We start from the raw sequence: 144,179 nt of genomic DNA, 5'->3' as shown, positions 1-144,179 counted from the left end.
GTTGTCGAGCATTCATTGCGACTATTATATCTGTTCCCGAGGTCCCCAGTCAGTCAATTGCAGATGTCCCAGTTGTCAGGGGCTTTTCAGACGTTTTTCCCTATGACATCTCTGGTAGACCACCGGTACGAGAGGTGGAGTTTTCGATCGATCTTATGCCAGGTACCACGCCTATCTCTAAGGCGCCTTACAGGTTAGCATCGTCAGAGATGGTTGAGCTCAAGAAGCAGATTCAGGAGCTTCTTGACAAGGAGTTTATTCGCCCGAGTTTCTCTCCATGGGGCGCGCCTGTCTTATTTGTGAAAAAGAAAGACGGATCTATGAGGATTTGCATTGACTACCGGGAGTTGAACAGGGTTACAGTGAAGAATAAATACCCACTTTCGAGGATCGAGGATTTGTTTGATCAGTTGCAGGGAGCCTCAGTATTCTCCAAGATAGATCTGCATTCCGGATATCACCAGTTTAGGGTGAAAGACGCCGATACTTTTAAGACTGTTTTTAGGACTCGTTATGGGCACTTCGAGTTCCTAGTGATGTCGTTCGGTCTGACGAATGCGCCAGCGATCTTCATGGATCTCATGAATCGTGTATTTCAGCCGTATCTTGATCAGTTCGTGATTGTATTCATAGACGACATTCTCGTCTACTCAAAGAGTCAAGAGGAGCACAGCATGCATCTGACCGCAGTATTGCAGACATTGCAGAGGCACAAGCTGCTCGCTAAGTTCAGCAAGTGTGAGTTCTGATTGGAGAAAGTGGCGTTCCTAGGCCACATCATATCTAGCAGTGGCATTGAGGTAGACCCAAGCGAAGGTTGCGGCAGTCAGAGATTGGGTTGTGCTGCAGAGTGCATCAGAGATCCGTAGTTTCCTTGGTCTAGCAGGATACTATAGGAAGTTTATTTAGGGTTTCTCCTCTATCGCAGTTCACTCACGTCATTGACTAAGAAGAATTCTAAGTACGTGTGGAGCGATGAGTGCCAGAAGAGCTTCGATTCTTTGAAGCAAGTTCTTATTTCAGCGCCGATCTTGGTCATGCCTTCAGGGCCCGGAGATTTTGTATTGTATACCGATGTTTCGAATTTTGGTCTAGGCACAGTATTGATGCAGCATGGGAAAGTAATAGCGTATGCTTCTCGTCAGTTGAAGATCCACGATGAAGAACTACCCTACTCATGATCTTGAGTTAGCTGCTGTAGTATTTGCCTTGAAGATTTGGAGGCATTATCTATACGGAGAGAAGTGTCAGATCTTTACCGACCACAAGAGCCTCAAGTACTTCTTTACGCAGAAAGAGTTGAATATGCGTCAGAGGCGTTGGTTGGAGTTAGTCAAGGATTATAACTGTGACATTAGCTACCATCCTGGTAAAGCTAATGTAGTAGCGGATGCTTTGAGCCGGAAAGTCGCAGTGATGGCTCATTTGACAGTTCAGAGGCCTCTTCAGAGTGAGGTTCAGAGGTTTGATCTAGAGACTTATACTCGAGGTAGAGTTCCCCGTCTATCTACCTTGACGATTCAGTCTTCCTTATTAGACCGTATTCGCAGCGGTCAGTCATCTGATGAGCAGTTGGCGAAGTGGAGGCAGAGAGATGAGGCGAAGGGCAGTGTTTTGTACACAGTGAGTGATGGCATTGTCGTTATCGAGACAGGATGTGGGTTCCTAGCAGCGATTCTATTCGAGCAGACATATTAGCTGAGGCCCACATGTCCCCGTACTCTATTCATCCTGGGAGTACGAAGATGTACAAGGATCTGCAGATATTATATTGGTGGCCCGGTATGAAGAGAGAGATCCGGAGATTTGTATCCGAGTGTTTGACTTGTCAGCTTGTGAAAGCTGAACATCAGAGACCAGCCGGCTTACTCAAGCCACTTCCCATTCCCGAGTGGAAGTGGGAGAACATTAACATGGATTTCGTGGTTGGTTTACCAAAGTTAGCTAGAGGTTCGAATGCTATATGGGTGATTGTTGATCGTCTTACCAAGTCAGCGCATTTCTTGCCTATTAAGATGACTTTCTCCCTGATTCAGTATGCCGAGTTATATATCCGTGAGATAGTTCGATTGCACGGTATCCCAGTCTATATTGTTTTTGACAGAGATCCGAGATTCACTTCCTCATTTTGGAAGAGTCTGCATTCAGCGATGGGTACAAAGTTGTTGTTTAGCACAGCTTTTCACCCTCAGACAGATGGTCAGTCAAAGAGAGTTATTCAGATCTTGGAGGATCTTCTCCGTGTTTGTGTCATCGATTTCTCAGGGAGCTGGGAATCGAAGTTGCCATTAGTGGAGTTTACCTATGACAACAGCTTTCAGTCAGTCTATAGGTATGGCTCCTTATGAAGCACTGTACGGAAGGAAGTGTAGATTGCCTATTCATTGGGATGAAATAGGCGAGAGATCAGAGTTAGGTCCAGAGATCGTTCAGCAGACAACCGATCTAGTATTCGTAATCCGTGACAGGATGAGGACCGCTCAGAGTCGACAGAAGAGTTATGCCGACCGGAGGAGGAGAGATCTAGAGTTTGCCATTGGCGACCATCTTTTCGTGAAGATAGCACCGATGAAGGGTGTCATGTGATTCGGAAAGAAGGGGAAGCTTAGTCCGAGGTTCATCGGACCATTTGAGATCCTCGACAGAGTTGGGACATTAGCATATCGTGTTGCTCTTCCGCCGAATCTGGCCGGAGTACACAATGTGTTCCATGTGTCGATGTTGAGGAAGTATTTAGCAAACCTTTCTCATGTGTTGAACTTTGAGCCGTTGCAGCTTTCTCCGAACTTGTCTTATGAAGAGAGACCAGTGCAGATCTTAGACCGTAAGGAGAAGAAGCTTCGGAACAAGGTGATCAAATCAGTGAAGGTCAAGTGGCTTAATCATTCCAATGAGGAAGCTACTTGGGAGTCAGATTCAGAGATGCAGAGTCGCTTTCCAGATTTATTCGATGAGTTCTAATTTCGAAGACGAAATTTTATTTAAGGGGGGAGAGTTATAGTACCCGAAAACCAATATGCGTAGATATGTGCATAATTTCTATTATTTAATTTTAAATGATTATTATTTTAAGAATTTGTTGATTTAATTGCATTTAAATCATTTACGTTATTTTTAAAGATTTAAATCGCTTATTTCAAATTTTAGCTTTTCAGATATATACGCGAGACCGGACCGGAGATAGGAAATCGGAGATGAATTTTATGATCCAAAAATATTCCTAAATTTATTCCGAGCTAAGAAATAAATTAATTTAATGAAATCAAGTGGAATTAAGTCTACTTTAATCAATTAATCACCAATTTAATTTTAGGCTTCTTAATTCATCAAGATTATCTTAATTAACCTTTTAATCAAGCTTATCTAACCTAGGATTCTACTTAGCAAAACTTAAACAAAATCCTACACTAATTGGGCAGCCAACTCAAAGTCATTTCTACTCTGCACAATCCCAAACCATTTAACTCCCCCAACAACACAAATGACACCCATTCAACATGCATGTCCGCCCCAACTTTACATCATTTACTCACTCATGCACCACCTTATTAACCACCAGCCTTCACCACCTTCTCCACTCCACCTAGCACGAAAATATCAGAGGTTTAGCAGCTCCCATTCTCGGCCAAGGCAGCAACAATAACAAGGTTTCTTCATTTCCGTTGCCGTGTCTCCCGGTCCGACGTATCGTGTTGTTTATTGTAAAAACAACTTAAGACATGTGTATTTTCTCCCATTTTCTCATCAATCAAGTGTATTACATATTTTTAGTATGATATATGTGCATGGTTTCGATTTTATAGCAAGAAACCACAAGAAAATATTTTTTAGAACCACAGGCCATTCTCAGCCATCCTGTGCAAGGTCACGTTCCTTGCTAGTTTTGTTGATTTGCAGGTTGGCTCGGTTCTAAGCTCCCAAGGTTGCTTATGGTCATGTCTTAGGGTGTGTTATGGTCAAGTTTGATGAAGGGTTCAAGCCCCAAAACCATAAGTGCTAAAAATAGTAGGTAAGAAACAAGTGTCACATTTGGGGTTCATTTGTTGTCAATGGGTTGTGTAGGATAGTGTTCGAGCCATGGCTGGCCTAGGGTCAGCAGCCATGGCTAGGACCCTTCCCTAGCAAGCCTAGGACGTGGTCAAGTTGGCCCGAAGTGGCCTGAGCCATGTCCCAAATCGTTCAGACAGAAACAACTCAGGTTGGTCGCGTTTGACAGTAGCAGTTGCGTGGGTGGTTTGTTGTTGGTCTATGGGTTTGTATGGCTCATGGTTGGCCAAGGGCCCTTAGCCATGACTCATACAACACCTTAAAATGTCTAGCATGGACCATGGTTAGCCTCATATCCATTGGATCCATTATTTGACAGCAATCAAACTAGGAAGGTCACGGTCCCATGACAGTAAGCTCTCGGGTGGTTCTTGTTTTCTCTAAGGTGGTTGGTTTGTTCTTGGTTGGCCTAGGGCCCTTAGCCATGGACTAACCAATGCCTCAACATGTCAAAAAGGTGTTTTGACCACTGGTTTGAGCCATGGTCAGGTTTTAATAGCCATTTTGACAGCAAGTGACAAGCTGCTCCAGTGTGTGTTCTCGGCAGCAGTGAGCTTCGGCTCTTGAGTCTTGTTCTTGGTTCTTGGTAGGTCTATGGCCATTAGCCCTGGACTAATACATGCCCAAATGTGTTACGGATGTCATGATTTTAGCTGTTTATGATTTGGTTAAGTTTAGAAGTCGTACGAGAAATTACGGTGCGAAGTGCCAAAGTGACTCTCATAAGAGCGCCTCACGATTTTGGTTCCTTTGCACCTTAATTCATATTTCCAGTAACATTTTGTGTAATTACAGTAAGATTAAGCATATTTTGATCATGGCTAGATGTTGGTTCGGGTTGGTTCAGAGACATGGTTGAAATTAGAGTTCATGGTCTAGTTTGGCTCGGTTTTGATGCATTCATGGCCGTATCTCAACAATTTCATTGATTGTGGTTCGGACATGATATTTTATTGTTGTGCATTACATTCGAAAACTTATTAAGTTGGTTAAGTACGGTTCGAGTATCAAGTCATTCAGAAGTCCCTAAGTCACCGTACTTCATTCGGGTGCATTTTAGGTCAAATTAGGGTTCCATGAGTCCCAGGATAATTTACATCATAGCGAGCCTGGGAAACGATCCAACTAAGCCAAGCATAAGGGTTGTAAGTATATTTACGTGCAAAATATGAAAATTCTTTATTTTTGAGATATGCGATCTCTCTTGTGGCCATTTATGTTATGGGTTTGAAAGCCGACACATGCAGTCGGGGACCTCTCCAAGTAGTATGGGTTTGGAAGCCGGGATGCGTGACCAGGGACCTCTCCACCCGGTGACTTACGACCAGTTTAGGATTATGTATGGGTACGAACATCCAGTCCAAGGGCTGTGGTGATCTCTACCGCCCAGTATACGGTGGTTTAGTCTGATCAGGCGATTATGTTATGGGCCACTTGCTTTGACACATTATTTCTACAGAAAATTACGATATGATATGATATGGCTCGTAGTGAGCAAAGCTTTTGCGTACGATTTTTATGATATGCACGTATCTATATTTACTCATGTTTATGTTATCACGTTACGATTCAGTTTACGATATTTTTACGTTGCATGCGATCTTATTACGTATTTATTTTTTATTCACGATATATGCATGCTGGGTCGTTAGACTCACTAGACTTGATTGATGTAGGTACCGACGATGCAGAGGCTGATGGCGGGGACCAGTGAGTTAGCTCGGATCGACGGTAGTACGAACCCGAGGACCTCAGGTTTAGTTATTCAGTTTTATGTTCAAACTCTTGTTATAACTTTTATTCATTTTAAGTTATTGTTTAAAACATTATTCAGTTTCCGCTGCTATGTTTATGTTAAACCGTTGGGTTATTTTACGAAAGTTTTTATACGTTGCAAGTTTATTTATTTAACGAGAAAATAATTACGCAAAATTTTGAATACGAAATACGGGCCCTCACAATGAATATCTTGGGTATAATATAAGGAAAGTAAGATACAATAAGTTTGGACTTCCATTTCTAATGCTGAGAATTGTAAGAAATGTCGAAATTCAAGGTTATAGTAAAATAGAACTAAGCCACCCTATGTTCTTTTAAGTCGTGATTCGCAAACGAGAATCTTGAGGGTAAATTTAATTAGGATTGAAGAGATATAAGGACAACCTAAAAATTAGTTTATCAGAGTGGCGCAGCGGAAGTGTGAATTATTGGGATGCTAGAATTAAGAGTCTAATTTTTTTTATTATCTAGGATAAGCGAATTTCGGGGACGAAATTCAATTTAAGGGGGATAGATTGTAACGTCCCGAAAATTTGAAGGTCCGCTTGAACCACATACATGCAAGTTATCAAATTTCTTATGTATTTTAACTAAATTGTTTTAATTGCATCTAGTAAATATGGTAAACATGTTTACATGTTTAAAATATGATTTTCAACTAAAATGCATAAAAATGTGTTTTAAAGATTTTTCGAGAGGCGATCAAGGAACGGAGACTGGGACTAATTGGATGGAAAATATTTTTATTCAATAATTATTTTTAATTGATTAATGTATTGTATATTTTAAATGGTATTTTCAAAAATGACAACTTTTGGGGTGTTTTTACACGCCGAAACGTATTTTAAACGGTATTCGTTTTCGAGAAAAATATGGAATTTTTGAGAACTTGGCTAATATTTTTACAAATTTATCTTAACAAAATATTTTAATTATTACTTAATGAGCCTAATGGGTCTAGTATACCATGATAAATGGACCTAGCATGCTACACAAGTACATATATCAAATTAAAGACCTTCAAAACCTTATTTCTACGACATAAAACCCACGCACACCACAAGGAAAAATACTAGGACTCTTCATCAGCCATCACACGGCCACACACATCACACACCAGAACCTTCACGTGAATTGGACAAGGAAAAATTCAGCAAAGCTCCCTCCCCGTCGCTCCGTCAACGTCCCTCGCGTCAAGGAATTGTTTTCGGGCCTAAAATACGCAAAGGTACGCCTTAATCTCTTTTTCTCATTTCACATCATATTATGTATTTGACACATGATTGCATGAAAAACATTATACACTTTTTATATTTTTGTTTTAATGACGTGTCATGCACAAAACTATTGTTTTCATCTTTTAAAATTCCTCCTAATGATGCACAAAGGGGATGCCATGGTAAGGGAACTTGAAGGGATATTTTTCCACATGTTTAAGGGTCCACAGAGGCATGATTAAGGGGATGGACAGTAGGGTAACAAGGCTGAACGAAAGTATGGGTTCTAGAGTGCTAGGGTTTCGATTTTGGGTTCCTTGAATGGTGGGGCAGCTGGCTGCTGTTAGGGCACGTCTAAGGGTCCTACGGGGGCTGACCCATGGTCCTAGATAGGCTGCACGATGGCTGGATATAAACTAAGGGGCTGTGGCCATGAGAGATGGAGTTGCGCATGCAAGGGATCAGGTTTGGGGGTTTGTAGTTCTAGGTCTTCTAGGCTCGGTCCAGTAGGGTCCTTAGGAGTTATTCATGGTCCTAGGAGGGTCATATTTGGTTTGGACATGGCTGTTAGGGGCTGGAGTCGAAGGGAGTAAGAGTTGGCAAGCTAGGGTTTCTTTCGAGTTTGAGCAAAAAATTCCAGCAAGGTTTTAAGCTTGTTCAATGGTCTTGATTGGCTTGATTTGGGTTGAATATGATTTATTTAGGTGTTATTAAGCTTTGGTTCAGATTTGGGAAAATTTGGTTAAGTTTCGAGTCAATACGTGTCAAAACCGGGATATGCGTCTAAGCTTTTAAAAACGATTTGGGAAATTTGTCAAGGGGCATAAGTTTACGTCTAAGGAATATTTATGGGATTGTTTTAAGTTTATATGTTAAGTTTGGAATGATTTGAGACGTCGTTTCGATGTCTAAGGATAAATACGAAAAGTTATGTTTCTAGGGGTAAAGTGGTCATTTTACGCCTGACAAATGTTAGACGTCCTGACAGTGCCCTGAATGCCATGCATCATAAATATTAATATGTTTATTTTAAATGTTTGTTAAATTGTATGATGAAACGTTAATGCTAAAAGTCATGTTGCATGCTTGGTTTTAAAAGAAAAATGATTTATGTATATATGCATGGAATTTTTATAAGTGATGAAAATATGAAACATTGGAGGAGGTGAAGTGATTGTGACTAATACGATGATACGATAATATGATTGGAGATATCGTGAGGGAAAAGACCACAAAAAGATCCGTTCACGGGAGAAGGTCCAAGAGGGAACCCGACGATCGTATTTCATCGACATGATATGATAATATGTACGGCCAAGGCTCAGTTGACGGGTGAGAGTGTCGTTGATGTCCCCGCCGCCCAGTACTGTGGTTATACGTAGATGGATCCATCGACCTTCAGCTGATACGAAAATCACAATTAATGATCCGAATTCAATAAAAGAAAAACACATACGTATATGATGAAAGAAATATGATATGATGTGATGAAAGTAAAATGTTTAAGTTTATGCATGTTCATGAAAAATTATTTTAAGTAAAAAGTTTTTTCACTGTTGCATGTGGATGAATATGTATTACTCGCTATTATGGTTAAGATTTGCTGAGTCAATAGAATCACTAGGTGTGATGGATACAGGTGAGAATGATTTTGATGGAGGGCTTGATGGTTGAACTAGTCGGACTGAAGGTGCACACAACCTGAGGACCGTCACTTGCTTTCCGCACTATGATTGTTCTATGATTTAAGATTACTTTAACGATTTTATAACGTTTACGAATTTTTATGCTTCTGAGTGACTTTTAGAGGATTTAAAGAGTATGCTTTATTTTGGGAAAAATGCTAAGTTTAGGTTTGGTAAACGATTTACGATTGCATGTTTTGGATGTTTACTTTTGGATTTTCAAATATATAGTTGGTAAGTTTTATTTAAAATGGTGTCAAAATATTATTTTATATATATGTATACATTCGGCCGAGGATAGTATAGGAAGAAAAAAAAATTCTAGTATATTTTAAAACAAAACGAATAGTGGACTCTTGATAGATTTTTGGGTATTGATATATGGCCTCGTAGGCTTGATAAAATGGAAAGTCTCGCGTCAGTCTGTCACAACCAGTTCTGGTGCTGCACTGAAAAAATAGAGCTCCAGAATGTCTTTTCCAGACAAATAGCCATTATTTACCCATGTTGCATTTACAACTTCTTGGATCCATATTGGTAGTAAAGATATTTCTGGAAAACTTGGTGATGAGGTACAGAACGAGACAAGAGCTCCAAAGTCATACCATATCTCGAAGTCGTTGGGATGAACATTAAGTTTCATCCCAATTATCAGATATTTTCATGTTACATACATTTGTCCAGAAATCGGATTAATTATTGTTTTGGTTTTTAATTTCTCCCAAGTTTTCTGATATATCTGAAATGAATAAATCGTAAACTCGTTAGTATCAACCTTAGATTTACTCTTGTCAGTTTGAATTCTAAGGTTGATATCTCCTTCTTCAACCCCCGAGGTGAAGAGTTGACTTGATGACTCGAGATAAAGATCCAGAATCTCAATTTTTCTTGGGCCGACTCATCTAAATATGGTTCAGAATTAGCACTTGTATTAGGGGTATTCGAATCCCCTGCTCCAGGTATAGAGCCTTATACTCTAAACTCTTTTTTTAGAAGCCAATGGTTTTTCAATAGCCTAAAGGATAGAGTTTTAAAATATAGATCACAATTGAGTGTAAGTCTATAAACAACCTATAATTTGATCTGACACAATGCTCTTATCTACTTGTTGTAGCATAACCACAACTTTTACGTTTAGGGCAAGCTTGTTGAAATCATTTTGGAGCATTTCACGGTGTTATCTCAAATATCTCTGTATTTTTATGGTGACATCGACATTAGCGATGTTCATCTCTTGTTAGAAAAATTGCAAGAATATTTTTATGAGATTTAGTAGTAACAACATAAAAATATAATTTTGACATAAAGCTTGTAGTATTAATAATATAATCTTCTCGAGTTTAGATTCAATTTTATATTTCGAGAAAGCTTTAATATGTGTATTATCAACTTTCAAAGTAAATTTCTAAAAAAGTAATAAAAGAAAAGAAAAAAGAAGATCATTTTTCAAAAGTTTTTTGTACTATATAGAATTACTTTTATTGATGTTCCATCATATGGTCAATGTGTATGAGAATAGTCTACTGCAGTATTTGCATGGTTGTTCTCTTTTTTATGTGAGCTTCGTAATAACTACTGCCCATCAATGATCACTTTATCTTGAGAAACAACCATTTTGGAAGATTTTTGCGATCTCTTTCAGTTGGCTAAGTCCCTTAGTGTGTTGACTTTGTCCATACTGAATCTTGCATATTTCTTTAGTAAGGACTGAAAATTTCCGTGTTTTGCTAGATTTTATATTAACATTCCAGCAAAGTTAACAACTCCTAAGAAATTTTGGAGTTATTTCATGTCTTCGAGTCTTTCTGAAAAATTATGCACATTTTCCACAATGTGTTCTTACAGAATTATTCATGGCTTATCTATTTTTACTCCTAGGAATTCAATTTTCTTTGTAGCGATGATTTCCATATGTTCAGGTAAGACCAATATTTCCTGTTTACAAATATGTTCATCCATATATTTTTAGATGCAATTAAGATATCTTCGATATAGAAAACATAAAATCAAGATAATCTTTAAATAGATTATACATCTTTATTTGAAATATTTAGGATAGATTAACCAATTCCATTGGTAATAATTCCCAATATAATGACTTTGTGGTATGTAGAAATACGTAAATTTTTTGCTTTCTCCCTTAATCTGAATTTGATAGAATCCAGATTTATAATGAAATTTAGAAAAATGTTTAGCGTCGTGTCTACAACTGATTATATGATCTCTACTAGGTATAAAATACTCATCAAACTTTGGGATTTTTTATTAATCTTTTGATAATTAATAAATAATCTAGATTAGTTTATTTTGATTTCACCATGATTTCTTACCAAAAAAACCTAGACTATTTTATGATAAAATTCCTGCTTTGATTAAACAAGGTCCAAATATGTTCTTTGATAATAATATATATATAATTTTAATCAACTATGTTCATTGGGATAGGCTAGTATCTGAAAATTCTAATTCCTTATCTTCCTTAATTAAGGCTGTCTTTGAGTTCATTCCTTTTCTACCATGCCAAGTGATCTTCACTGTAGTTTTTTTTGATAATTTTCTTAACATCTTCTAGGTATACTTTTGATTCAAGTCTACATCCTTTTGGTGTAAAGTCATCTCAAGGAATTCCATTTCCTTTTATTGGAGATTTTGCTATGTTTTTGTTTAGAGCATTGTTTCTCCAACCTTTCTGGAATCTTTTATTTTTTTGGTGTAAAATTTTTTCCTTCATTCACATGATTGCAACAAAATTGGATTGACTTTTATGATCACCTGATGTTGTAGATTTGACATTTGGAAGTGTATATTTCGATGAGCTATAATTTAATGTCGAATTATTTAGTGTGATATTTTGGAAAGAACTATGGTTGTTCGACATTGTTGATATTAGTTTAAGGATATTCGAGCTAAGAAAATTGCCGAAAGTTAAAAATCATGTTGTTGAGAATTTTAGATGAATTTTTTGAAATATTATTCAACCATGGACATATCGGAAAGATTAGAACGGATATGTCGTAAATAATTTGACTTGTATATTTTGGGCATTTATTTTGATTTTATAAGATAATTCGTTAAATTGAGATTTTGGGAAAAATATTTAATTTTAAAGAAATTTGAAATATTAGTTGAATTATTTAAGATATTGAGAATGTTGGTGAATTAATTCGGTCTTGTGAATATTTAATTGATGTAGATCGAAGAGATAGAGTTAGAAATTCAATTAGATTGTTTCTACCATTGTTGTCTTGGTATAAGTATTTTATAGTTCGATAAAAGCGACGATAATATATAAATTATGTTGTATATATATTTATGTTATTTATGTGATTATACGAGTTTTTGTGATATTATATCACTCAATATTTATATGTTCATTAGTTTGACATTTAAAAATAGCCTATAAAATATGACATTATGGCATTGCATCTTGAGTAAGAAATTGTTTCCTTATAATACATCCGATCTCGTATCATGAAAGTAAATCGATGGTATTTTCACCTTGAACCAAGATGTTTTTCATGCACCTTCGATTAGGATTTATATTTTCTTAATTCAGTATACGCTTTATATTTTTCGTATAACATCTCTATTGGGATGTATATCGAAAATATACTTGTGATCATTAGATTTTCCTCATCTAATCTTCTGCCATAAATGTCATTTTGTTCACAAGTTGTTTCTAAAGTTTGTGTTCTTCAAGAAACTCTAATACAAGAACAAGTTGGTTAGGCTCTTTTCCTTGAATACCTTTAATATAGACCTCCAAGTTTTCAATTTGTTCATTCCTTGGTAGCTTTTCATTATTCGTTATTCCAGATAGTATATAGTATCACAGGGGGATTGATCTCTTAAACTTGTAATATCAAATAATATTTCGACTTCTCCTCCATCCTTCCGGACATCTAAGATTTCCAATTGTTGTAAAGCTTCTTAGTACCATTGGTTTATGGATATGTGTTTTCCCCACATGACTTGTGATTCTATCTCTTTGGATATATAGCATTTTGGGTTCCAGCAATGTTGCACGCTTCTTCACTGTCTGCTCTGTTTTTCTTTACTAACATCTTGTATTCCAACTCGGTCATATGTGAGCGCCTTTCTTCAGCAGTCTTGGTAAATTCATGCTGAACTGCTGATGGACTCTCGAGAAACAGAGCATTTCAAAGAGCATATACGATTGGCACTCCTGGTATCTAAAAATGGCAGCCTTAAAAAGTTGAATGCCTAACAAAAATGTGGTTTTTGCTACTCAACATACAACAGCATGAAAATTTGATTTTGCACATAAAAAAAAAGCAGGAACCTCTTGGAACTTCTTCCTCAGCTCAGCATCCTGTGTTGCAACAAAAAATTTCTCGGAGTTTTTTTCACCAATAACTTCCGTTATGCACTGCGCGGCAGTTTTTCTCTTCTCATGGTCACATCTAGAAACCCGTTTATTGAAAGTTAAACTCACGTTTGCATATCCATAGGCCAACCTAACCAACAACATGAGCGAAGTATTGCAATGAAAAATCACAGTATGATCAAAGGAGATTGTTCAAACTTGTTCACATCGATCCTCAATTTCGAGACTCTATCTCCTACAGAGACATTCGGCGCAGACTAAAGCATGTAGCAGCAGAGTTCCATCACCAAAATAAAAACTTTATATCCCAACCACAAACCATTTTCCGAGTCTAGAGTGACGCAAACATCAAATACAATGATCAAGTGAACATGCCCAATAATACCTAAAAATCAAAATGACTAACCTTGCAGTTATCAGGTTTCGGCCAGCATTAACAGAGTCAGAAACCGATTCACCAAGGCTTCTCAACTCTACAATAACACATATGTCGCCAAATATTTCGAAACCCAATTAACAATCAATTAACTATGATTTACCCAAAAAGTCCAGAATAAATCGAAAATCATCAAACCTGGTAGTGAAGATTTTGACAGTAGCGCCAAGAATATTGGCCAATGCAGTATCAGCGGGAGTGATTCCTTTCGCCAGAAGATGGTGCAAAAAGGTCCCATCACAGAGGATTTTGAACGGCTCTCGGAATTCATAGCAAGCCGTGTAGAATCTCACAGCTCTTCGATGCCGCTTCTGCTTTTTCACCCTCATTTATCTAATTCAACCAAAAATTAAAAAGCATTTCAATTCTAAGGTAAGAAACCAAATCTTAAAAACGAAGCTCTAAATTCATCTACATCAATAACAGCAATTTCAGAAGAATGTGAAATTACTTGAAAACCAAATCGACAGCAGCGAGGCGAGGACGGCTAAGGGAAATTTAGGGAAAATGAGTCGATCGGGACTTATTTTAAAAAAAAGATCGACAAGTCAATTTATGTTTCTTTCTGTTCAAGTGTAAATACATGCCAATTAAAAAAAGTAGGAGTAAGACATAAAGTATTTAAAAAACAAGGACTCGATTTTTTTTAAGAAACAAGGAGTTGACTTTTGATTATTACATTAACTGCAATTAAACTCTTTAAGTTAATTAATTCTTCTCATTGTTTTCTTTTCGGTCAACACACATCAACTTTCCAATTAAAATTTACGAGCCATCTAAAACCATTAAAACAGTAATTTACCCCTTCAACTGCTTCTGCATTACAATAAATTCAAATTCACCACCTCCCCCTGTTTACTCCCAACATGTTCTTGCTCATTTCTTTGTCAACCAAAATTACGTTGGTCGATCAAGAAGAATTATTTCTTTTTGGTAGACCCATCATAATTATGGGTCGACCTGGTGTTTATGTTTTTTTTAATTAATTTTTATCTATTCTAATTATCTTATTTTTTTATGCTACTTTGTGAAATTGGTTGACCCTTGTTTGCCACATAAATGCTACTTTGTGTCGACCCAGCTAAATATGTGATTCATATGTTAAAACATGTAATATTATATAACATACTTGTGAAATTGTGATTCATATGTTAAAAACATGTAACATAATTGTGAAATTGTGATTCATATGTTAAAACATATAACATAGTTATGAAATTGTGATTCATATTTTAAAACATATAATATAATTGTGAAATTTGTGAAATTATGATTCATATCTTAAAACATGTAATATAGTTGTGAAATTATGATTCATATGTTAAAACATGTAACATATTTGTGAAATTGTGATTAATATGTTAAAACATACAACATAATTGTGAAATTGTGGCTCATATGTCAAAACACATGTAACATAGTTGTGAAATTGTGACTCATATGTCATAACATGTAATATAATCATGCAATATTATAAAACATACTTGTGAAATTATGTGATTCATATGTTAAAAACAAGCAACATTGGTCAAAATTAAGTAATTATCGGTCATATTTGTCAAATCTATGGATTCATGTGTTAGAAAAAAGGTTGACCCAGAAAGCAACCTTGGTCGACCCAAAATCAACGTGGGTCGACCCAAATATCAACATGGATCAACAGGGTCGACCTAGAAGCAACATGGTCGACCCAGAAATCACCCCAGGGTCGACCCAAAAATTGACCAACAACAAAATTCCACCATAAATACTTAAATCAAAATTAAAAGATCAATACAATGTCCAATGATTATCAAACATATTACATACTAAAATATATCTGAATTCAGATGCAAGTCTATCATCTAAATTTAATACTATGTGCTCATTGTCCCTAGATAAGGCATATCCAGAAGCAGCTAAGACAAATGCTCCTGAATCCTCACTGTACAAGTAAAAAGAGTACTGAAGTTATTTTTTTTGTAGAAAAATTAATTAAATTATTAGTCATCTGTCAATGCTAAACATATTACACGTTAGAGATACGAGAACGTACTGTTTAATCTTGGCTCTGAATTCATCATATAGCTTTATATTCCATGGCCTCTCAGGGTGTGGATTGTTCCCAACAAGGGATAGCAGACGAGCAGCGTTGATAAGTATAGGCTCTATATCCTTATTCAGAGCTTTGTAGTTAGGGTCGTGTCTTCGCTGCAAGTCAAATATAATGCACTTATCGACTCCTGCCACGAGTTAGTAAAAATAAGAGCCCACGAGTTTTAACAAAAACAGGCACCCAAGCGCTTCATTTTGGTCGACCAAACATTTTGGTCGACCAAGCTAACATTTTGGTCGACCAAAATGTTGGGTCGATCGTTTGATCGGGTCGACCCTTTCTTCTTCAAGCGAATCGAAGAAACAAAAGTAATAAATTGAAATAAACGTTAACATTACCAGATTTTTATCAGTCATTTATCTGATTGAGTTTGCTTAGATTGGAAGGGATCTTCAAGACGATTTGTGTTGAGAATCGTCGCCAGAAAGGAATTGGAAGGGGGTCGACGGAAGAGAAATCTAGTTTGGAGTCGACTGAATGAGATGGATATATTTAATATTAATGGTTTTAGTTAATGGTGTATTACATGGGTGAATTGTGCAGCTGAGCTAGGGTTCATCATTTTTTTTGAAACAAGGGTTTATGAAAAAAATTTCGTATGATATATTAAATTTTAAATTGAGTAATTTATTTATTCAATAAATAATAAATTGAATTTTAAATCAATGTATTATTGTTTCAATTAATTGTTTAAATAAATTAAAAATACATCTGAAGATATCATTTTCTTAAAACAATAGTTGATCAAAGTTATTTTACAAATTTCTAATATATTTAATGTAATGAGGTTTTAACAGTGTGTGAATACGTATTTTGTAAAATAAAGTAATTGATTAAAGAAAACAAAGAGAAATATTTCAAAAATATTTTTAGATTTGAGTTTAGAGTGATGGGTTGAATATAAATTTTATATTTTACATAAAAATTGCGTTATTTTAATGCAAAATATGCATCAAGATAAATAAACTAATGGGTTGGAAATATCAATTTACTCTCATTCGCTTTGTTGCATTTGTGGGAGCTATGAAGTTAAGTTACAAATCAAAAGCAAGTTAGTATCCTTTTCATTTTAAGAATCGAAAGTAGGATTATATAAAAACAATCACAAAAACCCATTACCAAATTTTAGCTTTTTTTTTTTTTGAAATCTAAATTTGGCATTTTGAATAACTAATAAATAGGAACCCCAACTTGAGCCAAAACCACCAAAACCATCTCCAATTTTAATCAATTAATAAAATTTATTTTTGGCCAAACAATTACACACCACATGACATGGTAACTACAACACATTTCTCCAAATGTCCATTATTGAGAACACTAATATTTAACTCGTGCAATGCACGAGATGATATTATTAAAAATTAGTGAAAATAATGAATAAATATTTAAATTGAAAAAATAATATAATTATAAAAAATAAAAATAAAAATTAATTTTTTGCTAATTTTAAAAAAATTTCTTAAATACAACGTATGTCGATTAATTTTTTGGCTAATAATCACTATCATATATCAAAATTTTAGATTGTGTTAGCCTAAGGCAATGACATGATGCTTATCATGTTTAGTGTATTGATGTCGACAACCAACCTTAATACATATTTAATTCTTTAATTTTCGAGAAATTATATATTATTATTTTTTAACATGTGATAAAAAATATTTTTAAATCACATTCAATAAAATTAATGAGAAATACTTTTTTTAAAAATTTAGTAATTTCGTCTAAATCCACATTCACAAACAATTTTGTGACATGACACGTGTTTGACACATTTGAATAATAACAATATGATAGACATGAATTAATTGTGGCGATGAAAATAAAAACCAGCAGACCAGCAGCACTCTTTAAGAAAACAGTAGACAAAAAGAAAATCAGAAGCTACAGGTCTAGTAAAAACAAAAGCAGTAGAAAGGATAGAAAAACAGAATCAGTAGAAGATGTTGCCTAACGTGACTACTTTAAATGTCCGTTAAAGTTACCAAGTACTAGTATTAATTGCAGCATTAAATACTATACGGAGTCATTTAATTCACTTTACCGAGTTTAGTATAAAACATGACTGATTGTTTTATAGCTTTTCTGGAGGAACCTTTTTTTTTGGTAATAAAGCTGACTCTATCAGAAATCTGAAGACATCTTCTGATCATAAACGTTGAACTCAGTCGCTTATATATACATGGAACAAACCCTTACAAAAGAGAGAACTCTACGCATAATATCTTTTCAAGGATCAATGCTATTTCACTCAACGAGACAACCTCGAAATTCCTTGATAACTTTGAGTTCAACACAAAGAAAAGTATCACACGCTTCATAGCAAATATCTGATCTTTTAAAGATCATCCTATGCTACTGATTCTTACACTCTTCACAATCTTTTACAACACTTATACTTTATCAGGAAGAACTTGTAATCTGAAAAGAGTCTTTTCATAACCTTTTGTATCACGTACTTTTTGAGTCGAGTAACTAAGAGTTTCAGTAGGCAAAGGTGTAAGTCCTTCTGGAGTGGGTGTGTACAAGAGTTGTACTGTAATATCCAAAGTCTTTTAGTTATACCTTCTGAAAACAGGAGAAGGGGACACGTAGAAGATTTCATCTTCGAACTTCCATAAACAACTACTGCCTACTGTTATTATTGTCTTTCACTTACTTCATCAGATTGTTTCCGCACCTATAATTGTAATCTAGGTGAAGGTATACGCAACAAGATAAACTACTCTCTAACAGGATTTTAGTACCTCATCAAAAGAAAGGAAAAACGAGTAGAGTGTATTCATCCCTCCCCCCTCTAAACTCAACTTCGATCCTCAACAATTGGTATCAGAGCAGGTTATTCTTGTTCGTGAAAAACTACAACAGATGGCACACTTTAGCAAGATCCCTATGTTCTCTAAGGAAGATTTTGATGATTGGAAGATTAGAATGCAAGCTCATCTTGCAACATAAGATGATGACATGTGGTATGTCATCACAGATGGTCCATTGAAAATATTAAAGCCTAACACAGTTGTTGCTGTTACTGAGGGTGCACCGCAGATGGTTGAAAAATCAAGAAGTGAATGGACTAGCGAAGATAAGAAGAAGGCCAACCTTGATAATGTTGCAAAGGATATATTATATAAAACTCTCGACAAGAATACCTTTAGCAAGATTAAAATGTGTTCTACTGCAAAAGATATTTGGGAAAAGCTCATCCAGATATGTGAGGGAAATGAGCAAACGAAAGAGAACAAACTGTCTGTAGCAATGCAGAAGTTCGAAAATCTAAAAATGAAAGCTGGTGAAACTCTAAATGAGTTCGATGAAAGATTCAGTAGCTTGGTAAATGAGCTAACAGCTCTGGGTAAAGAGCATAGCAACAGAGAAATAGCTCTCAAGGTGATGAGAGCCTTACCCAGAGAATGGGATGTAAAAACAATGGCTATGAGAGTGTCCAAAGATCTAAACAAGTTGGAACTGCACGACTTGTTTGCAGACCTGAAAGCATACGAGTTCGAATCTGGAGGTAAGAAGTGGAGAAGAGCCCTCAAGTCTACCTACCAAGGCTCTTGCTGCTACTGCTACTGCTACTACCTCTTCTACTGCTGCTACAGCTGTACCTCAAGCATTACCTACTGTGATCATTGACAGTACATTGGAGAAGACTGCTGAACAAATCAGTAGTGATGCTATGTCCTTGTTTGTAAAGAAATTCTCCAGGTTCATGAAAAAGAACCATCGAACTTATCAGGGTCCCAATCGCAACTTCAAGAAAGATTCACCATCTGGTGATACGGGATGCTTTAACTGCGGAAAAATAGGTCACTTCATTGCTGATTGTCCTAAACCAAAGAAGGATGACCAGAAGAGAAAGGATCACAAGAGGAATGACAAAAAATCCAGAAGAGATCGAAAAGCAATGATTGCTGAAGAAAGCAAATCCAAATGGGCGGACTCCAGTTCTGAGTCATCTGATTCAGAAAGTCATTCCAGTGACAGTGATGCAGAAGAAGTTAAATGTCTCATGGCAAACACTGATTCAACCTCGACATCTGGGGAAGTATTTGATTTTGATTCTAACGAATTCACACGAACTGATCTGGTTAATGCATTACATGACATGGTAGAAGAGTATTCTAGACTTTCTCAATCATTCAAAGAAGTTAAGATTGAAAATCAGAACTTAAAGGATCAGAACAGTAAGTTAACTTGCTTGCAAGTAGACAGCAGTAATGATTTACAAGTTGAGATGAGTAAATTAAAAACGGAGAATGAAAGAGCAAAAGCAGATTACCAGAAGATTCTTTCTGAAAACCAGAAGTTATCACTACTGGTAAATGCTTGGAACAAGTCTTCTATTTCACTGGAAAAGATGCAAGAGTTACAAAAACAATCTGGAGACAGGAGTGGTCTCGGATTTTGTAATAATGAAGGCACCTCTGAAACAAATACTAAGCCAAAACTGGATATGTGCAAAGGGAAGTATATTCACTTTGTGAAATCCAGCGTGATACAGAAACCAGAAGTACCTACTGCTTCAGTAGAAAGGAATGTAAATCAGATGAACAGAAGAATGCACTATGGTCTGGGTTATGTTAAACCTAAGGAAAAAGTTGACCAGAGTTCTAGAATCATGAGTGGATTCAACTCAGGAAGACAACCTCCTATGAAGGTTAAAAACTAACAGTACTATAATTCTAAACCTGTTCAGAAGAGATACAGGCTGGACAACAGAAAAAGAAGGGAAGAACAACATACTAAGATGCACAATGTTAAAAACAACAGACCCTTTGTTGCACACACTTCCATGGATACCCGAAGTACAAAAATTGTACAAATGGGTCCCCAAAGGACTGATAAGGCTTGGACCCAAATAGATTTGGGTACCAGATACTAAAATTTGTGTTTGCAGGAACAACAGAAGAAAACAGAAATCAGTAACTCTACATGGTATCTGGACAGTGGATGTTCCAGACACATGACTGGACAGAAAAACCTACTCTCCGAGATAATGAGTTGCACTGGACCAAAGATAACTTTTGGAGACAACTCAAAAGGTAAAACCGTGGGTAAAGGTAAGATTATCCATGGTAACATAACCATTAATGATGTGTTACTAGTTGACAACCTTTGTTACAATCTAATTAGCATTAGTCAACTATGTGATAATGGTTATTCTGTAGCTTTTCAGAAGCACTCATGTGTAGTTAGAGATTCTGCTGAAACTACTGTATTAACTGGAAAGAGAGAAGGCAACACCTACAGAGTCTCTTGGAACTCAAATCATGTCAACACTCCTACATGCTTAGTTGACTCGCTTAGTAATAAACACTGCTATGGCGCAAGAAATTGAATCATCTGAATTTCAAGTCAATCAATCATCTCAAAAAGCAGAATATAGTTGATGGCCTACCTGATATTAATTTTGTTAAAAACCATGTTTGTTCTGCTTGTCAGCTTGGGAAACAGATAAGATCTAGTTTCAAGAACAAAGATAGCAAGTCAACTTCAAGATGTCTGGAATTACTGCATATGGATCTATTTGGTCCAATCCCTATCATGAGCTTAGGGGGAATGAAATATACTCTTGTTGTTATTGATGATTTTTCTAGATTCACTTGGGTAATATTTCTCGCAGGAAAAGATCAAACCAGTAGCCTCCTGATCAAGCTTCTGAAAAGGATTCAAAATGAAAAATCTTCTTCCATCATTAAAATCAGAAGTGATCGGGGTACTGAGTTCACTAACAAAAATCTTGAGTTATATTTGGATGAACAGGGGATTCATCATGAATATTCAGCTGTCAGAACACCTCAACAAAACGGAGTAGCTGAGAGGAGAAATAGAACTTTAAAAGAAGCAGCTAGAACAATGCTAGCAGATGCAGACATCTCTCAGCGCTTCTGGGCTGAAGCAATTAACACTGCTTGTTACACGCAAAACAGAACTATGGTCAACAAAAGGCACAATCAAACTCCGTATGAAATATGGAAAGGGAATAAACCCAACGTATCTTATTTTCATGTGTTTGGTTGCAAATATTCTGTAATAAATAATGGCAAAAATCACTTAACTGCATTTGACTCAAATCAGATGTTGGACTATTTCTTGGTTACTCTGCTGTAAGCAAAGCCTTTAGAATTTTCAACAATAGAACTCTTAATGTTGAAGAGTCGATTCATGTTGTCTTCGATGAAGACAGCAGTGCTCCTGAAATATCTAACACGTCAGATTTAAGTAACAGGTTAGACAGGATCCACTTGGAACTGGACAGTGAAGATGATGTAGAAGCAAACTTCAAGGATCTTCAAAATCCAGAACCAGACATTCCAATAGTGGAACCAGAAGTACAGACATTAGATCTACCTATACCAGCAGAATACACTCAAGAACCTACTACTGATTCCGTCGAGAACAATCTCAACATATCAAATCAGGAAGATATCCTTTTAAATCCTTTTATTTGGAGAAAATCTCATCCTCCATCATTGGTTATTGGTAATCCAGCAGCGCCTTTGAGAACCAGAAGGCAAATGATAAATGAATACATACATGCTGCGTTTATTTCTCAAGATGAACCAAAGAAGATTGAAGAAGCTCTTTTGGATCCCAGTTGGATAGAAGCTATGCAAGAAGAGCTGAATCAATTTGAGAGGAATAAAGTTAATTTCTAGTACCTAGACCTTCTCACCAAGCTGTCATTGGAACTCGGTGGGTATTCAGAAACAAACTAAATGAGGAAGGAACAGTTGTAAGAAACAAAGCAAGACTGGTGGCACAAGGATTTAGACAAGAAGAAGGAATAGACTATGATGAAACCTTTGCACCAGTAGCTAGGATCGAAACTATCAGAATATTCTTAGCCTTTGCTGCTTTCAAAAACTTCAAAGTATATCAAATGGATGCAAAGAGTGTGTTTCTTAATGGTCTACTACAAGAGGAAGTCTATGTTGAACAGCCTCCAGGTTTTTCTAATCATGTGTTACCAAATCATGTTTTTAAATTATATAAAGCATTGTATGGTCTGAAACAAGCACCTAGGGCTTGGTACGATACACTTTCACAATTTCTCATTAATCATGGTTTCATCGTTGGTACTGTAGATAAAACCTTGTTTACCTTAGCCAAAAACAAACACATATTATTAGTTCAGATTTATGTTGATGATATCATATTTGGGTCAACTAACCCCAAATTATGTGCAAAGTTTGCTAAGTTAATGCAGGACCAACTCGAGATGAGCATGATGGGAGAATTAACATTCTTCTTAGGATTACAGATTAAACAACTTGATACTGGAATTTTTATAAATCAAGCCAAGTACACCAAGGAGCTTCTGAAAAAGTTCGGTATGGAAGCATGCTCTGCTGCTTCTACTCCAATGAGCTCATCTATTAAACTTGATAAAGATGAAAGTGGAATTCCAGTAGAGGTAACTCAGTATCGTGGTCTTATTGGTTCATTGTTATATCTGACTGCCAGTAGACCAGATATCATGTTTGCTGTTTGCATTTGTGCTAGATTTCAATCAAACCCTAAACAATCACATTACATTGCTGGTAAAAGGATTTTAAAATATATTAAGGGTACTCAAAATGTAGGCCTCTGGTATCCCAAGGACTCGTCGTTTAATCTTATTGGATACTCAGATGCTGATTATGCAGGATGTAAACTGGATAGGAAAAGCACAAGTGGTTTTTGTCAATTTCTTGGTGACAGGCTGATATCCTGGTTTAGTAAAAAGCAGACCTCCATAGCCACATCTACTGCAGAAGCAGAATATCTGGCTGCTGGAAGCTGCTGTTCTCAAATATTATGGATTCAGCAACAGTTAAAAGACTATGGAATTCAAGCCTCCGAATCACCTATTTTCTGTGACAATACCAGTGCCATTGCAATCACACAAAATCCAGTACTTCATTCCAGAACGAAGCACATAGACATCAGACATCATTTCATCAGAGATCATGTGCAGAAGAAGAACATTCGTCTGGAATACATTCCTACTGATCAGCAAGCAGCAGACATCTTTACAAAACCTCTCCCTGAGAATAAGTTTTCTTACTTTCGAAATACACTTGGATTGATAGATTTAACTTAATTATTTATCATTATCTGATATTTTGGCTTAACTTTTCCTCTGTGATTATTCAGTTTCTAATTTTGCAGAAGGTAAAAGTTGAACGATGGAGACAATCAGTAGACATAATATTTCATTAAAGATAATAGAAACGGGGGCGTACATTTTTCACTTCTGTTTTAACGTAAACTCTCCAGGATGCCAACCAAGCGGTCAGCTTTCCAGTAGAGATTGAAAGATTGCCAAAAGTCGTTTGGTGTTTAATATCCACTTATTAGTTGCATTTACCGAGGGGAAACAGTATCTTAGTCAGACTAAGATTTTTATACCTTTTTCAGAAAACAGATAGAGTATTTGTCTTTTCGATAAAACAACAAGTCTGCTGGTTTTGTCACAGTGCTCAAATATTTCAGCACTCTGAAACTTCCAGCAGACGTTATCATAAAATGACAAATCTTCTTCTGATTATTTTTAGTAACCGTCTGGACAGCCCGCCTATTTCAAAATTTTAAATCATTCGCGTCTCTGACAAAATTTGCAAGTCTTTTCAAACATTCAACCATAAACATACTGACACGTGTCCTTATGTTTACTTGACGGCTGTACATTCATTTTAAAATATCACCTTCTCATTTTTCACTTTTACCATTTCAAAACTGTTGCTACTCAGCTACTGCTTTCTCTTAATCATCTTCTATCTACTGCAAATTTTATCTGATCCTTTCATCGTAGAGAAATGGCCGGAGCATACACTCTTAATGCATATCAAGTCAACTTTGCTTCAGTTCTCAATATCAAAGATAAGAATCTTGTTAAAATGTTTAAAGACCTTGAGAAATCAGGACTTCGAAACTTCTTGGAAGCACCAGCTGTGATATACAAAAATGCTCTTCTGGATTTCTACGCTAAGGCAGCTGTGCATGAAGGAAAGATCGTTCACTCTCAAGGAGATGCATCCATCTCCATTGATGCCGCACTATTGGGCGCAACTTTTCTCTACCCACTTTCAGGTACTTCTGAACTATCTGATATTTCCAAGCTAGAAATGTCTATTGCTCTTAGCACTTTCTCAGCCACTGGAGAAGAATTGTCTCCTTCTTGCCACAAAAAAGTTACTCAAAATGGAATATCAAATTCTGGCTGATATTGTGGCGAAGGCTATATTAGTCAAAGCTGGCACATTCGACAAGTTAACAAAGGAGAAAGTTCAAGTGATGGCTGCCATCACTAAGGGAACTAAAGTGGATTGGAGTCATTTCATATTCAGAATCATGAAAGACATGGTGTCATCAAGAAAAGTTCTGGATTTGCTGTTCAGATCAGCAAAATGCTCAAGGATGCTGGTTTCGCTTTTACAAGTGAACAGGATGTTGTTTCGGTAACAATGATTGATGCTGAGAATGTACTCGCTTTAAGGCCCAAGCCAACCATGGCTGAATTTGTTGCCTTGAAAAAGGAGATTGGAGAGACTCTTTCTGAGACTCAGAAACCTCAACGAAAGATTAAAAGGAAAAGAGTGATCGTCTCTACTGATTCTGATAAAACAGTATCAGAAGAGTCTGCTGCTGATGTTCAACCATCCCTACCAACTCCAATCAAAAAGAAAGCACGGACTGTTCTTAAAATCAAGAAGACAGCAGCAATTTCTGAAATTGAGAAAGTGCCAATCAGACAGATGTTTCCAGAAGTGGTTCCATCTGCACGATCCAATGCTCCTACTTCAGTGCAAGCTGTTGCATCTGTTCCAGCAACATCTACTACTTCTATTTTCAGACCAATGTCTGGAATAGTGATTAGAGAACCAACAAGGGGGTCTTCTGCATTTCGACCCATTTTGCCTATCTCATCAACCGACAAAGGCAAAGGAAAGATGATTGAAGAACCACAATTTTTTGGACTCAGAACAACTGTGACCACAGGTGTTGATCTTCATTTGGCAGAAATAGAAATCTCTGCCAATGATGACATGAATTTCTTTGACGAGTGGCACAAGGTCCGAATTTTTCATTCTTTTGCTTACTTCAAGACGAAAGGATCCTATGGGAAAATAATGAACGCTGAGAAGAGGGTCTTTCAGCTTGCCAAAACAGAAAATGTAATCGAGGCATTGCGTAGAAGAAGCTACATCCTTGAACAGCTGAAATGTCAGAAGTTGGAATCGGTTCTGAAAATTCTTAAATCAAATTTTGATCCTACAATTCCTACTGCTGTTCAGGGTCAAAACGTCATTCTAATTCTAACTGACAAATTGAAACAGATGAGTGAGCAACTTCTTGATCAAGAAAAGGGCTTTGGCGAGCCAATTGAATATCAAGTCGGCCTTGTTCCAGACTTTCCACAGATCTAGACAGTTGAGGAACGGACTACAGCTTCACCAAAAGCTTCTGTTCTCAGTACTCCTGCATCACCAACAAGGCCTCTTCAGTCATCATCTCTTTTGTCTGTGCATGAACTGGCTTCCGTTGAAGAAGTCATTGAGTCAATTGTTCCCACGTCCCCTACTACTCAGGAAGCAGTTCCAGCTACTTCATTGCCACAATCACCATATCCAACCGCAGAACAACATATGGCAGAATCAGATGCTGTATCTCTTTTGCCAAATCTAGAGAAATTTTCTGCTGCTCATCAAGCTGAAATGAAAGTTCTTCTGAACCAGCAATCTGAACCCATAACTGCAGAACAATCAGCTTCACCTACTGCCGTTGATCCAACAGAAGAGAACTTGGTATCCAACTTGGTTGCTCCTGATGAAGAGATTGTTCCTACCATAATTGCTGCCGAACCAAATGTTTCTGCTATTCCAGATGAAACCTCTGCTGACCCTGGTCCTTCTACTGCTGTGATGGACACCACTTCCCTCACCACCAATCAAGTCTTTACTGCACTGATTGTCACTGATCCTGTTTAAACTCTCACGGACACTCGTGCTCCTGAAATGAGGCAACGCATGCTTGCGCGAACCCCCTCACCTGAATCAGAATCATTCAATTTGGAGTTTCAGATTGACGTTCTGCAAAGGGAACTCAATAACCTGTCTGATTTAGTCAAGCGGATGTCCTGTGAAAGCATATCAGAATTTAGTGGTGCTCAGCTCTTCAGAGAACGAATGAGCAAACAAATATATAAAACGGCGGAATCCGTGGAGAAAATGCATGCTGAAACCATTGTTTTCAGACAAGCTGTATCGAGAAATCATAGTCACATCGTGCTTGCTCAAACTGATATACTAAATCAACTCGCCGAGCATGATGAACTCATTCGATCATTTTCCACCTCCATGGAAGTAATGGATGCCAAGATTGATTCTCAAACTCAATCTCTCACTACTCTCAATGATCGTATCTCTACTCAAGCTCCGTATCTGGAGATGTTAACCAATGGCATTCAAAACTTGTCTGGAAGGATGAATGATCTTATAGCCCATGTGATTGCCGCTGATGCCAAAAAGGGGGAAGAAAAACAAAGAGATTCATCTGAAGCAGAACTAAGGCAATTAGAAGCTGAACCTTCAGATAGAAGATTTCAGGATCCTCAAGATGAAGAAGTCATTTACAGGGACATTGGAACTGATTGACAATTTACTGTGTTAATTTCATTGATATTATCCTTTTGCTAACTGATTATCTGTTATTTAACGCTTTCCTACTGTTTAGGTTTTGGCATCACCACAAAGGGGGAAATTGATAGACATGAATTAATTGTGGCGATGAAAATAAAAACCAGCAGACCAGCAGCACTCTTTAAGAAAACAGTAGACAAAAAGAAAATCAGAAGCTACTGGTCTAGTAAAACAAAAGCAGTAGAAAGGATAGAAAAACAGAATCAGTAGAAGATGTTGCCTAACGTGACTACTTTAAATGTTACCGTTAAAGTTACCAAGTACTAGTATTAATTGCAGCATTAAATACTATACGGAGTCATTTAATTCACTTTACCGAGTTTAGTATAAAACAGGACTGATTGTTTTATAGCTTTTCTGCAGGAACCTTTTTTTGGTAATAAAGCTGACTCTATCGGAAATCTGAAGACATCTTCTGATCATAAACGTTAAAATCAGTCGCTTATATATACATGGAACAAACCCTTACAAAAGAGAACTCTACGCATAATATCTTTTCAAGGATCAATGCTATTTCACTCAACGAGACAACCTCGAAATTCCTTGATAACTTTGACTTCAACACAAAGAAAAGTAGCACACGCTTCATAGCAAATATCTGATCTTTTGAAGATCATCCTGTGCTACTGATTCTTACACTCTTCACAATCTTTTACAACACTTATACTTTATCAGGAAGAGCTTGTAATCTGAAAAGAGTCTTTTCAGAACCTTTTGTATCACGTACTTTTTGAGTCGAGTAACTAAGAGTTTCAGGTAGGCAAAGGTGTAAGTCCTTCTGAAGTGGGTGTGTACAAGAGTTGTACTGTAATATCCAAAGTCTTTTAGTTATACCTTCTGGAAACAGGAGAAGGGGACACGTAGAAGATTTCATCTTCGAACTTCCATAAACAACTACTGCCTACTGTTATTATTGTCTTTCACTTACTTCATCAGATTGTTTCCGCACCTATAAATGTAATCTAGGTGAAGGTATACGCAACAAGATAAACTACTATCTCTAACAGGATTTTAGTACCTCATCAAAAGAAAGGAAAAACGAGTAGAGTTTATTCACCCCCCCCCTCCCCCCCCTCTAAACTCAACTTCGATCCTCAACACAATAATTGTTTCATCAATATCTTTATCCAAATGGGTTGTGATTTTGTCTTTAAAATCACTTCATAATATACACAACAACCTATTATTCTAAAAGAAAAATGAGATATGTTATCACTTTTAACACCAACTAATTTTTTTTTTTAGAAAAATTAAATAAACTAATTAAATATTTTATTTTTTTTTAGTAAGTAATTTCGGCAGGAAATTACTTAAAATAGTCAAATATATTTTTGAATGATTTACCTAATGAGTGATACTGAACATTGCAATTATTTGTATTTTAAATTTATTTATACAGTTTTCAATTAAGACCCAGTTTGATAGATATGATTAAGCTTGGATTATTCATTAATGCTTTGTTTGATTGGTTTTGTTTACTTCACATTGATTACAGGTGAGACTAGTTTCACTGTTATTCTTGGAAAACAAATCCAAGCCTTGAAGGTGGACAACATTATCCCACTACAATCAACAACACTTGTTTAACAGTAATCATTAAAATACCCCTCAATAAAAATAAAAAATAGCAAGTGGGTCTTGTAAAGCTAATTGTTTTTTTCTTCAGAAACATCGTGCAGAGGACCGCTGAAGAATCACTTAGAAATTCAAAGGAGCCAACCATAAATCCTCATTTTCTAGGATAGATCTGAAGAAATTTGAAGCTTATTCGAAGGTAAAACGTAAGAAATTACAGCTTTGAAGCTATGTGTGATTATTGATGTTGCATCTGACGCATAAAGCATTTCACACTAGTCACTGATGAACAATTTCATGTTTTCTGTTTTCGATTTTTGGTACATATGTATTGTAGAAACTGAATATTGCTCTGTTGACGTGTGTTTGGTCTGTTCTTCTACTGTGCTGAGAACTTGTTTTTTAATTTTAAATCCTCAAAAATTTTGCTCATGTGAGATTGTAGTAGGCATTCGTAAATATGGAGAGGGTTTCCAATTGGCCTCTAATTTCTTGCAAACGGGCTGTGAGGTTTGGGGAAAAATAACAAAGGATGGGAGATAAATGAAAATGTAATATAAATGGTATTTTGGTCATAAATATGTTTAACATGATATTATCTCTCTTGTTAAATTCACACAACAAATAATATTATATATCCCTCGAATTACATATCTTATCATATCAAACATTTTCAATCAAATTATTAATTATTCAATTATTATATCCTACAAACCAAGCGAACCCTAAATTGATTGATATAATCAATGCAAAAAATTTAATATAGTTTACGTTTTCAATAGAGTTTAATTTCAATTTGAGTAAAAAATAAAAAAACATATAATATATAAATTACATTTGAATTGATATAAAAATTAATTAAATTCAAAATTGAATTGAATGAATTGATATAATCAATGCAAACAATAATTGAAGTGATCATTTATTGCAGTATACATATGTCAATATTCATGATATATCTTTTTTTATATAAATGCCATTTTGACTGGAAATTACTATTTTTGCAAAACTCTGCTTATATATACATTTAAATATTTATACACACATTTGTATTTAAAATTTATTTATACAATTTGTAATAAAAATTAAATATATTATAGTAACACAAATCATATAACAAATTAAATTGATTGATATAATCAATGCAAAAATTTTAATGTAGTTAATGTTTTCAAAAGAGTTCAGTTTCATTTGAATAAAAATAATAAAAAAAATATAATACATACATTATATTTGAATTAATATAAAAATAAATTAAATTCAAATTTGAACTAAATGAATTGATATAATCAATGCAAACAATAATTGAAATTATCATTATTGCAGTACATATATTTCAATATTCATGATATATCTTTTTTTTTTTAGAAAATGGCATTTTGACGAAAAATTACTATTTTTGGTAAAAACTCTGCTTTTATATATATATATAGATATAGATTTCTCCACACGTGGAGTGTCCGGACACAAATTATAGTCCGGACATTCCATTTTTTTTAAAAAAAGAAAAAGTTTGCATGGGTGGATTCCGACTGCAACCCACCCATGTTGCGTGCTCATCTCTTTATTTTTAAAGAATTAAATATGTATTTAGGTTGATGGTCGACATTAATACATTAAACACGATAAGAACCATGTCATTGCCTTAGGGTAACACAATTAACCGACATACATTATACTTAAGTTTTTCAAAATTAACGAAAAAATAGTTTCTTATTTTTATTTTTTATAATTATATTATTTTTTTACCATTTAAATATCTATTATTTTTTATAATAATTACTTTTTCATAATATCATCTTGTGCATCGCACGGGTTAAATACTAGTTTTTTAATAAAAATTTGGTTTTCAACCTCAACATTGATATCTTTACTACAAAAAACGCTACACCAAACGTTTAATTTGCTTCACTATATCTTAATATCCTATCGAATCTAACACGGACAACATTCTTGAAGACACAACTAATAGTCATACATGTTCGGACCATGGTGAAACACTATTCATGATGGTACGGTAGCATTAAAAAAATTAGCCGAATTATTGTTTGAATGTTCTTATAGGAGTGGACAAATAAGAATGTCAATTAACAGAGAATATGTCACTGGACACACTAAACTTGTTAATTATTATTTCTCTGGTTATCTGATGTATACCAATGACATGTTCCGACGACGATTCCAATCGAGAAAAGAGTTATTTTTGCGCATAAGTACTTTAGAAGATCATCCCCATGGTTATTTTATGGAGCGGAGAAACAACAATAAGAAAAAGTCAATCGTCGCAAAAATGCACGACCGTTATCCGTCAACTGGATTATAGAGACACAACCGACCAATTGGACAAGTACCTGCGGGTGGGTGAAACAACGGTCCTCGAATGTTTGTCCTACTTTTGTCGATGTGTGATGCAAATATATGGAAGTGTATACTTGAGAAAATCCAATGTAACTGACATCAATAGTTTGCTTCAAATACATGAGCAAAAACATTGTTTTTCTGACATGTTAGGAAACCTTGACTGCATGCATTGGGTTAGAAAAATTGTGTAGCTATGTGGAGGGCACAGCACACACGAGGTAATCATTGCTACTTGATATGACATGCCTTTTTTGGAGGCGTCGTATCTCGTAATGAGATCAATGTGCTTAACGAATCACCTCTTTTTAATGACGTGTTGAAAGAAAATATACCGGAGGTGAATCTTACTTGTGAACAGTACACAACATAGAAAAAGGATACCACCTAACAAATGATATATATCCGGAATGAGCCACTTTTGTGAAGAGTTTCTCCTGCCCGCATGATCCGAAAAGAATGAAATTTAAAGAAACACAAGATGCTGTAAGAAAAGATGTTGAGCAAGCATATGGGGTTCTCCAAGCTCGTTGGCAATTATAAGAGGTCCAGAGCGACATTGATTCATGGATAAACGAAAAGAAACCGTGTATACTTGCTTACTTTACACGACATGATTGTTGAAGACAAGGGTCATGCGATATCGATTTGAGATCGTAACGAACTAGATATTTTTATAGCTAATCAGGGTTTAACCTCAAAATTTGGTGAATATCGAAGAAATTCATAGTTACGGGCTAGTTAAATGCATCATCAACTTTATTACGACTTGATTGAACACATTTGAGAAACATGTCGGTGTGATAAGTGAATGAGTAATTTATAAATTATTTTGTATCATTTCGTAGTTTATATACTTTCGTATTGCTATGCCGTATCATTTTTTTAAAGTAAAATTTTAATAATAAGTTGTTTGTATCAGATAATCGTCAAAAAAATACATAAATTCAATATTAAATAAAAAAATATTAATGAAAAATAATTATAAATTGAATTAATTAAATTAAAGATAAAAATAAAATGTATATATCAATTTATTTAAATAAAAATGTAAATGAATATTAATAAAGTGATAGTGAGACCCATAATAATTTATTTGGTTGGTGAAAGTTTTAAACCAAGTAGGTATAAACTGATGAATATCATCTAATTGGAATTTTATCCACCAAGAATGTTTATGTTGAGAATTCTCATATATAAGAGTTGTATCCAGGCCATGATATAATCATGATAATTGAACATATTTGGCATTGCCTGAAAAGTATTTAATTGCCTAGCTTGACCAAGAGGTAAACCCCAATTAGCTGCTGAGATAATTTTCTTTATAATCTTTTAGAAAATGCGAAATCTCTGTTGCGATCCATATGTTGTATTTCAACTGAACCAGTTTCTATTAGGATTGTTTCAAAATAATCTCTAGTTTTCCTTCTCAATATGGGTTGTAAATCTTTAATTAAATAGCTTTGAGTTATATGGATTGGTGATAGACCTTTTAGGTCTTTATCAACATGACAGCAATTAAGACATCCTGAAATTAAGTAAGGATATTTTAATTCCTCTTTTGATCCTTTTAATGCAAATATTGCATTATTATAATAATGAATTTCATATGCAGTAGTTTCGTCTGAGAATTCTTTAATAGAGTCAAATTTCTCTTCTTCTTCTGTAGTAGCCATATTAGGCTGGGAAACTGTTGCAACTCTTTTAAATGTGGTTTATTCAAGGGCTTTTTTCCCGTTGTTGGCCTCTTTAGGATTGTCTTCCAAGGTAGATCCCTGCAAAAATTCTCTGGTTAGAAAATCTGGTAAAGAATTAGATTTTCCAGAGATATGTTCAATATCAAAATCAAAACATGCTAATATAGCTTGTCATCTAGCAAATATTTGTTTTGATGCTATTACTTTAACATCTTTTAAAAGAATATCTTTGGCAGATTTGCAATCAACTCTTAATAAAAACTTCTTATTTAAGAGATCACTTTCAAATTTTGTAATACATTTAACAATCGAAAGAATTTCTTTCTTTATTGTAGAATAATTCTTTTGAGTATTATTCCAAATTTCAGAAGTATATCTGACAAGAATTTCTTTAATTTAGATGTATTATCTATTTTTTGTTTAAGTATTTCTCCATATCCAATATCAGAGGTGTCTGTTTCAACTATTTTAAATGCTTCAGGATTAGCAATAGATAAACTAGGGAGTTCTTTAACCCGTTCTTTTAATTTTAGTATTGCTAAAGTATGGCTATTAGTCCATGGTTGAGAATTTTTCTTCAACCTTTGAAATAATAATTTATAATCTTGAGCGAGATCTTTATAAAAATCTCCTATGTAATTAAGACTTCCAAGAAATCTTTGTAATTGATTTATATCAATGATTTTATCAGGAAATTTATCAGCAAAAATAATTGCTTTTTCTATAGGAATCATTATTCCATTTTCAATATAATGTCCTAAAAATTTTATCTTAGTTTGAAAAAGTTTTACCTTTTTCTGATTTACTGTCAATCCAGCTTTTTTAGTTGCTTGAATAAATATTTTTAAATGTTTAAAATGTTGATCAATATTATCGGAATATATAAGAACATCATCTATATATACTATGATATAATCTATATATGAATTATAAATTTCATTCATTATATTTTGAAATTCCATTGGAGCATTTTTTAATCCAAATGGCATTACATTCTATTCATAATGTCCAAATGGTACAGTAAAAGTTGTTTTATATTTATCTTCTTCTTTAGAAGAATTTGATAAAATCTTGATTTTAAATCAAAAGAAGAAAATACTTTTCCTTTGAATAATCTATTTAATAGATCTCTTTTATTTGGTAATGGATGTTTTATCCATTTTAATGCTTTATTAAGCGGTTTATAATTAATAACAAGTCTAGGAGCTCCTCTTTCTATTTCAACTGCATTTTCTACATAGAAAGCAGGACAACTCCAAGGGCTATTACTTGGTCTAATTAAATCTTTTTTAAGAAGACTATCTATTTCTTCTTTGCAATAATTTAAAATTCTAGGCCTTATAGCAATAAGTCTTGCTTTTGTAGGAATTTTATCCTCATTAAAATCATCTTAATAAGGAAGACTAACTTGACGTTTTTTCCTATTCCAAAAGGCATTAAGAACATCTGCACATATCTCTTTAGATATAGTTTCTGAAATAATTTTTATTTTTTCTTGAATTTTTTCAGAATTTATTTTTTCTTTAATATTTTTAAAAAGAATTTCATCTTTTGATGAAGTAACAAAATTTTCTTTATTAGTTACTATTTTTTGTAAAATATTAATGGATTTTGAAACTGGTATTGTTGTAAATGGAAAGAATAAATCATTTCCTTTAATGTTAGTATATAACCATTTTTCATTAATTTTATTAATAGGAAACAACATTTGAAAAAACGGTGTTCCTAATATAACAGGAGTAGATATATTCTTTATAAGAATAAAAGTAGTATTAAGACAAACTCCAGAATTACATATTGCCACATCAGACAATTTGTAATTAACTATAAGAGGTTGCTTATTAGCAGCTGTTATAAATTAAGTAGTCTTTTTATAATATTTAGAAGGAACAATTCTGATACAATTTACATCAGCTCCTGTATCTAACAGTGCTTCAATTGTAATTTTAAATTTTTTTATTAATAATTAATGTTACTTTTGAGTACCATTTTTGAGAAATAATCTGATCAATTTTATTGATCCAAATCACTTGATTTATTTCATTAGCATTATCATCTTTAGGTAAAATTTCTTCTTCTTCTTCATCAGAAGTAGAATCTTTTTCCCAAATATAATCATTATTAATATTTGATCTCAGATTTTATCTGATCTATTTCTCCTTTTAATTCGGAGATAGTAGGTTCTTTCTCCTTTTGCTTTGCTTTTTCTAATATTTTGTTATATGAATATAATTCATGTTCTTGTACCGTATTTTGTACAAGATTAGTAGGCTTGTGATTTGCCATATTTAAATAATGTTCTATAGCTTTTTTTCTATAGGATCTTTTATTTGATCTATAAGATCTAAAATGAAAGTTTCTTCATTTGATATATTTATTTATAATCCCATAAAATTTATGAGACATGTATCACAATCATAATCTGGATCACATATTTTGTTTTCTGATATTTCAGAATCATTATCTGAACAATTACTATTAGAATATTCAGATAAATCATCAATAATATTGATATAAAAATCTTTTTGATTTAAATCTTCTTTATTAAGAAGAATATTTATTAATGATTCTTTTAAATCATTATTTATATTAAGATTATCAATCTTTTTCTTGACATAACACTTATTAGCTTTATGTCCAATTTTTCCACATTTTCAGCATACTGGAACTTTATCATTATTTTTTATAGTCTGCTTAGACTTTTTCTTAAAATATTTTTTAGGTTTATTTTTATCTTCAAAATAATGTTTTTCCTTTTAAAGGGAAGTCTTTTTCTTTTCTTATCTCTTTTAGGATATTGTATTGATTGAAAACCTATTTGTCCACAAAAATCACCGATAATATTTCGGTTTTCTTCTTTTTGCATATCAAGTTGTCTTTTTAACTTGATAGCATTGCAAAGAGTTATACATTCGGCAGTTATTTCTGCAGATAAATCTCCATAAGTGAGAATACTCCAATCTATAGAGTTTGTTGGAGATTTAGATTTTAATCTATTTTTAACTCTTTCAGCAAAAAGAACTGGAAGACCAGAAATAAATTTTTCTTTCCAGAAATTTGCATTGCAATCATTTCTGATTAAAACTTTTGTCATAAACACTTCATTAATTGCTCTTGAGATCTATCTAATTGAAGCTAATTAGCTCCAATAAAATTAGATAAAATAGCATAAATAAGTGTATTAACTGCATCTGACTCTTCTCGTCCATTAAGATCAATTATAGAAGAGTTAATAATTTTATTTTTTGCATCTTTTGAGAGATAAAATCTCACCAACCTTGAAGTTGGCCAGTAAAACCAGTAATAATGGCTTGAGCAATTTGCCTATCATTATTACCTTTTATTTTTGCGGCAGAAGAATATATTAACATTTGTTTAATAACAGTTTTAATCTGATATTCAGACTTTTCATCTATATTCCATTCAGTAATGGCTTCCCCATTAAACTGAACATAATCTTTCTTTTCTTCAATTTGAAGATCTATAGGTGTTGCCTTTTTATAAAAAGGTTTTACAATTGATACTTTATGCATTTTATTAATCTGCATTTCTTCTTCAGGTGAACTTGAAGAATTTTCAAGTTGTTCGTCTTTGGTAATTATCGAAATAGAACTCTTTTCTTTTATGTTAATTTTTTGTAATCGATCTATTAGTCCTTCCATAAAATCATCATCTTTTTTAGAGCTTAAAAGAAATTTTTCTTGTTTAAGGTTAGGGGGAGGTTTTATCATAAGATTTTTTGAACATTCTCCACTAGAAATGTCTTTTTTAGATTTTGATAAAATTTCTTCTATTCTAGTAGTTTGATTTCTTAAAGACTGTAGGGTAAGATTAGTAAAATTATTTTGTTGAATAATATGGTCAAAATTACCATTTTCTAACACAGATTTTATAGGAGAGGCATATATCTCTTTATTTCCTTTTTCAATATGTAAAGTCGTAAAGGGGGGATGAATCTCAAAAGATTCTTCACCCGTTTCATGAACATACAATTTATATGTAGATTCAAGAGTATTTATAAAAGACTCATCTTTAAAATTTGAAAATATTTTATTTCTTGCTGGAAAATAAAATTTTTCTATCTATTTGAAAAAAATCTAAATTTGATTGAGTTTCTTTAATCCACTCTTCATATCTTGAAGAATACAGATTTTGTTGTTTTGAGTTTAAACAACTTAAAAACCATTTTTTCTTGTCTTTATTTTTAATTTTTTCTAAACTTTTCTGAATAAGAGTATGATTACTAATAACCATAACATTATAACTCATATCAGAAAAAGCAGGGGAATTGGATTTTCTATTATTAACAGAATAACTTCTTTGAAATCGAGAAGTACTGGATTCAGGAAGATCAACCTTATATTCTGGTTGAGATATATTATCATTAGTCTTTTGAAGACCAGATATACTAATCTTTTCAAAATCAGATATGGAAGAAGTAGAATTTCTACTTTATTCTGGGAGTTTAATTCGTAAATGTCTTTGGGATGAGAATTTTATCTCAACATCACCATGATCTACATATTGAACCATACTCTCTAGTTTTCTAGATTCTTCTTTAATTGTAGGAGCAATATTCTCCATTTTCCAGATTTCTGGCAAAGTAAGTTGATTCCAACTTATTGTTTTGGGAATCATGATATTACTTTTATTAATATCAGTTATAAAGAGTGTAGTTTCACCACTTTTTGAACTAATTTGATTAATATTAATTCTAAAATTAGAAATATTTGAATTCATTACTTTATAACAAATTCTATATAATAGAACCACATTTTCTGTTCCATCTATCATATCGAAACCTTCAATCTTTATATTTAATGTAAGGGCTTTCATGATATTTGGATCAGAAAGAGAGATCGGAAAATTAGGAAAACAGCTAAAATGTATTGGTCCTTCACATAATGAAGACTCTACTATTCCTAATACGGAATCTTCAAATTTATTATGCCTTTGATCTCGTACTAAAATTAAGGCCGAAGTATTTAAACCTAATCTGGTGAGTGGTTTTAAACCTACTTGAATCATACTCAGATGCATAAATCTATAAGATTTCATATGAATATTTTTAAGATTTTGAGATAACAGACTGAAAGAATCATAACCTCCTTTTAGAGGAATAGCTTCTTCTATAGTTTTAATTATATAATCAGATTTAAAACTAAATCCATTAGATCTATATATCTTCGTATTAGAAGATACTGGTAATTTCCAGTTTTGAATATTCTTTTCGAAATTTTCAGAAATAATTAATTCTTTGTTCTTAGTATTACTACTTGAAGATTTATTTTTGTAAAAGATCTTATTATTTTATCCATTAAAAATTAAGTAGATACTGTTAAGGATTTATATCAACCTTATTCTTTGGCTTTACAGGCTTTACGAAACCCGACTTAAGGATTTCTCCTGGGTAGAGCTACCTTCTTCTTTATGGGGGCCCTCGTTGAAAATTAGTCTTATAAAAAGGTTTAAAATTTATATATATATATATGCTGTATATTGATTAACTAGATGATGACAAACAATTATTACTTCTATGTGTGTGTGTGTGTGTGTGTATATATATGTATATTGATTAAGTAGATGATGACAAACAATTATTACTTCTATATGTGTTCATTCCTATCTTGTCTTCTTCTATAATCTGTCGCAACTTAGCTGGAGGGGTCGGCATAATTTGCCTCTATCATAGTTTTAATGTCTCAGCAAAAAAAAAAAAAAAAGCAGTAGCTCGATTTTATTTCCTATAAATGTGCTTGATGTTGACCTCCAATTCTTTAACAAGAAGTTATTTACACAAATTAAATAAGGAAGAGCAAGGCAGCCCGTCGTCTTTTATCCACTTTACTATTGTTTTTGAGTCCATCTCAAGCACTATTTTGATGTCATCTCTCCCTCGTTAACTTTTATTTCTTTAGTTAATGGATTATGCAGTGGTTTCTCTCCCAACCACCAATCTTCCCATACTAGGTTTCGTGTTTATAAATATATATATATATATATATATATATATATATATACTACCTAAACACGAAATGAAGTCCCACAAATTCAAATCCATTCAAACAATTCATATATTCATTACAAATCAACTCGAACTCGAACATATTTAAACAGAAACGATAAAACACATGGATCCATATCCCTTCTTGCTTTTACTTGGTATTATTTCAACTATTCACGTGAGTAGGCTATGGTTCTTCAGGATGAAGCTGATCCTGACTGTGATACACTATAAAAGTTCGCTTGGCTGCGAAATTTCGAGCAAACCGGTCGGTTTTCATTCCTGAGGAAGGGTTCTGATTGAAGAGGTCTTGGATTGCCTTAGGCATCGGCTCACCATTCATCTTGCTCTTCCAATAGTTTCCTCCATCTTTTCTTGCATTAGCAATATAAGCAAACTGAAATATGAATCATCGAGGAATAATTATTTTCTTAAAAAAATAATCAATCATATTTTAAATAAAAATTGAATCATATGGAATCAAGAAATTTGATTGCAGAAAAAAATAATGATGTGTATTTTATGACCACCCCAGAAAACTTGAAGATGAAAGAAATCCACTAAAAGTTTCACAATTACTCAAGCATGAAAATACTATATATATATATATACACACGAAATCCTGAAATTTTTAAGAAATAAACCAGAAAAAATCCTTCTGATTTAAATTTAAATTTTTACAAACAAGATCACACCATGATCATAAATTAGAAATTAATCAAAAATTAACAACAGAAAACAAAAAAATCACAATCCACTTTTGGGTACGAACAAATTGTAAATTTTTAAAGAAAAACACAGGTCGATCGAGCTTGGCGAGCTATTATTCGAAGAAAAAAAAAACCTACAGGTAAACAATTACGAATATTCTGAATTTTGGTAAGCATAAAACATATAAGCGTAACGTTATACCAATAGAATCGAGAGGAGGAAGAAGGCTGAAAATCTCTCGTTCTCATCTTCAAAACTTGGTGGAACCCTAAATCTGGTGTAGTTTTTTTTTTTATCGTAAAGTTTTTAGCCTCTGACTTTAGTATATTATATAGGGATTAGGCATACACCTAAAAAATATTTGATTCAAATTTCTATAATTTTTCAACAAGGACATAAATATTTTCATAGTCAACTCCCCACGTTATGAGATTGGGAGCCATCCCTTTTTTACGATTGGAAAAATCGAGCAATCAAAAAGGTTTGTGCTACCTTTGTATTAAATATGCATGACTATTGTTTTGGTACGGTGGATTTGATTGATTGATTACCATTAATTGCACAATTCTTTTTTTTTTTTTGAAAAGTTAATTGCACAATTCTTGTGATGATATATATAATATATATAAATTTTTGATAAGTTGTATATTTATCTTGTATATTTATATGAGGATTAATAAAGTATTATTCATCTATTGAATGTCATGAAATATAGAAAAATTATACATATAATATGTGAGTGACATTTTATCGATGTTCATACAAATGTGTACGATAAATATACAATATATTTAACTCGATTTTTGTCCTAATGTTGACATAATATTAGGTATTATCGAGACGAAATTGGATATCGATGATATTTGCGTTCAAACTTTGACCAAATGATTCAAGAGTAGGTCTTTTGTGAGACGGTCTCACGAATCTTTATCTGTGAGACACATAACCCTACTGATATTCACAATAAAAAGTAATACTCTTAGAATAAAAAGTAATACTTTTTCATGGATGATCCAAATAAGATATTCGTTTCAAAAAATACGACCCGTGAGATCGTCTCACACAAATTTTTGTCATGATTCAAAAGATCAGAACTAAAAATCCTGAAATTTGATCACAGTTTAAAAGTATTTATTGGATTTATTAAATGCAAATTATTACTAATTAAAACCTCCATATCACCACAGATGGGAAAATTTCGATTTTGCCGAAAGTGAACAAATTAATATTCACTTTTAACCTTTTTCTAGATGAGATTGTGCTACTTTGACTTCCATTTAATTTTATATATATATATATATATATATATATAAAATTTCGTAATTCACTAAAATAAACAACTAATTTGGCCAATACTTTCCAAGATCTTGTAATTATTAGCCATTAATCTTGGCCGCATGTGAAGCAAAATAGTCAACCAAGGCAAAAACATTAAAATGTCCTTTGATTTTGTCAACTTGCAAATGTACATTATATCAAATTTCAAGTTGATGAAAAATCTACTAATTGAATATTGCATGAATTATGCAACCAATTTGCAACAAAAAAATAAATTGACAAATGAGTGGATAAATTAGGTAGCATGCCTAATTATTTCTTTTGCTTAAGAATTAATTGGTTGAAAATGAGTCAAATTGGATCGAACGTAAGAGAATTGAATTGTTCACCATTTCTAGAAATAATCGGAGTGAAAAATGTTGGAAATACCATGGACACTTATTTTTATAGCTAGCCAAAAAAATGGTCTAGAAATAGAATGATAGTGAAATTATAGCTCGAAATCTTTGTCATTAAAACAAATTTACCAAACTATGTTGGTCGGATCCTTGGCAAATCTTCACATAAGATAAAATGAACATTGTTTCGAGATAAATATCAAAATCTACGAACCACAAAATATTTAGAAATTTCTCGAATTTAGAGATAGAAAAGAAATAGAAAAAATTTGAAAGGATTTGGATTCGAACATGAACGAATACAAAGATGACGAGTCTATGTTAATTCTTAGGAGCTTTCTATATGTAGTAGAAGCCGTACGGAAGAATATTTTGACTCCCTAGATATCAATATATGCTAAACAGTATTTGGATTTAAAAAAAAAAACAAAATAAATTGGTTTTATTCTAAGGTCCCCAACCAAAATGGATTCCCCGGCAATCTTTGATGAGAAAGAACAATTTAGTGTCATTTTATATAAAACTTAATGTCACATTTTACTCGAGTGAAAGTTCAGTATCATTGCGTACTTTAATCATTTTATTGGAGTTGATTTTCCATATACTAATAAGCTATTGAATTTAAAATTTAAGAGAATAAGCACATCCTCCACTTTGATTAATTTTATATAACACAAGAGAATTGGTTAACATCATTCTAATTGTTGGATTATATATTGGTTGTATGTGTTAATGTGCTTTTCATGTGTGTGAATGAAAATTGGGGAATTGTAGGTTTGTCCCACATAGGAAAATTAAAGTGGTATAGAAGAGATTATATTATGTTACACTTTACGGAAAAATAAGAATGATTGGTTTAAGAGGCTCTCTTTTGCTCACTCCTGCGTTGAATGTCGTACCAATCAAGGAAAAAATAGCCTAGCTAGAAACAGTTGTCTTTTGCGCACTCTCTTTTATGACATCACCGCAGGGTCTATGTCACGCCCCGGGACGGGGGTTGGTCGACCCCGACGTTGCTCTCAAATTTACATTCGAAAACAACAAGCCTCAGAAAAACAAAATTCAGAAACCAGTCTTTTTATTCGTAATACTAAATAATCAATTATCTGTTACAACTCAAATACTAATGTTTTACAGCGAAAATATAAAACCATACATCACAGTATCTTAACAGATGCAGCGGAAATAACATAAACTAGAATCAGAACTGAGAAATGACAGTTTTCTTCACCAGCCCCAAAACTGGATATGCTCTTCTTCTTCTAATATTTCTTCCTCGTTCTTATCTGAGATGGTTTTGGTGGGTGAGTGATATGATCGTCACTCAATAAGCGGGGGCGGGAATATTTCTCAGTTTTCGAAATCATTTTCAACAGAAACAGTAATACAAATAATATACAGAAAACTTCTTATTTTCAGAACATGAATCGGTATTCAGAACAGAAATGCAAGTAAGTAAGCACTGAGCATGTTTGTGAATTTCATGGCTAACTGATATCAGTCTCTTATATGTTCTCTCCTCTAAGGGGTGAGGCCAGAATCAGAAATTAGAATTCAGAAATGTTCAGAATATATATTCCTACCATTAGTTCACTAGATTTCAGTACTTCAAAAATCAGAGATCAAAATACATATACTTGGTTTCAAAATTGGAATCATCAAACTGATTTCAAGATATTTATACATAAACCCACTTACCGTAATTTGCTATAAAATTTCGGTTGAAGTCTGAAATCTGCTTGTTCTTGTTAATGGTTTCTACTGCTCGAAAATAAGCACTCTCTTAGCTCGAAAATTCAAGTGATAATCTAAAGATTTGTGTAACACCAATTCAGAGGTTTGAGGGTGTTATTTATAGGCAAAATTCTGACTGTTAGCCTCCCAATTAATGGCCATAATCTGACATTAACAGTCTTTATTCCATGTTAAATGCTTCAGTTACAAGTCATAAGCTGAATCAGTAACTGTCTGCTGCTGGATTTTACCTGTTGTCTACTGCTGGATTCTAATCTGCTGAAAAAATACCAGCTTGAAATATTAGCTTCTGCTGGAAATTTTGCATTGCTGCTGAAATGCTGGAAATTCGAGTTCTCACATCCCTCCCTTCTTATGAAAAGTTTCGTCCTCGAAACTTGGCTATACATGATCCTCAAAGAGATAAGCATAATGTTCTCGCATCTTTTCTTCCAACTCCTAAGTAGCTTATCTTTCGGTGTGATTGGACCATTGTACTTTGACATATGGAATAATTCGTCGCCTCGGTACTTGGTCTTTGTTATCCACAATCCGAATCGGAATTTCTTCATACTTTAGTTCTTCATTTAAATTGCCTTCGACCAACAGGGGTCCAGCTTCAAGAATATGACTCGGATCGGAAATATATCTCCTTAGCTGCGAAACGTGGAATACATTGTGAATTTTTGACATGTCGGGTGGAAGTGCTAATCTATAAGCAAGTGTTCCCACTTTTTCTAGAATGTCAAAAGGTCCAACATATCTGGGATTCAATTTTCCAGCCTTATTGAATCGGATTACACCCTTCATGGGTGACACTTTCACATAAGCTTTTTCTCCAACTTCAAATTCCACGGGTCTTCTTTTCAGATCAGCCCAACTTTTCTGTCGATCTTGTGCACTTTTTAATCTCTCCTTGATCACAGCAACTTTATCCACTGTTTCTTGGATTAGTTCGGGTCTAACGATGGCTTTTTCCCCTACTTCATCCCAATACTGTGGTGATCGAGATTTTCGTCCATACAGAGCTTCGTATGGTGCCATTCCAATACTGCTGTGATAACTATTATTGTACGCGAACTTTTAAGGGAAGATGCTCACTCCAATTGCCACTGAAATCTAGAGCACATGCTCTCAGCATATTTTCTAGAGTTTGAATTGTCCTCTCTGTTTGGCCATCGGTCTGAGGATGATAGGCCGTGCTAAGAGTAATTTTGGTCCCCATAGCTTGTTGAAAGCTCTTCCAAAAACGGGATGTAAACCTCGGATTTCTGTCTGATAGTATGCTAGCTGGAACTCCATGTAGTCGTACGATCTCATTCATGTACAATGTGGCTAGCTTGTCCAAATTATAGTTCATGCGGACATGTAAGAAATGCGCATATTTCGTGAGTCGATCTACGATTACCCAGATGCCATCATGGTCTTGTCTTGACTTGGGTAAACCAACTAAAAAATCCATGGAAATATGTTCCCGTTTTCATTCGGGGATTTCTAATGGTTGAAGAAGTCCACCAGGTCTCTGGTGTTCTGCTTTGACTTGTTGGCACACGTGACACTTAGAAACAAACATTGCCACGTCCTTCTTCATTCCACTCGACCAGAAATTTTTCTTCAAATCTCTGTACATCTTGGTACTGCCAGGATGGAATGAAAATTTCGACTTATGTGCTTCAAACATTACTTCTTGTCGAAGGTTATCAATGTCTGGTACACAAATCGTCCTTTCATCCATAAGATTCCTTTGTTATCCGTCTCGAAATCTGGTGATTTCCCTTCTTTAGCTTGCTCTTTCAGTTTCACCAAAGCGGAATCTCTATCTTGACTTGTCTTGATTGTCTCTTGAAGACATGGTTGTGCTGAAAGTGACGCCAGGATCACCTTACTCGTATTCTTTCGACTTAAAGCATCTGCTACCTTGTTGGCTTTGCCTGGGTGGTACCTTATCGTCAGGTCGTAATCCTTCATGAGTTCAATCCACCGTCTTTGTCTCATATTTAGTTCCTTTTGAGGGAACAAATATTTGAGATTTTGGTGATCCGTGAAAATTTCACACTTGGCTCCATAAAGATAATGCCTCCAAATTTTTAGTGCGAACACTATTGCAGCTAGTTCGAGGTCATTCGTTGGGTAATTCTATTCATCCGGCTTCAACTGTCTCGACGCATATGCAATCACCCTTCCCTCTTGCATGAGTACACATCCTAAACCTCCTTTAGATGCATCACTGTAGATGGTGAAGTCTTTGCTTTCAGTTGGCAATACCAATACTGGCGTGGAGGTAAGTTTTTTCTTCAAAGTCTCGAAGCTTTTCTCACAATCTTCACTCCATTGAAATTTTGAGTTCTTCTGTGTGAGTTTGGTGAGAGGTATTGCTATTGAAGAGAATCCTTTAACAAATTTTCGATAATAGCCTGCTAGTCCCAAGAAGCGTCGAATTTCTATCACATTCTTTGGCCTTGACCAATCCATGATTGCTTCTACCTTCTTAGGGTCCACAGATACTCCTGTTGCTGATATTACGTGACCCAAGAATGTAACGCTTTCTAGCCAGAATTCGCATTTCTTGAATTTGGCGTACAGTTCCTTCTCTCTCAGCGTCTGGAGGGTGAGACGAAGATGTTCTTTGTGGTCTTCCTCACTTGAAGAATATACCAGAATGTCGTTGATGAATATGACCACGAACCTATCGAGGTATGGTTTGAAGACTTTATTCATGAGGTCCATGAATACTGCTGGAGCATTGGTCAGTCCAAACGGCATCACTGTAAACTCGTAATGGCCGTATCTTGTCCTGAAGGCTGTTTTAGGGATATCTTCCGCTTTGACCTTCAGTTGATGGTATCCTGACCTCAGATCGAGTTTTGAAAAGACCTTGGCTCCTTTTAATTGATCGAAAAGGTCATCTATCCTCGGGAGAGGGTATTTATTCTTAATTGTAATCTTGTTCAACTCTCTATAGTAGATACATAACCTCATGCATCCGTCTTTCTTTTTCACAAATAGTACAGGGGCTCCCCACGGAGATGCACTGGGTCGGATCTGCTTTTTATCCAACAATTCTTGCAGTTGTTCTTTGAGTTCTTTCAATTCTGCCAGAGCCATTCGGTATGGTTCTTTTGAGATCGGTGTAGAATTGGGTACTAAATTAATCTCAAATTCCACTTCGCGGTCGGGAATTTCGCCAGGGAGTTCTTCAGGAAAGACATCCGGAAACTCTTGTACTATCGGAATTTCTTCTAGTGCAAGTGTGGTTTCTTCCTTTACCTCGCTTAACATTGCTAGGTAAACTTCTTCTCCACTTTTCATGGCTTTCCAAGTCCGGCAAGCAGAAAAAAGAGTCTTTCGTTCTTTTGTCTTACCATGAAATAAAAGTTTCTCTTGGCATGGAGTTTGGATGGTTACCGTCTTTCCATGACAGTCTACTAAAGCATGATTCTTGGCTAACCAATCCATTCCAAGAATTACATCGAATTCCACCATAGTTTAGTTGGATTAGGTTTGTCTTGAAACTCTGATCATCTATAAGAACACCAATATCCCGATATAGAGTGCGAGTTTCTAAAATCCGATTTACAGGAGTTGCTACTCTATATGGTTCTTCTAAGTTATCAGGCTTAGTTCCTAACTTCTTGGCAAATCTCTTAGACATGAATGAATGGGTAGCACCACAATCAAATAACACATACGCATGTATATAATTGATTATAATGGTACCTGCCACGACATATTTCAGTTGTCACCATCTTCTTGAGTAAGAGCATAAACTCGAGCATTTGTCTTGTTTTCCTTAGGCTTGCTTGGAGTTGTTCCTCCTGCTGGACCACTCCTTGGATCTGGAAGAGGGCATTGAGCAATGCGATGGTCAATCTTTCCACAACGGAAACAAGCTCCAGAATTCCTACGACATTCACCAGTGTGAGTGAATTCACAAGTTTGGCAATTGACTTCCTCTTTGCTTGATGGAGAAGAAGTGGTTCTTTTGGAATGGAGCACTGGTAAATTGGTTGCTTGAAAACCTAGGCTTCTTGAATTGTTGGCCCGATTGGTATTGGCTTGACCGAGGACGTTTGAGTTTGTTCTCACCTTCACGCCTCTTGATGTCATTCTCAGCTCTGATGGCGGCTCCCATCAATTCATCAAAACTATCGGGTTCGATAACAGCAAGGGCAGATTGAATGCGGCTGTTCAACCCTTTCTTGAAGCTATGTATCTTCAAGGCCTCGTCTCCCATGATGGTTGGGGAGTGAGTTCCCAGTGAGTGAAACTTGGATGAATACTCCACCACTGTCATGTTTGGTTCTTGAACCAAGCTTTCAAATTCTGACAGCTTCTGCACTCGAACTGCTGTCGGGAAGTACTGCTTCAGAAATGCCTCTCGGAACCTTTGCCAAGTGATAGGTCCCGCCCTTACCATAGCTGGTGAGACTCCTTCCCACCATTTGGCTGCTTTATCCACAAGAAAAGGTGTAATCACATCTACCTTGATCCCTTGTGGAACCTCAAGTAGTCAAAGATGGTTCTCCACCTCCTTCATCCAATTCTGTCCGACCTCAGGATCGGAGCTTCCGTCGAAATTTGGGACTCTTGCTCTTCGGAGAGCCTCATAGTGCTGCTTAGTCCCATTATGAGAAGGAGGTGGTAGTTGATTAGCATTAGGGTTGACAAACCCTTGCAACTTTGTTGCCACAATCGTGGCTATAGCCATCACGTCCGCCTGGCTGAGGCCAACTGCTGGTGGTTGTTGCTGTGCATCCTCATCATTGCGGTTGTTGTTGCGGTTGCCGTAGTGAGAATTGCGGTTGTTTCTAACTGGTTGCCCGTCCATTTCCTACAATTATGAAAGTTCTAAGGTTGATGGTAGAATAGAGACTAAACAAAGGAAGCAAAATGATTGAGTAATTGCTCAAAATTAAATATGAAACCAATTGATAGAAATAAATTTTTATTGATTTCTCAAGAAAGTGCAATTACAACTAACCATCGAAAATGCTAACAGAAATGTAATTGGAACAAGTGTTATTACAAAGAGCTACTACTGATAGTCTAATCTATCACTTATCCTAATCCCAAATCCATAGGATCCTCTTCGATTTCTTCATCTTCTTCGGGATCCTCCTCAGGTTCGTCTTCATGGTTGGCTATTACTGCTTCTAGATGTTCAATATGACCATGAAGAACTGCATTCTGGTCGCTAAGAACTTCAACAGTGTTCTGCAACTCATGAATCTGAGCATCAGTCTATTCACAATACTGATTATGCTGATGCACAAGTTGGTGATTTTGATCCTTAAGCACTTGGATCTTCTCAACCAAGTTATCACGTAACTCGATTAACTCTGCAACAGTCTCTTGGGAGGTTTCGAACTCTTCTTGAGCTTTCATATTCCTCTCTTCTTCCTCATGCAGATAATGAGCATAACGTTCAACATCACCTCTTAAGTGTTCTGCTCGACGCTCTAATTCATCTTTGTCCAGCTCTAGGCAGTAGTTATGTTCCTTTAGTTTCTCTAGCTTCTTCTCTAAGCTCTTAATATAGCTACTCTGGTCAGCCATATCCTACATCCAAAACATGAGAGTGAAGGTTCAGAAATGATCTCAAGGGTACAAATCGAGTTATAGACAATTACTGGAATGAACAGAATCAGTACAGCCTATAACATTCAATAAAATAAAATATCTCAAAATTTTTCGATCTCAGAATCTCGTGAAAAGTTTATTGAAAACCGGTCACATCAAGAACATGAAGTGTACCAAGTTTGGTGCAAAAATACTAAACCGTTTGGAAATGAAAATTCCTCAAAGTTTCAAAAATTTGGAAAATTTTACGGAAATGATGATATCACTATCTAAACGAAAGATTTTGGGGTTTGTTGGTGGTGCCAGTACAAAAGTTAGGATCTAGGTTAGGTTTTCTCGTCGAGAGCTTTCCAAGCATATCTTTTAATAGTCAAAATTCCTCCTGGATCAAAAGTTATGGCCGTTTGAAGTTTGCGCGAAAAACACCCCAACTTCCACACAATCTGCAAGGCCTACTGCATGCGCCTACTGGAGTTCACTTCCTACTGAAATTCTGATGCTACTGCAGTCAAGTCTGCTGCTTTCTAGCATTGTTGAAACCAGTCTGCTGCATTCCGATATACTGATTTCCATCTGCTGGTTCTGGTTCCAGACTACTGGTTTTGATGCTACAGTTTTTCGATCATCCGCTGGTTTCGGTCTACTGATTTTGGTCTACTGAAATATTTTTTTTCCTACTCATTTCAGTAGTCTATTACAGTAGTTTATTTTCAGTAGTCTATTACAATAGTTTATTTTCAGTAGTCTTTTACAGTAGTTTATCAGAACTTATTTTCAGAAGTCTATCAGAACTCATTATTTCTAGTTCCTCCTCCCCAGATTATGAAACCTGGTTTGCTCTGATACCACTTCAATGTCACGCCCTGGGACGGGGGTTTGTCGACACCGACGTTGCTCTCAAATTTACATTCGAAAACAACAAGCCTCAGAAGTACAAAATTCATAAACATGTCTTTTTATTCATAATACTAAATAATCCATTATCTGTTACAACTCAAATACTAATGTTTTACAGCGGAAATGTAAAACCATATATAACAGTATCTTAACAGATGCAGCGGAAATAACATAAACTACAATCAGAACTGAGAAATGGCAGTCTTCTTCACCAGCCCAAAAACTGGATCTGCTCTTCTTCTTCTAATATTTCTTCCTCGTTCTTATCTGAGATGGTTTTGGTGGGTGAGTGATATGATCGTCACTCAATAAGCGGGGGCGGTAATAACTCTCAGTTTTCGAAATCATTTTCAACAGAAACAGTAATACAAATAATATACAGAAAACTTCTTATTTTCAGAACATGAATCGGTATTCAGAACAGAAATGCAAGTAAGTAAGCACTGACCACGTTTGTGAATTTCATGGCTAACTGATATCAGTTTCCTATATGTTCTCTCCTCTAAAGGGTTAGGCTAGAATCAGAAATTAAAATTCAGAAATGTTCAGAATATATATTCCTACCATTAGTTCACTAGTTTTCAGTGCTTCAAAAATCAGAGATCAAAATACGTATACTTTGTTTCAAAACAGGAATCATCAAACTGATTTCAAGATATTTATACATAAACCCACTTACCGTAATTTGCTATAAAGTTTCGGTTGAAGTCTGGAATCTGCTTGTTCTTGTTACTGGTTTCTACTACTCGAAAATAAGCACTCTCTTAGCTCGATAATTCAAGTGATAATATCAAGATTTGTGTAACACCAATTCAGAGGTTTGAGGGTGTTATTTATAGGCAAAATTCTGACTGTTATCCTTCCAATTAATGGCCATAATCTGACATTAACAGCCTTTATTCCATGTTAAATGCTTCAGTTACAAGTCATAAGTTGAATCAGTAACTGTCTGCTGGAATCTCGCTCTTCTGATGCTGGATTTTACCTGTTGTCTGCTGCTGGATTCTAATCTGCTGGAAAAATACCAGCTTCTGAAATATTAGCTTCTGCTGGAAATTTTGCATTGCTGCTGAAATGCTGGAAATTCGGGTTCTCACATTCTATAGTTGTATCTTGAGAAACAGTTGTCCGATTAAATTCTCGAAGCATATGTCGGCTGGGTACGAATCTGTTTTAAGGAAAATGTACTTGCTACAGACCTCAGTTTGGTTTTCTTCTTACATACACGATACTCATACTTTCAACAATATACTTCCTTGTCTTTACGAGTTTGCTTTTATAATTCTTTCAGTAGCAATTTTGCTAACAATAATCAAATATTAGTTTCCGTGAGAACGATCCAAACTCAAACATATAATAACACAATTTGATCTAGTTCACTTGCTAATCTCGACATAGTTTGTTGATCATTGAACTTACATGAGTGGTTGACTAAACATGAAGCATACTCCAAAAAATGATGATAGCCTTATGTAGCATATAGTTTTGAAACTTGTCCCCTTTATAGATGTGTTCCATGCATACACTTTTGGCCATTTAGTGGGAGACTGAGAATTTGCAAAATATTATCTACATTCAAAATTTAATTTTACATTTGGTTCTAAATTTTTTTGAACTTTTTACATAACCTTAATAATATAACTGAGTATTAAGGTATTAAAAAGCAGGTCCAAGTACTATAAGTTGGACTTAAATATACATGATTTAAGTAACGTTTAAGCCCATTCCACTGGAAATAATCTATTGACATGTTGTGTTATTTGAACTTTTAATTTAAAAATTGTTAAAAGTAAAAATTTGTGGTAAAAAGTAAAAATCTTAAATTCACAAAATATATTAAACTACACACTTTATAAAATTTTGCCTACTCAATTGTGTTTTTCTTTACAAATTGAGAGACCTATTTATAGAATTTCTTTGGAAATAATCCAAAAATAAATACATCATTACATACATCATCACACACTAATTTTAAATATTTACAACATACAAGAGATAATGTGTGTCATTTGCTTGTTTCTCGCTTCCTCAAATATATAAGACTTCCCACTTGGCAGTCAAATAGACACTGTCCTTGCCAAAAATCTATTGAAGTTCCATTTGATGACAACCAGTTCATGCCAAGTATAATGTCAAATTCAGGCATCGGAAGTACGATAAGATCTGCACGAACCATATCTTTATATAAACGAAGCTCCAGATTATTCAATATGCTTGATGTGACCATTTGATCACCAGAAAGAATAGAAACTCTGAAATCCAATCCTATATCCTCGGGTATAATATTTAGTCGCTTGATGAATGTATCAGATATAAATGAGTGTGTAGCACCTAATCAGCAATGCGTAGGTAGCTGCACTTTGAATGAATATCCTTCATGCGACCAAGATGTCGTTAAATTTCTTTCGTTTGAAGCTTAGGAAATTTCTATCATTATTTTCCCAAAATTTTCAAAAATTTAGTGATTGGACCCTATTAATTTTAGGAAAAATTGCAATTTCAAACCTTATATTTCGAAATTAATGCATTTGCCCCTTCAATTTTTTCGAAATTTGTATTTTGACCCTTGGAAGTTTCGAAAATTCCATTTTAGTCCTTATAGTTTCGAAAATTGTATTTTTGCCCCATAAGTTTCGAATTTTATCAATTCAGACCTTGAATTTTTGGTAATTGCTAATTTAGCCCTAGAATTTCGGTAATCACCAAAACAGCCCCTAAATTTTCGTAAACTGCAATTTACTCCCTGAAATTTTTCGAAAATTCTCTAATTACCCTATAATTTTCGATTTTAACAATTTCAGCCCTCGAACTTTCCAAATTTTCGGATTCACCCTTGAAATTTTAGGATTGTTGCAATTAAGCCCCTTGAATTCGAATTTTTTTCCAATTTGGTCCTCAAACTTTTGAAAATATCCCTACAAGCCCAAAGTTTTAATTTTATCTCAAATTTTAAGCCCTAAAATTCTTAGTTGGAATTAAATCCTTCCCTTACATATTTAAGGCTCAATATTCAAGTTCAATATATATGATTTTCATTGTCACCTCTTAATCTTAATTCCAACTATGGTAGAGCATGCAACCTATATTTCTCTAGGTTCTTCTTGATCCCAAATCAATTCTCATAACTAATTTAATATTTCATGCAATAAAAGCAATATAAAATATTAAATAACTAGGTTACCAGTAATTAAGGTCGTGTCTGGCTCCTCCTCAGCTTCTTCACCATGCATAACATAAGATCTCCCTACCATAGGTCCTCTCTTCTTCGGGCAATCAGCAGTCTTATGCCCTTCCTTCTTGCATATGAAGCACTTGTATGTCCCCCACATGCACTTGCCAAGATGTGGGAGATTTCACTCCTTGCATAGGGGCCTTTCAGCCGGTTTTGGCGCTCCAGGTTTTGGTGGCTTTGGTGGTCCTGGCTTCTTTACTTGACCTTGGGACTTTTGTGGCCATTGAGGTCTAGGAGGTCCCATGTATGGCTTCTTATTCAGCTGTGAGCTCTGCTGGTGTTGCTATCTCTTGCGCTGCACCTCAAAATCAATATCTTTCAATGCTTGCTTGGCTTGATATTCATAGGTAGTGGCAGCACTTTTGGCTTGAGTTTCTATAATTACTCTTTTATTTATTCAAAAAGAATTAGATGAATCTCTATTTGGTTTCCTTTAAGTTCTATTGTGATTGTGATTTCAATTCTGGAAACCTTATCTGTAAGGTCCAAAATTAAGATGTCGTTATCCAACTGCATGCAAATCTAGGGGAAATGGAAAATGACTAATTAAATAGTTTTAATTGCATAAATTGAATATGATGTGCATGGTTGCATGTATAAAATGTACTTTCTGTACAAATGCATGTAATCTGTATTTTTAAAATTTATTCGAGATGCGATCGAGGAACGGAGACCGAGGGCTGAAAAAAGAAAAATATTTTTATTAAATAATTATTTTTAATTATTTAAAATAATGTTGATGCTATATGATATTTTTTTAAAAATAAGGTGTTTTGAAGTAATTTTATACGCCGAGTCGTAATTTTTAACGGTATTCGATTTTCGACTAAAATATGAATTTTTCAATAACTCGACTAATATTTTCATGAACTTTCCTAAACGAAATATTTTAAATATGTACTAATAGGCTTATTGGGCCTATTGTACCATGCTAATGGGTCTAGGCTTGCACTAGGAGATTTAAAACAAATAAATAAGCCTAAACTCTACCCCAAAACCCTTACAAACTCATGCATCACACACCTTACACGCAAGGACTCTCCCCTCCCCCTCAAACATAGAACACAAGAAAATTTCTTCAAGGGAAAGATCGGTTTTCTAAGGATTTTTCAGCCTAGGGATTTCTTCGTCGCCGTTCTTCGCATCTCCACGTATTTTTCGAGCGTAATTTACGCAAAGGCACACCATAACTTTCTTTCAAACATCTTTCACATCATATTATGTATATTTGATTAACCTTGCATGGAAAATATGTTGCACAAGATTTATTTTCATTTTTATGGTCATATGTGGATATAACTTGTGTTTTGTGGATTTAAAACTCTTCCTAATAATGCATAAATGAGCTTTCATAGTAGGGTAACATGGAGGGATGTTTTTACAACACAAATAGGATCCGTAGGTGCCAAATCAAAGGATGCACACGCTTAAGGGAAGGCTGGAACGAAATTATTGCATCGCATGGCTCGGCCAGGGCTTGACCAGGGCTGGGGCTGGACGTGGTTGGGTGTGAGGAAGAGTCCTAGCCACGCTAGGACTCAAGCACGGCGGCTAGGAAAGAGTCCAAGCGATCTAGGATTCTTCCCAAGCCAACCGAGAATAACAGCGAGTGCAGGGGGATCGTGGCTTGGCCAGGGGTCCAGGCTAGGTCTTTCAAGGTCCTGAGAGGGTCCAGAGGGTGATGCCTTGGTGGTGGCTCGAGGGTAGGAGTCCTAGCCGAGTTCGAAGAGTCCTAGGTTTTGTTAGCTATGATTGCGCGACTTGTTGCTGTCAAAAGGCTACAGCATGGGTTAGGTTAGGTCCAATAGGGTTCCTAGGTGGGCTGGTCAGGGGCTGGCTTGGGGTGGCTCAAGTGTGGCTCGAAAAAACGAGAGATGGATCGAGGATTCTTCTTGAGGTTCGAATATTAGGATTAAACGGATACGACTAGAGCCGTGGGTCCACGGGGGTGGCTCATGGCTTACGAGAGTATATTAGGCAGAAAAAAGTCTATGTTTAAAATTTGGGAATTTAATATTAAAATTTGAATTAATTCAATATTAAAACGCTCTACGAATTAATAATTATGAAATTAAATCAAAAGCCATGAATTTAAGCTATATAAAAATATAAAAATTTAATTTAAGCTAAATAATTATTCGGGATGGTCTAGAGTCAATGAAAGTAAGAAAAAGTCAAAATCGAAATTTACGTCTAGGGGTATAACGGTCATTTTACACCTGAAAAATAGTAAACGTCTTGGCAGTGCCCTGAATGCTATAAATAATGAAAATATGCTTATTTTAAATGTTTATAAAATTTATGATGAAACGATAACGCTCAAAGATATGTTGCATGCTTGGTTTAAAAGAAATATGATTTAGGCATGCTTTAATTTTTATAAGCGTTGAAAATACGAAAAGTTGAAGGAGGTGAATTGATTGTGACTAATACGATGATAATGATGATATGATGATATGTAAGGCCAACGCTCAGTTGACAGGTGAGAGTGTCGCTGATGTCCACGCCGTCCAGTACTGTGGTTACACGTAGATGGATCCATCGACCTTTAGCTAATACGAAAGCCACAATTAACGATCTGAATTCAACGAAAGAAAAACGTATACGAATATGATAAAAAATGAAATGTATATGATGAAAGGAAAAATGTTTATGTTTATGCATGTTCATGAAAAGTATGTTATGTTAAAGTATTTTCACTGTTGCATGTGATTGTATAGGTATTACTTGCTATCATGGTTATGGTTTGCTAAGTCAATAGATTCACTAGGTGTGATCGATGCAGTGAGCATGATATTGATGATGAGGGACTTGATGATTGATCTTACTGGACTGAAGGTGCACATAACCCCAGGCCAGCGCTAGTTTTTCCGCAAAAAATTGATTAAGTTTATGATTTGAGTTTACGTTAAAGATTTTATGACTTTTGTTATGGTTTGAGGAGTTTTTGAGAGGATGTTAGAGTTAAGTTTATTTTGAAATATTGTTGGTTTATGTTGTTGACGATTTACGATTTTATGTTTTGAATTCTTTCCTTTGAATTTTCAAATATGGTTGGTTGTTTTATTTTTGAATGGTGAAAATTATTTTAAAATATATATATATGTAGAGGTGCAATCGGCCGAGTTATTTAAAAAAACATTTCTAGTATATTATAAAGAAAAACGAGTAGTGAACGTCTCATTATCGATTCAATGATGTTTTTTGTTTTGTTTCTTATACTAAGTTTTTCTAAGAATTTTTCTACCTATTCTGCAGAGAATCCTTGTAGACTAGGATTTTCTCTAATAATATTTTGGACCATTTTGTGAGATATAACTGTCTGGCTAAAGAAACCAGACATATATTCATGTTTTTCGTGTCAAAACACTTCGTCTTTAGTCGGATTATGATTTTTTCTCTCTATATGACTTTTCTTGACTTGAGAATTCTTCTTTTTATTTTTCTTTTTTTTCTTCTTCAGATATATATTTTCGTCTTAGGGAATATCCTCAAACTTATATATTTGAATCAAAATTTGATAATAAACTGCTTCTTTGATATCTGGAGTTGATTCGAAGAGCTTTATTCACTTTCAGTTGTTTTCTGGACAATCAATCGAAATGTGACCTCTTGCTCATCATATCCAAAAATTATAATATTTAAAACTTTCATTAGTTATGACATGAGCTCTTCTGAAAGGTTTTCTTCTTGGTGCTCGTCTCTTTCTTCGAAATGAGTTTGATGTCTAGGATGATATCCTACTTCGTGATTATCCCTTCCATTTCTTTTTATTCTCTATATCTTGACTATTAGAATAGTTAATTCCTATGAACTGTACTTTAAATAGGGTAGTCATTCTTCCGGCTATCTCTCTAAGATATTTTTCGGCTAGGACTGACTCTTTGGTTTCTGTCGAAGTTATGTCCCAAACGATTTTGATTGAACTAATAAGACTCATTTCAAAAAATTTTAAGATTCCTTCTTTATTGAGATTATGTGTTCATGATGCGATTCTCATAACTGATGTCCAATAATCTATGAAATTTTCTCTATTTTTGAAGTCTAGTACATCAATGTTAAGTATAACTCCATAAGAATGTACTGGTTCTAGTACAATCTTCCCATAAGGTAGAAATTTATTTCTTTTTGACATTGTTTCCTCTAGGTGTGATTCCTCTATAAATTGAAAGTCGATGTGATTCTCTCTTACGTTTGTGTCGTGAGATCTCACACTTTCTTATCTCGGTGGTTTTTGAGAAATGTTACTAAGGATAACAAGGAATTGATCACCCTTAGTTGTGTTTATTTTAAGATCTACGATTTTAAGATTTGCAAAAGATTCTGCAAGGTCTTGAAGATCATTGAAACCAAGTCTTCAATGGTTTTCATCAGGTTATTTATTTCTCGAAACATTTTTTATAAGGTTTGTAAGGTCCAAAATTAAGACGACGTAATTCAACTGCATGCAAATCTAAAGAATATGAAAAATGATTAATCAAACGAGTTTAATGGCATAAATTAATTGTGACATGGATGATTATATGTTAAATAGGATTTTATGGACATTATGCATAAAACTGTATTTTTAAGGATTATTCGATTTGCGATCGAGGAACGGAAACCGATGGCTGAAAAATGTTTTCGTTAAATAATTGTTTTTAATTATTTAAAATATGATTGATGTTTTTTTATATTTTTGAAAATAAGGAGTTTTTGAGGTGATTTTATACGCCGGGACGTAATTTTATCGGTGTTGGTTTTCAACAAAAATGCGAACGTTTTGACAACCCGGCTAATAAATTCACAAACTTTATTAAACAAAATAATTTTTATATTTTAATTAAGCACTAATGAGCCTAATTAACTTCTTTAATGGGCCAAGGCTTGATTAAGTGTTTTAATTAAGATATATAATGTACAAAAATCCTTCCCCCACTCACATAAACTCACTGCCACTTTTCCAAATTCAATACAAACTCTTCTTTCCAACCAAGACACACGCACACACGTGATTCTCCTAGGGCAACGCTTCGATTTCTTTGAAGAAAAATCAGCCTAGTCTCCTACGTTAAAGTTCTTCGCATCGCCATCGAATATTCGTGCGTTTAAAACGCAAAAGCACGCCATACATCTTCTTTTCTCATCTATCACATCGTATTAGTGTTTGAAATTATTTTTGTATGAAAAACATGAAATCCTTGTGAATATTTTCGTATTATTTCATACACTTGTGATAAACTCATGAATCTATGTCCCAAATCATGTTATATTGTTGCACAAAGGGGCTGCCATCTTAGGACATCAATAACACACGAGTTTTAGGGTGAGTCCTTAGGGTCCTAGGAAGGTTCACGGGAGGCTGGTCTAGGGTCTGATTGGGTTGGATAGGTCTTAGGCGAGTAAACGTGGAGTCCATGTCTTGGAGGGTGCTCGGCCGAGCGCATGTCCTGCTGTTATGCCTTTGGTCTCGAGCTAGGGGTCTGGTCCGTGAGTTCCAAGGGTCCAGGAGGGTGTCCAGAGAGGTTGGTCAGGGTTTGGTCCAGCATGGTTCGAGGGTGGCTCGGGAAAATCGGACCATGGCTCGGGGCTAACCTTTATGGGTCAAGTTAGGGTTTTCTTTGTAAAAAAGTTATTCGAAACATGGCTCACAGGGGTCAAGTCATGGTTCACTAGGGCCAAAGAATTATTAAAAGTTTAATTTTTAAATTTAGGAATTTATTTTAAAGCTTGAAATTATTCGGGATTACGCATTAAAAATGAATAATAAAGATTAATTAAAAAGTCTAGTATTTAAGCTAAATAAAATAATGAGAAAATTAATTTAAGCTTAAATAATTATATGGGACATGTTAGAGTCAATGAAATTAAGAAAAAGTCAAAAACGTGAAATTTTACGTCTAGAGGTAAAACGGTAATTTTACACCCGAAAATTAGTAATCATCATGGCAGTGCTCTGAATGCTGTTTTATACGCTAATATGATTATTTTAAATGTTTATAAATTTTTATGATGTTAAAATTTTTATTTCAAACGTTTATAGATTTTTATGATAAAACGATAAAGTTAAAAGATATGTTGTATGATTGTTTTTAAAAGAAAATGATATTAAATGCATGATTTTTTTTAAAGTGATGAAAACGTAAAATATTGGAGGAAGTTAACTAATTGTGACTATTGAGAATATGAGGATATGAATGGGGATATCGTGAGGGAGAATGGGGATATCGTGAGGGAGAAGGCCCCCAGAGGGAGCCCATTTATGGGAGAAGGCCCCAGAGGAAGCCCGACGATTGTATTTCTATTCGATGAGGATAGGCCAAGGCTTAGTTGATGGGTGAGAGTGTCGCTGATGTCCCCGCCGCCCAGTACTGTGGTTACATGTAGATGGATCCATCGACTTTTTGAGGATGAGGAAAGTCACAATTAACGATCTGAATTCAATAAAAAGAGAAAAGGTATATGCTCATGATGAAAGAATATATGTTATGAAATGATGAAAAAGAAAAATGTCGAGGTTTATGTTATGCATGTCATGAAAATTTTATTTTTACGTAAAAGTATTTTCACTGTTGCTTGTGGTTTTATACGTATTATTTGTTATCAAGATTATGGTGTGTTGAGTCTTTAGACTCACTAGTTGTGATGGATGCAGGTCATTACGATAATAATGTTATTGGGGGTCTTGATGGTTGACCTGACTGGACTGAAGGTACACATGACCCGATGTCCAGCGCTTGTAATTTTTCACACATGATTTAAGTTTATGATTTATGTTAAATATTTTTAAGACTACTTATTTATGCTTTTGAGTGATTTTTGAGATGATGATACTTTTCAAGTTTATTGCTTTTTAGTTTGGTAAAATGTTTGACGATTTGACGATTTCCTTTGACTTTTCAAATACTAGTTGGTTGTTTTATTTTAAAAATGGTTTCAAGGTATTTTAAAGTATATATATGTGTATTTTTGAATTATCGAGTTGAAGGAGAAATAAAATAAAAAATTTCTAGTACTTTTTAAGTAAAATGAATAGCATACGTTTCAGTTGGTATCAGAGCAATGATTTTATAAAGGGTTGTGCCACCATCACTGCCGGGAAGCTCAGTCGTCAAGCCTCAAATTGTAAGTTTTACATGCTCTATATGATTTATTATAATGTTACTTGCATGATTACATGAGTAATATGTTTACGTTGCATGCTTACTAGCTTTTTGAGAATATATGTTTCATATGTTTAAATTTTTTATATGAATAAGGATATGTTGCATGATTCAGAAAACTTAAATTTAAATGCATGTTGATTACGTTAGAATTTGGAAAACATTCAGATCTAATGCCTTCTAGACGCGCACCTCTTGATAGACAGACGTAGACCACCGAGAATCAGAATGTTAATGCACCCCTGCCACCTAATGGGGATGCTGCTACTCGTGCCTTAGAGGAGATCACTCGTTTCTTCGAGTAGCAGTTACAGCAGGCCCCTAGGCCACAGCATGACGTGTATGATCAATTCTGGAGGCTAGAGCCGAAGGAATTTTCTGGCACCACCGATCCATTTTCTGCTGAGGCTTGGATTCGTGCACTCGAGTTATACTTTCGTTATCTGAATATGGGTGATGTTGACCGTGTGAGGTGTGTCACTTACCTGTTTAGGGATGATGCTTCTTTATGGTGGGAAGGAGCCGAGCATGATGTTGACGTTGCTACTCTTACTTGGGCTCGATTTAAGGATATATTCTATGAGAAGTATTTTACTGCTGATGTTAGAGGACGACTGAAGAGAGAATTTATGAGCCTCCGTCAGGGAGACTCGACTGTTGTTGAGTTTGTGAAGAAATTTGATAGGGGTTGTCACTTTGTACCCCTTATTGCGAGGGATGCTGCGGAGAAGCTTAGACATTTAATGGATGGCCTATGACCCACCATACGAAATAATGTTATGATGATGTGTTCTTTGGATTATGCCACTGCTACTACTTATGCATTCCAGTCTGAGCAATATTTGAGGGAAATTGAGTTTGAGATGCAGCGCAAGAGGCAACAACACCAAAATAACATTCAGCCAAACAAGAAGCCATATACTGGTCCTCCTAGACCTCAATGATCGCAAAAGCCCCAAGGTCAAGTCAAGAAGCAAGGACAGCAAAGGCCACAAAATCCTGGAGCACCCAAGCCTGCTGAGAGGCAACCATGCAAGGAGTTCAATAGCTTACATCTTGGCAATGTGAATGGGGGACATTCAAGTGTTTCTATTGCAAGGAGGATGGACACAAGGCTGCTGATTGCTCGAAGATAAAAGCACCTACTATGGGAAGAGCATACGTTATGCATGCTGAAGAAGCAGAGGAGGAGCCAGACACTACACTCATTACGGGTAACCTAGTCATTTAATATCTTTATCTTTCTTTTACTGCATGAAATGTTAAATTGGTTATTAGAATTGAATTGGGATCAAGTTTAACCTAGTGGAAATTAGGTTGCATGCTCTACCTTAGTTGGAAATTAATATATGATTTTAGAAACCATAGAAATAATATTTATTTTGAGCTTTATTTTATGTAAATGATGAAATAATTCCAAATAAAAAGTTTTAGGACCAAAATTAAAGAAAAATTATAATTAAGGGTTGTAAGGGGTTTCGAATTTTTGAAAGGTTCTAAGTGCAATTTTCGAAAGTTTTAGGACTTATTTGAGATTTCCGAAAAGTTAAGGGACAAAATTGAAGATATCATATAGTTAAGGGGCTTTAATGTAATTACCAAAATTTTAAGGACTAATTAGAAAATTTTCGAAAATTAAGGATAAAAAATATAAAATTCCAAAAATATAAGGGCCAAATTGCAAAAAATTCGAAAATTCTAAGGACTAAAATTCAAATTTCGTAAAATTGAAGGGCTAAAATGCAATTTTTCAAAAATACTTGTTCAACGCGTAATATTCACAGAAATTTGGGAGAACAATGATAGAAATTCCTTAAACTTTAACACAAAAAGATTTAAAAGACTTTACCGTAGCAGGGAGGATTATCATTCAAGGAGTAGCTACCTATGCACTACTAGATTCGGGAGCTACGCATTCCTTCATATCTGAAACCTTCATCAAGCGACTGAATATTATTCCTGAAAAAATGGGTTTGTGTTTCAAAGTTTCTATTTCTTCTGATGATCAAATGCTCACATCTAAAATTGTCAAGAATCTGGAGCTTCGTTTGTTCAAAGATGTGGTTCGGGCAGATCTTATTGTGCTTCCTATGCCTGAATTTGATATCATACTTGGGATGGATTCGTTATCAGCGAATGGAGCTTCGATTGATTTTCGTCAGCGATCAATGTCTATTCGACCGCATAGTGGTAAATCTTTTGTCTTTGAGGCGGAGAGAAACAAGCAAATGCCGCACATTATCTCTTGTATGTGTGCGAGGACGCTTATTAGACGTGGATGCCAAGCTTTTCTAGCATGTGTAACTACCGCACATGCTCCTATCAGTCAGAAATTGAGGATGTTGAGATTGTCAGAGACTTTCCTAGTGTTTTTCCCGAAGGCGTTTCTGGCATTCCACCTGATCGTGAGGTGGAGTTTTCTATTGAGTTAATGCCGGGCACTGTTCATATATCTAAAGCACTTTATCGTCTAGCACCCGCTGAAATGAAAGAATTAAAAGATCAGATCCAAGAATTGCTAGACAAAGGTTTTATTCGCCCTAGTTATTCTCCATGGGGCGCACCGATATTATTTGTGAAGAAGAAATATGGTAGTATGCGACTCTGTATCTATTATCGAGAGCTGAATAGGGTCACTGTCAAGAATAAGTATCCTCTACGAAGAATTGAAGATTTATTTGATCAGTTGCAATGAGCATCGATATTTTCTAAGATTGATCTTCGTTTTGGATATCATCAGTTCAAAGTAAAAGAGTCGGATGTTCACAAGACAACGTTTCGTACTAGATATGGGCACTATGAGTTTATGGTCATGCCATTTGGGTTGACCAATGCGCCAGCGATCTTCATGGATCTCATGAATCGCGTATTTCAGCTGTATCTGGATCAGTTTTTTATAGTCTTCATTGATGATATTTTGATCTATTAGAAGAATAAAGAGGAGCATAGTCGTCATCTGAGGACAGCACTGCAAGTAGCGCAAGATAGAAAGCTTTATGCAAAATTCAGCAAGTGCGAGTTTTGGCTTGATAGAGTGGCTTTCTTGGGCCACATCATTTCTAGTGAGGGCGTTGAAGTTGATCCAAGTAAATTTGAGGCAGTGAAAGAATGGCCAGTACCGGAAAGTGTTACCGAGATTTGCAGTTTCTTGGGGCTATTATCGCAAGTTTATTCAGGGATTCTCATCTATAGCGGTACCCATGACCGCCTTGACAAAGAAGAATGCAAAGTTTGTATGGGGACCCGAGTGTCAAGACATTTTTGATAAGTTAAAGCAAGCTTTGATTTCTGCGGTAGTGTTATCTATGCCATCGGGGCAATGAGAGTATGCTCTATATACCGACGCTTCTAAACTTGGTTTGGGCGCAGCTCTGATGCAAAATGACTGAGTTATAGCTTATGCGTTGAGACAGTTGAAAATTCACGAGAAAAACTACCCTACTCATGATCTTGAGCTCGCAGCAGTAGTTTTTGCATTAAAGATTTGGAGACATTACTTATATGGGGAAAAGTGCAAAATATTCACTGATCATAAAAGTTTGAAATACTTCTTCACCCAAAAGGAGTTGAATATGAGACAGCGAAGATGACTTGAATTAGTGAAGGACTACGACTGTGAGATTAGCTATCATCCGAGGAAAGCTAATATTGTGGCAGACGCATTGAGTCGAAAAGCAGCAGTTATCACTCAATTATCACTCCAAAGACTGTTGCAGTTTGAGATACAGCGGTTTGAGCTTACGGTTTATGCTAGGGGCGAGACCCCTAATCTTGCCACATTATCAGTACAGTCGACTTTGAGAGATAGAATTTGCGATGGACAGTCTACTGATGAGCAATTGCAAAAGTGGAGAGTTAGAGATGAAGCCAAGGGCTAGAAGTTATATTATGAGGTGGATGATATAGTTCGTTATCGAGATCGTTTGTGGGTTCCTAGTGACGATTCTTTGAGAGATCTTATTATGAAGGAAGCTCGTGACACATTATATATCATCCATCCGGGGAGCACGAAGATGTACAAAGATCTGCAGCTGTTATATTGGTGGCCGGATATGAAGAGAGACATTCTACGTTTTGTGACCGAGTGCTTGACTTGTCAGCAAGTTAAAGCAGAGCATCAAAGACCAGCGGGGAAACTTAAGCCACTTCCTATTCCCGAGTGGAAATGGGAAAATATTACTATGGACTTCTTTGTGGGATTGCCAAAGACCATTAAGGGATTCAATGCTATTTGGGTGATAGTGGATCGTCTTACAAAATCAGCACATTTTCTACCTATCAAGACGACCTTCACCATGATTCAGTATGCATAATTATATATTCGGGAGATAGTTCCTCTGCATGGGATTCATGTATCTATTGTTTCTGACAGAGATCCGAGAATTACGTCATCTTTTTGGAAGATTCTACATGCAGTGATGGGGACCATGTTATTATTCAGTACAACATTCCATCCTCAAATCGATGGTCAAATCGAAAGAGTTATACAAATTTTGTAAGATCTACTGCGAGCTTGTGTGATCGATTTCCAAGGCAGCAGTAGTTTTTGCATTAAAGATTTGGAGACATTACTTATATGGGGAAAAGTGCAAAATATTCACTGATCATAAAAGTTTGAAATACTTCTTCACCCAAAAGGAGTTGAATATGAGACAGCGAAGATGACTTGAATTAGTGAAGGACTACGACTGTGAGATTAGCTATCATCCGAGGAAAGCTAATGTTGTGGCAGACGCATTGAGTCGAAAAGCAGCAGTTATCACTCAATTATCACTCCAAAGACTGTTGCAGTTTGAGATACAGCGGTTTGAGCTTACAGTTTATGCTAGGGGCGAGACCCCTAATCTTGCCACATTATCAATACAGTCGACTTTGAGAGATAGAATTCGTGATGGACAGTCTACTGATGAGCAATTGCAAAAGTGGAGAGTTAGAGATGAAGCCAAGGGCCGGAAGTTATATTACGAGGTGGATGGTATAGTTCGTTATCGAGATCGTTTATGGGTTCCTAGTGACGATTCTTTGAGAGATCTTATTATGAAGGAAGCTCATAACACACTATATTCCATCCATTCGGGGAGCACAAAGATGTACAAAGATCTGCAGCTGTTATATTGGTGGTCGGGTATGAAGAGAGACATTCTACGTTTTGTGACCGAGTGTTTGCCTTGTCAGCAAGTTAAAGCAGAGCATCAAAGACCAGTAGGGAAACTTAAGCCACTTCCTATTCCCGAGTGGAAATGGAAAAATATTACTATGACTTCTTTGAGGGATTGCCAAAGACCATTAAGGGATTCAATGCTATATGGGTGATAGTGGATCGTCTTACGAAATCAGCACATTTTCTACCTATCAAGACGACCTTCACCATGATTCAGTATGCATAGTTATATATTCGGGAGATAGTTCCTCTGCATGGGATTCATGTATCTATTGTTTCTGACAGAGATCCGAGAATTACGTCATCTTTTTGGAAGATTCTACATGCAGTGATGGGAACCATGTTATTATTCAGTACAACATTCCATCCTCAAACCGATGGTCAGATCGAAAGAGTTATAACAATTTTATAAGATCTACTGCGAGCTTGTGTGATCGATTTCCAAGGCAGTTGGGAACCGAAATTACCTTTAGTGGAGTTCACCTAAAATAATAGTTTCCAATCATCTATCGGGATGCCTCCGTTTAAGGCACTTTATGGAAGAAAATGTAGATCTCCTATTCATTGGGACGAGGTTGGTGAAAGAAGAGAGATTGGTCCGGATGTTATTGAAGAGACTGCCGAGCTTGTAGTCAAAATTAGTGAGAGAATGAAGACTGCACAAAGCCGACAAAAGAGTTATGCTGATAAGAGACGAAGAGTTTGCAGTGAGAGATCATGTATTTATGAAAGGTGTCATGCGGTTTGGCAAGAAGGGCAAGCTTAGTCCAAGATTTATTGGTCCGTTTGAGATTTTGGAGAAGATTGGGACACTATCTTATAGAGTGGCATTACCACCGATACTTTCGGGAGTTCACAATGTGTTCCATATTTCGATGCTGCGAGAGTACATGTCGAATTCATCACATGTGCTAAATTATGAACCTCTACAATTGACTCATGTTGAAACATTTCATGTTTGGCAATCTTAATTTTGATGTTAACAAAACTTGTTTGTTTGTTTTTAATAATCTACCTTAGTGCGCAGATAACTGAAACTGAAATAATCAGTTACGAGCCAAAACTGAAGCTGTCAAAGACGCCAACTGAAAGCATCAACTGATCAACCAAACTAGACCAGTTCAACTGATGTGTCGTAAAATGAGTTCAACTGATTGTTCAGTTGATAGGTGGTTCAGCAGGAGAACCTCAGAAGCCTGGCCAGCTGAAGGAGTGTTCAACTGATGAAGAGCCTAACTGAAGATCAGTTCAATTGAACAAGAATGAAATCCGTTCAACTGACGAGTCAACTGATTTCATCAGCCTAACTGAAGACCAGTTCAACTGACCAGTTCAGAACATCAGTTTGGAGCAATCATTTGCAGATCAAGACAAGCTGAACTAAGTGGAATCCAGATGTGCGCAAAGGTACAAAAAATTTTGTCCAGTCAAAGGACAATAATGGACGTTGCGTAAGAGCTTAAAGACAAAAGTGTTCCAGAAAAAACAAGACAAATATCGAGGAACAGATTCAAAATGCAACAGATACAATAATTGAGTCTCATTGTACGATCTAACTTCGCGCCTATAAATAGAGGGTGAAGATCAGTGAAGAAAACTATACAAGAGAGAAAAGAAAAGGGCACGCTTCAAAGTCATATCAGCTTAAGAGAGAAGCACTCAGCCCAGTCAAGGAACACTGAAACGTGTTATCAGCTTTAGATTATAAGCATATTTCCCTCAGTGTGTGAGAACACTTTCGGGTAGTTTTCGGATATCAGTTCTCACACACCCAAACACCACCACTTAAATACAGTCTTGCACAAAGACGTTAAACTTGTGTATGTAGTCTTTCTCACATAGACATTAAAGAAGTGTTGACTGGAAGGTGTTGCCTTAAGTCTAGTCTAGGAGTTCAGTTAGGCAGTGGGTAAGTCCTAGCTGGATGAGTTTGTACAAGTATTTGTATCGATCAAAGTCTTCAAATAAATCCTACCCGATGTGGTAGAAGGGGTGAACGTAGGAGCAGTTGAAGTCTCCGAACATCCATAAACATATATTGTGTATTTAACTTTTTAACTATTGTTTTCAAACTGATTTAACTAGTTAGGGTATCCGTTGGTTCAGTTCTCATCGTAACTGAACTAATGAATGTAAAAACTAATCTAGTCTTTTGGTTATTCAGTTACACAAGATATACAAATATATCAGTGTTCTTTAACGAAGGATTATTTCGAGTGTTTTCTTCTTGGTTGTATACCAAACTCGATCTAATTCATCGGTGTATACATTCTTAGAACACGAGCTATTGCAGCTCTTGGAGAATATTTGGTTTGAAGCACCTCAAGGTGCTCTGCAAATGATCCTTCAACTCCAAATATGACATATGAAGAAAAATCTGTCCAAATCTTGGCAAGGCAGGAAAGAAAACTTCGAAACAAAGTCATTCCAATGGTCAAGGTCAAGTGGCTGAATCACTCGGAAGAAGAAGCTACTTGGGAAATCGAGAGGGACTTGAGGAGTTGCTATCCAGAGTTATTCGGTAAGTTCTAATTTTGAGGACGAAATTTTATTTAAGGGGGGAGGAATTGTAAGGTCCAAAATTAAGACGACGTAATTCAACTGCATGCAAATATAGGGAATATGAAAAATGATTAATCAAACAAGTTTAATGGCATAAATTATTTGTGACATGCATGATTATATGTTAAATAGGATTTTATTGTCATTATGCATAAAAATGTATTTTTAAGGATTATTCGAGTTGTGATCGAGGAACGAAGTTTGAAAATAAGGGGTTTTTGAGGTGATTTTATACGTCGGGACGTAATTTTATCGGTGTTGGTTTTTCAACAAAAATGCGAACGTTTTGACAACCCGGCTAATAAATTCACAAAATTTATTAAATAAAATAATTTTTATATTTTAATTAAGCACTAATGGACCTAGTTAACTTCCTTAATGGGCCAAGGCTTGATTAGTGTTTTAATTAAGATATATAATGTACAAAAACCCTTCCCCCCACTCACATAAACTCACGCCCACTTTTTCAAATTCAATACAAACTCTTCTCTCCAACCAAAACACACGCACACACATGATTCTCCTAGGGCAAAGCTTCGATTTCTTTGAAGAAAATTCAGCCTAGTCTTATACGTCAAAGTTCTTCGCATCGCCATCAAATATTCGTGCATTCAAAACGCAAAGACACGCCATACATCTCCTTTTCTCATCTCCTTTTCTCGTCTATCAAATCATATTATTGTTTGAAATTAAGTTTGTATGAAAAGCATGAAATCCTTGTGAATATTTTCGTATTATTTCATACACTTGTGATAAACTCATGAATCTATGTCTCAAATCATGTTATATTTTTGCACAAAGGGGCTGCCATCTTAGGACATCAATAAGGGTCGAGTTTTACATGGTTAAGGGTCCTAGACACACACCCTAAACGTTGCACATCAAGAAACAACAAGCTGGAACTAAAATCTGGTATAGGGTGATCATAGGGCTCGATTTTCATGTATTGGTGGTTGCCTTGGTCACGGCTTGGGGCCAGGGCTCGGCCAGGGGGCTGGTTGAGTCAAGGGAAGAGCCCTAGCCACGCTAGGGTTCGAGTCGAGAGGGCTAGGAGGAGTCCTAGCATGCTAGGACTCCCACCCGAGAGCCTCAGAAAAGTCGCGTAAGTTCAGTGGCTGGTGCATGGTAGATGGCTCGGTCTAGGGACTTCGGGCTGGGCTAGGGTTAGTCCTTAGGGTCCTAGGAAGGTGCACGGGAGGCTGGTCCAGGGTCTGGTTGGGTTGGCTAGGTCTTAGGCGAGTATCCGTGGAGTCCATGTCTTGGAGGATGCTTGGCCGAGCGCATGTCCTGCTGTTATGCCTTCAGTCTCAAGCTAAGGGTCTGGTCCGTGAGTTCCAAGGGTCCGGGAGGGTGTCCAGAGGGGTTGGTCAGGGTTTGGTCCAGCATGGTTCGAGGGTGGCTCGGGAAAATCGGACCATGGCTCGGGGCTAACCTTTATGGGTCAAGTTAGGGTTTCCTTTGTATAAAATTAGTTGAAACATGGCTCACGGGGGTCGAGTCATGGTTCACGAGGGCAAAACAATTATTAAAAGTCTAAGTTTTAAATTTAGGAATTTTATTTTAAAGTTTGAAATTATTCGGGATTAAAACGCATTAAAAATGAATAACTAAAGATAAATAAAAGGTCTAGTAATTAAGCTAAATAAAATTATGAGAAAATTAATTTAAACTTAAATAATTATTTGGGACATGTTAGAGTCAATGAAATTAAGAAAAAGTCAAAAACGTGAAATTTTACGTCTAGGGGTAAAAGGATAATTTTACACCCGAAAATTAGTAAATGTTATGGCAGTACTCTGAATGCTGTTTTATATGCTAATATGAAATATTTATGAATTTTTATGATGTTAAAATGTTTATTTCAAACGTTTATGGATTTTTATGATGAAACGATAAAGTTAAAAGATATGTTGTATGCTTGTTTTTAAAAGAAAATGATATTAAATGCGTGATTTTTTTTAAAGTGATGAAAATGTAAAATATTGGAGGAGGTGAAGTAATTGTGACTATTGAGGATATGAGAATATGAATAGAGATATCGTGAGGGAAAAGGCCCCAGAGGGAGCCCATTTATGTGAGAAGGCCCCAGAGGGAACCCGACGATCGTGTTTTCATTCGATGAGGATAGACCAAAGCTTAGTTGATGGGTGAGAGTGTCGCTGATGTCTTCGCCGCCCAATACTGTGGTTACATGTAGATGGATCCATCGACTTTTTGAGGATGAGGAAAGTCACAGTTAACTATCTGGATTCAATAAAAATGAAAATTTTATATGCTCGTGATGAAATAATATATGTTATGAAATGATGAAAAGAAAAAATGTTGAGGTTTATGTTATGCATGCCATGAAAATGTTATTTTTACGTAAAAGTATTTTCACTCTTACTTGTGGTTTTAAACGTATTATTTGTTATTAAGATTATGGTGTGTTGAGTCTTTAGACTCACTAGGTGTGATGGATGCAGGTGATTACGATAATACACTAGTAGAATTTTTGGATTTTACTTCGCCACTCGTTACTTCGTCGATTATTAATTATGAAGTAGTATATATCAATCAACTTCGGTAATAACACCAGCGAAGTAAAACATTATATTTTACTTCACAATGTAAAAAACACGGGCTTCACTTCTAATTTTTTGTAACCTTTTACTTCGACAGAGTAGTTTTGATGAAGTGAAAAGTTAAATAAAAATTTGAAATTTATATTTAGTGAAGTAAAAAAATGAACCATAATTTTAATTAATTTTTCTTAAATGTTGAAGTAATAAAATACAAATTAACTCGTTATATTAAAATTGTGTCGAAGTTAAAGAAAGAATTTTAATTCACCACAACTCAATAATTGTGAAGTCGTTCTCTATTAATTACTTCACTACAACACAAAAAGATGAAATTTTTTTAAATTTACTACTTCGTCATTAAATGTAAATTGTGAAGTAACAAAAGATCAAATACTTTTTTAAAAAGAAAAGGTATAGACGTCGCTAATTTGCGACGGTTTTCTTTTAACCGTCGCTATTAGCAACGGTTTAAAATAGTCTGTCGCTATTAGCGACGGTATAAAATAGTCTGTCACTAAATAAATCGACGACAATTTTTAAAAACTGTTGCTATTTAGCAATGGTTTTTCTCAAACCGTCGCTAATAGCGACGGTTTAAAAAGTCTGTCGCTAAATAAATCGGCGACGGTATAAATACTGTTGCTAATTAGCGACGTTTTAATTAAACTGTATAAATACTGTTGCTAATTAGCGACGTTTTAATTAAACTGTCGCTAATAGCGACGATTTATAAAATGCCGTCGCAACATGCCTATAAATACCACCCTCCTCCGTTTACTCTCCCCAAGCACTTCACATCTTTGTCCATTTTTCTCTCGGGCAGTTTTAATTTCGATTTAGATTATATTTTTTAGCTTCAATTTTTAATTATGATCATGAATTTAATTTTGTTGTTAGCTTATTTTATTGCAGGTTAAATTGTTTTGTAGATTATTTACAAATTTAAAAATATGATATTTAGATGGTTTGAGGATATTATTTAAAAATACGTAGAAATAATTATAAAATTAAAGAACTAATTTTTTTAAAAAATAATATAATTAGCGACGGATTTCGGAAAGATAGACTGTCGCTAATTAGCGACGGTTTTATATATACTGTCGCTAATTAGCGACGGTTTTATAAACGGTTGCTAATTAACGAGGGTAATTGAGAAAACTGTCGCTAAGTAGCGACGATTTTTAATAAAATAATTAGCGACGGTCTATATTTCCGAAATCCGTCGCTGCCAACGACCGAAACCGTCGCTAATTTAGTTCCATAACAACGATCAATTACTTCACAAAGATACAAAACCTGTGAAGTTATACAACACATTTACTTCGTCATTCTATATAAACTATGCAGTTATATATAAGCTATTACTTCTGCACTTTACGAAATCGACGATGTAGAAGACGTTGTTTTACTTCGTCATCAGTCTAATTCCGGCCAAAGATTTCGCTAATTTCTTGGATACGACTTCGGTGATAATGCGAAGTAAAATGATACCCTATTACTTCACGTGCGTCTACTTCGGCAATTATCTACCTATTACTTCATTTAATATGCGAAGTAAATCAAAGAAATTCTACTAGTGATAATGTTATTGGAAGTCTTGATGGTTGATCTGACTGGACTTAAAGTGCACATAACCCAAGGACCAGCGTTTCTACTTTTCCGCACATGATTTAAGTTTATGATTTACGTTAAAAATTTCTAAAACTATTTATTTATGTTTTTGAGTGATTTTTGAGAGGATGATACTTTTCAAGTTTATTGCTTTTTAGGTTTGGAAAAATGTTTGACGATTTTACGATTTTCTTTGACTTTTCAAATACTAGTTGATTGTTTTATTTCCGATATTTTGAATCATATTTACCTCACTAATCATGTATGTTCTTTATTGCTCCTCATATCTAACCTCAGTTAGATCTTCTCGTGTTAAATATTCCAAAATATTATAACAAAATATGAAAATAATAAATATCAAACGTATGTTCAGATCCATAATTTAAAAATATATCATATTTAGACATGTAAGTTACACAATAATAATATAATACGACTGAAATATTCAACCTATGCTCTGATATCATTTTCTATGTCATTTATGCAATTTTGCGAAACATGGTTATGTTGGGTATTTTGAAAATATTTCACCTCGAAGGACTAAATTGAACAAATGTTTAAAAGTTTAAGGACTCATTGAGAGCATTGTGCGTGTATATATATATATATATATTAATTTTTTTAATTAAAGTACACTAATGTTTTGAGACAAACTACAAATTTACTAAAATATATTTTTATTATATTTTTTCAATTTAAAAAAAATAATCAGACATTTCATGTGTTATAAGCTAGTATAATATAATATAGAGACTATAAGGCTGTGTTTGGTAGGGATGATTAGATGAGTTTATTTTTTTTAACCCACCTAATCACATGTTTGGTACGTTTTTTATTTAATCAAGTCAATTCCTCCTATGAATGATTAGGTTATATTAGGTGTGATAAAATAATCACTCCTCACCCCCTAGGATTATTTATCTCACTCTTAATATATCATATTTTTTCCAATTTTACTCTTCTCCTAAATCCAAACTCACCACCACTTTCCTACACCAACCGCCGGACGACCACCCCCGCCGCCGGCTGACCACCACCACTTTTGCCACCGACCACCGCCGACCGTCGCCGCCCGCCGACCGTCGCCGACCGCCACAAAACTGGAAGGGCAATTTTGTCAATTCATCAAAAGATTATTATTTATCCATTTCTTAAAAATCATACCAAACATAATATTATTTTATCATTATCTATTTCAATCATTCTTTTTATCATTTTTCTCTTAATCATTTCATTATTTTATCTTTCAATCAAATTGTAACCTAAATATTAAATAAATTTTAAAAGTAACCCAGGCCCATTTTCGTTATTGGTTTTTACCGACAAATTGACAAGTTTGACCCGTTGAAAGCCCACATATACGGGTCAACTCAAATTGTTCAGACTTAGGGCATCGAATTGGGGTTTCTCTTCAATTTTGTCTACTTTCTGAGATCATTTAGGTTTCTGTGAATCCATGGATAAGTTTGACAAGCATAGAGCTGGGGATAGGTACATCACTAACTCTGATGATCCCCGTAACTACAATGATAGCATCAGACGCGGCGGAGGCGACCCTCCGGGCTACGCCTATCGTCAGGAAAATTTTAGAGGTAGCGGCGGAGGACATGGTGGTTCTGCTCAGCGAGGCGGATTTATCAGTGGTGGTGATGCGTGGGAAGATATCAGGCCGTTTGAGAGTTCACCACGCCACCCTTTGCCGCATGGTGGTGGTGATGGCGGCCTTGGTGGAGGATTGAGACCAATTGGTGATAATGTTGGAGATTTTTCACCGATGGTTGGTGGTGAGGAAATTGTTGGAGGATTTCGACCTATGGGGGGGAGCGGTAGAGGATTTCGACCAATTGGAGGTGCTGTTGGAGGAGAATTCCGAGCAATTGGGGGTGGGGCTGATGGTGCAAGGTTTGGACAAGTGGGTGGTGGCGGGGGTGACAGATTTAGACCAATGGGTGCGGCTGATGGCGAGAGGTTTCAATCAATGGGTGGGGGTAATGGTGAAAGGTTTCACCAAACGAGTGGAGGTGGTGACAGTGAAAGGTTTGGAGCAATGGGTGGTGGTGGGCGCTACGATGACATGTTTGGAGCAATGGTCAGTGGTGGGGTTGATGGTGAAAGACTTCAACAGATGGGTGGTGGTGGTAGAGATGATGTTGGAATGTTTTGGCCCAGGGGCAGTGATGCTAGCAGTTTAAGACCAATGGGTGGTGGTGTCAAGGGCGGTGGTGATGAAATGTTCCGATCAGTGGATAGAGATGATGGAGGATTTGGTTTGGACAATAACCGCGGAACGCCACCCTTTCTTTCTGGGCAGAAGCGAGGATATTCTTTTTATGCTAGAGAAAGGTCCCCAGGTACTTACAATTCAGATTTTAAAGTGAATTATATTTTCTAGGTTAAATTTAGAGCTTCGGTTGGCTGCACGCATTTACTGCAGCAAAATATTTTCTTTAGGATAGAATTTGGTTGCTAGCATGTAATATAGCTTGCACAGAATGACAATCAAATGATTAGCTCAATACAGATCAAAATTGGAGTTTTGCTGTTTCCATCCTCTCCCATTAGGTGTTGAGCTTGCAATGAGTTGTTTATATTAGGTATAGAGCTTTGGGATTTATGTTCATATGCCGTGGGTGCACTGTTAGTAGGCTTTGAATTTTAAGAATGTATTAATGAAGTAATGTTTACATACTTGAATATGGTTTATAATCTATTCGTTTTGTTTTATAGTTTTATTCTCTTTACTAATTATTTTTCTTTGTCCACATTTGGATATAACTGATAACTAAATTGTATAAGATGCATTTGTCTGTATTTTATTATCAGACCAATTTGATGGAGGTAGTTTTGTCAAGCTTTTCGTTGGATCTGTTCCGAGGACTGCCACTGAAGTAGATGTAAGTTTGTTGTATTGACGAATTATAATTTGTTTCAAATTCACAACTTTAAACTTGGCTTTGATTTTAAAGAGGTTTATTGGCTCTGTGATTTGTCCTTTCTATCTTTGTCGTCTATCTTCTGATTAGTTTCTTGTACGAGTAGATACTAATAGTACACTGTAGATGCAGAAAAGTAGTCTGATTTATTACTAATTCTTTATAGTATTTGCCTTGCTTGATGTACAAGGAGAAAATACTTATTATTAATGCCATTGTCATTTGTTTTGATCACGAAACGTTTCATATATTATATCAATCTGCAGTCTCAGGTGTGTTTAAACTGATAAGATGAAGAAACATATGAATTTTACTTTTTAATGCGATGCATTTAGTTTCAGCTTTGATTAATCTGGTCAATCGTTAGCCTTTTTTGTGTTTTTATTATTTATTGTTCCTTTCATCTGATCATGTTAGATACGACCTTTGTTTGACAAACATGGACGTGTTCTGGAGGTCGCCTTAATCAAGGATAAGAGGACTGGTCAACAACAAGGTATGTGCATTTGTTCAATTTTAATCGTTTATAATATTTGTGTGAATATGTCTTTTCAGGTTTGTTGAGAGGCTGAAGGAAGCCGCCATAACCTTATGTTTCTCAACAATTGTTTACTCTTCCTATCTTTCCTGCTCAAACTCCGTCATCCGAGGAGAAGGCACAATTAAAGAAATACTATGAATCAAACCATGTATATTGACTGAGAAGAGGGATTAGTTTTGCTTTTATTGCCACTCTCGATTTGTGGCATAGTCTAGGAAGTATTCATTTTGGTTTTTCCTAATTTGTGTGAAACAATCTGTTTTATGTTAATAGAAATAACAATCTGATGCTAATTCATCACCAAACAGTATTAGCATTCCTTTTTTTTAAAAAAAATTTAAGTCTCCCACTTGGATGCATGTAAATGGTGTGATCATTTATAAAGAGGGTTTAGATTTTGGAAGATGCTTAGGAAAGTTGATTGATTTTATGGTTCTGTCCTGATTTCACGATTTGAAGTTTGAGGTTGCAATTAGTTGTTTTATTATTGTTGCTACCTTTGCACCTGTCGGCATTTAATAGCCCATTTTGGTTGGTTGTATTTTCATGAATGCGACTGATAAATGAGATGTGGTTTGATTTGAGAATGAAAGAAGTAGTTGGCTTGCCTTGTAGTTGGTACCCATAGTGATGCTGCTAGGTTGGATCCTCTTTACATTTTTTTGATGTATCGCCATTTTTTAGATGTCTGAGTAATGTAACACTTACTTCCAACTGTTATATGGTTGTGACCAAATCCGCGTCCTATTATTGTGGTTTATGCGCAATTTCGATTGTTTCTAGAAAATGATATATTTCTTCGTAAAGTAGAAGATACTATGGTGGTGTATGTCTATGCCAAACATTTTTTTTTATTTTTTGTGGATGGTGCATGCTTAGTGTATCTGAAATTTCGTTTACATATGGTTTTGGCCTCACGAGTAAGGTAATGCTTATCAGAATATCTGCGTCGGAGTTCTGAATTCTGTGTCGGAAGAGCAAGAATGAAGTATATGTACTTGATGACCAAGTCCACTTTTTTGTGTTAGAGCAAGTTTTTCCTTTGTCATGCTTTTTTATGATGTCTGCATTATTGATATTCAAGTGGAACATGTTTTTGGGATTTTGCTTCATGCTTTAACATCAAATGGTGGATGTATTTTGTGAAAGTTCTGTTGGTTGTGATGGGTTTATTTGATAACAGAATTCTGCAGGGTTTTAGCTCTAGCTGCTAATTCCAGATTTGGATTCACTGCTTAATCTGTTCTGTTTATGCATTTTTATGTCTTAAATACTAATCTCGAGTGAATCTGTTGGCCCTTCAATTTACGTATTTGTTAATTTGACGCAATGTGAGCTGTGGTTTAGTGATGATGGAATTATATTGATGTATGGATGCAGTACTTTGAATTGACCACTTCTGCATGCCATTTGATGCATTTTATACCATTTTATTCTCATTATACTGCGAAAGCTGGATGCATAATCATGTGGCTGCGAGCTTTCGTTTATTCTTTAATTCTGGGTAAAGATCCATTTCCTTGTTGGAACCATCATGAATGTTTAGCTAAATCTAGAAACTTCTTACAGTATTCAGCAATGCCAGATTAATTACAAATCAGTTCTTGATTTATTTGTAAGATGAAATGATATAATATTTTAGTTTCTTCTAATACCTCAACAACTTATTGTGAATGTTTAAGTATAGTCGGATATGCATTCCGCATTTCATTTTGCAGTAGAATGAATTTAGCGGCATGATGATGCTGGATCTTGCTGTGTTACTTCCATTTAATCTTTTTAGCCTCATTTACTCTTCTATTTCCTTTTGGTCTTTCCTTCCAACTTAGTCTCTTTATCTTTCCGAGTTATTTAAGAATAGAGAGAACGTACATTGTTGAAGAGACTTTTAGGTTCTTCAATTCAATTTTTTGGTACAGTGCACATTCGATGATCATGAAAAAATACTTGGTTTTGTGTAACTTTTGGAATGCAGAGACATGATCTTTATGAACTGGTCTAAAAGTGACTCTATACCTTGTCTACAATTCTCAACTTTTAAAGATGAATCAAACAAAGGGATTCTCTTCTGTGATTCTTGTTAGACTTGAATACTTTGATTCTTCTGCTAGATTGGTCTATCTTCAACTTATCACCGGTTTTTATTTTTTTGATGTTTATTTTTGGTACATAAATAAAAGTAGGGTCTATTTTCAACTTATCCTCAGCTGTTTTTTTTTTTTATTGTTTATTCATTAAGTTATTTATGTTGTGAAACATTCTTCTGTGAGCTTGTTATTGGGCTTGATTTTTCTGTTTATGGGTTGCCTAGCCATAAGGTCATATTGTGATTCTTTTCATCGTGGACTATGTGATTGTGGTGTTGGTGCATTGTAAAGCATACTAAATTGACCATGTATTCCTTTTAAATTCAGTTTACTCTGATGGTGAATGGATTTTCTATGTTTATGATTTATGAGATGCACCGGTGATTTTAATTTCTGTTAATTGGATTTGGTTTTGATCCAGTAGGCTGAATGTGCATCTGGTGTCTTTTGTTTTTGTTTGCCTTTTCTTTTACTCTATTACTTTATTTTGTTTGATGAGATTGAATGGAGCTAATTAATGAATGACCGAGTTCAAGAATTTTCTTGTTAATTATTCTAGTAGGTTATTATATGTCTTTTTTGGTTCCACATCTCATCCTTGGATCTACTACGGTTTGATGTAATATGGAATGTTTGGTTTATGATGCCTGGGGCACAAGGTAGGTGTTAAGGGTCTTCTGACATTCAAATGATATTTAAATCAACTTCTATGTGCTTAGTATTTTAACCATGATTCATTTCAATGTTTGTTGGTAATGGTCGTACTGAAAAAACTGCCCAACATATTGTGATATTATTTTACTTATTGTACTTTATTTTGTTAGTCTTGTAAAAGGTACAGATTGTTGGTGGCCATTCTACAATTTGCAGATGTACCATAAGCACTTTATATTAATGAAAGTGATGGCTGGTAGTGATGTGCACAGATTTACTTCTTGTTGACATTATGTTGGAATATCTGTTATTTGTGTCTTCTCGTTTGGTCACTAATCACACCAAATGATTTTTTGACTGATGATGTTTTAATTCATCACAACACGATAATTTCTTGTTTTTGGATACTAAGAGCCTTTGATGGTAGAAAGGATTAATTTTACTGCTTAGTGAATTTCTTTTGCTTTTGTTTCCATGATTTTCTTGAGCCGTGTCTTGAACCGGGATGAAGCTACATATCTTGATAAAATCTGGACCCTGACTTTTGATTAATGCAGGATGCTGTTTCATCAAATATGCTTCTTCTGAAGAGGCTGATAGAGCCATCAAAGCTCTGCATAACCAGTATATTTTGCCAGGGGTATGTTCTCGGTCTCAGTTCTTTATCCTGACATTTTGGACCCACTCTCGTTTATTTTATTCGGTTTATACAGGGATTGGGTCCAATACAAGTCAGATATGCGGATGGAGAGCGAGAGCGTCTTGGTACTTAACTGATGGTTCTTTATATTTTAACTTGTTAATAATGCTTAGATAATTTTGTTTCGAAATTTTTTTGTCCTTGACACTGGCTGCCAATAGTTGCATAATCTCTTTTATTTATGGTTTTTAAATCTGGTGAATTTGATTTTTATCATCTTGTGGCCCTTTCGGTATTATTGCAGGTGCAACTGAGTTCAAGTTATTTGTTGGGTCATTGAACAAAAATGCTACCGAAAAGGAAGTCGAAGAAGTATGTTTCGTCGCTCAGAGTTTGGTTTATCTTCTTTATTTTGAAAGATAACCTTGTATTTTCTTCCTTCATTAATAATTAGAATGCTTGATGTTCTAATGACTTTTGGATGGAAGTCCCAATCTCCGATCATTAAACCTTTCACACCTCAACTTTATTCTGGACATAGGCTGGGTATGTGGTTCAGATAATGAGTATCTGTGCGATCCACAGTTTCAAGTCTGTAAATATTGCATTTCATGAGGAGTTTGTCCGTGGCTTACCGCTTGATCGAGTTTCTGATGATATTACTTGTCATTCTGAATGTCATTTTGGTTCATCTTCACATTAACAAAGGAAAATCCAAATGAATTGTCACTGATTTTTCATTTCAGATTTTTCTCCCTTATGGTAGAGTTGAAGATGTCTATCTTATGCGTGATGAGACGAAGCAGAGCCGTGGTATGTTACCCCTCTCTTGTTTGTCTGGAGTCTCGCACTAAATATTTGAAAGTTAGCCACCTTTTGATATCATTAAATTTCTCATGCAATCTGGAATATGAACTCTGAATTGGAGTGTCGTGGCAAAAGTAAACCTATTTTGTAATTTTTTCTTGTTTTTTTGTTTTCATTGGTGCGACACTTGTTTTGTTTATATTGTTATGTGGTGCTGGGTTAAATGCATGACCTATAATAATCAGTGGCAGCGTCATTTCAGAGTTGAATTTTTTTGTTTTGTCTTGTGTTTTTTGATAATTCATTATACTGTTTGAAGGATGTGGATTTGTCAAATACTCTCAAAGAGAGATGGCACAGGCAGCCATCAATGCTCTTAATGGAATATACACTATGAGAGTAAGCTCTGTACATGTTCATGATCTTGCTTTGCATTCAATTACTGCTTGTACTGTCCATTCAAGAGACATTTGGTTTCATATTACAGGGATGCGAGCAACCATTAAATGTAAGGTTTGCTGACCCTAAAAGACCTAAACCAGGGGAGTCGAGGTAGCCTTTTAAAATAATTAATACTTTAGTTCTTATTCTTTATTTTTACCCAATTATCTTGCAGTGTTATTATTATAGGGTCATGTATGCTTAAGAAACTTTCTGCTATAAAGTACTTTTATGTCAAATTTAGGTTTGATAGTTTACTCAACATCGCGTTGTCATCTTAATTTTTGTTTCTAGATGTTCATATAAAAACTTATTGCCTATTCTTAGAGAATATTTGACTTACTCATTAAAACAACTTATAAACTCTCATGTCTTATAAGCTATTTTATGAGCTTATAAAAACTACGATCTTATTTTAAAAACAAGCTGTCAAATTGTTTGAAAAAATAAGATAATGAAGCTTAAAGTTGTTGATGCGTTTGATACTATGAGAATTTTTTGTTATGATAATTAACAAAAGAACATAACATTATGAAATTAATAAACATGATTATTTTTAAAACGTACATATAATATATAATTTTATATTTTGATTAATATAATAATTGTTAATAATAATAATAATAATAATAGTAATAATAATTTTTATGTTAATTATTATAGTAATTATAATAATTGTTGTTGTTAATGATTACAATAATAGTAAAATAATAATACTAATAATATTAACAGTTAGTAACTAATTTTTATAATTAAATAATAATTAATAATAGTTATTATTATTCGTGTAATAATATTATTAGAAACAATAATTATATAAATTATTATTCATGTAATAATAAAATAATATCATTATTAATTATTATTAATATTAAAATGATATCAATTATTATTATAATACTAATACTAATATTATAATGATAATGATAGTTAATTAGTTATTATTAATTACAATAATACTTATACAACTATAATATAATTATTAATAATAACAATAGTAAGTTACGATAATATTAATACGAATAATAATAATAGTTTTTATTTATAAAATTGTAATTATAGTTATTATAATTAGTAATATTAATTTTTCAATATAACGACGAAATTATTTATAATATATAATAATATTAAAAAGAATAATAAATATAATATTAATAATTATTATTGACTATTAATCAATGTATATATTATGTAGACGACGGTATGTTTGAAATGTTATAAAATATATGAGGATAATTTTTTTTTTTAAAACACATTCAAATAAGATCTTAAAAAATGGTGGGGATATTCATCTTTTTTTAAAACAACTTATAAACTCTGAAACTTGTTATTTTGACAGCTTATATGTTGTTTTTTTAAAAAAATTACCAAACAAATTTCAGGCTTATCTGCCAATCACCCTCTTACTTATGTTTTATATTTATTATCATAAAATTCAATTTTATACTTTCCAGAGGTGCTCCTGGTTTTGGCGGTATGGGTTTTGGGCCTCGTTTCCATGCTCCAGGGATCAGGTAACTTTCTTCTCAACGTGCTTGCAATCTACCAACTTTTCCATTCTCCTTGAGCTCACCTTTTACTTTTATACACCTTGGCAGATCAGCAACAGACCTTAGTGAGTCTCTCCATGTCCATATTCCTCCTAATTCATGGCCTCCAGCAAGCAGCATAGGACCACCTTCTACTCGTGGCATGCATGGGTTTGGTAAACAGTTACCTGCTAGATCTGGGGATATGACAGTCTCTTCCATTCCAGTAAGACCATTACCTAATCTCCATTGAGACTATTCTCCATTTTACGGTGTGTTGTGCAATCTTTTTGCATGTTTTTACTGCTTACTTTCATTTTGTTTTTTAATGTAGTTATTTACATTTCTGCTGTTATATGTACTCAATTACTATAAAGGCAATACCGTTAGAACTTTTCACCCTAAAAATTTATAACCACCGCTTCATATAGGGATGCATTTTTTTTTGGGCGGTATATTGCTCTAGGTGTCCTTTGGTTGTGTCGTATTAGTAAATTTTTGTTTGCCAGTGTGTAAAAACATTGGAACTATATGATTTTCTCACCTCTGTCCAAGATGTTTCTATTTGTATGTTTATTATTTTGGTGCAACTCCTAGGGTCCTATTGGAGGCCTTCCTGGAAATTCCAATGGTTCACTTTCTGGACCTGTAGTATCTGCTCCTATTGCACAGGTAATTAGTGAAGACAACTATTTGTATTTGTTTTATATCAATCATATCCTAAAAAATGATTTTATCTCCTTTGGGCTTGAGTTTCATTTCAGAACCTATAGCAAATCTTTGCCACAAGTTCCATTTATTTGACTTTACACTGGCTTTGCAGAAGTTGTTCAAGTCACCACAGCATTTGACATCTTCTTTGCAGTCAATGCCTCCAAATACAGCTTCTGCCAACACCCAGAGTTTGCAAGGATCAAAAATACAACTTGGTTCAGTGCGGATGCCTCACCCCGCTGGTGAAACTTCTGGAAATCATGACCCATCATCACGACAGTTGCGTGGATTTAATGGGCAGCCACATATTCCTCAGTCTCAAGGTCAGCATCACGCATCATTGACTCCGGGACATGCACCTGGCTTGGCGAATCAACAACTTCTTGTGCAGCAATTTCAATCTGTCAGTCAATCACCATCATCACATTTGGCTCAAATGCTATCACAACAGAAACAAACACTACAGGCTACCTTTCAGTCATCACAACAGGCCTTTAACCAGTTGCAACAGCAAGTGCAGCAGCTACAGCCGTCAAATCAGAATTTAAATGCCCATCAAGGTCAACAAGCTATTAAGCAGCAGGTATCAATAATTTTAAACCTGAAAATACAGTTCTATCCTCAGTTGGTCTGGTGTTTTCTCCACAAAATCCGGTGACGGTTCTTTTGGTGATGTATTGACCCACTCAACTCAATTTTGAAGGTGGTAGCAATCCAAATCAAATTCAATTCTGGTTGCAGTAATATGAAATAATTTAAAATTCCTTTTCTTAGTATGAGTTGTGAGATGAGGTTTTTGCTAATAAAATTGGTGGCATCCGTTTTTGGGTATATACTGGAATTGTTGTTGATTTCACTGCTGCGCCATTTTTTTCTAAATTGAGTTATAATCATAGGAATATGCTTTTGTTCATCCAGTTTCCTTGGGCTGGAATGGCATCACAGGCTGTTGCCAATACCCCTAGTGTACAGCAGGCAGGAGATGCAGCTCCCACTACTTCTGCTTCATTTTCTGTACCTGCTACGGATCCATCTATGGGTATTGTTAATTGTATTTGGACGGAGCATACTTCCCCTGATGGATACAAGTATTACTACAACAGCTTGACTGGTGAAAGCAAGGTATGGGCCACAGTGTTCATCTATGGTCTTTCATGAGATATGCCTTACGATTTTTGTTTGGCTGTGGCAGTGGGAAAAACCTGAAGAGTTAATGAGAGATGAGCAGTCACGGCAACATAATAAATCATCTAGCCAACATCCCCAAATGCAGTCTCAGACACAAGGACCATCCATGCAACAATTTTCACTGAAGCAAGTACTTCAAGGTCAACATCAACCACATCTACAAAACCAGATGCAACCGTTGCAGCACTCTTCTCAATTATCTTCGGTCAGTTTTTTTTATGTACTTTTCATTACAATTTTGGAGGTTTAGCATAAAATTTTTACCCTATATATATATTTTGATATTGCAGCACCAGGGTCAGGGAGTTTCAGCCAAACAAAGTTCCAAGGTAATTTTGTGGTTCACCTAATCATAATTCTGTGTTTTTCCTGAAATTTAATTTGCCTGAGAGGTTTCAAGAGTTTCATTTTACTCTACTCCATCAGTTTATCTATTTTCAGGCCTTTGTTTGTAATTTAGCTGTCAGTTTTAGACCTCCTGAATGCTGTATATGTCTATCGATCAACAATGCAAATAATGTCATTCGCGGCTAAATCACATTACCTTACCATCGATATGCTTGCCTTACTAATACATTTTTTTTATCTATTGTTTACCATGCTAGCTATAGTGTTGCAGATAATGAGTGAAATTTGTGTCCCTTTTCATTATTATTTACTATTTATTATTATTGTTATTATTATTGTTGTTAATTTTTGCATCATGTGTTTATCTCTATATATGTTGGCATCTGAATTTTTCAAAAAAAAAATATTATTGTTGATGTTTTTCATTTTTAAGATCAATGACATCAGATAGTACTTGAGAGCTTTATTTCGATTTTCTTCAAAATAATAATTGATTCCTTGGAATATCAGGAACTTGGTTATGCTCAAACACCTGTAGGCATTGGTCCAGGGAATGATCCAACACGCTATCAGCAGGTTAGAGTAATGAAATGTCTATCCATCTATGTTTTTATTCTTTTACGTAGTTGTCTAATTGAATGGATATTGTTCTCATTGCAGCACATTCCGGTTTCTCAGGAGTGGATGTGGAAGAATAAGCCTTCAGGTTTCTGCATTTCCCAAGCTCTTAGTTTTGTGTCGATGGGGGAAAAATCAAATCGTGTTAAAAAGACGTCGCCATTTGTCGATTGGCACACGGCTACCTATCAATCCGTGTCTTTTTTTTTTCCCCATTTTTAATCAAGTGAAATCAAAGGAAACATCTGATTCTGTTCGACCTCTTCTGGCCTTGCGTATAATTTGTTTTTTCCCGTAGCGCCTTCATATATTTTAATCTTGTTTTATCCTTAGGAACCTGAAGCAGATAAAAAAGAACTGGAAGTGCACGTAGCATTCAGTGGGGACTAGAGGAGATAAGACAGGAAATGGAATGTGGGCACTCTAGTCTCCGAACATGAAAGGAGAGCATTACTCATCGTTGACCAAATATTTTTTCTAGAGTTCTCAAATGCTTACGACCCCGTCACATATATATATCTGATTTGTAACCCTTGTCATTTGTGATTGTTTTGTACCAGTGCTGCAAGACTATCATGTTTCAACCTCGTTTTTTCATCTTCCTTGTCTTTGATGTGCTCCTTAGGTTATAAAACGACAGCGATATCGTTGTATATAATTAATGAAACTTGATGGATTGAGTAGAGAGCCTGAGCGACCAAATAAGATGGGTTTCCCCTGCCTGCTTTATTGCCTGAATTTTGTGGAACTTGCAACTGATATGACTCTATGTATGGCTGAATGATTCGTGAGATTTAGCTTCAAAATTCCTACTGAAAATTATAATTGCATGGTTGGATAACACGCGCACACGTTAATTCTGGGAAATATGAGGGAACAAATTTAATCAAGTATATTTGGGTGAATTCAAATGCACATGAGAGATGGAGAACATGTATCCTTGGATGGGCAAATTCTTATGTTTATCCTAGACCTGGTTACGATTCTATGTTCAAGTACCCATGAAAGGTGGAATCGGAATCTAACCACTTGGATGTGGTCTTGGTCCGATTTCTGATGGTTTCGGCTGATTTAGTTATGATTTGATCCGATCAGAGTCAAACATGTTTCTTTAAATTTCCCAATTAGACAGTAAAATATATGTTTCTTTAAATTTCGAAATGCTAGGATAAAAGAATGAAACGATTCAATAATTATATTACAATTTAGAAAATACTATAAATATGTAATTTTTTTCAAAAGAAACAAAAGTAGTGGTTAAATTTAATTTATAATATAATGAAGGAGCTTAATTATATAAATTATATGACACTACAAGTTCATAAAATTTGATATTTTCATTTCGGTTATGGTTCCAGGTTCTGGTTCTAGTTTTGGAACCAAAACTAAAATTCGGTTTCGGTTTATTATTTGATGTGATCTTAGTGAAATGGATGAGCCGGGTAAGGGGTTCAATCGATCAAATCAATAATTTAATGTTTAGGAATTTGAGTGAAGATAATAGCTTCGATAACACCTGAAAACAAGAAAGGAACTCGTGAATGGGCGTCGGAGGAGTGTCCGGCGTAGCCACTCCGATGCTTAAGTCAGCAGGTTAGAGATGAACACAAGCGAATATACATGAGAATCTGTGTAAGTGCTTGAGAGTTCAAAGATTTCAGAATCTGTAAATGACATTAATACCTACTATTTATAAGAGAAAATGGGGTAGGTACCTCGTTTCCAGTGCCACCTACTAAGTATGGCAAGTCGGCTGCCCATACTATAGCTTCTGATGACTTTTAGAACACTCCAAACCCATGTTGTTCTGACAGATTAGACAGCCTGTATCAATCACACTCGAGTGTGGTGCAATTCTCGAAGTGGCCCCCCGGTGGTAAGGTACCCGGGTGCTTGTATGAGGGCCCGGGCTGTTGATTACCCGGGAGAAGAAGAAGTGCCCGGGTAGTGAGGAGAATACCCGGCATATTGGCTCTGATCTGAGTTATCCAATTAATACCCCCGGTCATTCATGACTCGATCCTTATGGGGGTATCACCACCCATCCTTAAAATAGTCGGGCTAGAGTCATACTCGCTGTCCCGATCAGTCATACTTGTAAAATAATTCAGTGTGTGTAAGAGCATCGGGTGCTTCAAATATCCCAGAGATGGGACGATATACCGTGATCTGATATCACCCGGGCTTGGGATAAGATGTCGGGGCTTTATGTCTTCCGGACTTTGAATAATGTACCGGGGCCTCATGTCTTCCGGACTTTGAATATTGTGTCGGGGCCTCATGTTTCCCGGACTTTGAATATTTTTGTCGTTTAGTATTCTCGGGCAGTCAGAGGGATGTCATTATGACGCATGCTTTAGCTTTTAATCCGCCGAAAAATCGTTTCGTATTCCGAGGTAATAATGAGCCTGTCTCTTCAATTTTGGTACGCGTCCTTTCATATGTCCGCACAATTTCCTAGATCCATCCTAACCGTCCGATCTACCTTAGATCAACGGTGGAGATTAACTCTCTCCCTCTATATATAGTACTTCACTAGTTTTTCAAAAATCATTCGCAAATTCAAACTTGTGGCCAAACTTGCAAATTTTCCTCTTAGCTCTCCGGCGCATCAATTTCTCTAACTCCGGCAATCTTCCACTGCTTTCCTCCCCAGATTCGTAAGTTCTCTCTTTTATTAACCATGTCTGATTCTACTTCTTCCACTTCAGGGGCCAATGCGCAAGGCTCGCCTAGTGACGAGTCCACCGCGCTGCGCTCCGATTCACCCCGTCTCTCCTTCGCCGTCGCATTCCTACCCAAGTTTCCCAAAAATCCTCAGCTCATCAAACCAAGCCATCTTCCTTAAAACCTTCTTCCTCTGGCCACTCCCGAGCTCTGCAAAAGAGCAGGGGTAAAGGCAACGCCCGGGCTTCGAGCCCTCCTACCACTGAGACCCCGGGGGTTCCATTGTTCTCCTCAATGAGTAGCACCTTGTGCTCAGGGGAAGGCGAGGAACTCCGAGTTCTGGGGGCTATTCCTTCCACCTTTTCTATCCTTATACCCGGCCCCTCTGATATGGCTGATCAACCTCCTCCTAGCTATACAACCTTCTTCCGGGACCAGGTTAGAAATGGTCTCCGGTTCCCCATCCATTTTTTCTACATTGAGGTCGCCAAATTTTTTGGCGTGCCTATTAACCAACTCCACCCCAACTCCTTCAGGATTATGGCCTCGGCCTATGTCCTTTTCAAAATGAACAATCTTGTTATCAACCCCCTCATCCTCCACTACTTCTTCTCCTGCAGACTCGGAGATAATGCCTTCTCCCTGACTGCCCGGTTAAATGTCTGGTTCCTTGATGACATCTTTTTCTCTCAGAAGGGATGGAAATGACGATTCTTCTTTATTCACCTTCCCAGGTCCCCTCCTTTGTCTTACCGGGTTCCTTCCTTCTTTGCCTCCACAACCTACCCTTCCCAAAACTTACGAATTCGAAGAGCCCTTCCTTGTAAGCCAAACATTGGTGGAGGGGCGTAAATACTCCTCCTCCACCCTTATATCTAATGAGAATCTGGTTGCTTATAGGTTGAGTGCCCGGGCTGAGGACCCTTTGGATCGGGTAATTGATGAGACGGCTGGCTCGGGCTCTCAACCCGGTAATTTTTCTCTCTTTCCTGCTCCTTTGTACTCTTAGTCTGTATATTTAATTTTTACATAACCCTGGTATTCTCTTGTGCAGACAATTCCGAAATGCAAGCAGCATTTGCCAGGAAGCAGGAAGCTGAGAAAGCAGCTCAGGAGAAGGAAATGGCAGCTCGCCGAGCAGCTGCCGAAGAAAAGAAAAGGTGGGCCGAGGAGGAGGCGGTCCTGAGAGCTGAATTTGCCCGAGAAAACACTCCGCCTGATCAGGAGGGGACCGGTTTTCGGGTGGTGATGGAAACCACAGAGGAGGCTGAAGATCAGATTCCTCTTAGGCAGAGGAAGCGAAAAGCTGCAACAGACCCGGAGCTGATCGTTGTCGAGAAGATCCTCGAGGACGACCAGGGCACCTCCCGGTCCACCCAATCACCTCTCTCCCGCCAACAACCTACTGATGAACCCTGCCGAGGGCCCCTTCAAACTGATCAGCCTACCCGGGCTAATATCTTTTTTGAGGGGGCTACTTCAACAGATGCTCATCCCTGCTGAGGAAGCATTTCTGAAAAGCTCACTGCCAGGTGCCAGATTCCTGGAGGGCTCGAACCGGCTCTTGTTTGTAAGTCTCTTCTTTTCTCCTTTATCTTCTTTCTCGTTTTTTTTAAACTTCTTTTGTACAAGCTGTTCAGATGATAGTCTCGGCTTTCGAGGAGGTGGCCGCAGTGGCCACTAAGAAAGGTCAACAAGCCCGGGCCAGCCAAGACCTCTACGGGAAGATGCAAGAAGAGCTGGCTCAGGCTACCAGGGCTCATGAAAAAGAGACCGCGGGTCTCAAGGCCTCCCTTGAAATGGCCAACCAACAACTGGCCTCTGCCCAGACTTCCCGGGATTAAGGCTTGGTCCGAGAGGAGAATTTTCAGATGCAGATTTCCTTCCTGGAATCCAGTACTCGTTACCTCGAAGACGAAGCCAGCTTATAGCACCATCGAGCCATTGCTGCTGAAGAAAAGCTATGGGCCTTGCAGCTTACCCAGGAGGAATGGCGGGCCCTTTTCCTCCACTCCTCGGAATTCCAAGCGGCTATTGGAGATAAGTCTAACAACTACTTCAAAGTTGGCTTTGAGAAGTGCTAGGAGCAATTCAAGGAAGAGGGTCTTATCCCTGAAGGCAAAGAAGGCTTCCCGGATATTGATAAGGCCATCGACTCCCTTCCCAAGAACGATGCAGCTGGTAAAGAGATCGAAGAGGCTCTTGAGAAAGCCGGGGAGCAATCTGTCCTCGTAGATCTAGAATAGGATTTTACTCTTTTATTCCTTCTGCAATTTTCTTTGTATTTCTTAGTCCTCCAGGCTTTTTAATGAAACTCCAATTTTCTTCAACTCTTTTTATAATAACATATTGCTAACTCTTCAAAGAATCGGATAATATAATTGCTCGTATGCAAATAATCAGAAAAATTTTCTAAGTGTTGAGAACTAACCAGGATTTTTAGTAAGTACTCGGGATTTTGATCAATGTTATGAATAAAATGCCTCATACTCAGCAAATGACCGAGATATAGGAACTTTAAACCCGGGTATGTATAACCCAATTGCGAAAACTGGGCGAGAGAGCATGTCTCGGAGTCTGGAATGGTCGAGGTGTGATGTCCCGAGCCAGGGTGTAGTGCCCTGGGCTTTTAATGGTCGAGGTGTGGTTCCTCGAGTCAGGGTGTAGTGCCCTGGGCTTTTCATGGTCGAGGTGTGGTTCCCCAAGCCAAGGTGTAGTGCCCTGGGCTTTTTGATGATCGAGGTGTGGTTCCCCGAGCCAGGGTGTAGTGCCATGGGCTTTTCATGGTCGAGGTGTGGTTCCCTGAGCCAAGGTGTAGTGCCTTGGGCTTTTCATGGTCGAGGTGTGGTTCCCCGAGCCAGGGTATAGTGCCCTGGGCTTTTTGATTAACCGGGGCTTTGTACCTCCCGGGCTAGGATATAAGAACCATACACAACATTTTTCTCTGAGAAAATAGATCTTTCATCATGTCTTCCAACAAATAATTACATCTATCAAGAATAATACTTCTTTAAATTAAATACATTCCAGGGTCTCTTGAGAGCCTATCCTTGGGCATCCTCGAGATAAAAGGATCTCGAGCTGACTCTCCGGGTTATTTGGTAAGATCCTTCCCACTGAGCTTCCAGCTTCCCCACATCTCCTGCTGGATTAACTTCTTCATAACCAGATCCCCTATTTGGAAGTCTCGGATTCGGACTTTCTTGTTATACGATTTCATAACCCGACCCCGGTATGCTTCCATTCGAATTAATGCTCGATCTCTCTTCTCCTCTACCAAGTCCAACTCCATGGCCCGGCTTTGATCATTGTTTTCCGGGTAAGATTCTATCCGGGAAGAAGTTTGCCCAATTTCAACTGGCAGGACTGCTTCAGAGCCATATACCAAGTTAAAGGGAGTTTCTTGAGTGGGTGCCCTGAGGAGTAGTTCTGTATGCCAAGAGAACACTGGGTAATTCTTCCACCCAGTCTTTTCATTTGCCTTGCAACCTGGTTTTTAATGTTTGTACAATAATTCTATTTACCACTTCTGTCTGGCCATTAGCCTGAGGGTAGGCAACAGAGGTGAAATACTGAGTAATTTTCATTTCCCGGCACCAAGATGTGATCTCCCTTCCTTGGAACTATCTTCCATTATCTGAAATCGGTCTCATGGGTACTCCAAACGGCACAATACATTTTTCCACAAAAACTTTAAAACTTCTTGTTCAGTGATTTTGGCTAAAGGCTCGGCTTCTACCCACTTGGAAAAATAATCCACAGCCACCAGCAAGAATTTCTTCTGAACCCGGGCAATTGGGAAGGGACCCACAATGTCTATATCCCACTGGTCAAAGGAGAAAGATGCCCAAATAGGCTTCATAAGAGTGGCCGGACTATGCTGAAAATTTGAGTGATGTTGTCAACCCTCACAAGCCCGGACCACTCGAGCAGAGTCTTGGCTAATAGTTGGCCACCAGAATCCAGCAAGCATTGTCTTCCGGGCCAAAGATATTCCTCCGAGATGCTCAGCACAGCACCTTCATGAATCTCCCGGAGGACATAATCCACTTCTCCCTCAAATAAGCATTTCAATAAGGGCCCCTGAAATGATCTCCTGTATAAGACAATATTTAAGAAAACAAACCTGGGAGCTTGTCTCTTGATTTTTTGAGCTCGGGCTTTGTCTTCAGGTAATTCATTATTTATAATGAATTTGATCAGGGATGCCATCCAGGAGTCCTCAGGTGCCGGCAATGTTTCTTCTTCTGCAGAGAGGACTAGTTGGGAAACATGTAGCACTTCTCGGGTATTGACTTCTGATAGAGAATCAGCCATTTTTGCCAAAGCATCTGCTTCGTTATTCTCTTCCCGGGGTATTTGTTCAATACTCCAATCCACAAAGACTTCTGACTGGGCTTTGATGAGCTGTAGATATTTGAGCATCCTATCATCTTTAGCCTCATAAACACCCTTGATCTGATGTGTAATCAATTGTGAATCAGAGTATAAAATGATCCGGGAAGCTCCAACTTCCCGGGCAGCTCTGATGCCGGCAAGGACAATCTCATATTCAGCCTCATTATTAGTTACCCGAGAATCAATTCTCAGGGCCAGCTTAATCTTTTCTCCAAGGGGAGATATTATCACCACCCCTACTTCACATCCAGCAAGGCTAGACGCTCCATCCACAAAAACTCTCCATAATTCTTCATCGAGCTGAACCAGCTCGGATAGAAAATCTGACAAGGCCTGTGCTTTGATGGCCACCCTGCGTTTGTATTTAATATCATACTCTCCCAATTCCACTGTCCACTTGATCATCCACCCGGATACTTTTGAGTGAGTCATAATCCTCCCCAAAGGGCTATTGGTGAGCATTATGATCTGATGTGACAGGAAATATGGTCGCAGCTTCCTAACAGTCATAACCAAGGCCAAGGCAATCTTCTCTACTTCATTGTACCGAAGCTCGGGGCCTCTCAGAGCATGGCTGACATAATAGACAGGCTTCTGATCTGAGCCTTCTTCCTTTATTTTTACTGAGCTAACAGCATACTCTGTAGTAGATAAGTAAACAAACAATTTCTCCCCGGGCTCCGGCTTTACTAATACAGGAAGGTCTGCAAGATGGACCTTCAAATCCTGGAAGGTCTGCTCACACTTCTCATCCTATCCAAATTGTTGGGCCTTCCTTAGGATCTGAAAGAAAGGGTAACTTATGTGTGCTAACCGGGATATAAATCGAGAAAGAGAAGCAATCCTCCCAGTCAGCTTCTATACTTCTTTGACAGATCGGGGAGATGACATGCATAATACAGACTTGACTTTTCTCTGGATTCACCTCAATCCCCCGATCTGTCACTATAAAACACGAAAACTTGCCACTCTTCACGCCAAAGATACACTTGGCAGGGTTGAACTTGATTCCATAATATATCAGAGTGGCAAAAGTTTCCTCCAAATCAACAATGAAGTCCGCAACCTCTTTAGACTTGCCCAGAATATCATCCACATATACCTCCACATTCCGGCCTAACTGCTTCTCAAAGACTTTGTTCATAAGACGCTGGTAGGTGGCCCCAGCATTCTTCAACCCAAAAGGCATTACAACGTAACAGAACGTACCTCCCGAGGTGATGAAGCTGGCCTTATTTTGATCATCCTTGGCCAGGGGAATTTGATGGTACCCCTAGGTAAGCATCCATGAAGCTCAGCAAGTCATAGCCCGAGGTGGAGTCTAACAATTTATCAATCATGGGCAAGGGATAATGATCTTTCGGGCATGCTTTATTGAGCTCCCGGAAATCCACACACATCCTCCACTTTCCGGTGGACTTCGGCACCAATACCACATTCGAGAGCCAGGTAGGAAATTGAATTTCCGGAATGTGGCCGGCCTTCAGCAGATCTCTCACCTGTTCGTCAATAACTTTGTCCTTTTCCGGACAAAAGTGCCTCTTCTTTTGCCTCACCGGGTGAGATCCCGGGAGAATATTTAAGTGATGCTCCGATAACAGGGGTGAGATCCCTGTCAATTCCTGTTGGGACCAGGAAAAAACATGAATATTAGTTTTTAAGCATTTAATCAAACTAACCCGGGTGGATGCACTGAGGTCTCGAGCCACCTGGATTTGCTGGCCTAGTCCGACTTCTACTATCTCCTGTTCTTCTTCGGCTACAAAATGTACATCACCCTTCTCCACCATTCTGCCTGCCATCTCATCCATTCTCGCTTTCTTCCCCTCCCTCCTGGTTTTACTCTGATCAGCTCGGACTGCTTCCACATAACATTTCCGAGAAGAAGGTTGATCTCCCTGGACTTCACCCACCCAGGCTCCCACAGGGAACTTTATCTTTTGGTGGTAGGTGGATGCCACGGCCCTCAGCTCATTCATGGCCAGCCGACCCAGAATGATGATGGGGAATCCACCACAGTGAAAGTGGTCATCACTGTCTTCGTAAGATCCCGGGAGCCCAAAGTCAATGGCAGGACAATCTCTCCTTTCGAATAAACCACATGGCCAGCAAAGCCAAAAAGTGTCGTCTCCACGGTCTCCAGCCGAAACCTTGCAAATCCATCTGCACCAGGGCATCCTTAAAACATTCACAGAACTGCCCGAGTCCATGAAGATTCTCAGAATATCATAATTTGCCACCCGGGCTTGGATAACCAAGACATCATTATGGGGTAGATTTACCCCCTTTAAATCTTCAGGGTCGAAACTGATTACCGCCTCACTCCCCCTCATCCCTTCCACTTCCATGCAATCCCTCCTACTTCTTGATTTCCTTGCCCGATTGGATTCTCCATCAGTGGAGCCTCCAAATATCATCTTTATTAAACCCGCAGCGGGGGGCGAGGCTTTCTTCCTTTCAACTTTTGGCTCTCTCCTCCTACCGGCATCACTTCTTGGGGCATTCCTCGAATCTCCCCGGGTGCTTGGTCCTGGTTGCCGAGAAGTCCAAGGTGGCACTCTCGGCCTCTTGTTGGATTGGCTATGTCCCTGGGCAGAGGGCGGGACATAATCTCTTTTCAAGGTTTTACAGCTTTCAGTATTATGGTAGCACACCCCGTGAAGAGCACAAAATCCATTCTTTTCAGGCTTCATGAACTGCTGAGATGGCAACAAATCCCTGCTACATTCCTGGAACTCCCGGTCCCGGATAATCTTCAAGGGCACGTGATGCGAAAATTGCCCCTGACTGATCTTCCTCGGCCCTCTCTCCTCGGGCTTTACCACCCGGTCTCCCCTCTCCTTCCTCCCCGCTTCTCTTTTCTGCCTATGTGCCTCCTCCATGTTAATATACTTCTCTGCCCGGGATAATATGTCCTCAAAATCCTCGGGCACCTTCTTGGTCAATGATCGAAAGAACTCACCCTCCTTCAAACCCTGGGTGAAGGCGGTTGTCTTCGTCTCTGTGGCATATGTGGGACATCCAGAGCCACTCTATTAAATCTCCTGATATAAGCCCTCAAACTCTCCTCTGGCCTCTGCTTGACTTCAAAAAGACTAAATGCAGTCTTTTTGTACTTTTTGCTGCTGCTAAAATGGTGTGAAAATACCTTCTGGAAGTCCTTGAAGGAATGAATACTTTGAGGAGCCAATCCCTCGAACCATCTTTGACGGAATCCACCAACGTTGTCAAGAACACCTTACACTTGATTCGATCAGTGTAACAATGTAACATGGCCATATTTTCAAACCTGGCCAGGTGCTCCTCGAGGTCTGCATTGCCATCGTAATCTTTCACTTTGGCAGATTTGAAGTTTCCGGGAAGAGGTTCCCGGACAATGACTTCAGCAAATGGGCATCCCTTGGCAATTGCCTGAGAAGTACTCCGGCTTTCCAATTGTCCTTCCAAGACCTTCATCTTCTGTCTTAATTCCAACAATTCTTCCACCACAGTTGGAGATTTGGACCCAGCACTAGATTCCACGTCCTCCTCTCTTACTTCCTCCTCCTCCCTCCTTCCTTGATCCTGCTCCTGCTCCCTCCCTGGAGGGGTAACATGATGCGAGGGGTCTTTCTGGGCCATAGCTTTTCGCACTGCATCAGATACAATTCGAGCCAGATCTTCCGGAGACATAGTGATAAGGTTAGGTCCTGTGGGAGGAGCACCACCTTGTCCCGAAGTATGTGCACCATCTCCAGGAGCCCGGGAATTGTCCTTGTTAGTTCTTCTGGTTGGAGCCATATCAACGCCTTAATCTCAATTTCTCACAGACGACGCCAATGATGTGATCTTAGTGAAATGGATGAGCCGGGTAAGAGGATCAACCGGATCAAATCAATAATTTAACGTTTATGAATTTGAGTGAAGATAATAGCTTCGATAACACCTGCAAACAAGAAAGGACTCGTGAATGGGCGCCGGAGGAGTGTCCGGCATATTCACTCCGATGCTTAAGTCAGCAGGTTGAAGATGAACACAAGCGAATATACATGAGAATCTGTGTAAGTTCTTGAGAGTTCAAAGATTTCAGAATCTGTAAATGACATTAATACCTACTATTTATAGGAGAAAATGGGGTAGGTACCTCGTTTCCAGTGCCACCTACTAAGTATGGCAAGTCGGTTGCCCATATTATAGCTTCTGATGACTTTTAGAACACTCCAAACCCATGTTGTTCTGACATATTAGACAGCATGTATCAATCACATTCGAGTGTGGTGCAATTCTCGAGGTGACCCCGGTGGTAAGGTACCCGGGTACTTGTATGAGGGCCTGAGCTGTTGATTACCCGGGAGAAGAAGAAGTGCCCAGATAGTGAGGAGAGTACCCGGCATATTGGCTCTGATCTGAGCTGTCCAATTAATATCCCCGGTCATTCATGACTCGGATCCTTATGGAGGTATCACCACTATTCTAGGATGTCCATGGTCGGATCTAGTTCATCCTCCCTAAGATGTCCATGGTCGGATCTAGTTCATCCGGTAAATGTTGCGACGGTTTTTTAAAAATCGAAAAACCGTCGTTGACGCCTTTTTTTTTTTGTAGTGTCATGTAAGTATTTGTAATTCCTATATGTGTGTGTGTGTGTGTGTGTGTGTATATATATATATATATATATACATATATTATCTATTTGAGAATAGTACATTAGATTTTTCCAGTATTATAACTTATCAGAATGTATGCAGGACCATGCATATTATTGCAATATATCGACTTGAATGAGCTATTAATATTTGCAAATTTTAAATTTTGTGAGCAAGGCCCCTACTCATTTATTGCATTTCAGATCTAACCCAGAATTAGAGTTTCATAGCTTGTAATAAATAAATAAATTAATTCATAAATATTAATTATTCATCGAACACAAACATAATAATTTATTTTAAATAATCTTTCAATATATCACAATTTCATTTTCGTACAGAAAAAAATATTGAGTGCTTGAAAGCTCATGGTACATGTACGACCAGGTGTGGTGACCATATGTTCATATCGGGCAATGGCATAGGGAGCTAGAGGTCATTAAATGCTCCGTCGGTGCTTCACATCTTGTGGAGATACATACTTAGTACTTGGGGTGGTAGGATCGATCTTTATTATAATATGAGGGCCCAATGTGAATTGGGTGCAAGAAAAGTGAATGATCGAGTTGATTTATGGTTTAAAATATTTGTGTTTTACTGGCTGTAATTTTTGGCAAAATGATAAACACTCGATCTTACAATTGACATCAGAGTCAAGATCACGTCTTTGATTTTTTTTAATATGTTGTGTGTTCGATTTTCATGGATTGCAACGAGTGTAATTATTGCGATGATGATTGTTGGGGTGAAATAGTTGTCCATGTTAGGAGAGCGATCACTACGTGACGTTTGAGTTGCTATATAATTTAAAAGATTTGAGTTGTGCTGTTATGATAATAGTGCGAAAATAGAAATGAAAAGCTTCATACTAAGCTGAAGAAAAAATAAAGATTCAGTGTCTAAGAAGCAAGAGAAATAACTTGCTACCAAGAAATTCAAATTTCCGAACTTTCAAAATATTTTACCGCAAACAGAGAATGAAAGTAGTACAAAAAGAGTGAAACACTGCCTAAAGTCATATTCTTCACAAGAAAAAAGCTAAAGGCCAACTTTACAAATATTAACCATGTAACCCGAAAGGAATGGACATAAAAAATGCATATTTATTTGAGCGGTTATGGGTTTAACCTGCTATTCGTTAGCCTACAAGCTCGCGGAATAATTGTTGGAATCTCATTCTCGAAATAAAATTGTAATCAGTCGAGCATGAGTTTTCGAGCTGGTTCGCGAGCTCAAATCGGGTATAGAAAATTTGTTCGAGAGCTCGGATCACAAGTTTGGGTCGAGCTTGGGAACTCTTTCGTGATCTCCTAAACCGAATTAATTAATTCAAATTGGATTTAGAAGAATATTTAAAAGTAATTTTTCCCTTGATAACTATCTCTAATTAGCTCGACGTAAGCCAGTTCGAGTACTTACCTTACACATATTCTAAATTAAAATACTCTAATTCTTTTTATCTAATTTGTTGGATGTGTCAACCCTCTCTTTTTGATAAACTATATATGTATGTTTTAACTCCATTCTCAACAAATAATTGAAAAACTTGATGAACACAATTTACACAAAGTACTAGTGAAATATGTTGATCTATACTTTATAGAGAGAGAGAGAGAGAGAGTAGCACACACACAATATAACAAGTATATAATATTTAGAAAAAAATTATTTAGCAAAAATAAATTTTTTAGTCTACTAACTTGTGTCATATTGAGTTTTGGTTTACTAGATATTCAAATTTGGTTTTGAACTTGATACAAAAACTTTTACTATTATTATTATTTTACTTGCTGGAGTGCCGACGTTGCACTAGATAAACATCAAAAAATATTATTGAACCAAAATAGTCGAAAATTAAAAATAAGTTCACCAAAACCAAAGTTTAACGAGATAATGCACTAAAACCTAAAATGCGACAAGTTAATGAATCAAAACTAGTTATTTTTCCCTTTTCTGATTGAAGATGGATGTTTTTTTAATCATTTTATTTTTGAAACAGGGTAAATGATTGTTCTTACTTACTATTTGAATTAATCCGCACGTTAAACATCCTAGTCGTTTTAGACATTGTTTGGAGTGCATGATTAAAATCGTGATAGGCCAAGTTCAGTCCGTACTGTATGCATTATTATTCTCTTATTGGTAGTCATATCATTATTTGACGAGAAGATATGATGTTTGATTAATTTAAATTTTTCTTTAATATCTTAAAATTTAAAATAATTATAAATTAAACAAATTTAGTAATATTTAAATATAAATTTTAATTTGATAAATATTATGACTAATTTAATTATTATTATTCATATTTAAATAATAGTTATTATATTATTTTTAACCGTAATATTGTAATTTTAACTAACCATTTTTTAAAATTCAAATTTGTATGATTGTTTTAATTATCACAATAAATGCATATTTATATAAATTTTAATTATTTTTTTATAATATTAATTGATTTTTTATTTGTTTTCGGAAATTGAAATTAGTGAAAATTTAATAATTAATATAATTTTCAAAAATCTAGAAATTTTATTTATTTATTCAATCATTTTAAGAATATATTACTAATTAATATATGATGAGAGCATTTTTGTAATCATAATATAATTAACAAAAATAATCAAATAATTTAAAATCAGGTCAAACATCATATAATTTATCACAATGTGTTATTTATCATTACCTTTCATTTTATAATCACTCATTATATATTATTTACTTATCATATCACACGAACGAAATGATACCTTATAGTATATTCGTCCTTAGAATAAATGAATCTAACCATCAGGAATAAATGAAAATAACCATCAATATGAAATTTAAAAATGTAATGAATGAATTGCCTAGAAATGTGCATGGAGTTAATCTTTGTAGAAAACAAATCTTATTGATTTCACACATTCAATATTTTCCTTCCGCACCAAAAATCCAAACAGATTTCACTTGAATTCACACCCAAGAATTGCTCATCATTTATTTCACATGACTTCGACTCATTTCCAAGAATATTAATTACCAGATATGATCACATTTAGCCTATGCTTCATCAGGAGAAAAATTTCTTCATGTAACATATATCAGTGTGCCAAGCGTGTATGGATACGACATGATGTATTTTACATTAAAAAAATCACCCAAGTATTTATGAATCAAACTATATGTATATTTTACCCATTTTTTTATACGACAGAGACCAACTTAGAGTATCAACTCAAAAAATCATTTACCATTATTACGAATCCGAAAGAAATTTCAAATCTCCTGAATTTATCCAAGAGTTTGAGCATTTGACTTCATTCACTTTGGAAGAGGTGATGGAGGGCAACCGATCTTTGACAAATCTTCTTCTACAATCAATTATATATACCTAGAGGTGGGAAAAAATAATGAAAATTTTGATATAACGAGGTTATTGTATCGAAATATACTGAATTTACCGAAATTTTCGGTACGACAATTGTATGAAATTTGAAAATTTTGGTTTATACCGAAATAATACATATAAATTAAAAAATACATAATATTTTTAAATAATAAAGTTATCAATTAAAAAGATAAAGTATTTTTTCGGTATAAAACAGTATAACGATATAAATGTCGTATCGAAATCTCAGTATATCACAAAGAGTAGGTCTCTTGTGACGATCTCACGAATATTCATCTGTGAGACGGGTCAATCCTATCGATATTCACAATAAAAAGTAATACTTTTTTATGGATAATCCAAATAAGATATCCATATCACAAAATACGACCTGTGAGACCGTCTCACACAAATTTTTTCTACCACAAAATTCTGCTTCATTTAATTGAAATATAAATTTAGGATTTTGGTGAGATGTTGATTTTGCTTATATGAAAGTGATTCTGGTCAAAAAGTTATAATTATAATTACTTATTTATCAAATACTACCTACGTTTGGTTTTTAGCTTTTCACATTAAAAAATTACTCACTTAGGATTATTCCTTATTTCTTCATAATCTATAAATTTAATCACTTCTACAAATTAAAATATGATCTTATGCAAACACTTCTTAAGTATGTCTACAAATTGAAAAGTATCCCTGAACGTTTTAAATAAAATATTTTAAAAAAAATCTCAAATCATCCTTTTTATACAAAAGATATCTTTTTCTATCAATTCATTATTAATATCCGATATACCTTACTAAAAATCGACGTAAATTATCATATTGCTTTTATTTTGACCGACTATATTATTACTAATATTTAAATTTTTTAATCATAATAAAAATATTTTAGAATATGATATATTATATATGACCAATCATTCGACATATATGACGTGCGAGCGAAGATTTGTTCCCAGGGAATTGAAACTTCAAAGAAAAGCTTGCTCAAAGCAGGAAAACCCTAACTCTATATATAGAAGCTTGGAGCGATTTCCGTTGAAAAAACAATTAAGCACTCACAAATAATAAATCGAAAAAAATTTATTGGAATAACTAAAGAAAGTAAAAAAAAAACGTAAGTACTCACAATTAGTCGTTTTTTTATGCTGCATCTGAGGTATTTCTCTCATACGATACGGTAAAATTTTAGCCCTTTAATTATTAATAAAACATGATGTCATGGATATGTAAAGAACATAGACCAACCCAGATAATCTATACAACATTAATTAATTATCAATAGTTTCATAGGATTAGTACTAGGAAATAACTAAGAAACATTGTTTGTTAATTATTTTTAAAATTAGCCACTCTTCCGTTTACTAAAAATTAATGAAACAAGAAATGTGATAAAATCAAGAAACCTATAATGTAAGTATATGAAGTTACTTCAGATGTAAAGAAAAATCCAAACTTCACATATGATTCATTAAATCAACAAATAAAAGCATACAAAACTAATGATATTAACCAATAAAGCTAGTTTCCAAACTGGATAATACAGATTAAACCCTTCGTTAGTTGATTATTAATTTCTACTCCTCCTTCGGTTCCTTCAGCAATATCTGAGATGGCAGCATGTCTTGCAGAAGACCATGGTCTCTTGCCAAAGAAGATGGAGTGGAGCAAAAGGGTCTTTCTTGAATCGATGTCGGAAGAGGAAACGAAGAAATTGTGCTAGATGTATCGAAATTAGTTGTAGGTGTTAACGTTGGTGTCAAGTTATTGAAATAGGGTTGCTGCTGCTGCTGCTGATATAGCTGGAATATTTGTGGCACGACAAAATGGGATGCGCTCCCGCTGCCACCTATGTCTGCGAAGGTGGCGGTTTCCGGCAAGATCCCGAAGGTACAGCCTCGGGGCGTTATGGGGCAGGGATGTACGTGTGTGCCTTCATAAGTTGTGACAACAATGGATGGATCCTCGGACGATCTCTCGACCCTTTTCTTCACGCCACATGATGTGCTAGTGCAACGGTAGTAGCTCCTACATATACAATACAAGCAGATTAAATTCGCTAGGAGAGATCGATTTCTTTGTACAAGTACAACGTCGTACTGATCAAGTTTAAATCGACCGACCACTTTGTTTTTTCCCATGTTAATGAATAATATCATAATCAAAAAGAGCGAAAAAGAAAGATGGTTTCTAGCTAAGATTGTTTCTTGTGAACCCGCGTGTGTGTGTGTGAATATACCTTGGAAATGGGCTGTTTTTCACAGCTTTTTGGCCGTACTTTCTCCATCGATACCCATCATCTAAGTGATCGATCTCACTCTTTGTCATGAAAGCAAATCTAGGTTCTCTTTGCCTTTTTTGGTTCTTCTTTTTGGGTTTAAATCTATACATTAAAAAAAAAAAACAAAAACAAAAATAACCATCGTATCAGCTTTATCAAACAAGCATCGAATTTTTTTTAAAAACCATTAAAACCTCAAGATCTGCACACATCTCTGTTGGGATTTCAATTTATAAAATTAACAAGTGCAATCCTAGGATAGGATGGATATATGCATATATAAAGAAGCATCTTTATATCACACTGAAGAAAGAAAACAATAATAATAGCGTACTGTTCATCGTTGGCTTTATCTTGATCTTCTTCTTCTTCTTCTTCCTCCTCCTCCACAATCTCAGCCTTCTTCGAATCATCATTTACACCCGCCGCCTCAGTCGAAGATGATGATATGGAAGAAGAGTTGGGCGTTGCCGGAGCGTCGACGACCTCAGAATTTCCCGGCGGCGGCTGCGGAATCAGCGGAGGGGCTGTGATACTCTGAAGCAAATCATCAAATATAGAAGAAGGGTTGCTGAAATCTTGGAAGGAATTCAGCATATCTATAAACCCCAGTGGAGTTCTTGTGATGAAGTGCAGGTAATTCTTCGCAGGATAAGTCGAACAAGGTGGTGCTGTCTGGAAACATGATCATTTGATCAAAGAATGCTGGGTTTTGAAGCGAATTCTGAGTGATAATTCCAGACTCGTCTTTCTTCTCTTCCATTGGTATATTAAAAACATAGATTCTTCATTTGTTGGTGTTCTCTTGGAGAAGAGAGAGAGACTGCTTTGTTTGGGTTCTTGGGATTTTCAGGTGTGAAGAAAGACTTTGTAAAGTTGCCCTTTTTAATTTGAAGGGGTGGGTTTCGGTATATAATGTACTTCTTTTTTCTTTTTTTATTATTATTTAAATAATAATTTGAAATCTATTTTTCAAATGATATTTTGATATTAACAAACTAACTTTACCTTAAAAAAATACTTGTTAAAATGATTTTTGTAAATTTTGATTTCCTTACTACAAATATAAGTTATACTATCTATAATATATTATCAAAAATATTGTAAAACTGAGTTAATTAAGGATCTTTTAACTTTAACATAATATCTAATTATTACATAAAAAACTAAGTAATATAAATAAAATAAGAGTAGATCTATTGTGAGATGGTCTCACGAATCTTTATATGTCTGACGGGTCAACCATACCGATATTCACAATAAAAAATAATACTCTTAACATAAAAGAGTAATATTTTTTCATACATGACCCAAATAAAGATATGTCTCACAGAATACGACATGTGATCGTCTTACACAAGTTTTTGACATAAAATCATGGCATATTTAAAAGCTAAATTATAAACATATGATTTATTTACCATTTTTATTCGTAATTTTATAATAAGAAACATTAAATTTACTTAAAAAAATTAAATTTTGGGTGCTTTGTACTAATATTTTTGCATATATCGTGTGAGGAAAGATACTCCAAGACGCGTGATAGTGTGTGTATGGGGCAAGCCATTCTTTAATTAAAAAAAAAAGTAAATATTTTGATGAATTATAATTACTATGGTATTTTTATTACATAAATTGGTAATGTGGATCGAAGTGGGGGAAGTCGACCGGGAAATATCGGCGGACGGTTGGTACGGAAACTTAAAACGATGCCGTAGGTGGGGGGCTGATTCCCGTTGGTATTTAATGCAAAGGCACCGACCCGGCCTGGTTCGGAAAATCGTCGCGTTTTCACACGCGGTGTTTGACCGGGAATCGGATGAATGTGAATGCGGCTAACGGCTTTGGCGAGTGGAAAAATCCTTGGAATTTGTTTTTTTTTTTTAAAACTTTACTGCTTTTTGTTTTTATCTTTTTTTTTAAAAAAAAATAAAAATAAAAAAATCTGTACTTTAACGTAAATTTGATGGATCCACGTGGGTGGAAAAAGGATTTTCTTTTCAAAACAATATTTGTTTTATTTTCCTCATTTTTCTAAACCTAATTAACTATTGCCACTAGAATTTGAATTATATCAAAGGGTATATTGGAGATAAAATTTTAAATTTAAACATAATTTACTCTAACACTCTAGATCTAAATTTTTTTTGTTCAAACTCCCTAAAATGCTAGAAAGACATATATCCTTATATTTATTGATTTTAATTGATAGATTTACCTGAACCAGAAATAATATCAGAATCAAGGTAAATTATTTCAAACATACAAAATTATATTTACTGTGTAACTAAATGTTCGAGGAGGAAAATTTTCTTAAATAATATGGATCCGAACAAATGTTCGAGATTAATTATTTGCAATAATTATTACAATACTTTGGAATATTTGAAACAAGAAGATCTAACCAATGTTAGATATCAAGAGCAAGGTGGAACTTATCAGAATTCAAAGGTAAATTATTGATTCAGTTTAATAAGTTCATGGAATTGATAGCCGATTCCTCTAAGCTCTCTGGAGATATTAGAGAATCCAAAAACAGAATTATGACAGTATGTTGTATTATGTACCACAAAAGGTAGAAAAAATATTGAAAGACAAGAAGAAATTCTTGTAACACTAAAAGATATTCAAATAAAAATCCAAATTCTAAAACAAAAAGCAGTAGAAGGACTTCGATAGATATGTTACTATCATCATTTGATACTGAACTATTATTACACAAAAAAAAGACTACCAATGTGATGCCAAAACTTTTAACTTACGAAGAAAATTGATCAATCTAATAAAAATATCATAGAGAAGAAATTAATTTGATGACAACTTTAGAAATGATCGGTCTTGATGATCTCAAAGATCTTGAAGAATCTTTTGAAAATCTAAGGGTCGTAAATCTGAAGATGAACACAATTAGAGGCAAACCTCCCACAATAACATGGTCACCTTCTCATGAACCACCAAGAGAAAGTATGCGATCTCATAGTACAAATATGAGAGGACATCAAACAAATTTTCATGTATGTGGAGAAGCACACCCAACGAGAACCAGGTCAAGGAGAAGTCAAATTCTCTTGCACCAAACAGATTTCTCACCAAACATATTATGGAAAATCTGTTTTAGAACATATACATCTTTATAAGGTTATGCTTAATTTTGATGTACTAAACTTAAAAAACAGAGAAGATCTCATAGATGATTGGACATCGGCTATGAGAATTGCAACACGAACACTTGATCTCAACAGAGAATGATTCGTTAAACTTTTATAAATGATTCTATTGGGATCAGTTAAAATTGCACGGGACATGACTTCGATAAAAATCAAAGAGTCATTCCTAACTGGAGAATCTCGCAGTGAGATAACATGAAGAATGACTACGTTATTTAAAGCACAATTTACAAGGGTAGATTATTTTAATAGTCGGGACACAATTATTGAAGAAGTAATTTATTACCAAGATCTTGTTCAAGCATATCAGTTTGAGGATATTGCCTCATACGAAACTATATATGAAGAAGAGAAAATCTTATGTCATAAAGAATATGATGGGATATAATCGGAATTTGACTGAAGATGAAGTGTTTTGACACGAAATATATGAAGATTTGTTTGATTTTTTTTGCCAATCAACAATATCTCATAACATGATCCAAAATTTCATGATAGAAAATCATGGCCCACAGAGATATCAAGAGTTCTCTATGAGATATGTAGAAAAGTTATTAGGAAATCTGGCATAAGAAATAGAAAACATCATCTAATCTATAAAGTTTTCAGAAGAGAAATATCAATTTCAATGGAACTTAAGGGAAACTGGATGTAGATGCTATTAATTCATTCTGAAGAAATTAAGGAAGAATTACAAAAATTCAAGATTGAACTAGCATGAACCATGTCGGAGCAATCTAGATTATGATAAAAGCTACTTTTAAAGATGAAATATATTTACGAAATGATATTGATATAAGCGATAAAAGAATGGGTAACTTTCAAAATTTAATACTGAGAACTATCTTAGGACATTTCTGTGCAAGGAAAATTATAGGAGTAATTTATCCAAGAATTGCCCACAACCTGGCAGATTGAGATTTCAGCCGAGCTTTGATGTTGCATCAAAACTTCAAAGAAAAAAAGGCTTATGAAATAAGGTAATAAATCATATTATATTACCTATCAAATTTCACATTCTTTATCTAATACATATAATTCAGAATTGTTTATTAGAAATGAGTTTGTTGAAATGTCAAAAATATTTGAAAAAATTTCTCAGTCAATTAATCCAAAAAGAATCGAGTTTTATTTAATATATGAAACAAATATCCAGATTCAAGACAAATCGATTATACGAATGAATCAAAGTCTTAAACTGGAACCAAGAAGATTATCTTTTCAAGGAGATATAATAACAAGTCAAAATTAGGGGAAAAGACCTGTCCCAGAAATCCAACCAAGAACGAAAAGTTTTTCTAACAATAGGAAAACTTAGATGTCTGGAAGGATGGAGGAAAATTGAAATAATATTTGATAATACAATACAAAGAAATCAATTTTCTTGTAATATTATGTACTATTTGGAACAACCTATAATAGAAAATGATCAAGAAATAATCAATATCGGAGAATTGGAAGTTCAAATCAAAGAAATCTCAGGAAAGAAAACATATCAATTAATTCTTGGGCTAGAGTGCCCATTTTTCTAGGAATACAAACCTTGGAAAGGACTGAATAATGGAATGAAATTTTCGACAGATGATAGAATATGAAAGATCCAATGAACACGAACCAATATATGAACAATATAAACTATAATATTTTGTTGTTTATATTGATTCAGGGCTGGAATCTGTACAAAAAAAAGAGGAGTTTTTCCAAAAGAATTGGAAGGAGAATGATCTCAGATAGTTGTACGAGATTTCTCTAAACAAATCTTAATCTTTTGTAAAGAGATTAAGATGATAGAAATATTAATCAGAGGTGATGGAAAAATAACTTGGTAGAAAGTATAAACACCTTCAATTTATTTCCATGATACAAGAGCTGATATTCTGTTAGGAAACAATTTCTTACAATTTTTTAAATAATATACACAAGAAAATGAGACTAGAATATTAGTGTTCACAACACCATGTGATCAAAAATTCATAGTCCATGATACTAAGAGATGCATTTTATAGAAAATTTCCAATCCAGTTTCGCAGCAAGAGTGGCGATGAAGGAAAACTTCAACCCAAAAATGAAGGATTCTAGACGGTTTGGAGAAACAATGTTCTAAGGGAGAGCAGACAAGTACCTCCGACTAGTAGAAACAAATTCCTCAAGATATCTCAACACCAGAATGAGGTAGAGTTTGAATCGAAAGTAGAAGATTTCAAGAAAAGGATAAAAAAATTATAATGAAAATCCTTTGGCATGGTGAGATAAAAATCGACTCAAAGCTAGGCTTAAAATCAAGGAAAGCAAATATTATGAATTTTTCAGATGCAAGCATATCCCAATAAACATAATTGATCATAAGGATATGAAATTATTATTAAAAAATATTTGGACCTTGGAATAGCCAAAGCAGGAATATCACCATATAACAGCCCAAGTTTTCTGGTAAAAAATCATGGTGAGTAAAAAGTAACAAACTCAGATTGGTTATTAGTTATCAAGAAATTAATAAAATCTTGGAGTTTGATAATTATTTTATGCCTATTAGAGAACATTTGATTAGTTGTATATGCAACACCACAATATTATTTTAGATTTGATTGTAAGTCTGGATTTTACCAAATCCAGATGGAAGAAGAAAGTAAGATTAAAATAATTTGGTATTATTATACATAGATGTCAGTGATAATTGGTGGGCAGCGATTTTAACAAAGTTTACACCAGAAAGAAAATAACCATGCAGTTATTGCGGTGGTCTATTCTCAGAAGCAGAAACCATACGATGAAATATCAACAAAAATGGATTTTATGCATTAAAAAATACTTTTGAAAAATGGTTATTATTTTTATTGACAAAGAAATTTACTTTAAAGGTTGATAACATACCAGCAAAAGCTTTCTTGAAAAATATAATGTAATATAAACCCGAGGGGACTAGATTATTAAGGTGACAAACTTTATGTCAAAATTATATTTTTGATATTGTGATTATTAAATCTCCTGAAAATATTCTTACAAATTTCTTAACAAGATATGGACAACAGTGATATTGATGTCATCATTAAAATGAAGAGGCATTTGAGAGAACATCTTGAAATGCTTCAAAATAAGTATAACAAGCTTGCCCTTAATGTAGAAGTTGCGGGTAGGCTATAAAAAGTCGATAAGAGAATTTTCTCTAATCAAATTATAGGATTTTACAGGCTTATAACAGCTATAATATGTAATACAAAGGCCTATCCTCCAAGGCATTGAGAAGCCATTGGTTTCCTAAATGAAGAGTTTCGAGTACATGACTCTATACCTATAGCAGAGAATTCAGGTATTCCTAGCACAAGTGTTAAGTCGGGATCATCTCCAGATGAGTCGGTCAAAACAAAAATTGAAACTCCAGTTCCTTATATCGAGTTTTCAAGTCAGCCCTTTACTCGTGGATTGAAGAGAGAGTGATCAACCTTAGACCTCATACAAACAAGGGTTATATAAGGTTGTTACTAATGAATCTACAGTTTCTCCATTTTAAGTATATCAACAGAATTGAAATAAATTTAAAACAATAATAGACATTAACTCATCCACAATCCGGGTTGATGTAGCAGGAAAATATTCTAGGGTATGAATGAAACCAAATTCATATCCAAAAGAGATCAAAGCATGGTATGAATTCGATGCTCTTACATTATTTTATACTACATCACCCAGCTTCCCATAAATTTCAGGATTACCTAAGTGGACTCAGGAAGTTGTTCATGAAACATGAGTAAACAACGACTATTTGTCCAGAAGATATATTATGGAGCTATATTTTTTCAGTACAACAGTGAACCAGCCAAAAAAGACTCACACAAAGCTTTTAATTTTTATCAAACTAAGGAGATCAGACACAAATATTCAAAAATTTATCAAAGATCATCTAATAGATGAAACACCCCTTGTTGCTTCATTAACTAACGATGACATCTATACTAAAAGAGCATGTGGTCTATGAGTCTGTCTAACCGAGATGGTCACAGTCAAGTGTTGGAACATTTCATGTCCGAAAATATTGATTTCGACATTAAAAAAAAAAATTTTTTTGTTTCTAATGATTTTATCTAAGTGCACAAAAACTGAAATTGATCAGTATTCGAACTGTCAATTATCGAGCCAAAACTAAAGCTATCGAAGAATGCAACTGAAAGTATCAACTGATTAATCAAACCGAATCAGTTCAACTGATGAAAAGCCCAGTTGACCAGTTCAACTGAAAGAGTGAAATCAGTTCAACTAACGAGTCATCTGATTTCATTAGCCCAACTGAAGATCAGTTCAAATGATCAGTTCAGAGTATCAGGTAGAACCAATCAGTTGCAAAAATCGACAAGCTTATTCAATGGAATCCAGCCGTGCACAAAGATACAAAATCAACTGTACTATCAATAGTATATTAATGGATGTTGCAGCAAAGCTTAAAGATAAATTCCAGAATGGCTGTCGGAAAAGTCTAGACACAAATTTCAAAGAACGCATTAAAGTTGCAATGATCACATGTGATAGTCTTGATGTACGGTCGCATTACTGCTATAAATACATATCAAGACCATCAACAAAGATATATGTATAAGAGGTGGAAAAACTAGAGAGAAAAGAAAGGGCACGCTTATTGCATATCAGCTTACAAAGAAGCAATCGGCCCAGAGGGAACACTCCAATTTATGTCAGCTTAGTGTAGAAGCTTATTTCTCTCAGTGTGTGAGAACACTTTTCGGGTTGTTTTCAGAGATCAGAGATCAATTCTCTCTCACATACACACCACCATTCAAATACCGTCTTGCACAAAGACGTAAAATTTGTGTATTTAGTTTTTGACACATAGATGTTAAAAAAGTGTTTGATGGAAGGTAATGCCTTCAGTATAGACTAGGAGTTCAGTTAGGAAGTGGGTAAGTCCTAAGCTGGGTGGGTTTGTACAAGGTGTTGTATAAATCAAAGTCTTCTAGTGGATCTTATCTGAGGTGGTAGAAGGGGTGACATAGGAGTAGTTGAAGTCTCCGAACATCCATAAACATATATTGTGTATTAACTGCTTAACTGTGTTTTAAACTGACTTAATCAGTTCAGATGATATCAGTTCAGTTCTGTCCATAGAAGTCAGAACTGATTCCCCGTATTTCAGTCGATCAGTTTACACAAGTCATTAAATTTTACAATCTTTCAGTCTTTCTTAACGAATGATTACTTCGAGTTTTTTCCGCTTAATTTGAAACCAAACTCGATCTAATTCATTGGTGTATATATTCTTAGAACACAAGCTATTGCAGCTTGATACCCCCATAAGGATCCGGGTCATCATTAACCCGATTTTATTCATTGGATAGCCCGGATCAGAGCCAATATGCCGGGTACTCTTTCTCACTAGCCGGGCATTTCTCCTCTTCCCGGGAGGTCAACAGCCCAGGCCCTCATTACAAGCACCCGGGTACCTTCTACCCGGGCCACCTCAAAAATTACACCACACTCGAGTGTGGTTGGTACAGGCTGTCTAATCTGTCAGAGCAACTTGGACTTGGAAGTATTCTAGAAGTCATCAGAAGCTACAAGTATGGGCAGCCGACTTGCCATACTTAGTAGGTGGCACTGAAAACGAGGTATCTACCCCATTTTCTGCTATATATAGCAGGTATTAATGTCATTTACAGATTCTGAAACCTAAGAACTTTCAAGCACTTACATATATTCTATCATATATTTGCTTATGTTCATCCCCAACCTGCTGACTTAAGCATCAGAGTGGCTAAGCCGGACACTCCTCCGGCGCCTATTCACGAGTTTTTTTCTTGTTCGCATGTGTTATCGCAGCCATTGTCTTCACTCAAATTCCTAAACACTAAAAATTACTGGTTTGATCCGTTGGAGCCCCTTACCCGGCTCATCCATTTCAGAGAGATCACATCACAACTCATTGAGAATATTTTATTTGAAGCACTCTCGCAGGTGCCCGAACTGATCCCATAATCAAGTTTCTATTTAAATCCTATCAGAATTCTATAAATGGATCTTTTATGTTAAAAATTATGACGGGAAAAGCAACAAGTTTTGCAAAAGCCTATTTGAAAAGAAAATAAATCTTATATGGAATAGCAAGCTGTCCGGGAGCAAATAAACTCGTCGGAAATTCTCTTATATGAATCATGTGGGAAGATGGTCATGTTAGGATCGGGAAAAAGTTTAGAGGGGGGGTGAATGAACTCTTTCAAATTTTCTCGTGTAAAATGTTGGTTTTGACAATTTTTAGGCGGTTGAAACAATTCTTCTCAAACGTTGGAAACGTGAACCACTGTTTAGTGCGGAAGACGATTCACAATTTCCAATAGAAACTTGAACACGTTAACAAGCTTATTCAACAATTAGAAACAAAGAAAATGCTTGCGATAAGTAAAGTGACACAAGATTTTTTATGGATGTTCGGAGAATGAATACTCCTACGTCACCCCTTCTTCCTTTTTAAGAAGGTTTCAACTAAAAGACTTTGGCTCTACAAACTTTTTGCAACAGCCCACTCCAACCAGGACTTATCACACTGCCTGTTTTGGAACTCTTAGTGATCACTTTACACTTCTGGATTTTAAGAACACTTAGTTCACCAGATACCAAGACTAAATCAAATAACCAAAAGGTTACTGATATGAACAATCAGTTTGTTTTGAGTAGCACAAAATTGATCTTTAGAAGATCGAATGTAATGATGTTTAAAGCGTGCTAAAAGAGCGATTAAGTATGTATGCTTTTGATAGCGCTCTGAGATCTTTGTGTATGCTAGCAACGAGAGTTTTTGGCTGTGGATCAAGAGGTAGTCTTAGCTAGCACACTCCTCCGTTAATATACACGATCTTCTTAACGGTCGGAAAGGATGCAACAACGTTAACCCGATCCACTGAATAGATGTGTTGCTGTCGTCTTTATGAGCATTAAATGATCTTTGTAAAAGCATTTAATGTTCCTTTTGCTCAGCGTATTTCTGAAGCTCTTTTCCTGAGGAGATCCTTTTATGGTAACTGTCTTGTAGCATCAGAACTTGAAGTCTATACTTGGTCTACCTTTTTTGGGGTAGAGACATAAATGCAGATCATTCTTGGACCTGATGTATGTATACTTTGACTTCAAGGCGGTGTAATACTTTGAATGTATTTAAGCCGGTCAGAGAATGTCTTTGAGCAATAAATGGTTCTCTTTAATGATCCGGTTCTGATGATCATTATTGTCCAAGCTGAATCTGCTAGCGGTCTCAAATAAGCGGTTGAGACTTCTTTGAGCTTTAGCCGGTTTAGGAAGATATTCCAGTTGATGAGCCGAGCGGTTGAACTGATGCATATCTCATATATAAACTGCAGCTTTTTTCGTGCTGTCTTGTTTTTATCATACACCAAAATTCTTGGGAATAATATTTTTTGAACAATTTCTTCCTTTTTGGTGATGACAAAACCTAGCTGTAAAGCTATGTAACATAATAATTTTGAAGAAGATATATAAGAGCGAAAGTATTGTATTTCATTAAGTAAATGAAATTACAATATTCAAAATAACCAATTGTTGTAAGAAAATAGGCAACTAGTGTTTCTTTGGACCTTTTACTTTGTTCCACTGCTTTCGGCCTTGTCTTCCTTTTCTTTCAACTCATGCAATTCCTTCATAACAAATATTTCTGCTTCTTGAATTGCCATTTGACGCTCTCTTTCCCCCTTTTTGACATCACCATGAACAAGGAACTCCATGATTTCTGCAAGCTGAGCACCTTGGGCATCGAGGCGTTGTTCTAGATTTTTCTAAAGACGAGTCATTTGTTCCGATAGGCCAAGGCAGATGTTAAGATGATCAGAGTTATGTTTTACTTGCGTGAGAGAAAGACTAGTTTCCATGGTGGAAAGATCGTTGTGAAAAGCAGTCTTTACTGATCGAAATTCCTTCTTTAGATCAAATTGTTTGCGATTGAGAGCCAGAATGGATTGATCCATGGTGATTAGTCTAGTCAGAATCTGCTGTTGGCAACTCTCTTCTAGAACTTCTTGTTTTCAGGTATGTCGTCTTTAGATAATAACATGTTCTTGAAAGAGACCAGTTGAGAGGAGGATAGCTTACCAGCATATTTTGATGGTTCAGGCTCATGGAGTTCATCCATAATACTCTGAATAATTTGATCAATGTCTTTAGTGGAAGCAGACGGTTTAGATCCGGTGACATCTGGTTCCTCTAGTTTTGCTGGCGGAGAACTCGGTGGAGGAGAGTGTGCATACATAGAAGTATTGATCAGCTCGGTTTCATGCACTTCCTTGGGAGAGGTCAACAGATTTTTTGAAATATCTGTTGGATCATCCTTGGTGGGAGAGCCTGTTGGAGAACCCGATTTTTCTTGAAAGGTGATAGCTTTATCAAAATCAGATAAAAACTTCACTTCCTCATCAACAGAAATAGTTTGAGCGACTGTAAGATGAAGTGGAGGCAGTTGTGCAGACGTATCAATATCAGAGATTGTTGGAGACACAGATGGGATGTCGGAAGCAATCTGATGGCATTGTTTTTCAGCACTAGGAAAGTCTTCTGGCGTGATTTTTTCAGAAGGAGGCAGAGTGTTCTCTTCATCAGCCGGTGGAGCTGTTACGGTAAGTGCTGGTGATGAAAGCTTAGTGCTTGTACCAGTTGAAGTAGATGAGGAATCCTTATTAGTGGGAATGGCTTGAAATGTTCAGAGAACAGATCTTCATGTATTTCCATCAGAGAGTCGAACTTTCCCTGTTCTGTAACTGCTGGAAGATTGAGATCATATCGCATTAGAGCGATCTTCATAGCAAGCGACAATGCGTCCATCTCAAGTTGAGAGATGACAGCTGAATCATCATTGGCCGTAGGACAAAAGAGATCAAAGTTTTTCCTTTTTAATTGTATGATGACTCGGAGAGTGCTTTCTTTCATCTGAAGTTCCAGAAAGTCTCGTCGACGTAGAGCGGTTTGGATATCAAATGTCTCTGTCCATTCCAAAATGGACCGTTCAAGCTTAGCGACTGCTTTTATTTTGCCGGTTTGAAGTAAAGAGCCAAAAGTTTCAGCAGTCCGATATTGAACCCACTTATCAAACATCTTCATTTTCTTGTGGACGGCCTCATTGACATGCTCGCTAGTGAGTACAATGGCCGTATGAACCAAATTGCTTTGTGGCGGATTTTCAATCATTACCTGTTTGCCCTTATCTGAGGAGAGAATAATAGGAACTACTGAGTAAGAGGACTCACTCTCTGGTTCAGTAATTTGAAACTCTTTTAACTTTGTGGCTGAGATTGCAGGGATTGAGGCAAGAACGAGTGGTGCAGAAAGATGTTTGACCAGTCTGATCTTGGCTGGTTTTGAATGTGCAGTTCTCTTCTTCTAAAAAACTTGAGAGACGAGAACGTCATCTTTGGACTCATAATCGGAATTGGATTTTAGAACCAGCTTTCTTTTGGTTTCTTTGGCTGTTGAAGCGGTCTTGGATGTTTTCTTCTGTTTTACAAATTCTTCCCCGGTTTCAGTTTTGATGGAGACTATCTCCTCATCTGCCGGCCGATTCTTCTTGATAAAATTTTCAATCGATACCCAGTTGAAAAGCTTGGTTTTCCCAACTTCTACCATATCAACCGGTTGAACCTCAGCATCAGTCAGCATATGGCAGATTTGAACCGCAAAACCTTGCGATTGGTTTTCTTTGTTGATCATGGCCACCAATATCTTGAAGAGAACGTCAGACCAATTTATCCGCAATTTGGATGAGATGGTGGCCATAACAAGAAATTTCTCCAAGGTTATTTTATCATAGGCACCAGCCTTGGCAAGTAGTCCTTTTGCCACGATATCTGCCAACAGTCTGAATTCAATCTTTAAGTCGCGTTTTTGACATGTTGGATGAGAAATTGGAGAATCTGTGTTTGAGAAGGCACTACGCCAAATGTCAATATTTCCGACCGGCGGTGTGGAGAAATCAGTAATACCTTCCGTGTGTGAGCTGAAAAAATTAGCAAACATCTTCTATGTAAACATGAGGTTTTTGTTTTGAACAGCACAAACAATTTCTCCATTTTTCATGTGCGCGAAATCAAAGAATTCCTTCAATAGTGTGTCGGAGTAACTGTATCAGCAATCCAGAAAAGAGCGAAGCCCAGAATGTTCTATCGTGCGAAACATGGCTTGCATAGATTTGTTGGGCATGGCAAATATCAACGCAAAGTTAACAGTGACTGTGTTTTGAGCAATGGAGGCAGCCATTTCCTTGATTTACCGAGAAGGTTTGAATTTAGCACCTGCAACTTAAGTGTAAACGCGATCGAGTGTAATAGCAACGTAAGATCAACAAGGTTGCAAATGTAGAGTATGTATGTATGGTTCAAATAATCACCAGTCAGTCCACGTGGAGGACTGTTACTGGAGAGAATTTTGTAAATTTTGAAAAAAAAATTGGCCGACGGTAAAATCATTGATTTCAAATTTCAAAATAAAAACCGTACAAGTAATGTAGTTAGAAGGAAACAGTTGAGAAGTCTATTTAATTAATGACTTAACCATTGTTCCCCCTAAGCATGTGGATTAAAGCTAATCCTGGAAGATGAATCGGCGGTGGCTTTGACAGAAAGCCTCTTCAAACCCTAGTGTCTGTCATCATGAGAGAAAGAGAGACCCTTCATATGGTGGTCATCTATAAATACAGGTAGAGTGGTTAGTTTTACTAATATTAGAGATAAAAAACAGATATCAGGATGGCGAAGTCAGGCAGTTCAAGTGAGCCAGACCTTGATAAAGCATTCATGGAATCGGTGGTGGCTTCCCGAAAGACTGCTCTTGAGGACAGCGTCTTTGAGAAGACGCTGGTAACCTGGACAGAGGGTTAGGAGCTTCAGTCCACCCTTGAGGGAGGACTAGTTGCTACCTCTAAGGAGGTGGAACCTCTGAAGAAATATTGGCTACGTCTTTACGTCACTGATAATGCAGACATCTTTTCTGATGATGGCATCTACCTCCTCATGCTCCTAAAAGAGCAGAGGACTCTGAGAAGGATTGCCTCCTCAGATGATTTTTTACGTACCTCCACCGGTGGGCTGACCGCTTGGTTGGATAACTGGACGAGGGCGGTTGATAATGAAATTATGGTTGTACGAGCCCGGTTGTTCTAATAAAAATTTTCTATTTTGTATTACCGACTGTCTCTTTATATTTTCGTTTATTTCCTACATTACAAACTGAACATACGCAAGAAATAATTATATCAAAATAAATCGATTAATCCAAGCATATTTAAAAAATGTGAAAACTTAGCCTCTGGTAATGGTTTTGTGAAAATATCGGTCGTTTGTTGATCCGTATGAACATATTCAAGTCGTATTTCTTTCTTCATGACGTGTTCTCGGATGAAATGGTGTCTAATGTCAATATGTTTTGTCCGAGAGTGCATAACATGGTTGTAAGTGATGGCTTTTGCGGTGGTATTGTCGCAAAAAATGGGTGACTCAGTAGCTTGGATGCCATAATCTTTTAATTGTTGTTGTATGCATAGCATTTGTGCACAGCAACTTCCAGCCGCAAGGTATTCTGCTTCAGCGGTTGACGTAGCAATTGAAGTCTGTTTCTTACTAAGCCATGATATTAGTCTTTCGCCCAAGAACTGACATGAACAGCTCGTACTTTTTCTGTCGACTTTGCAACCAGCATAATCTGCGTCTGAGTACCCTACAAGATTGAGACTTGAAACTTTGGGATACCAAAGACCCACATTAGCAGTACCTTTAAGATATTTAAGGATACGTTTAGAAGCAATAAAATGAGATTGCATAGGTTTAGCTTGAAACCGTGCTCATAAACAAACCGCAAACATAATATTCGGTCGACTTGCAGTCAAATATAGAAAAAAAACAATTAACCTTTTGTACATTTTTGTGTCCACAAAGATTCCCCCTTCGTCTTTATCCAGTTTAATTGATGAACTCATTGGGGTGGAAGCTTGAGAACAATTTTCCATGCCGAATTTCTTTAGCATATCTCGAGTATATTTGGCTTGATTGATAAATATACCATTTTTGGACTGCTTGACTTGCAGTCCTAAAAAGTAATTTAACTCGCATATCATGCTCATCTCAAATTGCTCCTGCATCACCTTAGAGAATCTCTCACACAGCTTAGGGTTAGTTGATCCGAAAATAATATCATCCACATATATTTTTACAAACAGTGAATGATCATTTTTTGATAATCTAAACAAAGTTATATCTACCGTTCTGATTGTGAAACCATGCTCAAGCAAGAATTTGGTTAAAGTGTCATACCATGCTCTCGGGGCCTGTTTTAGTCCATATAGAGCTTTGTCAAGTTTGTAAACATACACAGAGAAAGTGTGATTAACAAAGCCGGGTGGTTGTTCTACATGAACTTCCTCATTTAACAATCCATTCAAGAATGCAGATTTAAAATCCATTTGATATACTTTGAAATCTTAAAATGCTGCAAATGCCAAAAATATTCTAATGGCTTCTAACCTGGCTACTGGGACAAATGATTCATCAAAGTCTATACCTTCCTCTTGTCTATAGTCTTGAGCTACTAGTCGAGCCTTGTTTCTTATAATTAAACCATTTTCACCCATTTTATTCCCAAACACTCATTTTGTTACAATCACATGAGTATTATTAGGCCGAGGGACTAGATGCCAAACCTTACTTCATTCAAACTGATTAAGTTCCTCTTGCATGGCCTCTATCCAATTTGTGTCAAGTAGTGCATCATCGATTTTCTTAGGTTCTATCTGAGATACAAACGCAGCATGCATAAATTTATTTATCATTTGATTTCTAGTTCTAAGAGGAGCAGTCAGGTTACCGATGACCAGTTCGAGTGGATGATCCTTTATCCACTGTAGACATGGTCCATATGGATTTAGCTCAGTTGGTTGAATGATTTCCTCTTCTTGCTCCAGTGCTTCTTCTATTTGTGTATTTTGCGTCTGCTGGTTGTCCTCTAGTTCGTGCACCTGTTGAGTTTGTTCTTGTGCGGTTGAATTTTCTTTTGATATGTTTCCCCCTGTTTTTCTCAGATCTACCTCATCATCACTACTTGCTTCAAGGTTAGTAGCATCAAGATTATTTATTAAATCATGTATACTGTTACTACTATTGTTATGACATATAGAAGATTTATCAAATACAATGTGTATGGATTCTTCAACAGTGAGAGTTCTTTGATTATAAGCTCTGTATGCTTTGCTCACTGCTGAATATCCTAAAAAGATACCGTTATCAGCTTTTACATCAAATGCGGTGAGATGTGTTTTGCCATTAATATGAATAAAACACTTACAACCGAAAATGCGAAAGTATCCAACTTCTGGTTGCTTGCCGGTCGAGATTTCATATGTAGTCTTTTCATGATTTTTATTGATCATGGACCTGTTTTGAGTGTAACAGACTGTGTTAATAGCTTCTGCCCAAAACCTTTGTGAAATACTATATTCGGCTAGCATAGTTCTAGCTGCTTCCTTTAATGTGCGGTTTCTTCTTTCAGCAACTCCGTTCTGTTGAGGTGATCTAGCCGCTGATAATTCATGCTTTATGCCATGATCTTCAAGATAGGATGACAGGAATTGATTTAGAAATTCAGTTTCTCTGTCACTCCTGATTCTATCATTAGCTTCGCTTCTCTCATTCTGAAGTCTTTTGAGCAGCTTGATTAATTGATCGGTGGTTTGATCTTTGGAGTTTAGAAATGTTACCCATGTAAATCTGGAGAAATCATCAATTACTACGAGAGTGTATTTCTTTCCCCCTAAACTCGTTACGAGTATTGGTCCAAATAAATCCATATGAAGAAGTTCCAGACATCTTGCTGATGAGTTTCTTCCTCTGCTTTTGAATGTTGAGCGAACTTGTTTTCCTAATTGACAGGCATTGCAAATTCTATTTTTGGCAAAGTCAATGTTAGGTAAACCAGATACAAGTTTAAGTCTGCTAATAGTAGCAATGGATTTAAAGTTGAGATGGTTGAGTTGTTTATGCCAAAGCTTATTTTTATATCCATTCAAGGCAAAAAAGCAGATAGGTGCATTAAGATAATCATCATTCCATTTGACTTTATATATATTTTACTCTCTATGACCAGTTAACATGATATTACCAGTTGTGGTTTTAACAGTGCATAAGAGTTTCTGAAACTCAACGGTGTAACCTTTGTCACATAGTTGGTTTATGCTTATCAAGTTATAACATAGATTTTCTACAAGAAGAACATCTTTAATGATAACTTTGCCGTGAATAATCTTACCTTTACCCACAGCTCTACCTTTATAGAATTATCACCAGAGGTGATGGTTGGACCTCTGTAGTTGACTATTTCTGATAAAATATCTTTGTTTCCAGTCATGTGTCTAGAGCAACCACTATCCAGGAACCAGATGGATTCTTCCAGCTCCTTTTTCTTTGTTACCTGTCATTATTGAAATAAGAGATTGGTACCCTTTTCTATTTTGGTCCTGAGTTTATTCGTCCTTTAGGAATCCACGCTTGAATTATCCTGAAGGATTTTTCATGACGTGTTCTAAAGTAAGTGTTGTTGTGAGCATAATCAAGTGGTGTAGGTTGTTTCGACCGTCTGTCATTGTCACTCAATCGGTACCTCTTTTGAACAGGTCGGCTATTGTGGTAATGGTTAGGTCTAGTTTTTGAATGATTTCCGGTTGACCCTGAATTTCTGCTGGCCCAACCTGAACCGTTGTGAATGGTTGTATTTGGCCTGCGTCTGAGCCATGATCGGTTGGTTTTAGCATTCTCAATTTCGATGTATCCTAAACCACATCACCTTCTGTTGTTTTCAAGATTTACATTCTGAGTACCTTGATCTTCCGTCTTACCATGTTCATATACCATACTAGATCTGACAAATTTAATTGGTTTTAAACTGTCTTTCTCTAGTAACGGTTGAGTTGATCCTCCAGAGGTGTTGCATTCATTAGTTCCATAACCTAGTCCGGTTATGTCTCCGACCGGTTTCTACATTTCATGCATCCTATTAAGAGAAACAGAGGACTTGTTCCAAGTGTTGATTGTATTTATCAGCCGTTTATTTTCTTTTAACGTAGCATGAAACAATCTTCGGAGGTCATCGTTCTCAGCCGTTAACAGACTTAACTTTACTCTCAAATTGTCAACCTCTTTTTGCTGCGAACAGCTAGAGAGATTTAACTTGTTTTCCAAGTTTTGTTTTGCTGTTTTGGCTTCATTGAGCTGCTGTGATAGCCTCTTAAACTCATTTACCATGTCGCGAAGTGCAGTGACAAGATCTTCTCGTGTGAATTCATCAGAGTTAAAGTCAAATACCATTTCATCGGTAGATTCTTGATCTTCTTTGGCCATGAGACATTCTACTTTCTCATTTTTGCTTTCACTTGAAGATTCTTCAGAGGTGGACTTTTCAGATTCTGATTCAGCCCATTTGCATTTATCTTCTTCTGCAACTAAGACTCGCTGACTCTTCTTTTTTATGAATCTTTTGTTGTCTTTAACTCGTCTTCTGTCACTTGATTTCTTTTCATCTTTTCTTGGCATGTTGCATTCTGCAATAAAGTTTCCTTTCTTTCCACAGTTAAAACAAGCTTGACCATCATCAGTATGGTCTTTGTTGAAGTGAGGTTTATTCATCTGTGATTGATTCTTACGTATGAATTTACTGAATTTTTTAACAAATAAAGACATGGCTTCATTGCTTAATTGCTCGGCCGATTTCTTACTTGTGGACTCTTCGACCGGAAGAGTCACTGTGGTAGCTGCCAATGCTTTCATTTGTTGAGAGGTGGATGGTTCTTCTTCATTTCGTATCCCAAGCTCGAACTCATATGCTTTAAGGTCGGCGAAGAGGTCATGAAGTTCCAGCTTGTTTAGATCTTTGGATTCTCGCATTACAATAGTCTTTACGTCCCATTCTCTGGTAAGAGCTCGCATAGCCTTTAAGGAAATTTCACTATTAGAATAATATTTTCCTAATGAAATGAGTTCGATGATAATACCGCTGAACCGTTCATCAAATTCTGCCAGAGTTTTTCCTGGCTTCATTTTCGCATTATCAAACTTCTGGATGGCGACAGTTAACTTGTTTTCTTTTGTCTGATCGTTGTCTTCACATAATTGAGTGAGTTTTTCCCATATTTCCTTAGCAGTGGTGCAAGTTTTGATTTTGGCAAACATATTTTTGTCCAGAGTCTTGTAGAGGATGTATTTTGCAACGTTATCCAGATTTACCTTCTTTTTGTCTTCATCTGTCCATTTGGATCTGTGTTTTTCTACCATCTGAGGAGTACTTCGATTGTAGCGGCATCTGTATTAACTTTCAAGATTTTCATCGGCCCATCAGTGATAATATACCACATATCATCATCTTGGGCTGCTAGATGTGCCTGCATACGAATTTTCCAATCATCATAATCTTCTTTAGAGAACATCGGAATTTTATTGAAAGAAGCCATAAGTGTTCAAAAAGATATCAGTGTTTAAGAAAACCCCGTTCTGATACCACTTGTTAGGATCGGGAAAGAGTTTAGAGGGGGGGTTAATGAACTCTTTCAAATTTTCTCGTATAAAATGTTGGTTTCGACCGTTTTTAGGCTGTTGAAACAATTCTTTTCAAACGGTTAGAAACGTGAACCACTGTTTAGTGCGGAAGACGATTCACAATTTCCAATAGAAACTTGAACACGTTAACAAGCTTATTCAACAATTAGAAACAAAGAAAATGCTTGCGATAAGTAAAGTGACAGAAGATTTTTTATGGATTGTCGGAGAATGAATACTCCTACGCCATCCCTTCTTCCTTCTTAGGAAGGTTTCCAATAAAAGACTTTGGCTCTACAAACTTTTTGCAACAGCTCACTCCAGTCAGGACTTATCACACTGCCTGTTTTGAAACTCTTAGTGATCACTTTACACTTCTGGGTTTTAAGAACACTTAGTTCACCAGATACCGAGACTAAATCCAATAACCAAAAGGTTACTGATATGAACAATCAGTTTGTTTTGAGTAGCACGAAATTGATCCTTAGAAGATCGAATGTAATGATGTTTAAAGCGTGCTGAAAGAGCGATGAAGTATGTATGCTTTTGATAGCGCTCTGAGATCTTTGTGTATGCTAGCAACGAGAATTTTTGGCTGTGGATCAAGAGGTAGTCTTAGCTAGCACACTCCTCCGTTAATATACAAGATCTTCTTAACGGTCGGAAAGGATGCGGCAACGTTAACCTTATCCACTGAATAGATGTGTTGTTGACGTGTTAATGAGCATTAAATAATCTTTCGTAAAAGCATTTGATGTTCCTTTTGCTTAGCGTAGTTTGCTGAGGAGTTCCTTTTATGGTAACTGTCTTGTAGCATCAGAACTTGAAGTCTATATTTGGTCTACCTTTTCTGGGATAGAGACATAAATGCAGATCATTCTTGGACCTGATGTATGTATGCGTTGACTTCAAGGCGGTGTAATACTTTGAATGTATTTAAGCCGGTCAGAGAATGTATTTGAGAAATAAATGGTTCTCTTTAATGATCCGGTTCTGATGATCATTAATGTCCAAGCTGAATCTTCTAGCGGTCTGAAATAAGCGGTTGAGACTTCTTTGAGCTTTAGCCGGTTTAGGAAGATATTCCAGCTGATAAGCCGGGCGGTTGAACTGATGCATATCTCATATATAAACCGCAGCTGTTTTCGTGCTGTGTTGTTTTCGTCATACACCAAAATTCTTGGGAATACTATTTTCTTAACAGGTCAGAAAGCATCTGCCCAGAATGCACGAACCAAAAGGAGCCAGAATTCAGTAAAGGCTTTCGACCCATAATAGACTGAAAACATCTTGTAGAAATAGGACAAAGTGGCAAGGGACCATACAAAAACAATTTCCTCGAGAACCATACAAAAGCAGAAGATTCACCGACAAAGATAAATCATGCATGTGATCCAACCACGCAATTAGTGTAGGATAGAATCCTTGCCACGAAGAAAGAGAGCTAATGGATATATGAAGGATTTGGGAATGTTGGAGTATTTCTTGGGATTGAAGTGGCTAGAAGTTTTGAAGGCATTTTCCTGTGCCAATGCAAATACATGTTGGATATTATCTCTGAGGTCGTGTTTCTTGGAGCTAAGCATGTGTCAATTCTGCTAGAGCAAAACCATAACTTGGCCTTAGCAGATGGAGCTCATTTGTCCAATCCTGAAAGTTACAGACATTTACTGGGTAGACTTATTTATCTCTCGGTTGCACGACCTGAATTATCTTATTGCGAACATGTCCTAGCTTAATTCATGAAACATCCACGACAAGAGAATTGGGTGGTCGTGCTGGGTGCTGTGCGATATTTGTAAGGGAGTCATGGGCAAGGAATTTTGTTGCAATCACATTGTGATTTACATTTTTATTCTTGGAGCGATTCAGATTGGGAAAGTTGTATGCTCACTCGTTTTTCTCTAATTGGATGGTTGATATTCCTGCAAATTCACCAATTTCTTGGGAGGAAAGAAGCAACATACATTATCTCATTCTTCGGATGAGGCAAAGTATCGATCTGTGACCACAAATATGTGTGAACTAAAATGGTTGAAAGGATTGTTGTTAGCTCTAGGTTTGGATCATCCGAGTCCTTTCAAATTGTATTGCGATAGTTAGGCAACTTTGCATATCGCAGAAAACTCGACCACGAATGAACAAAACATATCGAGATATATTGTCACTTTGTTTGGGATGAAATTCAGAATGGTGCTGTTACAACAAAACAAATTTTGAATAAAATTTAGAAAATATTTTATATATCCATACATATTTGGTTGGTGATGTTGAGATGATGGGTGTCACGCCCTAGGCATGAGGCCAAAGCTCATCTGCAGAGCTTGTGTCTACGCAACTGCACAATAGGCTTCTATAGAAACTAGTTTCTATCTGTCATCACTTTAGGAAAATGGCTAACCCAAGTTGCTATAGGAGTCTATTGTAAGTCCTTATAAAGTATTTTAAATTTTCATTTTCAACTAATGTGGGACATGGGTATCGCAATCATCCATTCTTCAGATACGACTTTTTCATCGTGGCTAGCCTCTCGATCCACTACTTTCGAGAATCTAGAGACGGCTCCTACAATTTCAAGAGGTGGCTCCCGTGATGTAACATGTTTCCCCAAAGGTTCAAGAGGTGGCTCCCGTGATGTAACATGTTTCCCCAAAGGTTCAAGAGGTGGCTTCTACTCATGTAACACTTTGCCATGGTAACACTTATTTCTCGGCGCTTTTGCCAGTGACCGGCTCAGATACCATTTTACTACGCCTCGGGCCAAGGCCCGCCCTTGTACAATAGAACCCTTTAGAGAATACTTTGTATCCATTCTCTATTTACGAAAATTGTTAAATCCAAATTGCTATGTGTTTATTGTAAGTCCTTATAAAATATTTTAATCTAGTGCCGAAAAATAATTGAAAATCACGACACAACCCGAATCTCACCCCGTTCTTGCTCCGAAAAAATCTCGACCAGCATTTTTCCTGACCAGAGTTGTCGGGATTTTTCTCGTCTAGATCAATGTCGGGAGAGAGATCGAGAAACTAATATCCACCAGAGATGATTCCCGACCCAACTCGATTATTTTTTTAAAATATTATAATATTATCAACACATTGAGTTGGAAGATTGTAGCTTGAAATAAAATAATATTAGTTCGAAGCCAATATAGAATTGGCTAACGCATTTAAACGAGGTTAGCCCATAGATAACCATTTTATTGTTTAAATTAAATGATTAACTAATTCATCGAAATTTAAAAAAAATCACATAGACAAATATTATAATTAAAATAAAATTATACAAAACAAAAAGAGAATTTATCATCATTTTCTCCCCTTCAGCCTAAATTTAGAAGCATGAAAGAACCACATTGTTGTTCTCACCCCTATATTTATCGGAATATCATCTCCCTATCCGATGAGGTTCTGAAATTTCGGAATATCTTCTGCCTACCCAACTGGATTCTAAACTTTCAGGTCTCGATAATTTCGAGTAATGAATCAGGAGAAAAACAAATTCTCAATTCTTATCGGGACGAGAATTGGGTGGGAGGGTTACAAAACAGGTCCGACCCAATCCTATCCCTATTTTAGACTTTCGTTTTCAACTAATGGGAGACAAATGTATCACAATGAGTGATTTATTTCGATGATTTGAGACTTATAACAATAATGGCATATACATAAATATATATATACATACATATATATATCACTATCATGTTTATAGGATGCTTCCTAAAATTGTGACCTTCCCCTACAAATAATAAATAATAGATCCATGGGAATGGGGGATATGTATAGACGGCCCCCTCACCATTTTGAGCTATATAGTATAAGAGTTGCACGGTCTACTCCATGATTAATTGAGAGAAATTATTGTGATAGTATCATGCATCGTCACGAAAGTTAAATTTTGTACAGAAGCCTGATCTAAAATTCCTGAAAAATTAGGCTTTTATGATTATATCGGCAATAATCCGGCAAAAGGAGCGCGCATTCTCGTTCTGTCAAGAGAAGATCCACTTCTAACCTCTCAGGAACGAATGATCAGTCGAGACAAAAATTCTTTACTTCAGATTTTTTTGATAAAAAAAAGAAAGGATTCCTGATTATTCATACCTTAATCGAATTAGATGTACTGATTGTTCTAATCTCATAGATCCAACCATTCTCGAAGTGTCTTTTTTGCTTTGACCGGGGGAAGATATACTCTGGCGCTTTCGATTTATCTGAAGGAAACGGAGAACACATATAGTGTATGGACCTCCTATTCATCATAAATGATCCAACATCGAGTATGAAGCTTTAGTTTCTATGGTGTTTCGGATCGAAATAGAATAAAAACTTGAGCGATATGCTTCGTGATCTCTTAATTCGCGGTTTCATTTTTCAGTCAAGCTTGAAAAGTTCGTGGTAAGGTAGTTGATGCCTAGCTCATAAGGTGTGTTTTGAGGTTCTTCACCTCTTGCATTGATTCTCCATGGTTTCCTCAGTATTTTTGCAAGCTATGATAGCATTTGAAGTGTTTTCTTGATGCTTTTGGATCTTATGTACCTACATATTTTGGTTGATATTCGAGAGGTCGATTATGTCAAGTATTCGATGTCATGTCAACAGTTTTTTTTAGTAAATCACATATATTTTTCCCATTTGTTTTCAACTATGATTCAATATCTAAAATTCACAAGTCGAAAAACATTTTTAATATATCACAAGCAATGACCAAAATGGTTTTGGCTTAGAAAATAAACACCAAATCAAATTTTAATTATCCGATAAATTGAATACCCTTTTTTCTGTCAGTTTTCAACTATGATTTTATGTAAGGCAAAAACATGTGTGAGACGTTATCACGAATCATATTTTGTGAGACGGGTCTCTATTTGGGTCATCCATGAAAAAATATTATATTTTTATCCTAAGAGTATTACTTTTTATTGTGAATATCGGTAGGGTTGACCCGTCTAACAGATAAAGATTCGTGAAACGTCTCACAAGATATCTACTCTCTGTGTAAAACATCCGTGCACAAAAGTAAATTGAATTTTTTTAGCATATTATTTGGGATCCCATTGATTATTATAATACTATATATTATGTAAACGATTATACGTATCATAACTATTTGTGAAATTGGATTATATCCAATAATTACTCTTTTCTTTTTGGATATAAAAATAATTCCACCAAAATTATTTTTAAAATAATTTAATAGTTATTTTATTTTACAATTTTTTACATACACATGATATGTGTGTCGTGTTAAGAAAATAAAAACTTTACACATCATGCTTATTATTTGGGATACCATTAATTATTATAATACTAAATTTTATTATATCTTGTGAGCATAATCTGGATTCTGGATTCTCTGCACATGCCAGTTTTTACACGGTTTCGGTGTTAAAAATATTAATTATATATGAAATTTTTTTTATTACACGCACTGCCATATCGTCGAACCCTTTGTCACACAAATATAATTCAACACAAAAATTCATGTGAGACGATCTCATATATTAATTTTTTCAAATATATCTTCAACTCGACATGATTCATGAAAAATAATATTTTTTATGTTAAAAATATTATTTTTAATTTTAAATATATATCGAGTTGACCATTTTTACGAAAATAGATCCGTGAAACCGTCTCAACGGAGATTCGTTGATTTACACATAATTCAATTGCAAAGTTGGGAATTTTTGTCTACAAGGTGAAATTAAATTAAAGCTATAAAAATTAATAAAAAACTCTGTAGCTGAAAAAATCAGGCTATATAAAGTACACAATACATTAGTGTTGATGCTTCGAAAATCTGATTTTCTAAAATATCTCAAGGAGGGATTTATCATCACTTAACCACTTTAAAAAAGAATAGATCTCTTGTAAGACGGTTTCACGAATTTTTATCTGTGAGACGGGTCAACCCGTCTGGTATTCACAATAAAAAATAATAATCTTAGCATAAAAAATAATATTTTTTCGTGAATGACTCAAATAAGATATTTGTCTCCTAAAATACGACCCGTGAGACCGTCTCACACAAATTTTTGTTCTAAAAAAACTGAGATAACTTAGGCCGAAGGCGAAGTCAATCTGATTCTAAAATCAGTAAACGATTCGACACACACATATATAATTTCAGTTGCTAATTTGGGATGAATTTATATTCGATCGCTAAATCTCGAGTTTTTTTGTTGTGCATTAATTATCTTATTTTAAAATTACTTTTCACCTTTAATTACGTGCCTTTAAGTTTGCCATTGCAAAAGTTGATGCTATGCTATTCATAGATGCTTAAAAACAAAAACACAGAGACAAAAAACATCATGAATTTATATAATGTTTATAATATATTGTGTAGCATGATGTGACAAATATTATATTATTTAAGAAATACATGAATTTGACGTAAATAAAAATTCTGCCTGAGAATTGTATGAAGTTGACGTAAATAAAAATTATACCAATGGAATATTCGTGTTTTGTTGGTGTTGAAATATTCGTGTTTTAAATACAAAATTGAATTAAAAAAAATATATTTAAACAAGGTGCTCACTATGCCCCAAATAAACATGTTTGTTTGTTTTTCATAAAAATTTTAAAAATCATTAGGAAACATTTTTACAAACAAATTTCATATTTTATCCTTATTTAAATTCATTCAAAAAAATATTATAAGTTTTCCAAAGCTTAATTAATATGAATATATTAGGAAAAAAATTGCTAATAAATGTAAAAATTATTTATTTTTAAGACTAACGAAAAATTATATAATTTAGACGAAAAGAATATGAGTAGGTATCTTGTGAGACGATCTCACGAATCTTTATCTGTGAGACGAGTCAATCCTACCGATATTTAAAATAAAAAACAATATTTTTTTTCATGAATAACCAAAATAAGAGATCTGTCTCACAAAATACGACCTGTGAGACCGTCGAACGCAAATTTTTGTCAAAGAGTATAGGTTTACAAGTTTACGAAGAAATCCAAATAGATTGATAATGGGAAGGTTTAAATTTTCCCCCAGTAATTTGTCATACTCAACTTCTTGACTTCGATTTAATGCGATTTTCGGAACAGAGTGTAATCTAGACAAGAAAATATAATAATAATAATAACAAAAAACACAAATAATATTTGAATGCAGAACTTATTGCTCGAATTAAAAACAAGATCTAACCCAAATTTAGCCTTTATAAAGTTTAAACTACCCAAAACAATAGGGAAATTTTTAAAATTCGTACGTTATATTTGACATATTTTGACAAATGATCCATAAATTGGTTTGTCTTCACTTTTTATATTTTGTGTCATATTATTGACATACATAATGTTATGACATAATTATGTGTATTACTGATATATCTCAGAATAGATGAATAGATTTCCGATTCATTTCGTCATCTCGACTAGTGAATCGGAACTCTAAAAAAATATGAATTTTTTAAGATGTATATATAATTTATTTATGTTTGCTTGGTCAATATGAAAACAATAAATTTTGACAACATAAATTTTGGCAAGAAGCGTTGACATCGAAGCCGAATCGATGCATGTCAACCCCCATCGAAATAGAAACAAAATGGTGACACATTATAAGCTCTAAATCTAAATATCAACCACGACTTTTGCCATATTAATTAATTAGTCAATTTTATAATGTGGTCCATCTTCGTCCGCATTAATAAATCTGCCACCAAGAATCTTTAAAAGATTTTGAATTATGATTTTATTTAAGAAAAACTATGCAAAATTGGTCTATTATGTTCTCGTCTAATTTTGATTTTGATATTCTAATTATTCAACATCTAACATGACTCAGACAACTTCCAATCTTTTGCAATTATGGTTAATTTTTCATCAAATTTTTGAGTAGGTCTCTTGTGAGACAGTCTCACGAATCTTTATCTGTGAGACGAGTCAACCTACCGATATTCACAATAAAAAGTAATACCGCTACCAATATTCACAATAAAAAGTAATACTCTTAGCATAAAAAGTAATATTTTTTTTATTGATGACCCAAATAAAAGATCTGTTTTACAAAATACGATTTGTGAGATCGTCTCACACATGTTTTTGTCATTAAAGTGGTAGAATTAATGTCAAATTTTTTTAAAAAAAAAAATTAAATGAAAAATCAACTTTTTTCTGTACCAAATTAATTATTTTTTCTACATGTTGATCGACCATTGGGGACTATGTATGGATCATAAGGTCCTTTCACTTTTGACTTATGATCTGACATTTGAGATTACGTGTTTTCCGTGTATGAGAAAGTTTTGAATTTAAAAATATCGTAATATTTTAAAAAAAAATTGACCAGGGCTATATATTAAACTAAATTAAAACTATGTCCTATTTTTAAAATTAATAAACTTTCTTGGGATTATGGGTTTTTCGTATATGAGAAGGTTATGAATTTTTAAAAAAAATCGAAAAAGTTCATAATAATAATAATAATAATAATAATAATAAAACCAATCTTATATGATACAATAAGAGTAAATAATCAATAAATCTTTAACAAGATAGTTATATTTATGTTCAGTTCTTGTGTATACTAATAACCTGAAAATTATTGATCTTATCACATTACTTAGTTAATAAATCACTCGGTTAAATTATCCAATCATATCAATTAAATACCTGTAACTTGTCAGTCCGGAAAGAAAAAATGTCTTTGCATGTAAGATATAATTAATTCCATGATTATATATTTTTTTTAATAATATTGTATATAAAAATATAGAGTTTTGTTTTTCTAAACTAATTTTATTTATTATAAGATTTATATTATCTCTAGATATAATTTTTTTATTTAAAATAGTTTATTTACTAATGAAACTGATCAGTTTCCATGTTTTGTAGACATCTATTCAAGAAAAAATCTATAGTTTAAAAAAATGATATATATATTGAAGAATAAATACAACAAAAAAGACTTTGGATGACGAGAGAATGAGAGAGCAAAAACTAGTGTCCTACTAGTTGTTGTTTGTTATGTTGCCGCGAAATGTTGAAAAAGTTTAACAACACCACTTCGTGAAAGTGTTGGTTGAGAGTTATTTGTTGAACAAGATTTCAGTTTCGTAGAGTTTGTATCTATGATTGTTTGATTATTTTGATGATAGATATTTTTGATGCACTTTGATATCTTTTTATGTTAAGAGAGTTAATTTTTCATTGTTCACTGATATTGTTTTTGTGTAAACTGAAAGTATTTTCTAGTTAATCTTTTGCCCTGAGACATTACACAAGTGTGTTCACTTGTGCATAATTCTCTGTGTCTCGAATTATTTACATAAAATTTTGCGTGTTAAACTATTACGATATATGTTATATTACATTGTATACAACACTTAACTCTAGAACACACAGTTTTTCTAATTTTATGTTAAACAACCATATTATCACACTCAATTGCATCACACTCAATTGCACCAACCATTCCGAGCCAAATCCTCCATGCCAACAAAATACTATAAATGGTGTTTTGCTAAGGGTGGTTGTTATTTATATTCTATTTATTTTTGTAATTTATATATATTATCATGTACATATACTATATCCATTAATGTGAGCACATATGAGACGATATTTATATATTAAATGTACAATTTCATTAAATTTAATTTGTGGAAAACACGTCAAAATTATATATCAAATATGTGAAAGTAATATCTAAAATAGACACGATGAATGTATTATATATTTATATATATAAACACTGACACTGGTTGGTACACATCTTTCTAGAGAAATTATACTATTCTTGCTTTCTACCGATCGATTGAAGATATAGCATTTCAATGTTAATACCGCAGGCAACAAATACTTTTTTCTCGATCAAAATCATAAATAATATAATGCGAAACAAGTTGTTTGACTTTTTGCATCACAAATTAAAGTAAGCCAATCAAAGTTATATTCCGAGTAGGTCTCTTTTGAGACGATCTCACGAATCTTTATCTGTGAGACAAATAAACACTACCGATATTCACAATAAAAAATAATAGTATTAGCATAAAAAGTAATATTTTTTTATGAATGACCTAAATAAGAGATCTGTTTCACAAAATACGATCTGTGAGACCGTCTCACACAAGTTTTTGTCCTATTCTATCCCATGAATCTGAGCAAACTACTTTTTTTTTGGCAAAAACTTATGTAAGATGGTCTCACAGGTCGTATTTTGTGAGACGGATCTTTTATTTGGATCATCCATAAAAAAGTATTACTTTTTATGCTAAAAATATTATTTTTTATTGTAATCATCCATGAAAACTTATGTGAGACAGTCTCACAGATCGTATAAAAAATTCGTGAGACCGTTTCAAAAGAGACCTACTTTTTTTATATATATATATACTGCATCTTGCGTAATATTTAAAGTGTACGTGTTTTTGCACTCTTGATAAGTATATATTATTATTATTGTTATTATTCATATGTATTCACTAACTCAATATTTTTATAAAAGATTTTTTCATACTTAAAAATATCATATATTAGAAAATTGAAAAACACTTGAGCACAATCCTTGCGATTTTGATTCTATAAAAATTCAAATTTAAATTTTATTCTTTGATCTTTTATATTTTTTCAATTTCGAACTTTTTTCCACGTAAATATTGATGGCATCAGATATTGAACTATATTTGATCTGGAAACTTATTAAAACATGCTATCATTGTAAAATGATAAAAGTATAATTTTATGTTTTAATTATTATATTTACTTTTTGAAGTTTAATTTGACCAAGTTTGAAGAAAAATATAACCCAAGCATGTATAATTATAAAAGGTGAAAAAACAAACATTAAACGAGAAGAATATAGAGTGAAGGTTGACTCCCAAACCCGACGATTGCGGCCATTATTCCTCCCAAACAAATATCACAACAAGCATGAGCACATGTTGAGGTCAAAGTCCTCAGATTTTTTGTTCTTTTGACCATTTCAAATGTAATAAAATAAACAAATGAATTTGGAAAAGTATCTTTCGTGTTTACCAAATGTTAGTTTTTTTTAAAAAAAGAAATACAATATATATTTTTACCGAAACTCTATATACTGATGTGTATAATATCACATCAAAATTCTCGTTGAAATAACTAAAATTTTCAAAAACGAAAAGCTCGAAAACAAAGATTGGAATTTGATAACATATATAATCGAAAAAACATAAGTAAACAAATAAGAAGAAAATTGTAATTTTACTTTTAGTTAATCAAGAAAGCTAAATAAAATGCAAGTGGCATGAGAAGAAATTGGTAAATGACAAATAATGTCCACTGAAGGTATAATATTAACTAGGTAATCGCGAGTCAGTGACACACATACTACTTATGCATTGACTGCTATACTTGACTTATTAAAATACCGCACAAAATTTCATTTTTGGGGAATAGCTTCATTTTTTAAGATTTCATGTATCAAAATTTTATAAAAATTTCTTCAGGATTCTAGTATTTTTTTTTTTTCATTTTTATTTATTTTTATGGAGACTATAAACAAGTCATGCTTGGCTAAGTTTTTATTTTTGATTCAAGGGATGATTCTGTTACTTCGATTTTATCGTGCGAATTTTTTGCGCATTAATTTAATATGATTGTTTTATTCAAGTAATTGTTGGTTTATGATTTATTTATATGAAAGTTGTATGTTGATTAATCTAACAATTTAATTCGATATATAATTTTCTACTACACTTCATGAATTCAGTGATCTGTAATTGTTATGAATAATTGGTGCATGAGTAACGGTAAATTAGGTGTGTTATGCTATCATAGCATATTTAGCCTAAATAAATTAACTAAACTGGATCTATCAATTGCAACTATCTCGGTTGTTAGATTTTTAACTATATTCACAAAGCGAAAATCTATTTTTAATTAATATGAAACGCTATCGCGCCCTGTTAGTTACTGATAAGTTTTGACCAGATGCTGAGTTTAGTCAATTAAATTAGGAAAACACAAATTTTTTAGCGGTTATCCATATAATTCTAAGGTTAATTGCTTGAAATGCTGGGTTTAATCAATTAAATTAGGAAAACACAAGTTTTTTTAGCCGTTTTTCCTATAATTCTAAGGTTAATTGCTTGAAAATTCATGAATAAATAATATGTTGCCAATGAACAATGATACAATTGAATAATAGAACCCATTTGAATCATAATATGGTAAGATTGAATTTCTTCTTTTAATATACTCATTTTTGTTACTTAATTATCTTTAAATTCATTATTTTTCCATGCTTCCTAATTATAGTTTTATTTTTTATTTAGTTAGTCCTTATCCTAGAAATCCCCTCATCGTTTGTTTTTATTCGAAATAAATAAATCTCCGTTCCTTATGGATTCGACCTTACTTATCATTACACCCATCTTGTTTAGATAATATGAATTTAATGTTTGGTGGCTCAACGACATCATATCAAATTTTGGGCTTCGTTGCCGGGGAACATTGCAATGTTAGTTTCTTTATAGTTTTGTTTTGTTTTTTTCCTCGTTCTTCTCGTACAGTTGAACTCAAATATATTCCAGAAATCGAAAACGACAGCTAGGAGAATAAGAAAAGAAGTGAGACTACGAGGCCAACCAACAACAAAAATAAACACATTTTTAGTTTATTGCAATCATGAAAATATACTATTAGTATGGAATGTCGGGCTCGGATGGTGAAGTTCCTCCGAAGAATCGTCCAAACAGTACAGAAGTCTTGTCGGAGCCATCCCCCTTCGCTAATCTTTTCTTCAAAAATTTTTGTTGCTATTTGACCAAGTATGCACGGACTGATTCATCAACACACATGGGGTTCAACCTTAGTATTTTATTATCTTCCTTAAAATCCATTCTCTCATTCCTTTGTTTCTCAATATCAATGAGTTGTTGTCGATGAACCTCAACATTCTTCGTCACATCAACCATTTTCTCACTACACTTGGCCATGGTGAAAAGGTCCTTCAAGTGCTCTTCATTAGCTTTTCTTTAGGCTTTGGCCTTTTTTGTGCCAATTGGACGCTGAGAACTCCCCGATGGGTTATCTTCATCTAGATTTATACCAAACCTGAATAGCCTGGAGAATCAGATGTTAGTGATTCTGTGTTGGGGAATAGTCTGACTGGGAGTAATCAATATTCCCATGGTTTGGTAGGAAATCAGGTAATACAACGTTGGATGGTCTAAACTTCTCCTGATCTTTAAGTAACGACTAAACATGATCCAACCTCCAAGTTGAGCTAGATGATTGCTTAAAAAAGACTTTTGCTTGATCCAACTATAACCATGTATAATTTGTATCTTAGTTAAATACACTAAATAAAATATAGTTTGACATATATATGTTAACAAAATTAATTATTGACAATGCCTTTCTCAGAAGCACCGCTTGGGCGGCTAAGTTCCACCTAGCTAACACATGAACTAAAGTGTAGTGCCCAAACTCAGTACACGTATAATACATGCATTTATCTAATTGTTAAATATTTTATTTAAGTTTAAAATGATTTTAATGATGCATGATTTATTTAAATTGCATTATTTTAATGTTTATGTGATGCAGGTTCAAATGTTTTTCTCGAGTGTCATATTTCAGGTGATTATTCGAGGCGGGATCGAGGAATGGAGACCAGGTGACGAGTTTGGCAATTTTTAAAATGTGGTATTTTATTTTAGTTGAGGATGTGGCATTTTAAAGGAATTACTAAGCTTTAGTATTTTTTTTAAAGCCTTAATTGTTTATCTAGTGGACTTTAAAATTTTAAAATGTGCATTGTGTATCTTATTTTGCTAATTAGTAAATTCTGTAAAATTAATGTGTATTTTACTCCAATTAGGAGAATTTTTAAGTTAGTGTTTGATTAAATTTTTAATTGGTGACTAATTATTTAATTAAGCAATATTCTAATCCTCTAAACACACACACACATCGAGATACACACTCACACACGTTTCTTTGCACACACACACACACACACTCTATTTTCAGATTTTAAAATTTTGAGAAGGAGAGGAAACCTAGGGTTCTTCCTTCTCATTCAGCAGCCGCCCCATCCCCTTCATCATTCCAGCAATTTTTCGTGTATTTTATTACTAGATTTTAGTGACACAATCGTCCCGGATCGACCCTCACTCCGTCTCCGCTTCGGTATCGCCGTATCTTGAGTTTTTCACATCAAAAACACGTATATTCTGTTATTGCTGCATCGATCTCGTCATATTATGCGTTGTGTTGTTATTTATATGTAAAAATACATGTGCGATGCGTATGAGTTTGAGCAATTATGTTTAGAACACTTTTGAAACCATTTTAGATCTAAAATTTTCGTTTTTGCTGTATTTTTAAATACTGCGATTTTTCGGTCGCGTTTTTTAGAAAACTTTCAACACTAAAATTGTAGAATTTTTTGATACCTTCGATTTGACAGTAAATTAGAAATTTTTGGATGAAAATTGAGTGAGTTATGACGTTTTCCGTGAGACTGCTCAAACTTCGTTTTTCAGAAAATTATGTATTGATGTGTTCTTGAGATTTTATTGTTGCAGACTTCGTTGGAGATCGACAGGTGATCGTTGCTGCGTCTAGGTATGCGTAGTATGATGTTGGGATGTCATTTGATATGTCATTTAGTGTCGATAGGTACTTGAATGCATTAGAAGTAGTAGGAAACGAGTTGGTGTCAATTGCCACGTTTTTGAATTGTACGTGTAGTAGGGTGGACGCCGTGGTTTTGGGTGTCCGTACGAGTTTGGTTCGATGTTATGGCATGCTAAGATGGGTCTCGGGGTGTCGGTTCATAGTCCGTACGATTGGGTTTAGAGTATTAAGCAATAGATGTATTAAGATTTCGGGGGTTTCAAACTTGCGCAGGTACACGGACCTTGGCACGGGGTCCGTGCCTTTGTTTCTTCTTGGTGCCATTTTTGCGAGCCTACACAGACCCTCACACGGACCAGGGCACGGGGTCCATGTATTCCCCTTCTGCACGACAAAGTTTACCGAGTCTACACGGACCCGGAGCCGGACTTGGGCACGGGGTCCGTGTCCCTTCTTCTTCCGAGTGTTCCTTTTTGCGAGCCTACACGGATCCCTCCTCGGACCTATGCACGGGGTCCGTGTGCACCATATATTTTTGGGAAATGTTATTGTGTCTTGGAGTTTCATGTCTTGGGTTAGTACAATGATTTAAGCGAGGCCAGGTCTCGAGTGCTATAGAATGTCTTAAGTTATTTATTGAATTCGGTGGTGAGCACGAATACCTAGGTCTAAGTTATGCAAGTTAAGCATTTGAATTCAAGTTAGTAGGTGCAGCAACGGTCCCAATCGAAGTCCAACGAATACCTCAACGCCAAGTAAGTATGTTGACGTGCAAGAAAATTATTTTCAAGTTTTTGAGGTATGCTAAATGTCTTGTGACCAATGTATGTATGAGGTTGGAAAGCGTTAAATCATGAACGAGGGACCAACCCACCCCAGTTAAAGCATGGACGGCTTTAGATCAGGATTGGAAAGCGTTAAAGCATGAACGGGGACCAATCCCACGTTAAAGCATGGACGGGGATCTCATGTATGTGGCAGTGGGTTCGCCCCTGTCATCCCAGTATTGTGGTTTAGTCTGATCAGGCGATTATGTTATGGGTCACTTGCTTTGAAACATGCCTCTACGCAAAATAATGAAGTTCATGTATGTTTATGTATGTACAAGGATGCAAGCATGTTTATGAAGTGTTTACGTTATGGCACGTCTATGATATGTATGAATGTTCAAGTTTACTTCAAGTTCAAGTTTCAAGTATGTATGTTCTATTTTCAAGCTGCATGTGGTTTTATTATGTATTATTCGTTATTCCCAGTTTATACGAGTTGAATCTTTAGACTCACTAGACTTGATCGATGCAGGTGAGGATGTTTATGAGGAGGCTGGAGGTGGTGACCAAGGGGCAGGCTTGGAGTGGACCGCCAAGTTTTAGTTTTCATGAAAATATTCAAATACTTTTGTCGAACTTTATATTTCAAATCTTTTGGTTGCAACAACTTGTGAGACGTACAGTTTACCTCTTTTATCTAATTTTGAATGTTCACGTTTCGATTAAGAAAATTTTAAATTTTTCCGCAAATTTTGAGTAGTAAAAGTACGGTACATTACAGTTGATATCAGAGCGGTGTTCTTGTAAAGGGTTACGCCTACTACTAGTCGCAAGAAGCTCACGAAGTCACACCTCAAGTCTGTAAGTTTTAAATTTTTGAATTATGTTATGCAGTAAGTGCATAGCCATGATTTCAGCATGTCCACGTTTTAGTTCAAATTACGTGCATCCTATGCTATTGTTATTATATTCATGCACATTGGGTTTACGTGTTGGGAAATTCATTTGAACAGTATGCCTCCTAGACGCTTGATTAACCGAGAAGCAAGGGAAGAGGACAGAGAGGCCCGAAATGAGGAGAGGGCCAATCCTCCACCTCCACCTCCGGATATGCATGCTCAGATGCTTGCTGGTACTACTCAGTTCTTCGCACAATTTGCGGGGAACCAGGCAACAGCAGATGCAAGGGCGAGGTCCCAACCTGAGGCGGTGTATGAAAGATTCTGGAGTATGAGTCCGAAGGAGTTTTTCGGGTACCACTGACCCGATGATAGCTGAGGGATGGATCAAGTCCATCGAAGTAATCTTTGATTTCATGGAACTGACCGATGTAGATAGGGTCAGGTGTTCTACGTTCCTTCTGTCAGGGGACGCCAGACTGTGGTGGGAGAGTGCGTCCGTATCAGTAAACTTGCAGACACTATCATGGAATGTCTACAAGGAGATCTTTTACTCCAAGTACTTCACTGAAGAAGTATGATCCAGGTTAACCCGGGAATTCATGACGCTACGACAGGGTGACAATAGTGTTGCAGAATTTGTTAGAAAGTTTGAGAGGGGGTGTCACTTCGTACCCCTCATTGCGAATGATGTCCAGGCAAAGTTGAGGCATTTCATGGATGGTTTGCGGCCGATCTTGCGCCGTGACGTCCGAGTTGCTGGTCCTACTACTTATGCAGTTGCCGTGTCTAGAGCTTTGGCAGCAGAACAGGATCAGCGGGATATCGATAACGAAAGGCAGAGCAAGAGACCCTATCAGGCCCCACAGCAGCCGCAGCAGCATCAACAACGACCCCCATTTAAGAAGCCTTACCAAGGGCAGCAAGGGAATAGGCCTTATCAGGGACCGCCGAAAGGCAAGGGCCCTGTTCCTCAGCAGAAGGCTCCTCAGAGGCCGGGAGAGTACCCGGTGTGCCCGAAGTGCAACCGCCAGCACCCAGGGCAGTGTTTGTATGGATCAGGCAAGTGTTTCAAGTGTGGAGCTAGTGACCACATGCTAAAGGAGTGCCCACAATGGAAGCAGCCAACCCAGGGCAGAGTGTTCGCCATGCATGCACAGGAGGCGAACCCAGATACTACACTGTTAACCGATAACTTGTTTAATTCAGTACAATATTAAATTCTTGCCTTGCATGTTGTAATCTTATTTGAGATTATTAGTGTGATAGTGATATTTTGTGTGACTTGGGATATTAATTTTCTGCTATGTTGAGGTTAATGTTAGAATAGTGGGGATATAAGTTTTGTGTTGTGCTAACGTCCTTTAGGAAATATTTTCATCAAGAGGTTATACACGAAGGACCCTGATAGATTCAGGGGCCACTCATTCATTCATCTCGGAGACCTTTGCTAATCATTTGGACATCAAATCCATCGGCCTTGATGTGAATTATTCAGTGACAGTCCCATCAAGGGAAAAAACTGGTAGCTACCAGTGTGGTCAGAGACATTGATCTAGAACTGCAGGGTCACCTGGTGTATGCAGACCTGATAATATTGCTGATGCCAGAGTTTGACATTATCTTGGGTATGGACTGGTTGACAAAGAACAGAGTCCTGATTGATTTTCAGAAGAGATCAGTGTTGGTCAGACCGATGGGAATGGAGCAGTTTCTATTTAAGCCAGACAGGTGGAGAAGTTTCCCACGCATGATCTCTTGCATGCAGGCGCGGAAACATATTTCCAAGGGGTGTCAGGCTTTCTTGGCCAACATCATTTCAACACCTGACATACCCGCTCCGTCACTATCAAATGTGCCAGTAGTCAGAGACTTCCCAGACGTCTTTCCTTGACGAAGCCACAGGTCTTCCACCAGAGAGAAGTGTAATTTGCAATCGATCTCATGCCAGGCACAGTGCCAATCTCTAAGGCACCGTACCGATTGGCTCCAGCTGAGATGTTATAACTCAAGCAGCAGATACAGAGCTTCTGGATAAGGACTTCATTCGCCCTAGTTTCTCACCGTGGGGCGTACCCGTGCTCTTTGTGAAAAAGAAAGATGGGAGCATGAGACTGTGCATCGATTACCTGGAGCTGAACAAGGTAATGATCAAGAATAAATACCCATTACCAAGGATCGAGGACTGGTTCGATCAGTTGCAGGGAGCTACAGTATTCTCTAAGATAGATCTTCGATCAGGGTATCACCAGCTGAAGGTGAAAAATGCAGATGTGCACAAGACAGCCTTCAGGACCAGATATGGGCATTACGAGTTCTTAGTGATGCCGTTCGGACTGACGAATGCTCCAGCAATTTTCATGGACTTGATGAACCGAGTATTTCAGCCTTATCTTGATCAATTCGTAATAGTGTTCATTGACGACATTCTTATCTTCTCGAAGAGCCATGAGGAGCATAGCCAGCACTTGAAGACAGTTTTGCAGACCTTGCAGAGTCGCAAGTTATTTGCGAAGTTCAGTAAGTGTGAATTCTAGTTGGAAAAGGTAGCGTTTTTGGGTCACATAGTGTCTAGTAGTGGAATTGAGGTGGATCCAGCAAAGGTAGCAGCCGTTAAGGAATGGGTTGAACCGAAGAATGCTTCAGAGATCCGCAGTTTTCTGGGTTTAGCCGGTTACTATCGTAAGTTCATTCAGGGATTTTCTTCGATAGCAGTGCCACTCACTTCACTAACCAAGAAGAATGCTAAGTTTATGTGGAGTGACGAGTGTCAGAAGAGTTTCGATACTTTGAAGCAAGCTCTTGTTTCAGCACCAGTGTTAGCCATGCCAATGGGACAAGGTGATTTTGTGCTATATACCGATGCATCTAAACTCGGTTTAGGCGCAGTCTTGATGCAGCAGGGTCGGGTGATAGCTTATGCTTCCAGACAGTTAAAGGTGCATGAGAAGAATTACCCGACGCATGATTTAGAATTAGCCACCGTTGTCTTTGCATTGAAGATTTGGAGACACTACTTGTACGGCGAGAAGTGTCAGATATTCACGGATCACAAGAGTCTCAAGTATTTCTTCACACAGAAAGAACTGAATATGAGGCAGAGACGGTGGTTAGAGTTGGTGAAAGACTACGACTGTGAGATTAGCTACCATCCGGGGAAACCTAATGTAGTGGCAGATGCCTTGAGCCGGAAATTCGCAGTCATAGCTCAGTTGTCAGTACAGAAACCTCTTCAGTCTGAGATCCAGAGTTTTGGTTTAGAAGTTTATCGCAAAGGCAGAGCTCCGAGGCTGTCTAATCTGACAGTCCAATCTTCTCTGCTAGACCGTATTCGTACAGGTCAGCCTTCGGATGAGCAGTTACAGAAATGGAGGCTGAAGGATGAAGCCAAGGGCAATGTACTCTACACAGTGTCAGACGGTATTGTGAGATACAGAGACAGAATGTGGGTACCTAGCATTGATTCGATCAGAGAGGATATTCTGACAGAGGCACATGCATCTCCGTATTCCATTCACCCAGGAGGCACCAAAATGTACAAGGACCTGCAGATTTTGTATTGGTGGTCAGAGATGAAGCGAGACATCCGCAGATTTGTGTCTGAATGCCTTACTTGTCAGCATATGAAGGCAGAACATCAGAGGCCAGCAGGAATGCTTAAACCACTCCCCATCCCAGAGTGGAAATGGGAGAATATTACAATGGACTTTGTGGTTGGGTTGCCAAGGTCAGTCAGGGGATCAAATTCTATCTGGGTTATAGTAGATCGACTCACTAAGTCATCGCACTTCTTGCCAGTGAAGACGACTTTCTCCATGATGTAGTACGCGGAGCTTTATATCAAGGAGATAGTTCGATTGCATGGGATCCCAGTTTCTATTGTGTCCGACAGGGACCCCAGATTTACATCGTCCTTCTAGAAGAGTCTACATGCAGCCATGGGGACGAAGTTGCTTTTCAGTAACGCTTTTCACCCGCAGACAGATGGCCAGTCTGAGCGAGTGATTCAGATTTTGGAGGCTTTACTGCGAGCGTGTATGATCGATTTCCAGGGGACTTGGGAATCGAAGCTACCTCTAGTAGAGTTTACATACAACAACAGTTTTGTTGGAACTTTTCAAGTTCGCAATCTTGATTTTGATGTTAACAAAACTTGTTATTATGTTTCTAACATATTTACTCAAGTGTGAAGTTGTTAACACAAGAAGCAAACTGAAACCGAATTCTGCACAAACTGAATTTCTGGCAAGATTTGGTGTTTGGTAGATATCTCTCAACTGGACAATCCAAATAACAATCTAACAACTGGAATGATTAGAAATTCAATTTGGAACAAGTCGTATTTCACGTCAGTTGGGCAAAATCGGAAGTTATCTAGGTCAAACTGATCGCAACTGATCGTAACTAATCGTACGAAGACAACAATCAGTTGGGTTTGAGCAGCTGCGGTATTTTGGTCATATCTCTCAGCTTAGTTATCCAAATGAGGCGATTCAGTATGCGTTGGAAAGATAAGACAATGATCTACAAATCATATTTAGAAGTCAAAGTCTGAATCGAAGCTTAAAATTCTGATAAATGACGATGAAGTTACTGGTTCTGCACAAACTGAAATCAGCCTATCAGCACACCAGCTGAAACTGAACCAACTGAACCAGCTGTAGACCAGTTGAACCAGACCAACTGAACTGAACCAGCTGCTGACCAGTTGAACTGAACCAGTTGCTGACCAACTGAACCGAACCAGTTGAACTGAACCAGACCAGCTGAACCTGAACCGAACCAGTTGAACTGAACCAGACCAACTGAACCAACTGAACTGAACTGAACCAGCTGCTGACCAGTTGAACTGAATGACCAGTTGAGTTGACCAGAGTTGACCAGTCGGGAAAATGTCCAGCAAGACGAATTTGACCGTTGCAATTCCAGAAACTGTACAGAAAATTTCCAAACGGTCATATTCTTGTGTCTAACGTATATATCAGTGTTGGAGCCTATAAATACAACATCTTGAAGATCAAACATGAGCTTTTGAAGAGGATTCAAAGCATTAACAGTTAGCATGAAGAAATCAGCTAGTTGAGAGCACAAGCCCTCGTGTGAGGATACATTTGAGATGTACACTGTAAATGATAAATTCCTCACACAATCACTCACACATATATAGAGAGTTTGAGCTGAAAAGATTAGTTGAGTGAGTCTTGCACAAAGACAATAAACTTGTGTATGTAGTCTTTGCATAAGAGACGTTAAACATTATGCTGATTGTGAGGTGTTTCCTACAATCTTGAGTGCTAGGAGTTCAGTTTAGGCAGTGGTGTAAGTCCTAGCTGAATGGGTTTGTACAAGATGTTGTATAAATCAAAGTCTTCTATTGAATCCTTCCCAAGGGGAAGAAGGGGTGACGTAGGAGCATTTGAAGTCTTCGAACATCCATAAACAAATTCGTATCTATTTGTTTATTACATTTACTCATCATTTTCATAGTTTTAAAGAAGCATTGTTGAAGCATTTTATGTGTTATTCAAATACCAAAATGTTGCATATCAAGTGTTTGATAAAATACTTCAACCAAAAATATTTTTACTCATTCAACTTGCATATATTTTTAAATGCTTTACAATATATTTAATTGGTTTCTACAAATGATTATTTCGAGTTTTTTCCGCTTGGTTTGAATACCAAATTCAATTTAATTCATCGGTGCTCAATATTTCAAGAACCGAGCTATTGTAGCTCAACGATTACCCCCCTAATCGATCCTATCAATTGGTATCAGAGCGGGTGTTCTTGAAAGAGCATTGAAACTGATTTTGATGTTTAAAATTCAAAACTTTTAGATTTTTACACATATATGCAAAACTGAATTTTCGCGCAGCTTGCAGCGACAGTAGGAAAAATGGCATATCTCCTTGCTCGAGTGTCCAAATGACAAACCGCTTTTTGCGTTGAAAACTAGAATCATAGAGGTTTACAGCGGTATAAAATTTGCAGCCTAGTTATGCCCGAAAAAATACAGTTTATTCGTTGAAAGCAGAGCATATGTGCTGCAGCAGAAAATGAGCCATGGAGAAAATTGGTTAGTTATTCCTCTTCTTTTATAATTTTCAAAATTTCAAAAATATAAGGGGAGAACTCATTATAATGGAGAGATTATTTTTAAATATTGAGGGGGAGAAAATTTTGTTTAAAATATTTTGAAAATATGACTTTTTGATTCACACAAAAAGGGGGAGAAATATGTTAGTTGAGTTGATTGTTTATCCAAGTTTTGTGATCATCAAAAAGAGAGAGATTGTTGGAACTTTTTAAGTTCGCAATCTTGATTTTGATGTTAACAAAACTTATTATTGTGTTTCTAACATATTTACTCAAGTGTGAAGTTGTTAACGCAAGAAGCAAACTGAAACCGAATTCTGCACAAACTGAATTTCTGGCAAGTTTCGGTGTTTGGTAGATATCTCTCAACTGGACAATCCAAATAACAATCTGCCAACTGTACTAATTAGAAAACTCAATTTGGA

At 35.8% G+C, this 144,179-nt stretch overlaps 4 protein-coding genes, 1 long non-coding RNA gene and 1 pseudogene across 9 annotated transcripts; 1 reads left to right on the top strand and 5 right to left on the bottom strand.

The window, feature by feature from the left end:
• Positions 1-12,534: 12,534 nt before the first annotated feature.
• Positions 12,535-16,196, bottom strand: LOC142518803 (rRNA-processing protein utp23-like). 3 transcript variants are annotated; one of them, XM_075621617.1, is made up of 6 exons: positions 16,138-16,196; positions 13,964-13,999; positions 13,651-13,845; positions 13,483-13,549; positions 13,032-13,206; positions 12,535-12,921 (listed from the first exon to the last, which is right to left on the bottom strand). In XM_075621617.1, the coding sequence occupies exons 3-6, from the start codon at positions 13,781-13,783 to the stop codon at positions 12,889-12,891; spliced, it is 408 nt and encodes a 135-aa protein (XP_075477732.1). In that variant the 5' UTR covers positions 13,784-13,845; positions 13,964-13,999; positions 16,138-16,196; the 3' UTR covers positions 12,535-12,888. The 3 variants fall into 3 exon arrangements, with proteins under 3 accessions (XP_075477732.1, XP_075477734.1, XP_075477733.1); XM_075621619.1 differs by having other exon boundaries at positions 12,543-12,921; positions 13,032-13,152; XM_075621618.1 differs by lacking the exon at positions 12,535-12,921 and having other exon boundaries at positions 12,934-13,152.
• Positions 16,197-38,965: 22,769 nt separating this feature from the next.
• On the bottom strand, positions 38,966-39,978 carry LOC142518972 (uncharacterized). Its single transcript, XR_012813682.1, has 2 exons — positions 39,844-39,978; positions 38,966-39,328 (listed from the first exon to the last, which is right to left on the bottom strand). It is a non-coding gene; the product is annotated as an uncharacterized LOC142518972 (long non-coding RNA).
• Positions 39,979-73,129: 33,151 nt separating this feature from the next.
• On the top strand, positions 73,130-84,984 carry LOC142518894 (flowering time control protein FCA). 3 transcript variants are annotated; one of them, XM_075621744.1, is made up of 19 exons: positions 73,130-74,152; positions 74,625-74,695; positions 75,152-75,230; positions 78,574-78,656; positions 78,730-78,781; positions 78,961-79,028; positions 79,403-79,469; positions 79,783-79,862; positions 79,951-80,015; positions 81,359-81,418; positions 81,503-81,659; positions 82,031-82,105; positions 82,257-82,730; positions 83,066-83,269; positions 83,340-83,540; positions 83,632-83,664; positions 84,194-84,259; positions 84,344-84,389; positions 84,635-84,984. In XM_075621744.1, exons 1-19 carry the CDS (start codon positions 73,258-73,260, stop codon positions 84,640-84,642), a joined length of 2,784 nt encoding a protein of 927 aa, XP_075477859.1. In that variant the 5' UTR covers positions 73,130-73,257; the 3' UTR covers positions 84,643-84,984. The 3 variants fall into 3 exon arrangements, with proteins under 3 accessions (XP_075477859.1, XP_075477860.1, XP_075477858.1); XM_075621745.1 differs by having other exon boundaries at positions 73,131-74,152; positions 82,299-82,730; positions 83,626-83,664; XM_075621743.1 differs by having other exon boundaries at positions 73,131-74,152; positions 83,626-83,664.
• Positions 84,985-90,062: 5,078 nt separating this feature from the next.
• Positions 90,063-92,555, bottom strand: LOC142519769 (uncharacterized). Its single transcript, XM_075622799.1, has 4 exons — positions 92,271-92,555; positions 90,881-92,119; positions 90,635-90,794; positions 90,063-90,457 (listed from the first exon to the last, which is right to left on the bottom strand). The coding sequence occupies exons 1-4, from the start codon at positions 92,553-92,555 to the stop codon at positions 90,063-90,065; spliced, it is 2,079 nt and encodes a 692-aa protein (XP_075478914.1).
• Positions 92,556-100,809: 8,254 nt separating this feature from the next.
• LOC142519262 (putative WRKY transcription factor 48) lies at positions 100,810-102,539 on the bottom strand (annotated as a pseudogene).
• A 14,973-nt stretch (positions 102,540-117,512) lies between these two features.
• LOC142519768 (uncharacterized) lies at positions 117,513-121,125 on the bottom strand. Its single transcript, XM_075622798.1, has 6 exons — positions 120,570-121,125; positions 119,977-120,260; positions 119,665-119,832; positions 119,108-119,269; positions 118,961-119,011; positions 117,513-118,847 (listed from the first exon to the last, which is right to left on the bottom strand). The coding sequence occupies exons 1-6, from the start codon at positions 121,123-121,125 to the stop codon at positions 117,513-117,515; spliced, it is 2,556 nt and encodes an 851-aa protein (XP_075478913.1).
• Positions 121,126-144,179: the final 23,054 nt, after the last annotated feature.

The sequence above is a fragment of the Primulina tabacum genome, chromosome 11 (genome assembly GCF_025594145.1).
Source record: "Primulina tabacum isolate GXHZ01 chromosome 11, ASM2559414v2, whole genome shotgun sequence".
In the NCBI taxonomy this organism is placed as follows: Eukaryota; Viridiplantae; Streptophyta; class Magnoliopsida; order Lamiales; family Gesneriaceae; genus Primulina; species Primulina tabacum.
Note: the sequence above shows the minus strand (reverse complement) of the source record. Positions and strands in the feature narration are given on the sequence as shown.

Bases quoted from the DNA above. Each gene is read 5' to 3' on its own strand.
- LOC142519769 (XM_075622799.1), bottom strand. From the start codon at position 92,555: ATGCCTTTTGGGTTGAAGAATGCTGGGGCCACCTACCAGCGTCTTATG. The intron at 92,120-92,270 runs GTCTGTATTATG...CAATTTGGATAG, and splicing joins TGAATCCAGAGAAAAGTCAA to GATGAGAAGTGTGAGCAGAC. The intron at 90,458-90,634 runs GTTTGGAGTACC...ATTAAAAACCAG, and splicing joins GTGGAAAAATGTATTGTGCC to GTTGCAAGGCAAATGAAAAG.
- LOC142518894 (XM_075621743.1), top strand. From the start codon at position 73,258: ATGGATAAGTTTGACAAGCATAGAGCTGGGGATAGGTACATCACTAAC. The intron at 80,016-81,358 runs GTAGCCTTTTAA...TATACTTTCCAG, and splicing joins CCTAAACCAGGGGAGTCGAG to AGGTGCTCCTGGTTTTGGCG. The intron at 81,419-81,502 runs GTAACTTTCTTC...ACACCTTGGCAG, and splicing joins TTCCATGCTCCAGGGATCAG to ATCAGCAACAGACCTTAGTG.
- LOC142518803 (XM_075621617.1), bottom strand. From the start codon at position 13,783: ATGAATTCCGAGAGCCGTTCAAAATCCTCTGTGATGGGACCTTTTTGC. The intron at 13,550-13,650 runs GTTTGATGATTT...GTGTTATTGTAG, and splicing joins GTCAAAATCTTCACTACCAG to AGTTGAGAAGCCTTGGTGAA. The intron at 12,922-13,031 runs GTTCCTGCTTTT...TGCCATTTTTAG, and splicing joins TGAGGAAGAAGTTCCAAGAG to ATACCAGGAGTGCCAATCGT.
- LOC142519768 (XM_075622798.1), bottom strand. From the start codon at position 121,125: ATGGTAGAAAAACACAGATCCAAATGGACAGATGAAGACAAAAAGAAG. The intron at 120,261-120,569 runs GTAAGAAATCGG...GGGCTGAATCAG, and splicing joins TCCGGTCGAAGAGTCCACAA to AATCTGAAAAGTCCACCTCT. The intron at 119,833-119,976 runs GTAAAGTTAAGT...CATGAAATGTAG, and splicing joins AAGAGGTTGACAATTTGAGA to AAACCGGTCGGAGACATAAC.